General features: G+C 43.1%; 4 protein-coding genes across 16 annotated transcripts; 2 read left to right on the top strand and 2 right to left on the bottom strand.

The window, feature by feature from the left end:
• The first annotated feature begins 19,130 nt into the window (after positions 1–19,130).
• Positions 19,131–66,442, top strand: LOC122395973 (synapsin). 5 transcript variants are annotated; one of them, XM_043393998.1, is made up of 10 exons: positions 19,131–19,167; positions 22,209–22,594; positions 23,865–24,189; positions 25,113–25,366; positions 25,448–25,583; positions 25,700–25,804; positions 57,743–57,948; positions 58,300–58,564; positions 58,701–58,950; positions 59,039–66,442. In XM_043393998.1, the coding sequence occupies exons 3-10, from the start codon at positions 23,932–23,934 to the stop codon at positions 59,212–59,214; spliced, it is 1,650 nt and encodes a 549-aa protein (XP_043249933.1). In that variant the 5' UTR covers positions 19,131–19,167; positions 22,209–22,594; positions 23,865–23,931; the 3' UTR covers positions 59,215–66,442. The 5 variants fall into 5 exon arrangements, with proteins under 5 accessions (XP_043249933.1, XP_043249935.1, XP_043249934.1 ...); XM_043394000.1 differs by lacking the exon at positions 19,131–19,167 and adding an exon at positions 19,861–19,932; XM_043393999.1 differs by lacking the exon at positions 19,131–19,167 and having other exon boundaries at positions 22,061–22,594.
• LOC122395975 (metalloproteinase inhibitor 3) lies at positions 25,830–54,066 on the bottom strand. 3 transcript variants are annotated; one of them, XM_043394004.1, is made up of 5 exons: positions 53,702–54,066; positions 28,770–28,896; positions 28,557–28,639; positions 28,218–28,454; positions 25,830–27,479 (listed from the first exon to the last, which is right to left on the bottom strand). In XM_043394004.1, exons 2-5 carry the CDS (start codon positions 28,894–28,896, stop codon positions 27,258–27,260), a joined length of 669 nt encoding a protein of 222 aa, XP_043249939.1. In that variant the 5' UTR covers positions 53,702–54,066; the 3' UTR covers positions 25,830–27,257. The 3 variants fall into 3 exon arrangements, with proteins under 3 accessions (XP_043249939.1, XP_043249937.1, XP_043249940.1); XM_043394002.1 differs by lacking the exon at positions 53,702–54,066 and adding an exon at positions 37,414–37,721; XM_043394005.1 differs by lacking the exon at positions 53,702–54,066 and adding an exon at positions 37,414–37,721 and having other exon boundaries at positions 28,218–28,451.
• An 878-nt stretch (positions 66,443–67,320) lies between the features above and the next one.
• Positions 67,321–68,656, bottom strand: LOC122395800 (leucine-rich repeat-containing protein 15-like). Its single transcript, XM_043393666.1, has one exon. The coding sequence runs from the start codon at positions 68,639–68,641 to the stop codon at positions 67,586–67,588; it is 1,056 nt and encodes a 351-aa protein (XP_043249601.1). The 5' UTR covers positions 68,642–68,656; the 3' UTR covers positions 67,321–67,585.
• A 2,488-nt stretch (positions 68,657–71,144) lies between these two features.
• LOC122395537 lies at positions 71,145–102,011 on the top strand. 7 transcript variants are annotated; one of them, XM_043393182.1, is made up of 13 exons: positions 71,145–71,221; positions 72,362–72,954; positions 73,275–73,470; positions 74,963–75,127; positions 88,177–88,304; positions 88,361–88,486; positions 89,301–89,655; positions 90,812–90,983; positions 91,055–91,154; positions 91,252–91,426; positions 91,506–91,661; positions 91,907–92,143; positions 93,048–102,011. In XM_043393182.1, the coding sequence occupies exons 2-13, from the start codon at positions 72,571–72,573 to the stop codon at positions 97,457–97,459; spliced, it is 6,606 nt and encodes a 2,201-aa protein (XP_043249117.1). In that variant the 5' UTR covers positions 71,145–71,221; positions 72,362–72,570; the 3' UTR covers positions 97,460–102,011. The 7 variants fall into 7 exon arrangements, with proteins under 7 accessions (XP_043249117.1, XP_043249118.1, XP_043249119.1 ...); XM_043393183.1 differs by lacking the exon at positions 71,145–71,221 and having other exon boundaries at positions 71,260–72,954; positions 91,518–91,661; XM_043393184.1 differs by lacking the exon at positions 71,145–71,221 and having other exon boundaries at positions 71,260–72,954; positions 91,970–92,143.
• The last annotated feature ends 30,441 nt before the right edge of the window (positions 102,012–132,452 follow it).

Here is a 132,452-nt window from a genome sequence, read left to right as displayed (position 1 = left end):
GATCTACAACTCGTTTAGAACTCTCATTTCTTGTTTCCCGTGCAAGTAATCGTTTACTATCCTCGATAGAAGGATGACCCACTCCGTCGAAATATCGTTCAAGAACTGTATTCAGAAAATTTGAACCATGGGGCCTCAGAATCGAGGTCATTGTATCGAAAGACAGAAGAATCCAGCCGAACGAGCAGCTCGAGGGCGCGATTTACATTCGCCGGTCCGTAGAAACGCTAAAAACGATAACACAACCGCGGAAGCTCGTGAATCCCGTCGTGGACCTGGCGCGCGCAGGGATCGTCTCGAGGTCCGAAAAACTTGTCACGTGTGGAGCAAGAAAATTGCATCTGCCGGGTCGGATAATTTGGCGATTGAAACGGTGGCCCGCGCCCAGGTCCCGGCCCTTAGAAAATTATTTTTCTTTGAAAATTACCGACCCCTTCGACTCGTCGACCGTAGAGGGAAAGAGGGAGGGAGGGAGGAGGGCACCGACTCCGTAAACTCATTAAGCGTTCCTTGTTCTCGCGATCGTTAATCGAGTCTCTCTCGCTACGGGATAAAAACCCGACACCGAGGTGGAACCGTACGAACGGGCGAAATTATCATTCGAATCTTCCTTGTTAACGCTCGCCGTGTCGTCCCCGTTCCTTCGCCGGCGGTTCTTTTACTTTTTTCGCTGCCGCGTGATCCGCCGGGGCACGAATGTAACGAGAACGAACGGAACGTTGCGCAACCATCGTCGAACGACTAGCGCCCCGCGTCCACGAGTCGCCATTTTCGTTCGCGAATGGTGTTTGCGTGTCACCCGGACGAAAGGAGAGTCCTTCGCTCGCCATCGCGGAGCCAGAGATCGGCGTATAGCTCGACAAGTTTGGTAGAGGCCGATATTCCAGGCAGAAGGAAAGAAATTCCGCGGAGGAGTACCTGCTAGGTAGATATTGACCCCTCCTACCTCAGTCGTCTCAAGAATTTCTCTCGATCAGTGCTGCAATAGTTAAAACAGGCGATCGGAATATCGCCATAAATTTGAATTTCGTTCCTATTGGCTAAAATATATTTTCGAGGAGTGTATTATTTAACCCCAATGCACACCAGTCTCAGACATCTTTCGTTACCACCCCATGCATTGACCGTGAGTTTCTATTTTACGGATTGTTTCTTCAAGGATTGGGTACGCTACTTGTAATCAGATCCAGTACGATTTTCCACTAGAATGATTCTCCATTTCTTTTTAGATTCGCGATAAAATAGACTGACGTGCATCGGGGGGATTATAGTCGAGGGGGTTGTGGAGCTATACCGTGTCTCGATCGACGACCGACGTTCCGTCGATTTCTCGGTCGTCGATCGCGAAAGCCCGTGGAATCTCTCATGCCAGTGTCGCGAGTGGACGTCGAGCGTTTCAGTTCGAAGACCGCTATTTTTCCCCATCGTGAAACGAAGGGGTTGCAACGGGGGGAAACTGTCGAGCGACGAGAACGCGGGCACCGGGTGTCCCGACCACGTGCCCGGCAAGGATGAAGCGTGTAACATACTTTTTCTAAGTGGCAGGGTTTCGACATGCGCAATAAACATTTACGTAAATGTATAATCGTGAACACGTTACGATGTATGTACTATGGGCCGGAGCCCGACGTCGTTTCCGGTGACGGGCCTCTCGCGTACCACGCTCACAGGTTGTACAGACGTTTTTCCTTTACGTTTCCCATCGACGAGGCTCGACTGGCAAACGACTATCGCGAGGGGAACGGGAAACGACGCGGGTTCGGGCACGCTCGAAGCTCAATGCGAAACTAAAGACACATGTTTTGGGTGTAAATCACGCGGAGGCGGCTCTGGTGGCTCGCTACGCGGCGGGCGGTTCTCTTGTCGATTCGCTCGCTCCGTCCTCGGTACCGTTTACGCTTACAACGTTGGACGATTGTTAAAATTGTTGTCGACGGTGTTAACCAGGTTGCTTCGCCAATTGATTTCTGATCGCGTGCCATAGTCAGCGGTGGGGGATTTACGCGATTGCACAATGTGCTCGAGAATCTAACGAAAGTGCATACTAGGATAACAAAACGGTTTTGCAGAAAATGAATCTTCGTCGACTGGTATCGATAGTGTCGATTCGGAATTAGTCAAAAAAAATATCAGATACTAAGCGACAATGCAATAAAGCAGAATGCTGTTAAATTGGTCTCTCTTCGCACAAAGAACCGGGATAGCTTTGCAGAAGCGTGCAATTATCGTACTTTCACGAGAACGATGGCAAAATACCATAGATCGCCATGCATGAAATTATGTATTGTTGTGGGCATCGACCTAAAAACCGGGAGCTATGTGAAATTCATTGTGCAACAATTTATACGACTGGTTGTTGCGGGGCTCTGGCATTAAAACGAGGATGAACAAGACAAAGATTGCTTTACAATATTCTGCGCGTAATAATTCATTTAAAATCGATAGAAATTTACGTGTTACGAATTTAAATAGAGTTTGTTGTAATTCGTTGAATACGTGGCGACACACCTTCACCCACTTTCACAAGTTTTTTTTTAAATATTTGAAATAATAATTTATTTTATATCTAAGTTCGCGTCAATGTGTCTGCTAAGACCTCAATAACAACCAGTCGTAGATTGAAAAATCACCATCAGAGAAAACATCGATTACAATTCTGAGGGATGCAATATTTTCCTGAGACACCCTAACCATTAAGGTTGAAAGGATTAGAGAATGGGTGAACGATCGACAAGATCGTCGGTACCATAAAGCGAACGAACGACCGCCTCCGCGCCGTGCAACTGATCGTTACTCGTTTACCCGTCTCGTTCATTAGCTGAACTTTTGTCTCTCAGACCGCCACCGCGCGCTTACGAGGATCCCCAGGCGAGAATGAGAGAGCAATCCGGCGATTTCGATGCCGAGAGTGGCGCGAAGCCGATCCCCGTTGCGTCCATTGCGAGAGGACGCGCGGTGCTCGACGCCATAGATCGAAAAGGGGTGCAGAGACCCGCCATCCCCCGTTCGATCTACCGCGTCGTTCCATCGACTTGGCGAGGACAGCCATTTTTTTTTTTCTTTCGATCATGGCGCGTGTCCGCGTGAGAGCAGACAGAAAATCGCGAACAGAGAGAGCAACCGATCGGACGAGGAGAGTCGCGCTGATGGATCGTGTAATTTAATCTTGTACATAGGGTACATTTTGTATATTGTTAAAAGTTTGTGTGATATAAATGGTTATGTATTTACTATTAAAAAAAACGGCGGATGGGGGAGTTCGCGCGTCCCATGGGCGAATCGCGCGCGCGCGATGGTTCCGCGAACCGGAACCACTGGATGCAAGGGACCGGATCCCGCCACGGATTTAGGATTTATTATATTTTTTATCGATCGTTAAGCTTCGCTGGTGCTCGATGAGATAGGAGCGAAAATGGTCCTCGAGGGTCGGGATCGATCGAGGTTATTAAATTTTTGCAACTTCGTTCACTCCGCTTCTCGCGTTTAACGCGTCGGCTGCCGAGTTTCCCGAGTCTAGAAATGTCTTATGTTTGTTCGAATTATAGTTTGAAGAATAGGAATACGCAATAGTTAAACGGTGTACTTGTTATTTTATGGCATTCCTGACGACAGCGGTGTTATTTAATGTTTGTTTATTATGAACGTTTTTAAACGATGGACACCAACGATCGTGGCAGTCGACGCGTTGAGCTACTCTTTGATCGACGAATTTTGTTTTCGGTTCTCGAGATGTACGATATTTTAATTTTTTGATACTTTTTCCCCCTTTTCCTTTCGCGAAGCCCTCGCAGATACGTGAACTTGCATCCAGCGGCGTCGGTGCGTGGATCGAAACGTCCTCAGTTGAGCGAACACGCGGTTGGATCGTCACGATCCCTCTGCGTTTAGTTAATTTTGTTATTTGATTTAATCTCGACTTCTTAACCGGGACCCGACATCTGTGAATGGTTTCGCGGCCTCTTGTAAAATACAAAATACACGGACACACATACAAAACACGTTTATTAATTAATAAAATCACAAGTTTTTAGAAAATCACACTGATTGTCGTTCGTTTAGTACGTTTTGGCGAACCTTGGCCGATCTCGACGAAAATTTCTTCCGAAACTTTTCTCATACGATCGCCTCCCCTTCCCCACACCCTCCAATCCATTCCACTTGGCGAGAAAATTATTTCTAAAGTTAGATTTTTATATCAAGGCTTTAAAGAAATATCTTCCAAGGACGAAAATGGAGTTATTTTTACTACAAAAAGAGACATTTTAAAATTACATTTAACCTGATTATAAAGAGCTTGAATTAGTAATTTCTTAATGTCAATTAGAGATTGGCTGGTGTCGAGTAAATCTTTTTCCAGGATTTAAAAAAAAATCTCAACCACGCAAGACGCATAATCGCAGCGACATTTTGGATCGACATCGAGGTAAGCGTTGCCGGCCAATTTAAGAAATTGAATTTCGCGATTGCAGTCCCCGCGGCGAGATTAATGAGCCGGGTTTCTAAACTTTTCAGGCTTCTGGCTAAATTTATCGGTCGCGTTTTCAGAGATAGGGGAAAAGTTTTCCAACGGGGAGCTGTTTTTGGCGCGGAGACGACGCAGTGGCAATTTCTTGCCTTTGACTGGAAGGGACAACCACTATCCAAGGTCATTATTTTACTTTTTAAACAAAATTTAACGTTTGCAATCCTTTCGCTGCTAAATCCACTCTATTAAAATTAATTCCATTTCAAGAGAAAATATTTTCTGCATTGAAAAGGTTAACTAAAGGGTCCATAGTCTTCCAAGTCTCAAATTAAAATTTCAAGCTTGGCTATTCACTCCGGAAGAACTCTCTATATCTGTTTACCTGTTTCCATACGGATAACGAGTCCTGTAATTAATATATTCGCATCCAAAACGTTGATGGATCGAGTATTACGAGTTTTGGGCCACGTTTCGTAGAATCGATCCCCCAGTGCAATTAGCATCGTAGCCGCGTTTTGGCGGGATTAGTCGAAACTTCTTGACCGCGCGCGTTCATCCCCGTCGACCATAATCGCGAATCAACGGGTCGGATTTCGTTTTCCAGACACGGAGGAACTCATCTCGCGCGCGTTATTTCCCCGCGACGTCCGAACAAAGTAAACGATCGCTTGCTGGGCGCGAGAGAGCAATGCCTCGGCTACCGGACGACTGAAAGGCGGCTATCGAATATCGAATTTCACGGCCGTGATTCCGTGCGGTTGGTCGCGGGACTTTTTAATAATAAAAAAAAAAAAGAAATAACCGTTTAAAAGAGCCGTCCCGACGGTGTCTTTGTCCACGCGCGGGGGCGTGAAGCCGCGGATCCAGCGGCGGTATCGTACTCCCGGACGATCCAGTTATTGCTAGCTGTCAGCGGGAGTAACTGATCCCCGCGCGATGCCAGCGCGTTAATGAGAAACGCGCTGTAAAACGGTATAAGAACGCGTACTTTCGCGGAACTGCGGACTGGCGAACGTTCCTCGAACGACGTTTCGATTTACGGGACAATGCTGAGCACTCTGTTTCTTCGCGAAATGACAATTCCTGCTTTCAGGCTTTGGGTGGTGGGTAGACACCGATATATACCGATCCCTCTGTTCACCATCTATCGTTGGAAGTCGCGTTTACGCTCGCTACGATGTCTCGTAATACCGGGCGACATCACTTCGAGATGGCGACGATGACACGCCCGTCACGCGTGTACACTCCGCGACAAAATGACACGGGACAATGTTATTTGCATTTCGTTTAAATTACCCTGTTCCTGGTCGGTTTCACGGACCGTCCATCGCGAGCAATCGTCGGTAGTTTGCTGTTTACAGCCTCAGTTACAGTAATCGTCACATATAGTTCGCGTGTCAAATATGCATTGTAATTATTTTATTTGATATCTGAATTTATTTCACGATTTATAATTATAATACTTTTAGTCGAGTATAGTCTTTGCACACCAATGTTTAATTAATTAAATATTTGGAAAAAGTGTTCTGCTTGAAACGCCATTGAATTTTTCTGGCATTTTTGTTTTTTGTTATTTTGTACCTAGAACTTGTCTACTGTTATTAAAATTAATTTCTCTGGTGTTTGTACCACCTTTTCTGAATAACGAAACGTTGGATCAACCCTTTCAAGGGTAGTCTTACACGAGAATCGTATTCAGAGCTTTCCAACTCACTGTAGAAGATTGTAAATTTTTCGTATTGCAATGTTTTCGCGGCAAAGTGTAGGTTACGTTAAAATATCCAATATTCGAAGGACGAACGCATGAAAGAAGAATATGGAAGTGAAGGTTATTGGGAAAATACAATTTCCCCTCCTGTTATGCATTATCGACTGAATAGTTTCTGTTCTTTCCCGACACGTCCGTTTGAACGATGCTATACCATGATACAATTATGATTTGGGAAATGGAAAAGACTGTAATGCACGCTATTTTATACGCTCGACATCGTTCCTCGTAATTTACGCTACGAACAAGTAAAGTTTATGAAAAACTATCGCGTATTTCCCATCCCCTTAAAGATGAAACTAACGCTTTACCATTCTATAGACGCTTGTTGCAAATTCTCACAGAAAATATGACGCAGAATTTTTGAATTCGAACAATTCGCGTAGACAGTAATCTTCTAACGCAATCGCGATTCTGTTTAAATGCTTTTAATAACAGTGGAATTGAATATAATAGCGATTACGTATATCGCGCGTATCACTTTGTGCCCGTACATACGATCAACGGAAACTGTCGCGCGGCAACGGTATAACTTAAATACACATGGCGCATAAGCACGGTACACTTATACGTTCAAATTGTCGCACACGCAGCGCGCAGTAATTGGCAGGCAGTGATGCTTGCAAATTGAGTTTCGCCCCTGTAAAATAGATTCTGAAAGAACAAAGTAATTTCGCCGCGTGCAACAAACAATTAACCGACTAATCGCGCGTAACGAAGTCACTAAAACGCACTCCGGCGAATAAAATAAACGAAGAACGAACTGCAGCAAAAAATACACCACCGCCCGAAGTACTCTCGCGCATTAAAATTAAAATGGAAACTTGCATTTTACAATACAGAAACTCGAATATCATTGGTAAGGTGTAATTTTTTAAACACGTTTCTAACAAAATTATTCATGAGTTCATGATCTTATTTTATTTTTGAAAGTTATATAATCGTTAGGAGTAAAAATGATTTTCTTTTGCTGGTAACACGATTGAACTTTGCATTTTCCAACTTCCCAATGTTTATCACTTGAGCTTCGAAGCTTTCAAGACGTTCGAAATATTCTAGTGCCTCCACTCTCTGAATTTGATAGATCTAAATCGTTCGATCGGCCAGCGGTGGTGACGTGCCCCGAAAAATCGCGAACGGCGCCAGCACGCGAAGGAATCCTAGGGCGCCTGGGTTCGATCCGCGAACGGTCGAAATAAAAGTTTAATAACAGCGTAAAAAGCACGGTTTAATGGGCGAGCAGACGGCCGGTGATACATTATTTTCGAGCCGACACTCTTCTTGCGACGGAATCCCTTTGAGGACGCACAACTGCTGCAGCCATCCGCGCGCTTTGTTCGAAGGAGCACAAAAAGAGCAAGGGGTTGGCGATGTGGCTTAGACGAGAGGGGGGAAGTTGAGGCGGCGGTGGAGGAAAAGGGGGGGCGGCGGGGGTGGTGGTGCCGGTGGCGGTAGGGCAGAGAAGAAACGAAAACAATCGATACTGTCGGAACAGGAAAGCAAGGCCAATCGGCCCGTGCTCTATTCGCGGAGTGGCCAATCAAAATGCCTACTACGTCGCCGGCAGGCCCGCTAATTAGACGCCACGTAAATCAGTCCTGAAACTCAACGTTAATTAACACGGGTTTCTGTTGGAGTTGCTTACCCGCCTATTTATCGAACGACACAAATGCAATATGGTCGAACACGTGCGCGTCCGTTAAATGTCTGGCCTCCGCGGAACGGAGAACGCCAGATACGAGTTACCCGCGTATTATATCCATAAGTTTACGCCACTTTAAATAAAAGTTTATAAATAGACGGCGCGCGCGGTACGCGATGGCGGCCGGTGTTTCGCCCACTCGCGAAAAAGCGATACCGTTCTGCTCGTTAGAACGAACCTCTGGAACCCCACCGCCACCCCCCCGACCGCCCACCCATCCGGGTGAACATGTTACCCCTAACGATCGTGGATCCCTAATAATAGCGGACCGGAGTTTTTCCTAATTGACTGTCGCTAACTCGTTACCGAACTGCCTTAAGGGGGCATATACAGCGACGAGCAGAACACATCCCACGGAACGGGGGTTAGTATACGTATTCCAATTTCAATAAACTTGGATCGAGACTCTCGATGATTGACAATTTCACGAGGACTGTCCACGCAATAAAAAAATCCCATTTTCTTCCCTGAGAGCCTTTCTAAAAGAATTTGGTGCACACGGAAGGATCGACGTCCGAAGGTAGGTGTAAATTATTTTAAAATATTGGGAGAAATCGCGTAAAAATCTGTTTTGGGAAAGCGAGGTCCGACGATGGATGAGGCTCCCGAGTCTCCCAAAATTGATAAGTCCGGCGTTTCAATTATTTTCGTCTTAATTGCAGCAGAGCCGAGGAGGGCTTTGATTTTTCGCGCGGCAAAAGCGACGTTCGAGCTTATCGTTCCGGGCATAATTATCGTTGTTTCGCCCGGCTGACCCGTTGCGCGGGCGACAGAGTCTTTCGAGACACGGCAATTCGATGGGGCAACGTTTCTGAAACTTTGGCGGTAATTAACAATCGGTCCGGACATAACAAACTGAATTTAATTAATTGCATAACTGCACGGAGGTCCGTGCTTCGAATCGAACCGGGTACATATTGTTGCAGCCACCCTTCTGCCCCTCATCGGCCACCGGCAATTAATTATAGCATTCCGGGTTAGCCGGGGAATTAATTACGTCCAGAAGTTGGACGTTGCCGGGGGATCGTTAGAAATCGTCCTTCGTTAGAGTTAAGCGAGCACCGGCCCCGCTAGTTATTGATGGCTTCTGGTTCCTCATCGTCCTGATACTGACAGGCCCGAGTGCTCGTCCGGCAATTCCGCGTCCGCCAATCGGACGCACTTTGCATTTTAATAAGGCCGAGCGTTATGAGATTCACCGATCGAGCATCTTTATTTCGCCACGATCTTTCTCCTCCACTCGTCTTAAACACATTCTATCCACTCCCGGGCGACCAAACTGTCTACAGTGCTTTTTAACTATTTTCACTGCTCGTCTGCTGATCTCTCGATATTTCTGACGACTCGATGAACCAATTAACAAAATTATACAGAATTTCACTGCTTCCCTTCAACGACAGCCACACCGGTCTTTTAAGATACACGTGGATCAACGAAAGAAGCTCAAATACAATCCTGCAGACTGTTTCAATCATTCGATAACGAGTGTTATTTTTTATCTCTGTTTCGTAACTGCGGCCAAGAAACGCACCATCTTTCGTTCCGTTCTTCGAGTAGACAAGGTTACTTACCCCGGCGCGTTAATTAACGATCCATTAAAAGACGAAGGAACAACAAACACGGTCTCGCCAGATTACGGGGCTCCTCCGTTGTCCGATCGTGCGGAGCCATCTTCGACGTCCTCCCGCCGCCGCCGTTTTCTATCCGTCCTTTAACGTTGGCCGTTCGTTGCGTGCAATCCCGTGAAATGAGAGAGGAGGGCGAAAATAAAAGGAATATATTAAGAGTGTCTCCGCGGCGTTCCCTATCCCGTCCGGGGTCCGTTCGGTCTAATTTCTAATTATTCCGCCGGAGTGGCTCTAATTAGCGTAGGTAGCTACGTAGCCTACAACTGTTTCCCTCCTGTCAGGGGGTGTGGAGCCGCGGAGCCTAGGTAAATAAGCTCTGCGGCTGTGTTCGTGCACGTGTGGCGTCCGCCATTTACGAAGGATTTTATCGTTCGCGTTCCACACGTTCCCTGCCTTTGGCACAATAATTATTCCGCCTTCGAAGCGATACCAGCAACCCGATCGAACGCTACCCGCTTCACGCGCGACTCTTTCGCCCTTCGTTTCTCGCACTTTGAATGAAATGATCCCACAAACTCCATCAGGCGTCGCGTACCCCAACTTTTCTTTGTTACAAGCAAATTTCGATTGAACGTAAACATTCCCGCTAAGGAAATTCGTGAAAATGTGGCGGTGCAACCCCTTAATATACGACTTTGAATTAACCCCTTCCCATACAATAACGTGTCTGACTCGTCATGGGTTCTTGATGTCATGTTTCACTCACTCGTCATCGAGTCAAATAGACAGGTTGAGAACCGCCGGGGAAGGGGGTTGACCGAAGGGTTAAGCGTCGCGAAAATAGTAAGCGAAACGTAACTTGGCAACGAGTTTCCTTTATCGCGTGGAGGACGGAATAGAAGAATAGACAGATTGGTACGGGAGACGTGACGGAACGCGAGACGAAGAGGGTGGGCGTAAGGGGCGGCGAGGGTTGACACCGAGGAGGCAATTATTATTTTGAGTGGTTGGCGACGGGACGCCGGTGATATTTTATTTAAGATACAATCGCGTAATAGCTCGCTTCAAAGTGGATAGATAACTTAGCGCGGGGGACGAGGGGGGTTGGACGGAGAAAGAAGAATCGCACGGGCGCCGGGGCGAGAGAGACCGGTGCACGCGGGAGAAATAAGGACGGGTCGAGATAAAAGGTGAAGTTCGAGGGGAAGAACGGCACGAGGACGGGCGATTCTACATTAGTAAATTACCTGCGCGGTGTCTTGGAGGCTCTGCAGGGAACGATAGCTGTTTCTTCAAATCCGTAATTGGCCATGAATAATTGGAACGCCACGGCACTCTTGTTGCCTTCCTTTGACACCCGCAGCACGGGTTTTTTGCGATATTAAAAAGAAAAGCACCGGAAGGCTGTGGGGAAGTTGGCGGGTCGAAAATAAAGTATTCAACGGTTTCTGCACGGTATTACTCGAGGGATGCAAGCGCCGGTTGCCTGAGGTTTTAGGCAATTCGCGATTTATAAACCTGGGCCACGGTAATGTCTCGATCGAGAATCGTACCCACCATTGATCATGTTCCTTTCTCGTAAAGAAATAAAACGACAAATTCATCCCTGTGTCAGCTTCCCTAGCTTTCAAACGTAAGAAACTGCGGTAAAACTTCTCGCGCTCACCAACGGAGGGAGACACTTAACTTTGACCTCTCTCGCAAGTACTCGACCGACAGTCTGACCATTCTCTTTACGAGTCCGCTAATTAAGACTGTACCGGTTTCTTTCATGACATCGAGCTATCCACGGATCGTCGATCGGTGGAGTTTCTCCGGAGAAAACAAACAATGTCCCGGAAAGGGAGGTTACCCAGGGCTATCGTGGTCGTTTCGCGACTGATTGAAAATTGAAAAATACAATCGCGTTCTTTGATAGGCGTGCGCTGCCGCGCGGGAAGAGGAGGATATCGTATTTTTTCATTCGCGGCGCGCGCCAGGAAACTCTGTCGAACGGCTAACGAGTTCTCGCGCGTCGGTGTATCGGTGACGATGGAAACGTGCGCGCCACGATTGCGGGGCCGAAAGAAACAACGACGGGGGAGGCAAGAACGCCGCCACCGCCGCCGCCGCGGCTGGCAAAGAGGGAAAACGCGGGGGCGGCGGCGGCGTGTGTATGTGTGTTCGATTTTCCATGGAACAGCGGCGGTGGCCGCTGGCGAACCGGGCAAATCGATGGGAAAAGTTAGGACACGCGTGCGAACACGTCGATATGACGTTATCCAATTAAAAAGCTGCCTTTGTGTAACCCGATCTGTCGCAGCCAGTACAGCAGCCTCCGCCGTTACTCTTCCAATCTAAACCAACCCCCTTGCTCCTACCAGCCCGGGCTGAAAGGCTGCATCCAATTAGTACATACCTTCCGCTCTATTGTAACCTCGCGCACGGGAATGGCTGCGACAACTTGAGGACGGTATCTTTACGCGAGCTTGCACGGGACTTTCGTTTCGCTGGTAAAAAGAAAGAGGAGAGAAAAAAAATGAACGAACGAAGCCTTAATGAATGGTACTCGTTAAAACGGCCAGATCGATAATGCAAGGACATCGACTTACCTGCGTCTGGCGGGGAAAATAGCGAACGAGCTGATTCCACTTACTCGCGTTCCAATTCGTTAAGACGATGAGACGCGCATTGTTTCATTGCGCTATTGTCGAACGAGTCTCCCGAGCAAAGATCGCTGGCTGACTTTGGTCGTAACGTCTTGGCGCAAAGATTCTAAGGTCCGTAATATTTCGAAACAGGCGAAATTAAAATTTACAAGTTTCGGTGTAGGAATTTGTTTCGTTGGCGACACGGCGCGGCCATTGTTAAAGTTTGATCACATTCTGAAAGAATTTGTTCTGTAGGTCCAGTGCCTGCTGTACGGATACGAGTTTATGAATCATTTTGTGTAACGTTGGTCGCGGCAACTGGGCGGGGATGGGTCAGTTACCTGAAACCGGGCCTCGCCGCGACCTTTGGCAGGAAATTGAGATGTTAATTATGATACGCTCGTGCTAGAAATTACGTATCACGCAAGCGGAACCTTCTCGATGAAAGAAACTTAATTTCTGATACCGATGTATTGCATCAGTGGAAAAGCAATGTATGTTTATAGACTTTGAAAAATATTTGAAACCTTCCATTGGAATATTTGGTAATAAATATCTTCGTATTTGCCGCTCATAAGCTACCATCTATCGCAGAGAGTCGTAAGTTTCGAACGAGGACGCTCTGAAATAACCTGCGCGCTCAAGATATGTCTACAGATGGTTAAAAAATAGATATAAGGCACTGAATATTAGGTAGATTAATTAAATACTTTGGAATCTATAAAAATCAGACCTTACTTTAGAGTTATTCTATTATATTCTACTCCATGATCGCCACTGACTCTATAAAAGGTAAATGACCGATCGTGTAGCTGGCTCGAACGATCAGTTACCATCCCATGGTGAGTTGACTATGGAAACCATTGAAACACAGACGAGGTATACGAGTCAGAGGTGCCAGAAAAACACCTCGTGGAGTTACGGAAAGTCGACAAAGGCAAACTGACGCATGCCCCCTTTCTCGATTCTCCGAAGCTGCCCGAAGTAATTTCGGACCGCCTCGTTATTCCTATGTATGAGCGTACATATGTATATCATTTCAGATATCACTTCTGCTACATCTGGCAACGTATAACCATTACTGCTGGCTACTGCCAGCCTCTCGAAGCCTCTGCTGGCTTCTGCTGGCCTCTGCTAACCTCTACCAGCATGTGCGGGCTTCTGCGTGTCTGTGCTGGCCCCAGCTGACCACTGCTGACCACACTTGATACTTCCAACAACGTATAACGATTACTACTGGTTACTGTCAGCCTCTCCCAGCCTCTGCTGGCCTCTGCTGGCCTCTGTTGGCACCTGCCGACCACTGCTGACCACTGCTGACCACTGCTGACCACTGCTGATCACTGCTGATCACTGCTGACCTTAGATATCAACTTCTGACATGATGTATAAGCATTCAAGCCTTGTATAATGTAAATCTATGGCAATAAATGATATAATTTAACAGAATTCTATGTGTTCTCATCATTTTTACCTTTCTTTTCCTCTCCAAATCATTCCCTTAGTTTTAAGAGACCGTTCTTCCGGTTAAAATTGGATTCCCAAAGTGTCCAGCTCTCGTACTTGCTGCCAAAATCAAAAATTAAAAGTCCTGAAACAATTGGAAAGTCCTGAAACAATTGGAAAGTCCTGGAACAGCCGGAAAGTCCTGAAACAACTGGAAAGCCCTGAAACTGGTTGGAATTTTGAAAATCCCGAACCAGTTGGAAAGTCCTGAAACAGCTGGAAAGTCCCGAAACAACTGGAAAGCCCTGAAACAGCTGGAAAGTCCTGAAACGCCTTGGAATTTTGGAAATCCCGGGCCAGCTGGAAAGCCCTGAAACAGCTGGAAAGTCCTGAAACAACTGGAAAGCCCTGAAACAGCTGAAAAGGCCTGAAACAGCTGGAAAGGCCTGAAACAGCTGGAAAGGCCTGAAACGACTGGGAAGTCCTGGAATTTCTTGGAAACGTCGAAAATTCTTGGAAACCCAGAATTTTTAGCAAAGTTCTGAGTATCAGGACTTCCGAGGTGTTTAAGGACTTCCTAGTTGGTTCAGGGAAAGCAAGGAGTTTCAGGGAGTCTTATAACTAAGGTAATGATTTGGAGAGGAAAAGAAAGGTAAAAAATGATGAGAACACATAGAATTCTTTGTAATTATATCATTTATTGTCATAGATTTACATTATACAATGTTTTAATACATATATATCATGGGAGAAGTTGTTAACAAGGGTCAGCAGTGGTCAGCAGGGGTCAGCAGGGGTCAGTAGGGGTCAGCAGGGGACAGCAGAGGCTTGGAGAGGCTGGCAGTAGCCAGCAGTAATGGTTATACATTGCCAGATGTAGCAGAAGTGATATCTGAGATGATATACATATGTACGCTCATATATAGGAATAATAAAAATGTATTTATTTTTGTTCAATAATTGAAATATGATCAGGGGGTCTTAAAACGTGTATTTGTGTATTTGACTTTTTACCCAATGTATTTTTTCGCCCCATTTTTCTGAGGCTCTAGAGCCCCATTACCATTTTCGTGTCACTCGCAATATTACCAACAGATTTATAAATGAATTTACACTGTTTGTCTATCAATCCTAATTCAGTGAATAGTTTCTCAACTGACCGCCATCCATGTGATGAGGTCGGAAAAGTCACCTCCGAATTTTCAGGTCGGTATAGCAGTCAGATTGGTCCATTCGTAACCTCTGGTTGGTAAGGTGAAAGGCGCTGTTACCACAAGAGATCGATGCTTAAGGCGGTATCTCACGACGAAGAAACCGTACTATTTAGCGACAAACTTGGGCGTTCTGCCCTAGATAGCGCCGAAAACAATTAAAAAACCGCGAATTTTGTTTAAGTTAAAAATAAACTTTAGATCAAGTTCATTAATTGAACGTATATGATTCTATTGGACACAGTTTTAATGTACGAGGATATAAACAATAATATATAAGATGCTCCTTGCAGTCAAAAGAGTTAAAAGAGAGTCTACTATGTACTGATAACTATTATGTATAATGTAACTATGTACTAAGAACTGTCTCGGAAATAGCGTCTTGGAAGGTGACAAACATGAAAGCATGAGCGAATGAGTTGTCAGCAACTGTCGAAGACCAGACGCGGTAAAGCGTGTCAGATTTGCAGAACAATTGGAATCAGATTCCTGCATCCTGAAAGACAAGGAAGCGAAACTAGATCGTTCTTATCTCGTATGGTTGTTAGAGTACATCTGAAACGGTTAGAGTTCGAGTGGCGAAACTCTCATGCAACTTGACAGGCTTCGTTGCATTACTCAGAACTCTGCCAACGTCGCCAGTTTTTCGTGCGGATACATGCCTCTCCAAAAAAAAAAACACGAGAGTCTGCATGTGACCCTTCTGGAAAATGTGCTATGGACCCCTGCACTGTGATAAGGTTTTCCTCGTTCGAAGAAATTTTTGGCAATATTCATTGACGTTGAAACGAACGTATACTGAGTTTAAAGTTTGTTTAAAAGATATAAGGCGTGATAGAATTTATCAGTTTGAATCGACCACTTCTCTGAGATGGAGAAGTTTTCTTGTTCAAGGGAGGGTTTGATAACCACTGCTTGAGACAGTCGAATGTAGATATCTACGAGGAAGATGGTTCATCCGCTTTAAAGCTTAAATTCTTGGCACTCCGATACTCGCGAGGAAGCATGCAATATATGTATGCTAGAGTTCTGAAATACTATCGAACTTGGTGATAACGAAATTACAGCTACAATGACCGAAAAGTTTTATTATCTGTTAGAAATATTTAATTACGAGTGTTTTAAAATTGTTGGAAATTTCGATATGAATTTTTGTCTCTATGAATACGTCAGAGTAAAAGTACAGCGTACGGTTAGGGGATGGAAAGCAAAGGAAAAAGTATAAATGTAAAGACAAACTACGGAAGACGGCTGCTGAAAAATTCTAAAGAAGTTTGCAGCCACCGACAACACTTGGAATGTTTCAGCGGACAAACGATTGAGCAGATATTGATTGAACGAAGATTGCGGAATTACGCGACTGTCGATAGTCGCGATGCTTGCGAGGGTATTGTTGCGGTCCCTCTTAAGTTGTCACAATGCGGACAAAGGCGAATATCGAAGACAATGGAAAGCTTATAGGATCAATCGTGTATGACGCGAAAACCATTCATGATTCTGACGCAACGATATCTTTACACGGGAATAATTTAGACGACAGTGATTGGATTCGTACGATCTACGCGTCACAAATATAAAAATCTAAACAACTTCGTACGTGCAGACTTTCGATAAAATACGTCTAAAAATTTTTCGAGGGAGCCAAAATTAATTTATTATTTTTATCTGTCCATGTGCTTCAATATTTGTACGATATTACATTATTTCATATTTGCGTTCGCTGTAAATTATCTTTGTTCGTGTCGATTTTATGAATTTATATCTATCAACAAATTTCGATATTTTATTTGTATCGTTGACATCAGTACAGTATTTAGTTTTATACTTCATGTTTTACATCGCTAATAAACCTTTATTTACACCGGGAACAATTAAAAACAGTCGAACGCGTCCGGCAATAAATCGCGCGAACAGATTAAATTTTTAAAAACTTTTTTATTCGTCGCAAGGAATTAAATACAGTTGATTAATATTTTCGCGAGCAATTAGTAATCGGATCGGATCGATCGTCGGCCACCGTCGAGCAAATTTAATTACATTTATCACGTCCGAATGGCTCGACTCTCGCGCGATTTAAAAGTTCACTCGAACGATTTTTCTCGTTAGCGAGATTTCACCTGTTCAAGCAGCGGAGTCAATTAATAGGCCTCGGGGGAATACAGACGGGCCCGCGGGAAGGGGAGGGGGGAAATAAAAAAGTTACTCCGAAAGAAGAAGAGTCACTCGTGACTCACATTTCCTTACGTAACGAGGCGGGACGGGCGGCGCGAGACTCGAGAAACGCAGTCCTAATGAAAATCCAGCCTTTCGTATTTCTCTCGAGCGTTTTTTATTTCACGAAAAAGTTCGCGACCCACTTCCCTTCTCGCGAAGAAAGAGAATACACCGTGATATTTTATGTTCCCGGTAAAAAAAGAAGAATCGTCTTCCTGTTGAATATTACATCGCCCACTTAAAATAACGCGTACGAGTAGAAATCGTTACGAATATCGAATCCACCGCCGCGGGGAGGGTCGCGAAACGAGGTTTAGGACGTCGCCGGTTGCGAACTAGACGTACTAACTTTATTCCAGACGGGGGTGGTCGAAATACGTTTCGAAAACCATTCCACTTCGTCGTCGAACACGGAATACACAGGTAATTTGTATATATTCGTGTATCAAATGGAGTGTGCATTTCTACGACTTTTATTAATGTTTGCAAGAAGAAGAATTCTTAATATATACTAATTCGATTTACAGAAAATTATAAAATTTGTTTTAAAATATTGTTGAATGAATAAAATCACAAATAATTGTCTTTACTTGCGTATGAATGTTACCTTTGCGTCGAAAATAATCTTTTTCGATCTCTTCTTGGACCAGACATACAACATTAAATTGCGTGCGACTTTCCAGTGACTAGTGAACGTAAAAAAAAGACTGGAGACCCGCTTTATGACGATTTTCGCTTCACGCCAGAGGTCCATAATCTAACTCAGAGTGTGGGGAACCTTTCAGCAACCACTACTAGGATTCCCTAAGGCTTCCCAAGGATGCCATAAACCCTACACACTTCATACACAGTAAATTCTGCCAAAGTTATAGCGGAATACTCGAACATAGTAACGCTTAAATATAAATTAATGTTCTTGTGGAAACTCATGGAACATCATTACTCTGGGTCTATCTAAACTACTAATCTGTGGCCTCCTGCACTGGCCAGCAGAGGGCTACGCTCTCTTGCAAGCGCTCGATCGACCATCTAATGTGTTGGCTATTTTTTAAAAGTCAGAAACAAAGATATCTGATGATAAATATTAGCATAAATTTTACTTGGAAAACTGCAAGAGTAATGACGACCTTTAACACCGCTGGCTCTCTTACATCGTCAGATCAAATCATAAGAAGCTTATGCCCAACACCCCCTCACACACAGTATGAAAAATAGCTTTCCTTTGGAAGTTAACGATGTTCCTCGAAGAACCAAAAGAGGAACCTTCTGACCTGCTCGGAGGAATATTCTACTCGAAGGAGAAGACAATTTCCAATTACTGAAATAGGAACCGATTCGATAAAAAATTGTTTGCAAGAATGGAACGTTTCTGCTCCGACTGATGCAAGAATCGTTGGAATATTTTCTCTGCGAGGGTTCGCGTCTATCTCAAAGAGGAGAAATCGCTCTGATTGGGGAACGCGGCTCGTTTCGCGAGACCCGTCGTCGCCAGGGGGTGGACAATGGGAACTCTGTCTCCCAAAAGATTTCCAAGCGCGATTTCCACGGTGCACAAAAGCGCACACCGGGTAAGTGCGAGCTCCGCGCGAATATCTGGGTCGCTGCATTAATTCTTTCATGCGCCTCGCCGGCACACGGGGGACGGTCGAGTGGCCTCGGGACCGCGAAATCAACACCCGTCGGTCTATAATTAATGCGTTATCGGGAAAAAGGAAGCAGCTGAAATTACAGGAATAGTATATCCCGCGTTACGAGCGAAGCGTAGGCGTTCCGTGCGAACCACGACGAGACTTCCGATCTCCGATCGTACCCGGGGCGAGGTTTAGCTGATTCGCGAACGCAACCGTGCGTTCCATAGACCGGTAGCCTGACGTTTCATCTTCAGTCGGCCAGCAGGTGGAGCGTGTTTGACGCTCATCGAGCGACGTCACCCTGTACAAACAGAGGCCGGGGAACCAGGGATATCGGGGGAACGCAGGGGCTCGTCCCTTTTTTTTTCTCCCCGCGTCGTTAGCTAGGCGAAAAGCTCCGGAGGGGATGATAAGGAGGACGCAAGCGCGGACCTATCGATCGTCGAGCCCTCCGGGTAACACCCTCGCGATCCTCGTCCGAGGCTCACTGCTTCACCGGCAAACTAGTGGGTAGTACACGCACGCGACACAGGTGAGTGCCAGTTTCTAAAATCTTGCGATCTAAGTGTATTTTAAATAGAAAATTAAGGCCGAACGGGAAGTTCACGGTCGGGGGAACCGAGGTTCCGGCCGTGGTTCTCGCGTTCGAGGTCCGCGGAGCTTCGAGATCGTCCCCGGTGGCCGGCGTAGTTTCCCGGTAGCGGCGTACTTCTCTTGGTACCCCTTAGTGCTTCGACTTCTGGTCCGGAGATCAAGCGTCGCCTCGGGTAACCCTTCCGGGAACGGTCACCGGGGCATCCCCCGGTCCTCCGGAGAGCTCGTTTCGCGATTTGTGCGCGTCGATCGTACGTTATCAATCGGAAAGCCTTCGTGATGTTCGACTTTCCGGCATAGATTTAGTTTTCTGACGAGAAATCGCGATACCCCCCATTGTTCGTGCTCGATTTAAATTTACGCGGGAGCACGCAATCTCGACGATACCGTGTTGATCGATGGCGACGAGTAGTTCGGGCCGTGCACGAGCCGACGCGAGCGTTCACGCGGGTTCGTACATTTTCCACAAGTTGCAGTCCTCGATCGTTGGGAAAGCACCTGTACGTTTTCGCTTCGGAGCCATTGACTTCGATAAATTATACCGTCGATGCTCGTCGTAACAATGACGGTTGCCTTTCTTCGAGGAGGACGGTTTATCGCGTAGATAAGTTACGCACGAAGTGTCTTACGCGTTGGAAATATATACGCGCGAGTAGGTTAAGGTGGAACGTTCACCTTGTACACAACGAAACAATTATTCACGGTAAGTATCGTTTACTCGTGTGCGATTTTACCGTTATGAACGGAACGTATCCGTACGCGCAGCTTTGGGCGGTCAATGCGCCTGCCCTTTCCTAACACCTAGGGATTCTTCCGTCATCGATTATTACTAGAGTCTAAGTTGAACTCTCTACAGATAACGCGAATCGCGAAGAACCCCCTTAAACCAAACCTTATACGTGCAAACAGCCTTCGAATCGATCTATAAAATTGATGGATGAAAAAATTCGCGAGAAAAGGAAACTCAGGTGTAAACGAAACTGAAACGGGAGGGTGTGTCGCGAAATCTATCGATTCCGAGCGTTTCCCTCAACTTCCTGTAACGCAGTCAATGGTTTCCAACTTCGTCGTTTGGATAAAATTAGAACTATCGAGATCCGTCGATCGACCGGTCAGAAAGTTCCGCGTGTCAAGTTCACCGGCGAGCCATGGGAATCTTGTATCGGGATGTCGTTGGGAAACTCTGAATCCGAAGAAATTCTAACGGAGGCTGAAATCCGTCGAAACTCATTTGAAATTCAATCGCGTCCGGGGGGAGGGGGAGGGAGGGGGAGGGCGGGGGAGGGAGGGGGGCTCTGAAATTAATCGAATGCAGACAGTTTGCCAAGGTGTCGCATGCAGCGTGTAGCACCGCGTTAATTTAAAGTTCGCCGTACTTCTGATTGGATAATGCCTTCGTAGAAGAAGCCGGGGATTAATGGCCTAACTTCGCGGAAATCCTGAGCTTTACTCGGCGCTGGCTCGCGAACTTCCGGGCAAGTTTCTCCGGCTTCGAGCGGCGACCCAACTTTTTCCTAAGCGGTATCGTTTTACGATCACGATGCACTCGCGTATCGCGTTTCGACCAACCTTGAAGGTCGGTTTTCACCGAAGTGGACGCGTCAAAGTAGCGACGACTACTCTTCGACTCTACTTTGATGTTACGAGTAGTATAACCGACGAAGGATTGCACTGAGGCTGATTTACACAATGAACGAAAGACTACTTGACTCGAGGTTGATATTAGGAAAATTGATACTGTCGATGAAAAGCATTAAAATTGATTCTTGCTTCGAATACAACACGTGTGAAGTACGAGTAGCGGAAAATATAATTTGCGGCGTTCGCAAAGGAATATTTGCAAGCATGGTACCCGATGTTATCCATTGTGGGAATCGGCCTTAATGCGAGCCTCCCTCGGGCGTACTATTTCTCCTTTCCTCCATTCGCAGAAACAATTAGTCCCTCGCCGGGTGTTGGCGGAAGCCAATAACTCGTTATCGTTGTTCTTTATCGCGATTCGATACCAGAGGCGGTCCGAAATCGCTGCTTGAACGCAGGGAAGCTAAACACGGGTCGTGTAAAAATCCCTCAACGTGTAAAGTCACGCTGCGCGGTATCGATCAGCGGGATATCAAGCTCCACTTTTGCTGTGCTAAATTTCTGCGAGAGGTCTTCATCTCCGCGCGCATAAAGGTTCTCTGTGGACATTTTTACCACGAACCGTGGGTGTACAAAGCGTTTTCTACCGCAATTCGAGCGGAAACTGTACCCTCACATTGTTTTAAAAATATTTTCGTACGTTGCAAAAATATATCTATCGAATTTTAAAATTCAATTTTTGGAGTACGGTATGAAAGATAAACTGTATTATATATGAATCAAATTTGCAAGAATATTTTTAAAAATCGAGGAGAATTTTATAAAGTGTATTCAATCGTATTACGATTCAGAGTGTTTCCAGCCGATAAATATAAAAGACAGCAGTACCAATATGGCGGGCAATACATTCCTAAACGCTGCTGAAAGTCACGTTCGTACCGTAAAGCCAGTATTTTACTCGCACACGACTGTTTCTAGCTCCATCTATCCACTTGTTTCGAGGCGAACGACCCGGGGAAAGAAAACACTCGAGAATTCCTAAAAGTAGAGCTCCCTTGATAGGTGGACAGATACGGTTCCGAGAGGCAGTCAATTAACGCGACACCACTTTAAAAACCCACACATTGTCTACCAGCAGATAATGAAAGAAAAATATAGACATCCATCTACATACGAAATCCTACTTTCTCAGAGAGACAATTTTTACATAATCTATGTAAAATATCGTTCTATAGGGACGAGATTTGGCCACCGCTGGTATGGAAATTCGCTCGTAGTCCCCCACAGTTATTCAAACTCGGTGTGCCACCCAAAGTCATATCGCGGTAGGATTAGGCTTAGGAATCAGTGCCTCGACATTTGGCGCGTATTAACAGCGTTCGATGGTTCCCCTTGCAGATTTCAACTTGGATTGTTTAGTTTCTCCTTCCTCACCTCTCTTAGTTCATCCTTTCCTTTCGGATTACCTTACGTTGAAGTTTATCCCGCAACTCGAACAAGAGACAAGAAGAACATCGAATCGTCGTGAGAGCAAAGGCTCAACCACCTTGACGACCGACTCGACAGATCCGGAAACACGAAGACCGTCGTGTTTACGAGCATCGCGAGGCTGAGAAGAGAAATTCAGCGGTATTCGTCAGAGGAACGAAGTCGGTGTTAACCAGCAAGATTACCGGCCGCGGCGGTTGCGCCAAATACTGTGGTACAGCTCCATCACCCGGCAACATTTCATTCTCCAGCTTTCGGCAGTCTTTCACCTCTAATGTTAACTACCTGAAACGGAGGTGAGCCAGAGCCTGAAACACCTCGTTAACCGTTCACCAGAGTCGGGTGCAAATTTTATTCGCGAACGACCAACAGAAGTCGTAGATCCATTCGATTTTTATTTCACCCCTCGGGATTCGCGACTAAAATTTCACCCGCTCTGCTTTCTGCATGCGCAAGATCACGTTGTTCGACGGAATTCCTGGAACTTCCCTCTAGTAAGTCTGAGGAATACACGGAATTCGGAAGTGACGTTTAATCATTGTGTCCTTTAGGTATTTCATGAATTTCTGTACAGTCGGTAGGTTTCAGGATATTCCTGCGACAAGAATTTATTCTATTTCTCTGTCTTCTTCCAGTATGAATTATTCTCGAGAGAGGAAAGTTATTGAAAGGAATACATTGTTATTATCCCCTATCTCGTAAAATCTGCAAATACAGTATAATGAATCAGGACGCTAAGTTAATTTAATGTCCATATTGTGATAAAATATAATACACTGATCGATAAATTGGACGTTCAATTAACTGAGTGCTGGCTGTCCAATTCGTCCGGTTAAACTATAATTAATCTATATAATTCGAGTCTCACGAGCGGGGAATAACAGGGTGATGATTTTAATTGCCGGCCCATGGCTTGTTACGTGTAATTAAAATATCGTTGCTCGATCGATCGCGGGAAGGGAATAAAGTGTCCATGCGAGCCTGGCACGTTTTCATAAATCAAAGGTGTATGCATGTAATCGTTTAGGATACCGCTTTCTGTATCGATGTTAGCTGCGAAGCTCGATATTCTCGATAATAGCGTGATCCGTGGGGAGGGGAACACGGGTAAAAAAGACACGAACGGAATCTGATTAATCGCAGTCTGGTCAGTTTACACCGTCCAGTCCATTATCTGATCGCAGTCGCGAGCTTACCGAACGCGTACCAATTTCGTCGTCGCGTGTCACCTAATTACCGCTCCGCTAAACGTCGCCTAATTATCTCGCGAGGGACAATCGTCGTTTCTGGCTTGCAAAGCACGAGAGCATTTCGCACGCGGCATCGCCAAGCGTCATCGAAGCGAGCTCAGCGCATCAGAATGTAACGCGTCACCCGTCACGCATGCAAACCAGCAATCAGCAATCATCCATCATCGCGGACGTCATCCACGCCATCCATCCCGAGCACTGGCTGTTCGATGTGCATTAAGAAGCACGAGACAAAAGCAGAACGTTTAAACGTGAGACCAAGGGCCTGTCCGACCGATTACCACTGTCACGACCGCCACCATAGCTTGTCTTCCAGGTTCTCGTCAGGGGATTTGAGCTCGGAGCTCGACGATGAACCAAGCACAGACTCCGGGCTGGCCTCCATGGCCAGGGATTCGTCCCAATCGTATCAAGCGACGCCCGAGCGTCCGTTGCAGTCTCAACCGACGCCGGCCCCACCGGTCAGTCAGCCCCCAGTGCCCGGAGCACCGCCACCGGGCCCTCCACAGCCCGTCGGCGGCAATCTCAGCCTCAACCTGAGGCCCGGATCCAGGACTACCAGTGCCCCCTCATCGCCAGCCAAGACCCGGGAGAGTTTGCTTCAGAGGGTCCAGAGTTTGACCGGGGCTGCCCGCGACCAGGTACGTTACAAACCATCGTTCAATAGGCCGTTTCTCTGGCCAGTGGACTCGAATGTAGTGGCCGTTTCCACAATGGAAACAGTAAGACTTCGAGGCTTTTGAACCCACCGACGAGAGAATCGCCCTGTAATTGGTCGACGCATTTAATCCCAATGGAACGGATTGTACAGAGAAAGACGTTGGCCGACGAGTCTGACCACGTATGGTATAATCTCCTTATACAGACCGAGTTTCTTGATCCATAGGAAGAAGATTATACCTTATGCGATCAGACCCGGTAAATTCTTATTTCTACGAGATTTTCCACCTTCGAACTGTGGATTCTAATAATTACAATTTCCCAAATTTTCAATATTTGAATTTCGAATTGGAATATATGCCTCGTCGATATTGAATACTCAGAGTCGTCGCGGAGAAAGTGGGACGGAATAATTGTATCGAGTGCTCGTACGAACGGTGATCTTTATTAGGTAACTATTTCACGACAGCGATAGGGACACGCGAGTAGGATCGCGTGTATGCGAGATTGTTAACGCGGGAATACGTTTGTATACCAATAATTGAAACGTCGGGTAAAACTTCTGCCCGACTTGCGACTAACGCTTGTCCTCGTTCGCGTTATTGGCAATTGTTCCAGTAATTACTACCGTAGTAAGTAATTACTACTATTCTGAAACAGGGTGCAATTTAACATTCTTCCTACCTACTCTGAACGAAACCATGTCTTTGTTATAATTTTTAATTATTTCGAATGTCTTTCTAAAGGGAACTGTTAATAGTAGAAAAGTAAAATTGTTATTAAATTACCGTTCAAATTATGGACACAAAATTGAAAATTTTCAATTCTCAAGTTCTTTTCTTCCCTGGAACACAATTGTTAGACAAATGTCTGTACTTACACAAAGTTTAATTGTGACAATTAGGGTGCATCAATTTTGGGAGCGGCAGTGTCCGGTGCGACGAGAGGCCCATCTTACAACAAAGATCGTTGCTTCACTCTTCTGGTGATCGACGATCAGAACACCGACTGGAGCAAGTACTTCCGGGGTCGCAGGCTCCACGGCGATTACGAAATCCGAGTAGAGCAAGCGGAATTTCGGGAATTGTCGTTGACGGCGAGCGAGGCTGGTACCGTCGTGTCCATGGCAGTTTATCGTAACGGGACCAAAGTCATCCGGTAAGATGGCGTTCCCAGTTCCACGATCCCTCAGATCTTACCATTCAACGCATACTCGATCGTGCAAAATTCCGTTGACAGATCCTTCAAACCTGATTTCGTCCTGATACGACAAAACTTAAAGGACGCGGGGGAGGACAACAAGAACCTTCTTCTCGGTTTGATGTACGGAGGGGTCCCGAGTATTAACAATCTCACCGCAATATACAACTTCCAGGTGAATATTAGTCCGAGTATCGGTTAAAAAAGATATTTCAACGCGCTGGAAGAAAAAGAGAAATGTGTATAAATGTTTGTAATTTAATGAGACACAGAATCCATCGGTTCTTCTAGGATAAACCATGGGTGTTCGCTCATCTGTTGGGGCTTCAGCGTCGTTTGGGGAAGGATAACTTCCCTCTGATCGAGCAAACTTACTATCCTAATCATCGCGAAATGGTGAGTAAAAAAAGAAAAAAGAAAGCACTTTACATTTCTCGTTTAAGCATAATACTTACAAAAGTTAACAAATGGAAGAACTAAATTAAAATACATCGTTTCGGGTTAACGTTCTCGTGCTAGGAAATGCCAACTGACTCCCGTCGCATTGCGCGTTTAATGGTTTGTACTAAATTTCTACCCTCATCTAAGGGGTTCTGTTCCTCGTCACCGTCGACGAGAAACAACGATCACGCTCGATTACGGATAGAGAACTTAATCGATTACGTTATATTATAATACGACACTCAGCATCCGCATACATTCTCTGAACAATGAGACAACGCAATCTTTAAGCGAACTTTACATCGTCGCCTTAACCCTATCGAATAGTTTTTTTTTTTCTTTTGGAAAATGTATTGTTTCAATATTCAGAGATTTATATAAAACTTCGCTAAAAATTAAATACACTTCGTTAGCTTTTTACGCAGATAAGACAAAGCTACGTACAATAGAGATAATAGTGAGAATAATTTAAGAATGCATAATATACATTAGTAGCCTATATGTACAACTAAAGGGATGGCCAATCGATGTTGAAAATGCTCGTTGCTCTTACTATTTCAGATTCTCTACAGCTCGTTCCATTTACATTACCATCGAACTGATCGAATTATTTAATTAAACAGAACGAGGTTAGTAGCGTTGACTTGGATGGAAGATCAAAAGCATCGCTGAATATATATTCAGAGATGAGACTCTTCCATGAATAATTCTCAACGTAAATGAATTATATATCGAGTAAATCTATACCGTGCATTTGCTTATTCAGATATTAAAAGCAGGCTGGTTCTATCGAAGGAATAAGTCGTGACGATGTCTAATTAAGCGAGAAAAATTCAATAACACAATAACTACGGATCTCGGTTACGCGAAGGAAACAATTCATTGTGGAAATGCAAGCAGTTTTAAGGGGTCAGCAAATTGTATCAAACGAAAAATAGCAGCTTAACGACTAGCCGTGCACGATTCTAACCATTTCATTCCCCGTATTTATTCACGAATTACTTTTGTACTTGCTGACACAACCGTCGAATTAATACTTTTGGTAGAACGCGCGACAATAAATAGAACGCGGCACGATGCAGGGATGAAGACGTTATTTTGTCAATAAATTAATGCCATTCTCTCGAATAAATAAACGTACATCGAATTCACGTACAACGTACAACGAATAACGTAGAAGTAAATATAATCTGAATATTGACGTGTTTGATCTCATTTCCGTCCATTCATAGTACTCTCATAACGATGTAAGAAGAGATACAAATAATTTTATCGAATAGGAATTAATAAACTATCTTTTTGAATACATTTTACCCATCCCTGCTGGGCACAAGCAACGGCGATTTTCCCGTGAATGTAATCGATTCTTCCAACTGTAGGGACAACAAGTACGTAAAAGAAAAGACTTTTAGGGCTCTCGCAACCTTTGATATTCACGCCTTCGTTGGTATTCCTTGATGCAGTTCTTGTAAGGTACAGATGGAGTCCAAGAGCATCCACCTGGCCCAGCCAAGCACACGCCATATTTTTCTTGGCACTCTTCAGGACCTGGCTCGCTCTCCCATAAACATCGTTTCCTTCCTGAATTCTCCAGAACGGCACCCTTGTGCCACCAAAATATATAATCGATCTGAAGCAAAACAAAAGAGCATGATGTAGATTCGCTGGAATTTTCCTCGTTGGAACAACTCTACCTTACAACAATTTATTTTCGTATGTGAATTTTCCATACGAAGTTTGTTCTCCCCTGAAGTCTGATTAAAAAAGTCTGCTTCCCGTTAAATTTTAATATTAGACGTTCTATTCGATTGGTATAAAATTTAGCTGCATCTTTAATGCGTTATTGAACTATGCAAGAAACGTAAAAATCCTGTATTTCCGACAGATCGAATTTATGATTAATTGACATACTTCTAAATTGGTATTGCCGCGTACTGGTTTTGTAACGAGTTAATCTGGAATTAATATGTCACGTAACCAGTTACGTAATGTCTGCACAGGGTGTGCCAGAGGCAATCGCTAAAAATTTATGAAGAATTTGGGACAAGTACAGAATATGTATACAACAAATTAAAGAAGTAGTTGAATATTGAATATTCACACGTATCATGATTGTTGAAATAGTTGGTTCATCTTATGCAATATTAAAAAATGTCGTGAGTTATTAGTGTCGATCGTTAGCGACCACCATGGCAACCGACGTGTTAATCAAAATCCTCGATCTAGAGCGCAGAAAGTTATCGATCTGACGCGTAATGGCCCAGAAACGAATAGGTCGTGTTTCCCAGGAAAAAGGAAGAACCGAGGGTGTGTATATAAAAAGATTCCCAGGGAAGGGAAACGTTGAAAAGAAATATTTTACACTTACATAGCACGCACATCCACGGTGATAGAGACCCCTGAATCCTTTTCGCTGTCTGCTGGTCACCTCGCGCCACCTCCTCGGTATATTGCAAATCGATAGATTCATTTTTCCGTCGATTATTTTCGCACTCACTAAGTAAGTGTCGCCAACGTTCAAGGTTATGCCACACATGCTGTCCATCGACGCGGTCCATAAAATCTCTTGCTTGGAGAACTCGGCCGGATTGAACTTGTTCCGCTCCTAATGAAAACGTTCTCGCATTAAGATACCCACGGTGCCATAAAGTGACCGTAAAATGACACACAGGTCGCTGAAACAAGGTATTTCCATACGCGTACGAACCTTGAAGACTTTATTGACTTTCACGTTGTAGGCGGTTTCGAACTGGGACACGTATTTCACCCTCCTCACTCTCACCACGGCGACTGTAAAAATGGAAAAAACAACTCGTGTCACGATACGGAGAAACTTCGATAAGAAGAAACGCCGGAGCGAAATTCGCCCGCCGTGTTCTCGGAATATATAATTAAGATAATATTTCGATATCACGCTTACCGTAATCTGAATTGCAGAATAGCTCCTGGGGATGGGTTCTCGCGCAAGAGCATCCAACGACCCTTTGCACTGGCGCTAGCGATAACGCTATCAGTAGAAAATACGTCCAAAATGTTAACGGCCACATCTGAAAACAAAAGGGGGCGAATTAACTTCCATTCAAACTCCATTTATCTTCGAAATCCGATTACGCGCGCCCGCGTAACTCAAGGTGGCTGTCACCTGTCGGATACTACGAAATGTATAACTTTATTCGACGAACGCGAAACAAGCTCGTTAAGCAGAGAACACGTGTTTCTTTTCAATTCTTTTTTTTTATTAAAAGAAGCCAAAAGCAGCCATGAATCAAACTGTCCCTAAACAGCTAATTTCAATTTGTCATTGAGCCATCTAAATCTGGTATCTTCGCCGCCCACTCACGAGCCTCGTTAATGCAAATTTATTCGATCCTTCGACGCGAAGATCGGCAGCGCATTCGAATTTAGGTGTGAATTCCGTGGAAACGATTGTTAACGAGGTGAATAAAGTTGCACGGGCTCGGACGCCGAAATTGGATCGGCGATCGAACGGTTATCGACGAATTAATTTCGAATTACGGGCGCCAATTATCTCGGGTCCTTCGAATCAAAATTTCCGCCTCGGGCGTTCGATGGGTCAAGCAATTCTTGACCTGATCGCATCTCCTCGCGCCAATTCGATTCTATCGCAGGTAATGGAACTGCTGTACTTTGTGTAATTTTAAATGGAAATTAGACTTTGGGACGAATCGTTTAGCGCTGCGAGTTGTCGATCGCGCTACTTGTTGCCGCGTATCGAGAAATAATGGCGTGGAATTCCGTTTGGGACTGCAATAAGCATTACGGAAGCGCTCTAATTCGACCCAGTTTATCGACGAGAGTTAGACCAGATCTAAATATAGATATTAAACGGTAACCAACGTCGAACACGGTCCAGAAACGTCGCGTGCCACCCAAAAGATCGTAGCATCGATGATGCGTTTCCTCGGACTGCGAGAATAGACCGGTGGACAACTAGAATCTAGGCAATCCTAACGGAACCTATGCCTGTCGCGGAATGCTCACCGATAGCCAGACCTCGGATTACGTGATTCGAGGAATTCTTAATGAAAGTTATCATTTCTACGCCGTACGGTCTCTCTATTAATCTAATCAGATATGTAGGCTATTGAAATATGAACAAGTCAATACAGTCAACGAGAAATAGAAAAGTTCGAGACATCTATTTTATATTTCTACAGTTACAGAAGAAGCACCTCTGATGATCTTGACCTTGACATCTCAAAAGATTTCATTAATATATTTCAGTTTCTTATAGATTTAAATATTGATTTCGAGTTCTATTAAAGATTGGTTCTGGCGTAGTATCGCGAACGAATCGTCGCGTTTGCATCGATAACAATACATCACGCATGAAAACGTTGGTTACGAAGCGTAACGCGGTGTCGCGGACAGATGCAAGTGCACTTACGCGATGCAAGTGTTTGTGCACGACGGGCGAGCACGTAGGTGCATCCGGTAATCATCGTTTAATTCCAGTTTGTATCGAATTGATTGGTCCTCGTTGAACCCTTTGCACGACCGACAATAAACTTTCGTCGAGCGATCGTTTCGTCAAATTTATACGACAGCCCGCGCTGGACAATGACAGTAGCACCGAGCGAAAAGAGGTGTTATAATAAAGCCAATCCGACTGAATTGCTCGCCTCTACGATCGGAATGCTCATAGAGCCACGCGATGAAATTCTATTTTATTACGATGCCCAACTATAGCTGACTTATGCTCGACGTCGTTTCGAAGTAGGTGTTGCAGTGCTGACGATGACCAGCATTCCGTTCGATGGTCGCGAACCACGCAGTTTGGCTGTACGAAATTATAGCAATAAACTTGTACAACCTATAAATAGGGATGGATTATTTTACGAGAACCGTTTCCGAAAGTTTCCTTTGGCAAATTAATTCGCGCGTGAAACACCCCCGACACGACGTCGCTTCTTCCGAGCTCTAGCCAGTAAGATTCGTGGCTATAATTCGAAAATAATTCGTCCGTAATTTGTCGAATGCGAAGCGTGTCGAAAAACCAGGCGCGTAATTGCTCGGGGGGAATTTCTGCTGGCCAAGTTTGTGGCGCCCACACCCAGATGATACCAGCGATATTCTCACATGGCATTCATCCGATGCACTTCATGCATCATCATGCAAAACGGATTGATTGGCCGGCTGATGTCATAGGCGACCACGGAGTTGCATTATTTTTATTTCCGTTCGCGATAATAAACACACCGACGATGGGTACGTGAACGTCGGTTCACGCCTCGTGACGCATCGCGGTGACGATCTCACGCGGTTCCACACGTGATTCGTCATACGCATCACGATTTATTTCGCTACAAATTGAGTTACGCCGCAACGATCCTTTGCATAATTATTCACCCCCTCCCCACCCCTCCCAAATGCACTCGTCGACGTGTTTAATGCAGATCACGACCCACGAGTAAATGAATATTGCTCGACACGGAAAACAAATTCAGCTTCTAATGGATATTAAAATTGTAGAATTATTTATTCGCTGATTTTCCGCTGAAATGCACGCGTTTGCAACTTCTTTTTCTCAAGAGTTTTTACATAATCGAATGAAAAAAGATTTTTTCTCGATTAAAATAGTATCATTAAAGTCTACAAGACTCCGTCTCGGTACCAAAGTGTTAAGATCTCCGTAAGTGGGCTTCGGTTTCGCGAGTAATCAAGGTAAAAGCCCCCTGGTAGTCGACACCTTTAATTATCGAGTCGATACCGGTTACGCAACCTTGTTTCCGAGGCAAAAGAAGCCTCACGAGTTTCCAGCACGGAAAATTAAGAGATTTGGACAGTGTTTCTTTAGGCTGTTGCTCGTCCCTCTCGACGATGCTCGCGCAAGAATGCGTTTCGTTTTACCGCTGTCGAATAAGGGCTCCATAATCGTTTCGTGTTTGCGAAACGAGCAACCGTAAGTACACACTGGCCTCGCGTACAGTGTACTAAGTAATTTACGATCGATAACTCCTGTCCGAAACGGAGATTTGTGATTGCGCGGATATAAATAAGTGCACAAGGCTGCGCCAATTAACCTTAAACTCCGAATAAGATCGTACACGATGGAGGGCTGTTAAACGTAAATGAGTGCCGGGTTATGCACTCGCGTTTCGAGCTCGTACTTATGGTAATCCAACACGAGTGCACACGTAAGTGCAATATTATAACTCTCCCGTAGTTTTTTCGCGCCTAGTGCAAGCACGAAATAAGCCTAGCGATAATTCATCCCTAGCGTTCCTAAGAAACGTCGATTTATTACGGTCCAGCGATAATACCCGCGGAATTTGCTCGATACAAATAACGATCGACCAACGTTTTCAGATCATTAGTGCGCGCAAATGACTTCCCGAGCAGCGCTTTGAAATTATTTTACGCGTTTGCTTTTTGCACGATAACATTGAAACGAAAAGCTTCGACGCTGGAGCGGCATTAAATAACGTTGCATAATAGTCCTATCGGAGTCGACAACTATTGATCCGGCGATCCCTTATCGACAGCATTAAAATCACACTCGTTCCGTCAGCACGTGACTTTACGTAACGCCGTTGATACGAGCACGATTTTATTGTACGTATCGGGCGAAAGGGGTATTTCATGTCCTGTCGTTACGGGGTTATGGCTTTCGTGCGTCTTCATTAATACACGGGAATCGGAATGATATTACGCGCGATAAGGTCTGCCGGTAATAAAACGCGAGATACGCGAATATCGACGACGTTCGCGTCGCGCGGTGTCTTTCGAGAGAGTTTTTTAGTCAAAGAACGGGCCTCGACAGTGTTCAGAGAATGTCATAGTTCCGAGTTGTCAAAGTGAGACATAATACACGCCGACGGAGTGCACTTCCCGTGATTGTAATGCGCTAATGCGTCTACCAGACCTTTTTCTACCTACGTGTCTACTTTCTCCAGCCTCACGCTTTCGTTCGCGGGTTCCATTACACGTTACGGGCACGCCGTTACAACTATATTATGACAGATCGTTATATTCTCATTGCAGTCTAATACACTGTCTTTGCATCAGTTTCTCGGAACGCGAATTGCTAGAATAATTTTCGATCGGTACTTAAAATGACAGTGTAAATGTTGTGTAAAGCTATGAAAAGAGCAACAAATATTCTGCGATCTCTTTAGGCCCAATCGCCAAAATCAACATCGAATCCCAGACACATGATCGTGCAATCTTCTTTCATAATCGCGATGAGTGGAATAAGCAGCCAAAGATTGGCCACTTATCCCCGAGATACCCAATCATTTTACGAAAGCATCAACACGACGAACGTATCAACTTGTTTGAAAACAATAGAGACAATTGGCGCTGCCATTAAGCGCCGACATACGTAAATATTCTTACGATTGTTTGCAGTTTACAGTAGGCGGATTAACGCGTCCATTAGTACGCTTTCACAGCGAATTCTTCAAGAACCGAACATTACGCCTAATATCAGCAGCGCCGTATCAAATATTACGAACGTGTTTCGACTCAGCAGTTTCGAGCGTGGAAATCTCTACGGGGCGACTCGAAAAGTTCCCGTTGGAAATACAGAATTTATCGTTGGGTTGCAATGTCATCCGGCCCGACGTTTTTAAGGGAGAGGCCGAACTTGTCCGCCTCTAAGCTAATTTATTTTTGCAGGATGATAGATCATGTGTCTCGATTGCTATATGCAAAATATTAGGCGACAGGACTCGATAATTTCAGAGATATGACTAATTAAATTTACACATGTACTATCTATTGCAAACATCAATCTTTGTCAACTTCTTTCATCGAAGTGGTCATGGCGTAGGTGACATAAACGAGAGATCATGCTAGGGCAAACACTCGACTCCTTCATTTCTATTTGTTGTGAAATATTTAATTGCACTTGTTTTATAATCTTGCAATTCTAATCTGTAGATAAGGCCGTAATTATTACATTTCGAGCGATTGAATTGTTTAGATTCGATGCTTAACAGTAATTCTGAAAAGATAAGAGACGTCGATCGAAAGTAGAAGCTGTCGCAACATTACGTAGAGAGAATACGCCGTTAAGAAATATTGCAAATAAACTAAAATTAACGTACGCCACTGTGCAATCGAAAGTCATGCAACGGAAAACGTCAGGATCTAACAAGTCGCTCAAACGTCTACGAAGGCTAAAAGTGATAGTTTAAAACACTCGCGAGCAGTTGAAAAAACGTGGAGCTCATTTTCGATGATACGCAGAGGAAGAACGAATTATGTATTAAGTGATTATTGACTACAGCAATTAATCATTCCTCGACAGATATAAATCGACCGTACACAGATCGGACGATTTCAAGCTAAATTCAACGGACTCCTTCCTCAAGGCAGTGTATATATCGAAGCGAAAACAAATGTACGTTTCTGTTATCGTGACTGGTGTTCGTTCCAAGGAATTAATTTTTTCTTTGGAATTCTTCTCGACAGTATAAATCAGTAGCGATTTATTTAGTTTCGATGGAAAAATAAATAATCCTTTTTGAAGGAAATAGAGCAGCTGCCTTCCTGGTTCTTGAAATTTTGTATTCGGTTAAAGAGGCGAATACGAAAACCAAGAATAGAATGGACCTTTCTCTTTTTAAATTTCGTGAAATTCGTTTGATCTACCGCCCTGAATCGTTTCCAGATTGTATTATCATGTTAATGACTAACGTGACCGAACACGGAATCTTTGTCGCGTGAAAAAGAGACGAGCTATGCATAGAGGACCCGTCGAAAAGTAAATTTCATCGTGGCAATTTTCGGGATACGAAATTGCATCGAAGGAATGCATAACTAATCGAATATCATTAAACGTAATAACAACCTTTTAGTGACAAGGCGATTAGGCTTCTATAGGAAGTGAATGGACCCACGGGAGAATTTATTGGGAATTTCTGATACCTATTTTTCAGCAGTATTGTAATGGCGATCACGAGAACGCAGAGTATTTTATTGGTATGCCATTTTCGTCGGCGTTCGTTTACATATTCATTAGCCCTGCAGTGCCCGATCTACATTAATTCGGGACGGGCTATCCGACCTGATCAAATTTTTGTTAATGAATTGACGCCTCCTCGTCTGAGATAGGGCACGCCGATTAACGCTTTCGTCGATGCCAACGCCATGTTAACTATTCAACTTTCGCTACTCGAGGAAAAGTTTAAAAATTAAATTTTATCCAATAATTCGATTTGAAATATTTATCTCGAATTATATTGGTTCGATGAAATAAGCTTGGTTTATTTTTCGGAACATTCACCTTGCTCCAATCCTTTTAATTTACTGTCATCAAACAGTCATCTAGTTGAAATATGAAAGTGGTATTTAAAGTCTTCGTGTTTTTTTTTACGCTTCCTGATTTTAATGTAGATTTCTCGCGCGTGAAATTGCTCTGCATACACATACGAGCGGCAAATCGGAGCGCTTAACGGGAGTGTGAACGATGCGTCGTTTATGCGCCCAGCAATTAGCATCTCTCATAATCAGTCATGCTAAATGCTGCACAGAGATCTTCAAACACGCTCTTATAATTAGGTATGCTGTAAAATATTCAGGAGGAAAGATGACCGGTTGCGAATTCTTATTTTTCAAGACACGATTCCTCTTCCATTGCACGTATATAAACATTCAGCGCGATTATTATGAAATTCCGAGCATGACATCAATCGATAAGACGCGCGAGTCTGGGAAACCGTTACGTAAACAAAATACATATGCGTACATATCAAGTACTGTAGACAGCCATACTTTAGGTATCGCCACCAAGGTTTCGCATGACAATTCTACGATTGACACTTTCGCACCTTCACTTTTTTTTTCAATATTAAATTTTTTTTTTCTATATAATAATTATTATTCTTAACGAGTCATTTGTAAATTAATGCGTTCATAACCATATTTGAATAACAAATATGACCATTTAAAATTGGTTCGTTGCTAAATCAGCCACGTATCGCCGTATCATAGATCCTCTGTCTTATCGGAATCAACTATGCATCGAGTGACAAGATGAATCGAGATTTTTCCCAGAAACAGTCGAATCATTATGCGTTTTGAATTCGCAACGAGAATGCAACTGCGTACGCGAATGCAGATGTCCGGACAAGTATTAATGATACGATCGATCAATCACCGGCTAATGAATGGTCGAATAGCAACGCGGTGGCACGAACCACGCGTGATTTCGAATCGCACTCGTCGAAGATGAATCGATGACGTGACGCGCGCAGAAATGATATACATTTTCCGGGCCATTTGAGGCAAACAGAGCTCGATTAAACGTGTTAATAAACGGCTATTCAATTTTGAAAGACGCGATATGTAAACGTGCTACGGCACGCCAAGTGTTGGGAATTAATAATCCCATTGAACGAAGAAGCCTTCGTTGCTGGATCTTTCAAATCTTATATGGCTGAGTTGGTAGTTATTCGAATCAATTCTTATCGCGATAAAAACTTATCACATAATTAGTTTTCATTTTTCATAAAAGACAATCGGTTACCCTTTGAACAAAAATAAAAATTCAATTATAGAACAGAACACTGGTCTTCTATTATTGCATGAAAGCATTGTGTCACGCGAGTAATCAATACGTAAGTACCGCTGACATTTTTGCGACACGCTTATCGCGATTATCAGACATCTACGTAAAGAGAAATTGCTCTTTTTTTAATTTATCGAGCGTAGTTCACGGAAATTTCTAAGCTGCAGAATTAAAGTGTGCGTTAGAATACGGAAAGCACCGATTCCGAGAAAGTGTGTTACTGATTCTTTTTCGCTCATCGTATCTTGGATGGCGTTCGTTCGAAGTAAATATTATTATCTGATACGCTACTTTATAATATACAGGGTGTGTCAAGGGTAACGTAACGCGCTGCTGGATTGTGTTTAACGGGTCAAAATAGAACGGAAGAATCGTATAAACGTGGGCCTGGAAATGCTCCATTACTTCATTAGAGATCAGAGATGTGCTGAATTTTAGTCGAAAAAAATTCCGATGAGAGATACATTTGTACATTCGTATATACCTAATTCAAAAATATTCGAAATTTGTAAAGAGGCGTCGAAAATTAATATTTGATCATTATTTGGCGGTTAGTGGGTTAAGAGGAGTTTAATTACACTGGAGAATATCGAAGCACATTTCGACCACTTCGTCCTGAAATCATCGAGGCACCCGGTCGAGTGGTTAACGGAATATTATGTTAAATAATTCCCCGTCGAGAGTGAGTTTTGTTTGCGCTGAAAATTCTGACCATTTTTACAACGCGTCCTCGTGTCCACTTTTACACGAGAATTTCATTTCGTCCCGACCCACAGAAACGCGTCCTTGCAACATGACAAATTCCAGCGTGAACACCTTGTACATACTCGCGCACGGCATTCTCGAGTAGTCATTTGAAAGACAAACAAAAAGAAGCATCGATGCTCGCGAACGAGGAAAGTGACTTTCGACGTGACTGCGCATAAGTCTCGATGGTCATCGGTTGCAGATGCTTGTTGCATTCCATCGAGTCAACCTTACCGAGTATACACGCGGCCGTCTATTAAATTGATGTGGATGAACTCACTCTAGTTTCCCGGAGAATGCACGCAAGCAAGTATCCTCTTATATCTTGGCACGCGAACCACGCACGGAAACCACGAATCCCCCGCGTCGTAGTTCACTCGATCACTGAAATGTCACTGGTACCGAACCCTGGGGTCCGACGAAAAAATAAACAAGAGTCCTTTGGCGAACGGTATCGCGGTCGCGGCTCGCGAGACGTCGACGCTCGGACGATCACGGAGAAACTACGGTCACGCGAACCTCGAAAGCTCCCATTCGCGTTCCCGTCGCGTACGCGAAAAACGTTGAATCGCGACAGGCGAGCGAATCACGGACGATGATCGGGCCGCCGAAAATAAAAATTCGCGCGCCGGTAGCGGGAGCGTAGCAGGTGGAGGCTTCTAAGACGCGCGTCAAAGCAGGACTGCCCCAGTTCCATCGTATTACCCGCTATTATATTCCAAGCGCGGCGGCAATCCGTACGTGCGTGTACGCATGAGCCTCTGAGCTCATACGCCGCGCGAATGCACACACTCGCGGCACGCGAAACGCTTTCGGCCGTCTGCCGACGTGCTCGCCGAAAAAGGAACAGGAACACGACCGGGGGGGCCCACAGTGGGGCCAAACACGAGATGGCCAACCATTTCTGTTTTTAATTAACTTGGATCGTGACGGAAATAAATCCGATAAAACTCGATCCAACCTGCCACTATACTTTCAACGATCAAATCAATCGCGTACCTTTGAAAATTCCGAAGAAGTATGATTTTTTATATCATAGGCTCTAAACAAATTTTTATTTTTTAACGGGAGATTCTAGAGGCCAAAATAACACGAAAATCAAGGGTACTAATTTGTTAATTGAGGCTTCGTTAAAAAGTTATAGAAACATTTCTGGCCAGATATTATATTTTCGGTAAGGAATTTTTTTCTCGAAAATGCGTAGGAATTCGGTGGTATGTTTAATAACAAAAAATGATTGTAATTGACCCGTGCAATCAAAGATAATTTTTTTAAAACGATTTAAAATTTTTTAATTTTTTCCAAAAATTTCACACCTTCTCGAATTTATTTCTCAAAAGTGGGTAGGATTTCGGGGGTATGTCTATTCACCAAAAATGATTGTAATTGACCCCCGTAATAGAAAATAATTTTTCCGTAAATGATTTGATTCCCAGGAAGGTTGTTTTGTTCGACCGTGGACCACGCGATCGCGGCACGCGTTTTCGGCGGACTCTCGACGTTCGCCGTAAAAGGAACAGGAAGGCGAGCGGCGGCCGTATAGGAACCGCGATTAATCATAAATTTGGACGTTGCGTCATGTTGCGCCGGCGATGTGCTCGGAAGTGCAGCCGACAAGCGGACGATTACGTCGATTGCTCGGGGTAAAGACGATGGATCGTTGCCCCTCTCGATGAATGAATTTTAATTGACCCCTGTTATATTTCCGGGACAAACGGTCGATTCGTCGGACCACGTACTGCAAACTAATGCTGGAATTATTCGAGCAATTTTACTTTATAAATAAAACAACTTGGAACAGTGCCACACCCGGAAGAGCAAGAGGGTGGGCACTTAAAAATTAACCGAGACAAATACGTCACGATAGTTTCACCAAACGAGACTAGAGAAGATAAAGAAAAAGTTTATTTTATATTCCTATAGATAATGTAGTATTTTCAATGAGTCAGACATTGGGGGCTTATTCTACTGATTCTGAAGATGTAGAAAGTCCGTGTAATTGTACAGTCTGGAAATGCTTCCTTTCCAGAATGTAAATTGACTTTGTTTGATGAGTCTTTTCCAAGAATACTCACACGGTAAGAGATACAAGAATTGTTATCTTTTTACACCTCGAAGAGGCAATGCCTAGGACATACAACTCAAATGGCGTAGAATTGGCCGATAATTGTGATTAAAACCGTTCAACGAATGATTCGATCTGCAAAACGAAGAAACTTATGTTGTACCTTCTCGAGTCGGTTAATGTCCGTGACACGATGCGACGATCAGACAAGCGCGAGAACTAATGAGTTGTATACGGTTTTTTATAGCAAGTGGATTATTGATATCATGACAGTTGCGGGTTATAAATCCAAGGAATCTATGCACTGCGTTTGTAATATTAATGACGTGCTTGAATTGAGACAAGCAATCATCGTATCTCCATCATTTTATTTTTCTGTCTTCCCTTCCCTTCCTCACATGTAATAATGAATATATATTATATTGGTAAATATCAAACGTGGATATATTGTTTGTCCATCGTACGAAGTGCATTCTGTTTCCAATCTTCCGTTCGATTCCCCGCGCAAGACAGCTAATATTTCTGACAGTGGAAATCGAGACAGCAACAAGTCCTTTAATTACTTAACGGACGAATGTCCGTGCAACTGTCCTGCCTGATTACTCGATTAATCATGAATTTGGACGTCGAGCTGTGTAGCTCATTACCATGCACGAAAGTGCACCGGTCGTATCTCGCCGAGTGAGTATTTTGAAACGGTACGAACGATATCCGGAGAGAGCAGAATAAAAATGATCGAGGGAACCTGGCGCGGTCTTAAACTGGACGGCAATGAATCTTTAATAATTCTGTTTGCATAACGTTTGCCTTACGCGAACTTGCCACAATAATTTCTTTCGAAGCGTCGGGGTAGCTCGAGATTCGAACTGTGACGCAACGAAAGGGAGGTACGAGACATTTGATTTTGTCAATAAATATTCGTAATTAAATTCTACGACACGACTCGATAGTCAATCGTATCGCGATTTTTGGGTCAGCTGGTGCTGGTATATTAAACTTTGCATAAAGATAATATTGTGACGCCTCGAAGGATAAAAATCGCGATACTCTGAATGAAATTACTGTATTATTAATTGCTCGCATAACATTACGATTCCGACGGGATGTCCCTGCGAGGCAACTTTTGCTCGGCCACTTAACCGCCCGTGAATCAGATCGCACCAGAGCCAGACCGCGGCACGGACTGTTCTACTTGAAAGTAATTAAGCAGATTTCCTTGATTTATGCAACGCGCTGACTTGCCGCTTGAACGGTGCATCCCAGTTATCGTTCTAACTTGTTGCATCTACTTCTATTAATACTTCTCGACCCAAAAACCAGTCAGACATTGACCATTTAAGGGATTATATCGAATTTTTGGTAATTTTTCTAGTTTTAGTTTTACTGGACAGTGAATCTCTTTATTATTCTACTGCAAGCCAATGTATCGTGCCAAGGAATATCACTGTTTTCTTCTGCAAGATTTTTATAACATTCAACGTTTCTAACGACCCCATAAAAATGCACCGTACGAACGGTAGGTAAAAGTGTTTACACGACTGGGCAATGCAGCAATGTTGCAAAACAAGTTTCAATCTGCTACGCGAAGATTAAGAGAATGATGTGACTAATGGTTACTCGTGTCTTGTCGCGCCTCGTTGAGTGATTATATATTTTAATCGAAGAATCACCAACGGAAACGTCCACCGTACGGCGTTTATTTCTTATCGCGACATTCAGGCATGTTGTTACACGCGATTTGCAAATTTTCCAACACGAAACGCCGAAGGAAAACTAGACCCGAGTTTACACATCCGTTAGAGGCACCGTGCGTGCCGTGTCGTGGGTTTATGGTATCAATGCGTCAATCGCTATCGAGAATATAGATACGGGACGCTATAAGTGCACGTTATCCGCAGAAATATGAAAGTCTTCGACTGTAAATCACAATTTAACTGCCTCGACGACTCGTTTCGCCGGGAGTTCGTGTCGACAAATTCCGTGAACTTTCCTGCCGAATGTTTCTCGAAAATTGCAGCGTTGTAGATACTTTGACAACAGAGTTGAGCAAGACGTAAATTGAAGATTGCTGTTAAAGCAAAACCATCCTTATTAATCACGATTACTGACTATAGATTGCAAAAGTTCTGCTAGATTGCTACTATTTTCAGTAATCATCAAATTGTAGTTGATTATTGCCCAACTCGGTTCGACAGCCACGATTGTAATCTCTCGAACTCGCGGTACGGTGTATTTCATTATGATAATTACGGGAATTAGGGTAATCCGTCTGCTCGACGGGGGAAAGTGGCTCCGATAAAAAGATTCAGCGCGTTAGCATACGCCTAGCGAGAATGCGTATCTATATTTACGGTGTGACTCACCGTAAACAACGAAGGAGCTAATGCGATACTGGTGGTCGACAAGTTGCAGCTCATCAAATTACTTGTTAATGTGCTCCGTGTCGGGCGATAACAATCCGCCAATCTTCATTTACCGGTCGGAATAAAGAAACGCAATCGTTTCTATTAAACGTCGGCCGTAATGCTCGCGTTGCATTAATTCAAAGGATTTGCATGCGTGTTAGCGAGAATGCGATCCTCGGTCGTTCAGCCTGCTGTAATGACGCGTGATTCATCCTCGATTGAGACGGATCGCATCGAAATGCAGTCCCGTGGACAGGATTTGAATAGATTCCGAAAATAGCTGATAAAAAACTAAGTCGAGGCTTCCTTTTGGTGAAAATCAACCTTGAAAATTGATTGGGTACGCGTTAAATAGAGCACAACTTGGAAAAAGTAAGTAATGGACAGACGCGTCCATAAATATTCAAATTCAATTAAATTTTATTGTATATTTTTGTCTTGCTCTCTTAAGTGGACAATTTCTCCCGGTCGAGTCACGGTTACTGAAGCATCCTGTATCGAGCATAAAACGTTATATGAAAATAAGGGCGTCTAGACTGTAATATTGTTAGCAGAACGAAAAGTCACTGGTAACGAGAGCTTCGTAATAAATTTCGTGGAATCGACGTTATCTTCGTGGTAATTTGAGTTTACAATTGCAAAATTTACGATTTCCTTCCTCGTTAGCGCGTCTAGCCGCGTTTCGAGCCGATAGCATCCGTTGGATTGAAACGAGGAACGAAGTAGATAGAGGTCGATCCTAGCCAGACGCATCGATGTGATCCGAAAACGCATCCTTATTCGACGTAAACGGAATTTATGGCTTCCGTAACGCGCGTGTTTGTACAGTAAAGAAGAGACTTATCCCTGGACGTTCTCACATTCGCGAAAATAATCGTTCGCGTTGGAAAAGACTCGGAGGACGCCTTCCTGGAAGAAAATCGTTGCAAAATTGCCCCGACCGTCTAGCGAAATTGATAATTGCCTCGCCGGAGAAATCTGACGTACGCCGATGCGGAATTATGTGCAGCCATAAAATCTGTCACGGGGATTAATAACAATAACTGTACTCTTTCTTTTATGGAAACTGCGGTCGACGAACAATGAAGAATGATTTTGCGGTCGAACCGCGTCGATGGAATTCTACACTATGAAATTTAATTCTTGAACTATAGAAGCACCGTATGGAATTAGGTAGAGGGTATATTATTTGTTGAAAAAAATTTTTCTTTCGAACGCATTGTTCGATGAGAAGGGTTTGTTGTTAAAAATCTTCGAAAAAACGGTAAAGTGAGTTATTGGCGTGTACAGTTACACGCAGCTCGATGCGTGATATATTTACCAGGATGTTTGGATTTAGTAAAATACTGGGCCAAAAATATAGGGCAGTTAAACCGGTACGGGAATAAATGGTCGGCTATTTCCACGCGCGTTGAAAGAAATATAAAAGTGTTTCAAAACAGCTCGTGGGTCACAAACCGCTGACACGGATTGTCTGTGCCTATTTATATTCATACAAGGAAAAAATAGAGCCGCTGACTGACGAATAGTTCTATCTTTGGTACGAATCTACCGCGAGCAATTGCAACGATGCACTTACGCGTGCACCCGAGAAGAACGCACGAACAAGATCTTTTTTCATCGCTCGGATGCCTGGCGTGCCTGTTCTAAACTCGCTTTCGTTTTCAATTCAGAAGCCTTCGTTTACTTTCTTGACTCCACACCTCAACCGTAGACTTATAAATCAGGGTTTAAATAAAAATAGAAGACGCTATAAAAATAGTATTCTGTTCTCGACGACGGTTGTTTTCGATTATAGATCAACCGTTGTTATCCTAAAGATGATCCTAAGCGAGAGATCGAGACGGTAATAAATAGACTTTTGTTTTAAAAGTGATCACTGGCGTTCGTTTCGTGTCACATAATTTTCAATGCATCTCAATTAATCGGAGTTGCATTGTGCGATTCTAGGAACAACGTTTTCCAACGAAACCACGCCGATACTTTGAAACCAAATATCTGAGCAATCGATATCCCATTCTAAACATTCGCACTGTCCACCTACCACTGACGGAGCATAGTGAAAATAACAGATGAAATCACTCGGTGTTATCGAGACGTGCAATTCGAATTGCGGCCGTTTCGTCGTAACGTGGGCGAACAGACGCGAGAAAAACTCGGCGTTCCTTTGACGTTCGTTCACTATTTGTGCGTATGATTTCATGGAACGTCTGTCAAAACCGCATGGCGAATCGCATCGTCCTTCGTCCCTTGAAAGCAATCGCCTTCGTAAGATGTATTTTTGGTTAACTGACCGCAATCAGCCGTGACCGTACTAACGGTTTCGTTTTTAAACCGAATGGTTCCAGAGCCTTTTAAACTTTAAAATCACCTATCTGCTTCGCATGCCAATATTTCACTCATCGGGTTCTCTCTAAATCTTTCAAAAGATTTTCATCTCTCACCCCACTATCAAATTTCAAGCTTCCTTTTCCTATTTGTCTATCTACTATTTTAACTCTCATTCAAAGTCTATGTGTTTCTGAAATTTTGTACAGTTGCTCCATATGTTCAGACGGAAAATGTAGCCTACTTTGTGTTTAGAAATATTAGCTGTACATCAGGCTACGAAGCTTTGAGGTCGTCTTGAAGACCCTCTAATGAAAAGTCTCTTTCAGCTACGACAGAGTAAATTTATTTAACTTGTTTAAGAAAATGCCGTTGAGTTTGACGGAAGAACATAAAATAGGGACGGTAAATCTCTTCGTGGCGTTGAAGCTGTTGCAAGAAAACCGGGTAAGAGAGATAGAAAAGTACACGTCGCGTCCAACGAATGGCTTTAATTGCTAAAACGCTTTCCCATCCTAGGAAATGTGTCGTTCCCCGAAGAGCGGTTGCAAGACCGTTTTATTCGCGGTTATCGCGATTCTCGTTCGCCGATGAATGAGATTGTCGGCTGGTGAGTCAGCCCCGTAGTAAAGTTACGACGTTTGTTAGCCCGGGAAAGAACGCGGCAGACGTCACTCCCAAGAAACAGTCGCTGTGTATCATTCCGTACGCAGCTGAAATTTTTAAACACGCCGGGGGACCGTGCGAATCGCGAAGGTCTTCTGCGTATTCGAGGTTTGCCGAATGCTAATTTACGGATACGAAGCTATCGGTGCCAAGGCTGACTCATGGTAGCAATTCGCCCGTGCTTCGAACCACCCGCTAAAAATTCATTTATTACGTGTCTTATCGCGTTTCCTCTTTTTTTAATTTGTATTCTTCAATTTTGTCCCCCCTTAAATTCCTTGGAGTTACATTATACTTCTCATAAAGGGCTCGAACGTCAGTCGATAAGAATAAGAAAAACAAAAGCGTTTGAAGAGGAATTATTCCGTGACTGTAATTCTTCGTCACAGGATTTGTGCACCCGTCTCACGTCTGACACTACGTTCTACAGACCTCTGTTTTTCTTCGTGACACAATTCTTAATCACCCAGTACCATCGAACACTCCGTTAATTTATGTACAACTAATTTATAGAATTACCAGCAAGGCATTAACGAGCCTTTAATTAGAGAACGACGGTGCTACTTCTCAATAGACAAACGCAGCATACTGTAAATACTAAAGATTCAAACCGATTAGAAATTTAAGAAACCCTCTGAAAAGGTACATACAATATCATTCGAACAAAGTGCAACCTAAGCAGGCTGACTAGATCCCTAAAATGGAGAAGCGTGCTCGGGCGGTCGTTCGTTAATGCAACTTAATGCATCGGTCGCGCGCAATGTAATCAATTCCCCGCAGAACAGCGTGCCAACGAATAATCGTAAATGTTAATTAAGACCCGTGGTCGATTATGTACGCCACGTAATCCTGCGGTGCGCGATGAATCCACCCGCGAGCGCGTGGTAGGGCAAGAAAAGGAATAAAAAAGAAAAGGCAAAATAGGAATGCCAACCACCCAGAAAGTGCATGACTAGACTGGCCATATATTCGTGATGATGTAACGGGAGAAACCGCAGAGACCACACCCCGACGATACCACAGCCACGTGCTGTTTCGTAAGCTGCCGACTTTTAGGCAAGGCCACCTCGATGTGGGATGCTGCTCGCTCTCCACAAGGTGTATTCGGCAACGTACCGACGGGCATTAATCGTTCGTGCCCTTTAAATCCTGAGAAATCACGCTCCGAGTATGCCTCCGGATGCTGCACATGACTTACGCGGCACAGTCGTATCCAGAGATTTTTGCACCCTGAACAACTATGGAACACGACGTCCTCAACTCATAATCGTAATAACTCAGAAATGAAAACATAGAAAATCATAGAACTTGAAACTGAAGTTCTGAGTTGTAATAATACAAGAGATTTGGAGTTAGATGGATGGATCAATTATTTCGAAAAAGTCTCATCGTGTTCGTCAATAATCACCAATAACAGACTCATTGTTAAGAGTCCGTTCGTTGAGCAAGAACTCGTCTGTTGAAGGTTCTTGAACCGCGAGTAATTATTGCGTGAGAAATGTAGCACCGTGCAGTGTTTCCGGGTAGAAAGAAGTCCAAGTTTGCGGTTTCCAGCATTTCAAGAGTCCGCCAGACGTTGTTTCTCATTAGTCCAACGTCGACCTCTTGCGACTCGTTTCATAAGGTACAATTGAAACGCCAAGGAAACGTCAATATTGACCCTTTCCGCTGGAGACGTCGGTTGCCTCGGTAAAACAAACAACTATGCGATATAAAATGCAATATCTAATGATCGAGTTGCTGGTAGAAAAATGTTGAAACAATTGTCGAGTGCAAAGGGTTAATCCCTGCAGTCGAAGAACGTAATTAATCGCGTCTCGTCTTTCTTAATTGATAGGGTGGTTTCGTAAATTCTGTGAAAGCTACCAATTACTTCAAGACTTGTCATAGTTTTCTCATCGGACCAGATCTTTTGCATCTCGTTTCACAGGGCTAATCCCTGCAGTCAACAAGAGAGTCCCATTTTAATTCGTTCAATATTCTCGACAATTCGATCGAAAGGCACTCATTACAGGTCGGTTTCGTGAATTTTGTCGAAACTATCAATTATTTATCATTAGTCCAGCAGCGACCTCTTCCAGTTCGTTTCACGAGGTACAATTAAGAGTAATCTTGACTGCAAAATGTCAATGTTAACACGTCGCCAATGGGCGAGTTTGAAACAATAATTCTGCCTGCGGCGAGTAATTTTGGAGCCGTAATTCTAGTTATTGCGAGTACATGTACCTTCGTCGATGCACACGAGGTGAGTCACCAAACATGCTCACCTTCCATAGCTTGTAAATTATGCGTTGTACGAAGAATTGTTACGTACGAAAGTTACGTTCCATCGAAACTTTAATCTTCCTATTGTTATTTATAATGTTCAGAGTTGTAATTTTAGAATCCTCGAAATTTCAAGCTACAGCGATATATAGAAATTATGTAAGCAGATAAAGAGAGAATAACATACTGGGCACATTTGTAAGCGTTTATCGCGACCAGAATCTAGTCTAAAATGTTTGCGTATCGGTACATTTCCCGCCAATTACGCACGGCTGGCAAATAACATGCTAGTATGTCTCCCGTTGGCGGGGTATTAATTCCTGTTTTCAAAGGGGATACAAAACGTAAACAGACACGTAACATTTATCTCAAGTGATATAATACTTTTGACAATTCAATCGAAAGAGCAATCGCGGGAGAGTGGATTCCGCGGAAACTATCAATTTACGACTGGCGCCAACGGCGGGCATTGGACAATGGCCAAACTTTGGAGAAACTCCATTAATCACGAACCGCGGCATGTGCATTCACGTTGTCGAAAATGCACCGGTCTCGGATAGAATGGGGTCATGAAATAACACCGAACTGAAAATAACAAACGAGCGCAACCGACTGCTTGCTAATTTCCGCGATGCAACTACGTAAGAGCCTAAGAAAGTTTCGAGATTCAGCGGCAAATTATAAAAGTGAACAAAGCTCGGGACCAAGTATTGTTTCTCCATAGAGTTGAAGCATGATGGGAGACGGTACACTGTAAAAACACTCAAAGTTGGTGGCTCCTACGATAGTATTTTCTTTGCGCGCGAATGAAATGTACAGGTGGGTTTAAAATTATTAGACGGATATATTATGTGTTCTCAGCGAACCACACCTTGGTTTTCTTCGAGGTATGACAAGGCGCATTGTCTTGTTGAAAAATATAGCCCTCGCGCGTCGGTAGCAACGAGTTACGCACTGATGGTTCCAGAACTTCTTAAATTTTCCTTAAGAAGACACGAGTGGTTAATCGGAGAAGAAGGAGCGTGTATCGAAAAGCCTGGAGCACGTATTGAGAAAATGTAAATAAACGAAGGGGAGATTCAAGAGTTTTTTTCAAGACTCCGTGTATAAAGTATAAATATTACCGAACCGGGGCCTTAATGACGCGCGATAAAGAACGCCCGGTCCGTACACTGTAATCACGATACGAGACAGGCGCAAAGCGACGCCACGGGCATAAATAACGAGGAAATTGCCAATAACTCCAACGCACGTCCGTGAAACGTTTGATCCCGGAATAGTTGAGGATTTATCGCCGCGATTCCCAGATTACGCTGTCGTTGCCGTAAAGAAGAATGAATCGAGGACTCCCGCGGCGTTATCGGAACGCGACGGCCGTGCCCTGTCCCTTTTCCCAGCCGTGTACGCGCTCTCGATGGCGCGTGTGCGATCGCGAAAACGGACGCGGCTATAAATATTCGATTCGCCCGGCTAATCTGCTGGTAGACGAGGTCTACCGGCTCGAGCGTATTCCTCGAATGGAAATAAAACGTGTGCCAAAGGTACGTGAACGCGAAACCGCCCCGAGGAGGTACCTGCGTACAGTGGCTGCCATACACTTGCATTTTAATAATCGATCTTTGCATTTAATAAGATTCCAGCTTCTGAGACGGACATACAGACTTTTATAATAAAAATAGGAATTTAAGAAACTAAAGTTTGACTATTTTCTCTAGTCTTGACAGAGTCGAAACATAAATTATAGATATTGTTTGCAAAATTAATTTTGAAGGGTGTACAAGTATTCTAAAAACTAATACTCGGTTCTTGCTTGGGCTTTTTTATTTTTCGATTGGAATTAGTAGATTGATGAGAATGCTAGGCATCTCTGGGCGTAAGAATATGGCAGCCACTGTACCTAGTTACACGTAGGTACGCGGAGGCCGGCTGGTTGGCGCCACTCGGTCCACAGCGTATCGGTGTAACGCGTAATAAACGTAATATCGTACACGCCGATATGGCTCATGCATTACGTTCCGTACGAGTCGAACCCGAGGGATTATATCTTCCTCGGTTGGTTAATCGGCATATCACAATGCGATGCCTCGACGTGGGGAGGTCTTGGAAGGATTTATAACACGTTTCAGGCTACTCGTTCCTGTTTGTGCTTCAGGGAAATCAGTTGCCTCTAATGAACGTCGTCGATGGCGGTTCGCGGACGTCACGTGAAACCGTAACGGTTGCCGTTCCTCTGAGAACTTGACGTTTGAGAGGTTTCTGCTGGGAAACTGAAATGTTTGCGACCGGAACAAGGAGTTTGTCGTTGATTATATAGCAGAGCTTCTTAACTTTTTCCAGTCGCGCCCACTGTTCCCAGGACTGGGACTATTTCCTGCGTTCGAATACTCCGAATATAAACCGTCGACTTGACTATTTAAATGATATTTAAAAATTGCCTTGGAAATGTTTAACGAGGAATAGACCGATGAACAAACGTGAGTTTCGACTTGCTCTGACCGTATCCCAACTGCTTTTGCTAGTTCACGCTTGCTTCCCCAATCTAAACACACCTCGAGCTGGTCTTTCTAGGGGAGATAAGAGCGATTAAACTTCATTTACCTGCCCTTCAAGCTGAGACAGCCCTATCCCGAGTCTTAAGCCGAAAAAATATTACCGCGCACCGTAGGTCTAAGTTCAAGGTTCACTTCGGTCGCATCGAGAGGAATTAATAGTTTCCTATACGAGAAGTTGTTAGGTAATTAAGATGTTAGGTCGTAATTACGTAGCTAGCCAACTGGTTCCAGTTACGTGCCTTACCTTATATCGAGTCGATTATAAATCGCAATTAACTTATATCGCGCTGACAAGTTAATTTTAGTGGTTAATCCGTCTCGAGTGAAACTATCGGTGAACTTTTTATTTCGAAGGGGCGCCTATCGACTAGCAAAGTAGATACAATTTGGCAAGGAGCCAACACAAAGGAATCGATCGTTATTCGAACTGTTCGGAATGGATACTTGCATTTTGCATTTCTTTTTTTTTATTCGTATTCGGTATGTACGTTTTGCGTTCTTCGATACTGGTTCTGGTCTCGCGTTCTCGTATTTTCTGTCCTGCCGTTCATCGAAATCGATTCCGCGGAAGCGTACCGAATTCGATTACACGGGCATCAGTTTCGTGAAACGAACGTCGGATTTCACTTTGTGTACGCGGTCTTGCTTTAATTTTATTATTGTGGACTGAGAGAAGCGGTCGACGACGAAACTTCGTAACTCGTTCGCCGCTTAATAAAGCCATTTCGCGTTTATTGCATTGCAATTGCAATATTTATTGCCAGCCAACAATCCCGGAAACCGCGTATCTTTATTACCGCTGTCGTGTAAATGCAATAAAAATAGTAATTCGACGAAAGCTACAAAGTTCAAGTTTCTAAAATTATTTTTAATCGTCATCTGCTGAAATATTACCGAAGCTTTTAAATGAAATGGCAGAATTATGTAAACCCGTCGTTAAAAAGTTTATTTAGTAGGGAAGTGATATTATACACTGCCCTAATAAATAACACCGTGCATGAAAATTAAATCCACCGTGGGTATTATATCCAGAATGACAAATTACCAATTTTATCGACTACCAGGCATGACTTTTCATCGTTAGCGTAAATTCGTAGTGTCTAATAACGCGTGTGTATTTCATTTGCCGGAGATGGCAATTAAGGCGACCTAGCAAACGCGTGGACTTTCGCCGTTCTTGATCGCGGGAAGAAAAAAAAAACATGAGGCCACGTTTATGAGAAAATCTGTTCGCACGGAACGCGTACCGGTGGCCTGTCCATGAATATGGAATTTCGTTCGATGTCGTGTACGTTACGTCTGGGATAATAAAATATAATGGATTGAAATTTATGCATAGTATCGGAGACACCGGTATCGTTTTTCTAAATCGATTCTGCCACCTTGTTGACAGCAATTGGTAATGGCACCCTGACATTATTAGCATTCCATTAGCATACTTTGAGAGATTTCTTCTCGGATCGTTATCCGTCGCGTTTTATGTTCAAACTACGCGAGCATAAATCGTCGGATTTTCGTGACCCCGTGAAACGTAGGACAGTTTTTAAACATCGCGATCTTCAATTTCCTCGTGTTTCGCGAAGAGAAATGGCAAATATATGGAATTTTTTGTTAGAAGTGGTACTGGGACACAACGAAACACCCTTAAGCTAATTTATTCTAGCTCGATTGGCAAACCACGATTTCCATTTCCTTTATCATAGGCCAGGCTCGTTATCGCGATCGGCGAAGTCGCGGCAAAGGGAAACGATGATCGGCAGTGTCGGGCACGATTGATCGAACCCCGGCTAATTAGAACCATGAATAATTCATGCAACGAGTTGTCAGTTACAAAACATAACGATAATGAAATATAACGAGGTGAGAATTTTGTTTCGCCGGAATGGAACAGAAACCCCCAAATCCAGCCCAAAATGTAATTTTATTATACACCGCATTTGCAGTAGTAATAAAACTCTTTTTAATTCCGATCAGCTTTCAGAACCTGTCCCACAGAGCGAGCGTTTGTATTTATATTTCGGGGTTTTATAGACTCCAAAGTTGAACGACCAAGTGGACACAATAGTTGGTTCATGAAATTAACATAATGATCGTAAATGTCTTCGCCTATGTTACTTTTCTTATCCGAAGTAGCCGCGCCTCCGCGCAGTTTTCGCGTTTCCAACGAACCCGTCTCGCAGCTGTAAATGCCGACCATGTGTTTTTATCCGACAACGTCTGCAGTCGAACATAAATGATTCCGTGTCGCCTTAACTGTTGCCGAGCTCGTTTAGATTTATCACCTTATTTACCACGCGTGGCACAAGACCGCCAGTGCTATTTACCAACAATATCGAGGAACGGCGCCATTCGAACCCGCCATTTCCAAGCTTTGGCGTCGATGCACGGTGGTCAAAAAAATTGCAAAATCTGACCGAACGTGTTTCTCTCAACGTCAAAATCCGATTTATTTATTGTTTCGCTAAGCTAATATCAAACAAAACGATCGAAAGTCTCTTGCGCGAGCAAATTGAGACCACAAAGTCACCGGTTACTTCGACCGTGTTTTGTCTCCATCGCAGAGAATTTTGAAGTTGAGTCATTTGAGGAAAATCGAAAGTTATATTTTATTATTCTACGCGTGTGAAATTGTAGAACGAGAATAGCATCGCGAACGTTTGCATTCCTTGGTTCGTAAGATTTCCGACCACTGTGCAACGTAGCCAAAGTACTGCCAACAAGTTCTGAAACATAAACTCCATATCGAAGTTGTCGATGAAGTCAATACAGAAGTTCCTAGAAATTCTATTCTGCGTCTCCTCGGTGCACGAACAGGAAAGTTTGTTTTGGCCTGCTGCCAAGTGTGATGTCATCGTCTTGATTGCTAGTTCAATAAAGCTTCGAATCTAATCTCAAGCTTAATGGCTCGAAACTAAGTCCAGTGGGTTTGCAGAAGTGTTCTATTTTTGCTCCTTATTCGCGAATGCTAACAAGTAGTTAATGCCACTTTAACCGTGTACAAAAATAAGTACATTGACTTCCATATTTTTCCATGGAAAATATTGCAAAGATAAGAAATTTCTTTAGTTTGGATATTTGCAACAAAACTAAGGAAAATCGAGTATTGGTCAAGACGATTTCGAAATCGAAGTGGAACATAAACCTCGCCCTGCGATATCGAGTCACACTCGTGGTCCTTATCACGATCCAAACACAACAAAGACGAATTGTACTCGTAACGAAGCTAATTGCATACGATAGTTAGCGCTCAATATTTTTAAGACAATGTTTGAAACTTTTTAGTTACGGTTCTCTGGGCTTCTAATTGATCGGTAAGGAGAGATTGGGGGTTCGTTTCGTCGTGTGAGAAATTAAGTGTCCGTTCGAGGCCCACTTAATCAGAAATTAAATCGTAAGATAAGAAGTTAATATTATGCGGAGAAGAGGAATGCGTCACTACCTTAATTGGGGGGAAAACAGAGAGAATATTTACGCTATCGATGGTGGGGTTTAAATTACGAAGGATACTAAGTTTCCTATCATTAGTCTTAAACAAAACATGGTGTTTACGTTAGACGTAGGTGTCGAATATAAGTACTTGGCTATGACGATTACTAGTATAGCTGAACAAGTTAGACAAGATCCCTGAACTGATATCGACAGTCCTTTTCTTCCATAGTATTGGTCGTTTTACCCAGTGTCAGATGGCACCTATTAGCTAGGCTATAGACCTCGACGATTGCCTAATCGCCTGGACTCGATCCTCTTAATTACTCGAACCACTATATCAAGGGTCTTATTAATCTTGTTCTGTTAGTGTCAGATACAGGGACATCGCTATTTTTCCACGTCGATCTTTATCTTATGATTGATCCTAGTAGAAGTTAAACCTAGTGGAAATTTATTAAACGACGTGTCAACTCGAGAACATAAGACCTACGACGTAATCCTAGATCACGGTTGATATATAAAATTCAAAACATTGGGTCATCCCACTATTTTCCATAAAAATTTTGTTTGACTCTCAAATCTCCAGTTATGAAGTCTAGGAAAGGTTTGATTTCATTATAATGAAAATTTCGCAAGTCAGTGTGGTCCCATACTTCGAACTTTGACCCCCCAATTGAATTTGAAGTATTCATTATTTATTTTGAAACGGGTAATGTAAAATTTTGTTCGACCAAATCTCGATCGCAGGAGGTCGAGAGCGTCGCGCGGAGGATCGCGGGCAAACAGAAACGCGGAAATGCCCGCGAAGCAGAATGATAGTACAATGTGAAAATCGCGCACACGCCGCGCGCCAGATACCTTTCTCCGTGACCCCGCGCAGATCCTTCCGCTTCGGCTTTCCTCGCACAGTTCAACTTGCACTCCCGCCTTTCTCTCCGTTATTCTCCTTGACCTCAAAGACGCTCGAGCATGCTTCGATAACCGGCAAACCGCGCGATTCGAATCGCGGAAACGGTCGAACGCTCCGTTTATCGGACCACGGAACGAACCAGCGAGAAGTTACCGTCGCCGTGAGCTTTCGCGCGAGTATGTCCAACGATCGCGAGAAGCCTCGAAGTGTCGTCGAGGATCGATACACGACCGCGAAAGGGTACCGGATCCGGGATTTATTCACGTGCGTTTCTCGATCGGCGCACACGCACGCACGTTCTCGAACTGTTCGCGCGCGAGCTTCGAAAAGCAATGCAAGCGCGCACGACACCGGGAGCCTCTCGTTCCTTCCTACGTTCTTACGTCGATCTCGCCGCTGGATCCCGTCTCTCTTCCGCCCGTTCCTCCTCGCTCGCTCGCCCTTTTTCCCTCCCCCTCTCTGTCTTCCTCCCGCTCGTTCAATCATACCTGTTCTCCGTCTCTGTCCCCATTTCTGACTTTTACCTTTCTCCCTTCCGCCTCGGGACCAACCTCACCCTCTTCCTCCCTCTTTCGTGCACGATATTTTTTCATACCTATTCCTCCTTCCTATTTCTTTCGATACGATTCCTCTCGTTCCTTCGTCCGCTTTCCACGCGTCCTTGCCTCGCTTCGTTTACCTTTCTCTATCTATCGTTCTACGGGGTCCATCCGTCTCCGTCGCGCGTTATCATTAACCGTTTGGTCCGTCCTTCTCCGTCCCTCTGCTTCCCCTCTACTCGCGTGTGTTCCCCCACCGTTTCTGTCGCCTCGCTCCGTTGGTATACCTTGCTCACTTTCCGTCTCCCGCCCGGCCACCCACAGTCCTCCTGCTCTCTCGCGTTCAGACCACTAACTTAAGTTTCGTCGTTCCTCGTCGTCTTCCTCTCTCATTTCGAACTGCGTCGATCTATTATGCTTTTGCAACTTTTTCTCTTCCTCTTTTTGGATACTTCTCATCCCCTCTTTCGGCGATGGAGTCGGCTCGAGGCTGCCTCCCCTCGTTCGCCCGAATACGTGCTCGCGGGGGTTCCACTCATCATCGTTTGATCCACGATTACTATCATTTAATGTGTCCGCGGCCTTTTTTATCCTCTCGTTCGCGAAACACGAACGGGAGGGCGAACCTCGTATTTTGTCTCTGGCCCGTCGACGTTGAATGCCCCCGACGCGAGTTAACGTTTATCCTGTCGTGACCATACCCAGGGCCGAGGGAAAACGTAGGAAGGGAAAGTAAACCTCCAACATCCCTCTTTCGATGCGTTATAATTAACTCAGTCGATGACAAGCGATAAGATAGTTGTATGTTTCAAAACAATTAACACAAAATTAAGAACACGTGTATCTTGACACGCGGTTCGATAACTGCGAACGACTTGCTTCCGAACTCTTTGGCATATTTTTAATGAGACCGTTGATCGTGTTTTCGTCTATTTTTAACCACGCTTGCAATAATCTTTCTTCGGCGCGTTAAGCGCCATGTCGGTCACGGATGATCGACTGTAAAGTTTCCGTGTAGGCCGCCTCGGTTATGGGTGACCGACAATGTAAAATGTAAGAAGCAATACCTTGATATCGGCGTATTGATTCAAGGTCTTTGTTAAAACGTTTGGTTACTGGATGTTGCTTAAAACGACCCAAAATATAAAACATCCCTACAAATATGTTTGGAGTCAAGATGGTGTCATTTGAGCACCTTTCCTCGATAATATAGAGATCTAGCAATTACAACCCCTTGATTTTGAAACAGTCGAGAGGTAGATAACATATTCGATCAAATGGTTACATGCATAATAAGTTTAAATGCCCCAGCAACTATTCGATATTTATTATGGAAAGCTCACTTTTTCCAACGGAGACTTACGTGGGATTATAGCGACTCGCCTACTGTAAATGTTAGATTCCGTTGGCGTGAAATGCGCATTATTTTTAGTGCGTCGAAATACGAGCAACAAAATCGATGGCGACACCCCTGTCTGCCCTCGGAGTCTTGGAGAGTCCCCTTGAGCCACGATAAATGATTTATCTCCGTGTCCCTCGCCGTTGATCTCCGTCGTTGGTGTCCGGTACCAGGAGGGGAAGGGACACGCGTCCAGCGGTGCTCACGAGGGCACCTTCGTGACACCCACGTGACGGTTTGAACACGTGCGTTGCGCACAGTTTGAGCACTGTTCTATCGGCCTATCAGCGCTGCTGGTCTCTCGCGCCTGGGCACGAACCCGTGGGGGCAATTCGTTAAACAGTCACTTCCTTTTTCGATGTCAGCACGCTTTATAGATAATCGACGATCGAGCCCCGGAACATTGCAAAAGCTGACTCCGCTCGATCGCCATCGATCGTCAAACGCGAGCAAACATTTATCTGGACAAAAACTTCCAATAAGGAATAAAGTGATATTTGAAATGAATTTTGAAAATTCTGTATTTATAAAACGTTAAAGCAATTGGTCTATAATAAAATGATCAAAACTATTTGAGATAAATATATATTCGTAAAGTTTTATAGCATATTTTCCGACATGTCAAACTGCTCGAGCGCACCGTCCGTCCGGCAGGTTTCTCTGGGCCGACGACATGATATCTCGGAAATTACTGAACCGATCGACTTGAAATTACGCGCGCATATAAAGTAGGTATCTGTTTATAGCCCCTGCCCAGACTTAAGTGGATATCTTTAAATACTCTACTTATTTACCAGCTTCGAAGTTCAAGAAAATTGGAGTAACGTCGGAATTCTTTATTAACTCTTTCGAACCTGGAATTTAGAAGCAATTTTTTTTAGCAAAAATCGAACAGTAGATTTGGAAGTGTCTGTCCTAAGTGCGTTCGTGTATTTCTAAAACTTTTTGTTGAAAAAACAATTTCAATAATTGCTTGAATAATCGCTCTACTAATGGGAACCCCCTCTTCAGGCTCACTCTAACCAGGGTTAGCCACTTAAGCTTTCCCAAAACCGATTTCTGCCTATCGCCAGGGAATTCCGTGGTTATCTATGCTAACGGGACACGCGGGAAAGCATTCACATTTTACGCGCTGTCTTTACCCTCTTTTCCCGGCTCGATTGCCAGGGAATCAAGCGAGATTCATGGTAGACGAAGATTACACTCAACGAGTGATTACTCTCAGTGAGTGATTACTGATTATAGAGAACGAAACCGGTAGGATGGGATACAACAACGCTTCTTAAGCTTTTTTCTACAAATTCAACCATCCTATACAGTTCAACGACTACATCAGAAATAAAGTCTACAAATCTGATCTATTCTATAGGGTAAAGGACCTGTTTCGAGTGAAAAAAATTGGGGCTCGACCAAGAAATACCGCTTTTTAAGCTACCGTGCGTCGTTGCATTTGAATGGAATTGCTAGGATAGAAGTATTTTTCTTTGGACGCAGAAAATAGACCCGAAGGATACGTTTCAGGGACGCGGTTCGCTAGAGACGCGCGCCTCGCCTAGCGGATGCAAAGACACACCGCTTTATCGGCGTATAATAATCATCGCCGACCCACGCGAATATTGTAGACTGCTTAATCAACCGCCCGCGTATCGGTAGACTTTGATCTTCGTCCACAGATGTCGGTTAATGCATTCGATTATCGAAGACAGGCCCGCGATCGCTGTAGGCGTCCCATGGAGACTGGTTTCCGTCGACTCTAGAACGGAATGCAGAATACGCGACACATTGTCAATCGATTCGTAGTCGATCGTTGCAGAAACGCGCTAAATAAATTCTCGATCGCCAACCACTACGCGATTCTTACGGACAAGAAATAATATCTCCGATTTTTATGAAGTTCCTGGTGTTCATGTTCAACGGGTGAAAACTACCCCCTAAGTCGTGGATACAATATCGAATTGAATATTTGGAAAATTATACTTTACTATGCACACCGTGTATTCTATAATTTCTTACGTTTCCTCGTGTAAGAAAAATGAGTTAATTTTTTTCAGGTGAGCGCATCTCGTTATCCGGTTGTGGTGAAACTCGGACACGCCCACGGCGGAGTAGGGAAAGCTCGTGCAGAGACGAATCAAGAGTTTCTAGATCTCGCCTCGTTGGCAGCCCTGGCGAACACCTACTCCACCTCGGAACCGTACGTCGACACTAAGTACGACGTGCACGTGCAGAAAATAGGCAATAACTACAAGGCGTTCATGTAAGTGTCGCCAAACGTACCCGACGACCGATCGTTCGCCCCAATTTGTAAATGTCAAATATTTGTTGCATGATCGTTAGGGTGAGAATATTTCAGAAAAGTCCAATCAAAATATTTACAGCCCTCAAAATACAAGAAATTTCTCATAGTTTCTCGCGCGACTGTAAAACGTCTAATCGACGTAATCAATCGGAACCAATCAAACAGGACGCGTTAAGAGAATGAAATGTGGCTTTGACCCCAACACTGTGGATAGTTAATTGGACGAGCAACCGCGATGAATACAGCAAACCATTGCACCGTGAAATTGTTGGCACGGATGGTAATTGCGGTTGTCTATACTGCTCTCAGGCGGAAGAGCATAAGCGGAAACTGGAAGTCCAACACCGGTTCGGCGATGTTGGAGCAATTAGCCGTGAGCGAAAGACATCGTACATGGGTCGATTACGTGGCCCAGCTGTTTGGTGGATTGGATATCTGTGCGATCGAGCTGCTTGTCGGGAAGGATGGTAAAGAGTACATAATCGAGGTGAACGACAGCGCTTTGTCGTTAATGGGGGACACGCAGGAAGAGGATCGTCGTCACATCGCAGACCTCGTCACCGCGAAGATGCAGGTAGGAAGAGACTCGCCATTTTTCAATCATCTCCGTTTCATCTCGTTAACTCAAGCTATTCAGCTATAATTTTTTTTAGCAATAGTTTACGTATCATTACGTACAAGACGTGTTTGTATTTTGTTATTATCATTAGGCATGCTGCCGAATTCCGAGCGTGTTGACGAAGACTACGTCCAGAGGTTCAATGTCTGGCTCTAGTCAAGCAACGAGTCCCGTAGAAGATCGAACAACAGCTCCACCACCCGCACCGTTGGGATCCCACGGAAGTATGGGGTCTATGGCTAGTATAGGAAGCATAGGGTCCGTAGGGTCCACGACTGCGTTGGCGGGCGATGTCACTACCTCCGACAGCCATCATCAACTGCAACGACGCGATTCTCAAGGTACGTCGAACCTACATTCATCGACAACTCCAATAATTACTTGACCTATTCGGTTGCAATTAATTTTTTACTAATTTTCTGCTCGTAGCATCGCAATCGAGCACAGTGAGCAGCGCTCCTTCGGTTAGCCGGCGCCAAGAAGAGCCTCCACCAACGTCCAGAATGCCTTTCCACAGACAAGGCAGTCAGTCCCAGGGCGAAGACACGGAAGATACCATGAAGAATCTTCGAAAGACATTCGCTGGGATCTTCGGAGAAATGTAAATTCATCGAACAAAAGTACTGGAACAAAGAAGGTTGCCTCGAACGTGACACGATTTAAGTTAAACGAAAAGAGATCTTTTTTTTTTTAAATTATTCCTAAAAAATTGTCGCGTATCTTCTATATTGTTCCATTATCGTTAGAAGATTCCATCGGAAACATTAGGATTTACAACCTGATTTGAATGAAACGGTATGATGATCGTATTCCGATTGGTTGCAAAGTAGGCAGAACATAAAAATATTTGCAGATCACCGAACACGACTAAACGACACTCGTGTCTCGCACGAAACACGCTATAACGATGTAAATTTTGCTAACGGTCCACGGCGATGTGTATAAACATGAACATAACTCGTTAACCCTACGTTTCTAATTAACGATTAGAGCCTTACATTAATCTACCTTTGTATTTTGGCGAAATTAAACGAAAATCGTTCGAAGATTGATTCTTATTCATTCTTAGTCTAACGACTATATATTTCTCTATAATAAATTATCAATTCTCACTGCACGTTTCACGCACCTGAGTTGCAACTAAATTAGCTACGTGTTTCGATAAGGGGATGGGTGATAAAAATTTAAGGGGATTAAATATGTCGTGGTCGTTTATGTATATTAAAAAGAGAAATGAAAAGTAATGTAGGTTCTATGTATTCGATGTATTCAGCATTTAAATAGTGGCTAGGAAAATTCTCAGGTTAAAACGATAATTAATACTTTCCGAACGTCCGGTTATGTTTCGTTACCATCGACGTATCCGTTCTGCACAACTCTCGTCTCGTTTACGGGAACGGTTACTTGGTTTTCGATTCAAACAGGAAACAGTACCATATAGGCCCCTGTCATCTCCTCATCCGACTTTACTTCAGGCAATCCACCATTTTTAGGCTTAACTTTCGATTATAGAGCATTCTCTAAAAGAAAAGCAAAAAAAAAGACGAAGGAAACAGAGAGAAGAAAATTTATGGGATTATAAATTAAACGGGAGAAGGAAGTCTTGCAGGTGAAATATTTGTAAAATTGTTAAAATATTTGTAAGCCGACGTCATTCAAAATGATTGAGGAAAACAAAAAAAGAGGAGATTCGGGCATTATACAGAACATTTGGCTAGAGAAAAAGACTTCGGATCGGTCGTCGGGCGTCGCCTGTCGTCGCGACGACGCGACGCCCGACTGGTACAGCGAGATCGTCGGAGTCTGCATCTTAAGCGCACAAATAGTCATTAAGCTTTTCGAGAGCGGACAGTACTTTGACATCGTGCATGCGAACAACGCAAAACGGTTGGTTGGAAAACGTTACTCGAACGTGAGAGAAACAAAATTATTCCGTGGCTCGCCGGTGCGTTCTCGCAACGATACATTGTTTCGGATCACAAAAATTCTTCGACCGGCGGGCAGATCTATTTGGACGTCTTTCGAAATTCATTGCTTCGAATAGTGTGAGCATCTCGATGTCGAAAACTGTCCTGAATTCCAATAACGAACCGTTTCTTTTTCCTAAATTTTCGCGCATCGTCAGTCGTCGGGGGCGGAGGAGAGTTGCGCGTGGGCGGCGACTTTCCAGCCGGTGAAAATTCACGAAATAAGAAAAACGTTCGTTTCTCCGTAGAATTAAGATGATTACCGCGAAATCAAAATGTAATAAACGGGTTCGTGAGCTAGACACGGGAAGCGAAAAGGAAAAAAGCGGGTTAAGGCGTCGCGAGAACGAAGAAACATGGGCATTCTACTATTTGCGTAACGTCCGTCCGATGATCTGCAAATATAAACGTGTCTGTCGTAAACATTATATCGCGTAGACCTCTTTGAGCCAGTACTCGAAATCACGGATCGACGGAACATCGTCGACGAAGAAGAAGAAAAGGAAAGAACGAAGAAGTCTTCATCCAAATGATCTCAATTTACATTAGCGTAAGGGCTGATTAACGTATTGTGACGAAGACAGACCTCGTGGTGTCAGCTTTGAAGGAACAAAACTAATTTCTTTCGATTCTGTTTCACTCTTCGATCTAACTTCGGTCAATTAGAAATTATTAAAAATAATTTCACAGAGCTTTCGTTAGTTGCAGAAGCGCAGTAGGACACGCGTAGAGTTGTAAAAAGGGAAGCGTTGTTTTTGTTTCTCGCGCCAAATTCTGTGGTGTCAAATAAATTGCTTCGCGACGATTGGGATTAGAAGAGTATAAAATAGACGACGTAAACTTAATCCATCCTGTATTGCACAATTGATTGTTGAATGTTCTGCAGTCTTTAGGATTTAATTAGTCGGTTAGTTGTGGCTTTTAAAAAGGCTCCCACGTTTACGAATTAATTTTAAGTAATAGACGTTCGACGATTTGGTTTTTTGATGTGCCTTGATACTTAAGTGTCCTTGTCACCTTTCTCACCCGCTCGAAATACGCGATTTCGACGTACACTCTTACTGTGCACTTAACCATGAAATCTATTGTTTATACTTTTTATACGAGACGCGCACTGCATTCGCACGATCATTGCAACGAGATATTTGTTACTCACCCCCCCTTCGATATCGTGGATAAGTGCATGTACACCGTCCAAAGTGTCAAAGATCAGCAGCGAACGAAGGCATTAGGTTCATTTGAAAATGTCAATTTCTCGATATCGGTCGTTATGGATTAATCTTCCTTAAGTTTGCTTTGCGATTTCGTAGTTTTAGATTTACTATTCGGACTCGATTAACGACACTTTTACAAGTACGATTTCTTTCTACAAGCAGTGATCCGCGGAGAGTAGAGAGTACCAGTTTAGAGTCGCGAGAATAGAGACGGGCAACGTTTTATTCGAATATAAGCAACACTCTACGATCGAAATTCGTATCTGGATAGGAGTTATGCCCGTCTTTGTTGCAGAGTTAGTCCACGAAGGTGTATAATTTTAAAAACTTTCGCGTTCGTCCAACGATGAAATCCGAGTAACGACGTACGAACGAATATCAAACGAGATATCAAAAACGAAAACCGATATTGATAACAAATACCTACTTTAAGGGACAAACGGAGTGAGAACAGCGCGAGTTCGTGACGCGCCCGGGCAACCTTTACAGCCGGGAGTCGCGTTAGCTCGACGAAGTACAAATGTCCTCGAGAACGAAAGTTGAAACTCGCTTTCGGAGCTGACGCCACGACACGGAACGAGAACAAAATCACGATGGGCCCCCCGTCTACGGCGTAGACGAGGCTCGAATCGTTCGAGACGGAACGCGGGAGTCGAGATTCGATTATGCTCGCGACGTGTCCCATCAGCGATCGAGAAGCACGACGATCTCACGATCGAACGCCGGCTCCCTCGTGTTCCGAGCGCCTCTGTAAACGCGCGGCGCGTCAGAGGCAGCCGTAAACGTGCCCTGATAAGACTTGCAAAACAGGACGTGTTCGATCTGTACTGATACGTAGATGCGGTTAAAGATTACCGAATATCTCAGGGGTGCAACTTTATGCACTAGGTAGGATAGAAACTAGAAAAGGCTGGGTTCAAGCTCGCAGCCTAGACGAATCATTGGCATTGACTCTTGTAACATTAGCACTTAGCAGCTTGCTTCACCGGAGGAATCGTAGCGATTATCCATTTAAAGGCAAACACGATATCGAAACGAGAAACGTCGCGCGATCATCTCAGAAGACGATCGATTTTTTTCGTTTAAATATTCTGTTAAATATTCGAGCATTAATGTCAAGAAATTTTTTAAGGAATATGACGCTTCCAACGTTCAGTGATCGGTCTAAAATTGTATTAGTTGACTTTATAAATTTGACTTCATGCCGATTTCTCGCTAGGATCGCATAGATGACCGCGCTCAGCCATCGATCAAACACAAAACACATCGACAGGCATGTTCTGTCTGTCGATCGCGAACGACCCTAGAACAACGACCTTGTTAATTTATTCTAGTGCCCGTGTGGTGTAGTGAGCAGCCGTTAATACCTCTTCATCACCTTTTAATCGTATTTACGTGTACAAGGTAACGTTTGATTTCGTCGTAACAATGTACCAGCAATACCAGTAGGCTAGCAGTTCCCTCGTTCCACAAAAATGTAACTGTTTCGCTTAGGTTACTTTCCTAGTTTTTCACGGCGTTTTCTTAGCCGATCCTTCATCGCCCAGTTCTATTCTCTCTTCTTGCCGGATGTAATCTTAAGATCAAGCTAATCTATGTAGAATTCCTTGTGTGGTGTAATCCCGTTGTTAGCTAAGATTTGCCGTACATAGATGATACTTTAATGCCGTGAAACTAATTAGAAATTCTTGGATAACGACACGCGTGCAGGTAAGCTAACGAAATGGAGACGACAAGCTGAGCTAAACGCGTTCGCCGCGCCGCGACGCCGCGACGTCGCGCGACCGCCATCTTTCCGTAATTCCTTTCCGCGGCGGTCGAGCGGGCCCGTCGAAAAATCACGCAAAAGGGCCGCGATACGCGTAAAATCGAACGACCCTGCGCGCTTAGGGCACGTGGAGAGTATCGCGTCGCGACGACGATTTTTGTTCGCGGCGCTCGTCGCCAATTTAGTGACTCGTTGAGCCCTCGAAGATGCTACCCGATCCGTCGATCATCGCGACGCTTATTCCCGTCTCGAATTTCGAAACACCAATTTACGAGACAGCTACAACGAATGACGGAGAGGGTAGATTCGAGTAACCGACACGCGCTAAAGCTTGGCGTGGGACATCGTGCCGGTCCCTTAATTATAATTAATCAGTGTCTCTGTGTAAACGAACGTTAAGGTAACGAGAATAATTAGCGGTTAAGGTGAGTTTATCGTCATAGGTTAGCGTGTACGTTTAGGCTCTATGTAACCGTACGTTACCTCCTTGATTTCAATGAGTGCTAGTCACATGTACTATAATCACTTGACACTCGTATTCACAACACACAAAAATATACATATATACATATTATATATATACATACATAAATATAGTGCGCGGCAGTTATAACTTATCGGCCCAGACGAGCAACAGATAAACAGCGTATCGTTCTATACACGTAATGGTATTGTAAGGTGTAAGGGGAGTTTCAGGTCTAATTAATTGTAAATTGGTCGGAATGCTATTTAATAGGATGTTAAGAGCGATAATACAGTGGCGAATATGGAACGTTCACGCGCGAGAGGCGCCACGTTTTCCTCCGAACGTGGCCCCGGTGTCTCTTTATCGTCGATCGCCTCTCTTCGATCCCCGAGAGGAGACACCGTTCACGCGGGACGAGCCTCTGTTATACGGATAATACGATATCAATTGTACGACAATATAAGGTATTATTACGAGAAGGGTGACGCGTCGCGGAATCGCTTGGAACGATCCAAGGGCGCAATAGCGCGCGGACGAGCCCTCGAAATCGTTCGCGCCCTTCTGGGAAACGTATTACCGGAAAGGGCGCTTGCATCCTCCAGCAATCGAGATCGATCGCTCGGCCGCGCGCAGCCCGATCGCGCGCTGCGTCGTCGATCGCGTGGCTATTTAATCCCCAATCTTCACCGATCCCGTAGACAAGATTTACCCCGAAGCCGACACGAACGTTCGAGAATCTTGCGTACGGGCGTCGAACGAACAACGAATGCTCGCGATCGCGACGTCGCCGTGTCGTTTCCATCGAGCGCGATTCTTTACCGATCCTCCGACTTTGCGACCATTCGCAAACGTTTATCTAACCGCCATGTAAAACGAAGATGAAACGGAAGGGATGTTAAGTAATGGGTAAAAAATGCGAGTTCTATCTGTCATCGTTAGATATTAAGGATCATCATTTGATTATTGGGGGTAGGTAAGTGCAGCACATTGAGAATTCGAGAAAAGATATACAAGTAGTACGATGTATAAGGTTCTTGTATAGCCGGAAGGCAGAGAGACGTCGGACCGGAAGCGCGTCGGGTGCTCGTTACCGATCGCTCTAAAAAGTTCTTCGATATATCGTGAAGACGTTTCCCGATCATTCTACCATCGACTGTCAGTTTGTATCCCCTTCTGCAGCATCGTCGGAAGAATGTCCGGTGCGCGCGATCGAGACCCGCGCGACGATCGAGGGATCGATAACGAGCACAGCGTTTCACGGAGCATCGAAGGAATTCGTGCTCGCACGCGACGTCGAAGGAGTCAACGACACTTAAATGCCCGATGATTATTTCGTGCTGTTGATTAAATTTTCATCAGGGATCGAGTCGACATCTCGTCATCCCGTCGTGCCTGGAGCGACGGAACGACCATTGGCTCCGACGACGATTCGAAGGGCTCGCGTTAAGCAAACGGAGTACGTAGGTGCTGACAAATCCAACGCTGCTTCGTCGTAGTTATCGTACTTCGTCCGTTTTCGTGGGAATTACGATCGACGAGGATTACTTCCAGCGTACGGCGTAAAGACCCCTGGCCATAGCGTCGGTTTATTGGAATCGATCGCGTCGATTGGCCCGAGGGGCAGCTTTCGCGTCGATTCTGGGTACCTCAGGTTTGTTCGGTTTTCCACACGACGTCATTAAAGACATTTTGATACGTGACGTGATGTGGAAAAAATTCCTGGACGAACGGTTATGGTGGACGGGTGGACGGGAACTCGGTCGAGGGGTGAACTGGTCTGGAGAATTAGATCGCGTGCGAACTATCGTTGCAGATCTGTCGAGCACCGACGCGGATCGAAGGAAGGACGCGTGTATAGATAGTCGCGTGAATTCGAATGTATGGTGCTCCTCGATTTAAGGTTACGAGTCCCACCCGTACGATATGGATCTTCCCGACGGTATCTCCGTGAGATTATTGACGCGGTCCGTTAGTAGATACCATGAACGAACGTTGTAGAATTCCTTCGTTTGAATGGTGTTATCACCCATTGCATACCAACAGAATATTGCCACGCCTGACAATGAAGCGTCGTCGAACGTTTCGCAGCTCGTTATGGTTGTTAAGACATTGAAATATTACGAACTCATTGACGAATTGAGCTGTCTCATTGTGTTATGTACACACATTTATATAAATATATAAATATATGTTGAAGTTACCATTGCGATTATGATGGACATACTAAGCAGCGTAATCGAAGAATGGCATGCACTCAAATTATAAAATGTTATAACAATCCTCGAATCGAGTAAGGCGAAGTTCTTTCAGACCCTGACGAAGAACCTGTAACGAAGGTAATGGTTAGTAACCGTAAACAGTAATCCCAGTAATCGTAACGAGCAGAGTTACACTTTTAATCCGCGCTAGAATCGGGACGCCGCGTAATCCTGGGTGGCCAGCGTAGGGTCCGTTGAAGTACGATTACTGCGATACATAAGCTAAACTGTAATAATAAAAACAAAATATATATATAAACATAACATATTATACTTCGGTCTCTTCTTAATATCGCCACCTCGCCTTTCATCGGTCACATTTTCTTATTTGCTTTATTATTAGGTTCGTGCAATTTTCTTTTTACAAGTTTCGAATTACGATTTCAGTCCTGATATTTTCGACGAGTTTTCACATTTAAAAAATTTATTTGAAGATTTTATCCAGTACACTGCCGCATGCACAGTTGTTCCATATAAAAAATTTTCTTTTGATATATCAAGAATGAATTTGTTTCGCGGGAGGAAGCAGTTGACTTTAGATGGACGTCGGTCGCAAGTAATGGATAAGATACTTAAACTTTGCTTTTGTCAAGATCCGTGTTCAAGGAGCGATTTCGATACATTCCGCCGAGCGATTGATGCTCGCTGAAAGAAGTGCTTCGTGGATAATATCTCGTCGGTACGGTGTGAATTGTTGGTGCATACCATCCGTAATCCATCGACGTGCTCCTGTAACAAGGATGCGGATGGGGACTGTCGTCCTGGCGGTATCCCATGAAGACCCCTGCAAAAACAACTTCTATCGGATAAAATATCCTTCGTCTCTCTACGGTTTCTGTCAGTTTCGACGAATAATATATTCTCCGGAAACTCGGGATTCTACATAAGTCGTCAATATTAATTTATTATGTAAAAATACAATTACAAAAGTAATGTTATCGGTTAAACACTTCCTGTCAAAAAACATTGTATGCAATCGTAGCAAGTCTTTACATAATATTTCCGTAGTAATATTGGAATATAAAAATCGGTGTTTCTTTCATGCTTCACTCGATACAATTGCAAATTAGCAAAGATTGATGTAACGATAGGAACGATTTTTGTAAACTTTAATACACTTGCGATAGATGTGTATACATATTGGTGCAATCATATCTTGTTCGTTACTAAAAACATTTTTAACTTTGCCCGACAAACGATTTACGAACTACATGATTATCAAAAGCACTCGTATCTTGAATCACGTCGCGAATTTCCATGGACTCTTCCGTGGCCGATTGCGTAACAAAATAAGAAAACCGATTTACTTGATTTCCGTGCATTCGTAAGGCAATTCGAACGCGACTTCGTTGCACCGAAATCGTCCGTGCACTTTGAAAGCTTTATCGAACGTCGATCCCCGTATCACGAAGCCCGGCTCGACCGTGACGTTCTTCATCCTGGCGAAAGCCGACATGTCCACGAAACTCAGCTCGTTGTTGTTCAGAAACAGTAGCAACAGATTGTCCAAACCGTCGAAGACGTCCGCCGTGAGCGTAGAAATTTGATTCCCGTTCAGCCACAGGGAATTCAGGTTCTTCAAATATCGAAACATCCCGGCGTAAATGGTTTTCAATCGATTTCTACCGAGATCAAGCTCGTTGATCGCGCCGAGGCCGCGGAAACACTCCGGTTGAAGATTGGAAATTTTGTTTCTGGACAAATAGAGAAGATCGATGTGAGGAAGACCGTTGAACGCACCGATCGGCACCTCCGAGATTTCGTTCGAGTCCAACGCCAGCGTTTCCAGGTGTCTGAGACCTCTGAACATGTTTCTGTTGAGCACTATGTTGTTGTTGGTGGCGTATAGTTCGTGAAGATCGGCAAGACCCTTCCAAACTCCTGGTCGAAACGTGGAGATGTTGTTGCAATCCAACAGCAACGTCTCCAAACTCTGCAGTCTGATGAACGCGCCATCCTCGATGTCCCTGATGGTGTTGTTCTTGAGATCCAAGTATGTCAATTGATCCAGCGCGGAGAAATAGTGTTTCGATATCGTGGACATTTGGTTGTCGCGAATATAGAGCGCCGAGGAATTGGCGACCTCGAGGAACGCGTCTTTGGCTATGTCGGTGATCCCGAGGCTTTCCATGTGTAATTCTATGTCGTCGATGGTCTGCACCGCGTTGACATCCTCGAACGCGACGCTCTGCAGCACGCCGTTGGCCAGGCAAACGTAAAGATGGTTGTAAACTTGGCAGTCCACTTCCTCCGCGCTAACGTCTTGAGCGTCGACCGATAAGAGGAGATAAACGAGCAAGAGGAAGCACATGGTACGCTCAGATGCTGGATGTGCACTGAACGCGTGAGAGAGCAGCATTTCGACGTCCAGTCGAGGGAATAAACGGACAGTTACCGTTCAAGAGATACCATTCGATGCACACGGATATATCAGCTATACCGTGTACGCTATAACTCGACTCGTTTCGTGGAAATTAGATGTTTTATTCATTTTAAAACGCGCCCCGTCGGTCGTCCGCTTTATTAAAACGTCCGTATCTCGTTCTCGATGGGCTCGCGTAGCGATAGTTCGTCTTGAAATTCAATTTCAATGAAATCGGCTTTCGCACGCTCTTCGGAGCAACGTTTTTCATACCTTTATTCAAATTCCCAATTTTCCATACGACATTTTTTTCCTGAATTTTCATCGGCCACGCTCCATATATTTTCGCCGGACTTCTGGGTCGTTCTTTATTATTCTTTGGAAGTCCGTGTCGCTGATATTCAAAGCGAAACTTTCGACCGTTTATTTTTCCGCCGGAACGTTTTTTCCATCGTATCGAAACATTGATGAGATCGCAAGATGGAATTTGAAGCGTTATTTTTGCAGCGTCGCGACGATGGTTTAAAAAATTAACGTTCGATTTTTATATATTCGTGACGACGCGATGATTTTTAAATATAACTTTTTGAATAATACAATTACGGGGCGTGAAAAACTATCGCGGATGAATTTTTAACGCGTACTAACGATTTTCTGATTATCGGCGAATTATATATATATTTTTATTAAGACGACAGACGCATAGAAATATTATATTTTCCTTCTTTGAAACGTACGTGAGACTCGTTTCCCAAATTTAGTATGGAAAGTAACGAGTTTCGCTGGCTGAAATAATTTCTGAAAGAGGGGAATTGTGTACACGCATAACAATGCCTATCTTGTGAAGGGTTACTGTGACATACGCAAAAATGTCTGCATTACCGATAAGCTTCGACGAGTATACCGATCGCCAGCGCCGTTTATTAATAGCAGACTGTTATCGTTATAGCACGAAGAAGCTTCTTGGCGCGGAGACTACCGCGAAATGTGTTACTCCCGCGACAAGGAAAATCAATTCCCAAGAGAATTCAACGAACTGGATACAACTACGGTCACCCAACAGTATGAATCGAAGCATTGTAAATAAATTTGTCTAATTAATTTATTTTATCAGCAACGGAGCAACGTCTGGACAGAATGGATAATTATTGGAACTCACGTGGATACATGAATCGAGTTGGGAGGTTACAGGTTCGATAAACGCCATCGGTACGTGAACCGAATGAAACTTCTTTTCCCTCATCTTGTGTCTTCGTTTCCGCGCACACACACCGAGTTTCGATCATTTTCGGATTACGAACCGATCAATCGAGTACCGAACGTATCGTAATGCCCGAACCGTAAAGCATAATCTTCGCCGAACACACGCGGAATCACGCTGCAATTTCTGCCTCGATATCGACCATAAATGTTTGGTTCCTATAGCGACAATATCTTGTATGCGAGGAACAAATCGATCAAACAAGGTACGCCTTACTGTTCGATAGATTTTTCAGTAAAATTGAGAAACCCAAGGTTCGAGCATTTATGTTCGAAAATAGAACATCGTTTCCTTGTGCAATATTTTCTACAAGATATTGCAATTTATTAGCTTTCGTTGAGTAATTAAATTTTTTAATTACGTTTCCTTGTTCTTAGAAACTTTGAAATACCTTCTAAATTTAAATTTTGATTATTATAAAACAGTAAAATTGTATGATAATAACTGTAAGAAATTCGAGGAATAAATTCAAGTCCGAAGGCGGTTCGACGATTTTTCTTAATTATTATCGTATACCGTGGCGTTTGTTGCTTATTTAGTACGGATTGCTTCGCGCAAATTGGAGAAATAATTGGATTCGCGAACAAAAGGATAGGGGCAGCGTCTCCTCCGAGCAGTTTTTCGCGAGAAAAAGGGTTATTGAACCAACCCAGGTGAACGACTACCGCACACCCACCGAGCATTTAAAATTCTAGCTGAGTTTGCACTACATTACATCGGTTGCACTATCAGCGTAGCTGATAACAGTAGCGGTTTCGTTGACCGGCTTAAAATCCCGCTTCCTGCCAGGAAATCGTACGAAAAGTTTAGGAATGCAACGTGACCGGTAAGTCGCATTGTTTCTTGAAAATAGTCGTCCGTTCGTGACCCAATAAAATTAAAACGAAAATGAAACGAATTTCCGCACCAATCTTTTTCTTTAAAATAACTGACGTTTAAAGCAACGAAGGCACCTTGCATTAATCTTCAATTTCTTTTCCATTGCCATAATTTTATCATTGCAGCCTTCTCCAGCCTCCCTTTTAATCTATGCCTGGTTAGAATACCTTTGTTACTAAACGACAGCTAATATTTTCTCGAATTCTTAGTCGCGCGAGAAATTCATCGCATTTTCGCTGGACACGTGATGGTTATAATACATAACAGCTGTTTCATTTGCTGTGCACTACCTCTGCCAACATACTCGACGACAACGTGAACGTAGGTATGGACTTAATGAAACGATTATCATCGCCGGCACTTCCAGTTGCGGTCTGGCCACCACAAGTGTATTACAGGTCGCCTGATAAGGGTAACGTCGCGTGTAGAATACAACGGTAAAAGGAAAAATATTTTTAACATAGGAAACTACGACTATTCAAACCATCAAAGTATGAAAAATGTTACAAATCGGAAATTAAATCTCGACGAACAGTACAATAAAATTCCGACCGTTTAAAACAGTGAACTGCAAGTGAACATATTTAATCTTGTGGCTAGTGACGTGTAGAATTTAATATTTTTTAAAAATAACACGTGAAATTTAAAAATCATTTAATAAGTGATATCTAATCGTACAATAAATTCATTACTATTTGTATTCTGTATTTAAAACGTATCGGAGAGAAAATATCGGTCTTTATTTCTGTTTCTCGTTCGCAATTGCTATAATTACATTAGTATCGTATTACGCATAAACATTGTCTGGTAATTTACAACGCTCGCACCGTCTGCTTCAATAACCGTCTCATTTTTCAACACCGCCGAAGACGTATAGCCACGTCGGAATTTAACTCGACGCCTAACATTAAAACAATGAGAAAAAGTTATAATAAACAGTGAATAATCAAACTTTACAGTAATTCGTAGAGAAGCAATCGACCGTTAGCATTATTTATGTATAATTAGGGAACGAGAAATTTTATTACGAACGAATAAAGTTGCTAGGAACGAGAACGCGGCCGTGCGTTTCGTCGATACTTCCTGAACCTTGATTTTCATAACAGTGGTAGTAGGAATTTATCAAAAATGATAAATGTTAGATAATTGCAATTGCGAAGAAGGTCGTTCTTTATCTCTGTCCCGTGTACAAGTGTCAGAGGAGTATTGTCCGGTAATTTATCTGTCAGCCCGGCGACGGGAAATGTGGTGAAAAAAATTGCTTAATTATGTTAATTTCCATTGCACTTTTTTTATCTGTCCGCGCGGACTTCTGAATTTACGGAAACACGAGGACTCGCGATTCGTCGGAAACGTTTCCTACGGTTACAGAGGCATTTATATTCGGTCGAATTTATACCCACGCCCGGCGCTAACAAATTTGCATTCGAAGTTGCTTCGCATTGTAGCCTGCTAATGAGTTTCCGCGTTGAAGTTGCTCGATGACGCGAATCTTCGCGACTCGAAACGAGAGGAACAACCAACAGCGCCGGTAACTAACGTCCTGTCGCGTTGACGCGTCAATTTAACGTGAAAAGTGTTACTCCCGAGATAGGTGTGGGTCGAGTTTAAATACAGATAGCACAATCGTAAGTGGAAAATGTGAAGACATTTTTTGGAATCGCGAAACCTTTTGGCGGCGAGGAGCCAGGCGATCGCTCCTCTGTTTCGTTCTGTGAAAAGATTGGAAAAAACCTGCGCGACCGTTCGTCGAATCGAGGATCCCTGTTAAAGACGCCGATGGAAAATGAGTTGCAACGTGATGCCGTTGAAAAAGTACGCGGAAATCAGTTACCGCGTGAAATGCGTGGCCGTGGAGAACGAGCGTGTGTTCGGTGACGTTTATGTTACTCAGCAAACAAGGAATCTCCTTTATTGTGCCGATGGATATCAGTTTCCCTCCTTGTACAGAAAACGAAACTGCAATCTGATACACAGGGCCTGGGAGGGTCCCGATTTCATGGAAATGAACAAGAAGAAACCGATCAGAAGGGCTAGTTTCGTGTCGGTGAAACCAACGAAGAAATCCATAAAGAGATCGAAATCGTTCGGAGACGCGAGACACGAGATCGAATATGATCGTAACAGCACCAAGAGCACGAAGAACGAAACTGAAGTTAGATGTCCGAAGGTAAAATTTTTCTTCCAGATCCGATCACATAACTTTTGGAATTTCTAACGTTAGTTAACCTTAAAGTATACTCTGATATTGCGTAACAAATTTTGAGAAGTCTGACTAATTTAGAACTGATACTGCTGTAGACTAGTCTATCCCTTTAAGGCACAATCGATTATCCGCGAGAACGAAATACTCTTGATTACAAAAACAAGGTAATTAACATCCCTGTTGCTTTTGGATAGATGTAAGAAGTTCGAAACTCGTGGAACATAATTTTCTCCGGATATTCCATTTTCATTGTAACATACGACTGATAAGAATTTTATTTTCAGAGCTATCCGCAGCCTCTACCCATTCCGCTAGAGAGAAAAGAAGGAACAGTTTCTTCGTTGGTGGATCAGCTGCTGCAGGATATCTACGGTTTGCCAGACGGTGACAGGGGACGATCGGAAAGCGACTCGACAGCTTCATCCCTGAAGACGCGTCCGCAACATCAGCATCTGCAAAAGGCACGTCTGTTATGGAAAAGTAAGTGTAATTCAATAAGAGACAGAAACGTCCATAACACGGGAAAGAGGAAGGAACGAACGTGGGCGTCTGATAAATATGTTTAGCTCGAGGACGTTTATTGTGGAAGCACAGACGGCGCTCGTTTAACAGTTGGAATTTCAAAATGAGGAGAAAGTGCACGTTTATTCTCTCACAATTATTCAATTTCAACAGAGAACCTGCCGTGGATGATAATACATTAATACGTATTTATTGCGTTCCGCTTGTACTCAAAAACGAGATACTCTATTTTAAAATAAATCTATTTTTTAATACTCGAGACTCTACACGACTATTTAAAATGTTTCGAGGCTGAAGATAGCAATTCACCGAGTAAATTTCTACGCCGATCTATTCCAGATAACGTGTTTATTCGTGGTATCAGATTTATGCGCGCATAGTTCGAAATCTGGCCGAATTAGGCGAAGACACTTCGGCAGAAGCTGACGAGACAAGAGGTCGCAGTGCCGAGACAGACAAGCGACCTCGTTGACTTCGAGGCAAGAAGGTTCTTTGACTTGGAGTGCTACTTTTTCTTCTTTTTTTCAAGGGGGAACCACTTCTTTTATCTCTATACACGATGCTACTTCGTTTCGCCTCGTTGAGCATGCATAGGGAAAAACAGGGGTGAGATTGCGCGGACTTCAGTAAACCCATGAGGAAACGTCGTTTTATTTCGCATAAATCGACGCCCGCATTACATTCCCGGTACGTCGAGAAACAAAGTCAAAAGTTAGGTCGATCTCTGATGATTCCGCGATCAGGACCAAGACGTGATCAAAGTATAAATACCGGTAACGCGATCCGGAGCCCCGGATAGACTTCTTCGACGACATTTTGCATCGAAGATGGCCGAAGCGTTTCAAGAACTTGCGCAATTTAAATTTTAACGCGAAAGTTAACGCGGTTAACTCGGTTAAGGAGAGCTCACGCGGGCTTCCGCGACCCGCGATTAAGAACATCTGAGCTCGTGATCAGAATGATCAAAGAAAATAGCTCTGGTCTCGGCGGTTTCCGTTCCAGCGGTATCGAGGAACGCAGGGGGCATAAGTAACCGCGAAAAGAGTTGGAAAACTGCAATCTTCGACGAGTGTGTACACAGGGAGAGCCCTTTCGGGCCGTTATCAAGATTGCGGCTCCAATTCAAAGGCCCCTCGACGGTGTCTCGCCTTGTCTCGCCCTAACCCAGACTGAAATAAACGCGCCCTCCTCAATTTCAAAATACCTCCTGCAATCTCGACCATCGTGCGTGCTCGTTACATTTTAGATTTCGCACGCTGCGTTTCGTCGACGTCGCGCTTTCCATCGAGCGCAGACATCCTCCAAGCTTTCGACATTCTCGAGAATTCCAAGCAGAGACCACACGAACAGTTCACTCGTTAGACAAAAATGTTTGGCTCGAAGGGGGAAATACCGCTAGAAACTTTCTTTTGAAGATGAATTAATTTGTGAAACGTTTTCAATATTCCAGGCACGACCGAACTCGCAGTTTTAGTGAAGAACTTGAACGACCATATTAATCATATCGGTGGTATACTCATCAGACAACTGCGCCGAAAGGATTATCTCAGCATCAAACGTGAAAAACAATACGACATTATTACGGCTCACCTGCAAGCTCACAGCCCGAAACGAAGTGAGTATAATTTAAGAATTACTTGTATCCTACGGATACGATTTATCTACTGAAACGAAAGGGAGCAAATATATTTTCTTTCCTAGAAAATCCCGCAAGAAAGACAGGAGACTATGTAAAATTTTCCTTTATAATTTTTTTTCGATCTTCCCTCGGAACAAAGTTATAGCATGACCCAGTTAGTAGAATTACCTTGTATATACAATGCAATTATAACTTTCTCCACTCAAGGTATTAGCTTTAAAGGATTATCCAGGACTTTACAAACCAGGAAGTACATTGGAAGTTTGATTTGCAGCTTAAACAACCGTCGCAGAGTGACTGCATTCTTTCAGAATTCGGTTGAATCTAAAAAAAAAAAGAAAACGCGAGAGAAATTTAAACGTATCAGAAGTGTCCTATAATATCCATAAAAATTGTCAATTTATTCGCAATTGATCTAGAAACCCGGAAATGCACAGACAAAAGAAGAACATAGGTCGTTCGAAAGCAATTAATTCTCGTGCAAGACGTGCTATTTTAAGAGAAGCCTTCAATTCATATTCGTCAGGAAGGTAAATAGCACAAGCAGCTGGCGTAAATACGAACGTTCGCAACGTGCAACGAGTTACTCTACAATGTTCACATTTAAATTGTAAAAAATTAAAGAGGATGCTGCCATTAACCACTAAGCACATAGAAGCTCCTTTATGGTTTTCACAAGGACACATTCATTAGAAGAAAAAGTGGCGAAATGAAATTTTTATCACTTTAATTTAATCTGTACGGGGTAGATGGGTTTGCGTATTATTTTCGTGATTTATTCTACTTTAAGATTAAACGAATACTTTTTACAATAATTCCGACGATTACGAAACAATTAAGAGCACTGCAAATATTAAATTGGCTGTGTCCCCGAAATAATTTTCACGTCGATTACATTTGCATCATCGTCACGCGACTTTAGGGCATACTATAGTATCAGAGTGGCTCGTTACTTTCGTTTAAGTAGAAGCTATTAAGTCGTGTCATTAAGCGATTTGCTCTTGACATTTCCACGAGTAGTTAAGATTAGCAGTGCTGGAAAAAAGCGGTTAACAAACAGTAGCGTTCTAGCCGCTACAATGGCGTCGCTGAATAAACAATAAGCCTTAGTATAATACGAAAACAGAACCGTTCGCGTGGACTTGCTCGTTGAAGCTTCGCGTTTCGTTTCGGACAATAAAACCGTCGTTACACAAAAGTCTATCTTCATCCTGTCTGACATTAAAAACAACGACGCGATTTATGCCACTCCTCCGTTACGGCTGGTAACTTATTATTTATCTTATCACTGTTTTGCATTTATAAATATGGAACAGTTGAAACAGTAGTTTGCCTCACCATAAATACCGAAACGAACCTGTGCCACGCAATAGGACAATTGCAAAAATTTAAGCCAACATTTAAACTATAATTCTCGTATAGATTAATCATTTCTCGGTGCAAACGCATTGATACAATATTTTGTACATTTACTTCAGAATCATGTTATAAAATTCCAAATGAGCTCTTGATTTTCCATGTTCAGGCTGGAGTATCTCTCGATAATCGGATTAAGGGGAACACCACTACGAAGCGTCTAAAAATAGATAAAGGCTGTACATTTTTTTCATAGGTAATCGCTAAATAAAATGTTTAGATTTTTCCAGAGGATACGAACGGAAGTTTCAACTTTATTCACCAAGTTTTAGAAAGTAAAATTCTTTTGAAACAGCAGAGTTATTCGCGTTTCTGTAAACCCCTTTTGCTAAAATATTTTGATAATCCTTTGCTTTAGAAATCGCTTGAAATCAACACCAGCAAATGGGAATGCTTAAAAAGGCGAGACTCCGTCTCGTCAATGTGCGAAATGGAACGGTGCACTGCACGCGAGATGTTTCTTTCGCGAAGCTTAACCTTTTGCGGTCTTATGTCTATACTGTCTAGACATATTTCGTTTCACTTGGTCCGATGTCGGGACAGTTTGGGCAAAGAAATTCATGGCAACGTGTAAGGGTTACATTTCTCCTAATATTTGGAATCCATATTCGCCATGAAAAATAAGTTTACCCTGCTCGATAAAATAATCGTTTTTCCTGCTATACTTCCTATCGTATCGTTCTCATCATAGAAAAATTCCCCTTAATTAAACATAGACCTGCTGGAACGAGATATAGAAACTGACGTAGACGCTTAGAGTTAAGAAGTAGAATGGCCCGGTGTGCGTCAGACCGTCTCGTTCGTAATGGTTAAAAATGCCTGAGGCTTATCCACCCCTTCGGTTTTAAGATTTAAAGATTACGTGGGCGAAATTTCACGCTGGTGCGCGATCTGTCGGGAATATTTAAGCCAATGGGGTAAGAGCATCGGATTGCTGGCGGCACTTGAAAATGGCCACTTCGGGAAACGCGTTATCGATACTTTTAGCACGGTATCGGCATAACAAACACACGGAACGTGTGTGTCGTCATCGACACTTCCGGAAAACAAAAAGAAGGCCCCCCTTTTCACGTGCCGGAACGCGCTGATCAATAATTAGACTTTGCCGCGCGCGTACCGAGCGGAACACGCATGCGTTGCGATACGCGCGTCCAGGACCGCCTAGACATGCCGTCATTGATAAAGTTTTAATGACGTCGCGCCTGCGAAACGGAAATGCGGAACTTTCCTCGGTCTTCGTCAACTTCAGGACGAACGGGGGGTCTGCTGCACTTAGCGCGATGAACTCGACGCATCGCGTGCAACGAGAGAATGACGTGTACCAACGGCGCGCAATACTTCCAAGTTTGTTACTTTACGTCTTCGAAAATTACTCTACTATTTGCCAGTTGCCTTGTATCACGTTACATTGTTCGTTATAAATCGTGAATACTTCTTGAAAAATGAAATGAGTATTTCAAAATTTATTTATTCTAGGCTAACTTTGTTCACTCGTTTAAAACAAAAGACAGAACCCCCAAAATAATGTGCATTTCAAAATTTTAATTTACTAAATAACTACAACGAAACGTAGTCTCAAGCATGACGAGCTACGATTTTCTCTTTTTACGATTGCATTCCTCTGCAAGACCAGGCCTCTTTGGATGCAAGAAGCTACTCGCATTCGCGTTTGATACAGTCATCGCTGATGAATCATCTCCGGCTCAAAATAGGTGATAATCCGATAGATCAAAGACTCTAAAAGACTAACTTCGATTCGAAACGAACAATGCAAGTGCAAAGAAATGCATAGCATATTTTTTTAATTAGCGCAAAAAGAGTTTTCCAACAACGAATTAATATGCCTTGTATCGATAAGCGGTTTAAAAATAACCAACAAGCAAAGTATTTGAAATGCGCAGTTATTTCTGCGTCACCTTCATAATAAAACCATTAACCAATCTAAAAGTGTAATATAACCTCCCTTCGTTATTTTAATTGGCGTTACAATCTATGTTTAAATCCAAACGCGACAATTTTAAGTGACTTATTAAAAGCAAAACGAAACAGCGATTGCCAATAGATAGGAATGGAGGACGTCACTGTTTCTTATTGTTCGGCGACTGAATTTGTGGCGTATTTCGAACCAAGTTAAAAAGGTTAAAATGTCTATAAATCGTTCGTCGGTCGATGGATTTTTTCCCCCCCCTCGTGCGTTTCATTTTCTTTACGCTGGTCTTTTCGAGACGTTCGTTCGCTCGAAGCGAAAGGGATATTTTCCGGGTAATTTTTCATCTTTAACACCAGAAACTTATCGACCCCGCGCAATTTTTCAAACGTTTCTAAACTCAGCTCCCCGGCGTAGTGCTTCAATAGTTCGCTGGAGCGTTCAAAATATTAAGTAACTGTTTCCGGGCCATTACTCCGATGTGCTTACAAGGGCGACAAAAACACGGTCTCGCGAAATGAGCGTATCTGCTGAATACATCTGAGCGGATTATGCGTTGATGATTACATCGATTATCGTCGAGTCCCCTGGTTTGCGTAACATCGGTTACTTAATATTTCAGTACGTGCCAGATATGAATAGAATACTCGTACACAACGTTCGCACTCGCATACTTATTTATTTATGATCTACATTTAGAATGGATACGTGGCTGCGTAAGTGTGCACTTTGTCCGTCACTTTCAAAACGAATATTCTAACGAGTACAGTTTGTTTGTTAGACATTTTCTCGAATGACTCTTTGACCAACGAATGAATCTAAAATCTGTATTTTTTATTCAGGAATAAAACATAAACTGTCGTGATTACGTAAAATGTCAGTAGTTTTAAAATGTAATAAAGAATATATAAATTTATTGAGAAGGTGTCGTCTGACTTTTATAAACTTACACGTTTCTGCTTCTAGCTTACAGACGAGAGAAACAAGAATAGAGTAGAAGCATGAATGAAAGCTGCGAGTATAAATAAATTTATAAAAAGAGAAAAGTAGCTATATACTTCGCACGTTACTGTTCGTCGCCTGTCTCTAGCTCGTGGGCGTCAAAATATCTCGTAGCTCGTCAATGCGGTATATTTATAGATATCGCCGTGGTCGCAAAATCTTGATTTATACTATTATAAAATTTTATAGGGACGCAAACGATGAATGAAGACGTCCCTTGCTTTCTTCTCAAAGGAAAAACTAGTATATTATTTGTTATTGTTACGAGCTAACCGACAGGATTTATAATCGGACTCTTTTGGGACTGTAAGATCTAAAATTGACAGCCGTAGATAATTTAATTACAATTGCAAACATTTTTATCTGAACGACAATATCGAATAATAAATAAAAATTAAGGAAACACTATAAGGAAACAAAATGTTCTCGAATGTTCTCTTCCAATAAAGTTGCCTCTATTTTCTTTAATGACCAAATACCTGCTCCAACAAGAAACAAATGAACATGAATGGCCCATCGAATGGACGTGACAGACTGAAAATTACGAGAAAACGTTAGAAAAACTCGCTGATAAACAAGTCTAGCAGAGATAGGATAATGCAAATAAATCTAAGAGAAAATCAAGACAAGTGAGACTTATATTCCGATAAAGGAATATATGAGTTCGGCGCTACAAGCATATGACGTGCGCGAAAATAGAATATTGGAGGATAAGAGTTTCGAACTGGAGGTAGTCTGTATTCACGGTGTCATTCTCATAGGAAATAGTCGTGCTGATCATTGTCCATTGAAATGCGAACACCCTGGCCGTCAGCTGCGCTCGGAATCTGAAAATAAGCGATCACACGAATTTCCTCCTAGATTAAATTGAAACGAATTGGATCGGATTCGCGCGCATCCTGGCAAAGAGGGTCGCGTTTCTCTGCTCTATCGCAGATATGCAATTTGACTCTGTTGACAGCGAAAAAGGTAATTCTATCCACAAACGAATAGCCCATCCTCGTCGTTAATCAATATTCAACTGGATTTCCATTCTTTGAGATCGAATCCTGCAAGATGGAAAAACGTCGACAACGCGGGATTTTTATTCTCGTCGTTCCTCTAATCGCCATCATCGATAACAGCGAAACGTATCGTCGATCTCTTATCAGAATTCTTAATTATTTCCGCCACCACGCGAACGATAACGTCCCAGTGACGTTTATCGTTGGTTCTAATCGGAAGAAAATTAAACCATATCGTCCTTCTCGCGTTCGCTTGTATTTATTTTCAGAAAATAGTTACGTATTCATCATTCCTTTCGTTCTATTGTCTTCAACCATTTTACCCTCGAACGACTTTTGATGTATTGACGAATAATTTCTGGGGACGCCCACGAAATGTAAAACGAAAGATTAATTTTCCAGCCTCTATTATAATAGAATTCGATTGCTTACAGAAACAGAATTCTACTGATAGTTACGAACAAGCATCTGATAAGTTATTTCTGCTCTCGTCGAATCCTATCTGTAGATACCATTTATCGAATACTCGTGAGCGTTTAAAAATCAAGACTAACTATGTGTAACTTTCTACTATCTCAATAACTGATCGAAACACGCTTGAATCAGAGCACAAATGGATAACTATCGTTTTTCGAGCTCTCGAGAATTCTACAGAAATTACAGACTTATACCAACGTAACAATAACTAGACACTGCAAGCGTACGAACATGCAAAGCATGGAAACAGCTGTAGCAAGGTAGAAATAGCCATGTATAGTTAATAGAACCGAACGTTTGAATACAGAGAACAGCTGAAAGCTCCAATTCCATTCTACCACGGATTGGCAGTATCACTGAGCAATTGTATTTGTTAGAAGCTTTAATGCCAAAGAAGATAAAATGTCTCGAACTTCCAACAAACGCGCGAAACTTCAGGCGTCTGAGATATACGAAAAATATCCAATGTGAGAATTTGCATAGTTAGGGTCACGATCTTGACCGAAGTGAACATTCTTTTCAGGGTTGACTATTTACGTATCGTGCGACCTTCGTATACTCGTGGCATAATAATTTCCTAGCTAGTAAGATGATTAATGCTCACTGAACGTAGATCATGTCACAAGTTATCTAGAGTCGAGAGCCCATAAGTCTTTCCACGGTTAAATAATTCGTTGCTCGAACGAATAATGCAAAGAGCCCAGAAACGGGTAAAATTCTTGTCCGGATAACGAATAAAAAATGAACAGACACCGATACGTTATTATTTCTTGGGCGATTCGAATTGTTTGGGGTTCGCGTTCGATGGGAAGGGTGCGCGGATACACGCTATATCCGCGAATGTATCTGATGGCCTTAGTCTCTGCCGTGTTGCTACTGACTCTGACGACATTTCCGACTGACCCATAAAGGGACCGAGTCGATAAGTTCATCGATCCATAGTACGCGGCTTTGTTGTGAACGCGGATTAAAATCGACTGCTGCACCGCGATGACGGCACGATAAAATCTCTTGCGTACGTGGTACGAACGTATCTATGCCCCCTACAAAAGTAAAAGCTACCGTTAAAAAAAAAACTAGCGAAAATAAATTGTAATTTAAATAAATGAGATTACATTCATGACTCCGTACATATATAATAATATTTCCATTGATTTAAACTTTCCTATTCAAAACTTCGAAACACTTAAAAGTAAGAGTGGTTCTACAGTAACGCTCCACGTTTTATTAAACAAATTAAGACCCCCATTCGAATAGATCTCGTTTCCCAGAAATGTGAGATCGAAACGTAGAAGATGCAGAATTCAATAACAAGGAAAGATTTTGAAAACAGTCCAGCAGCCGAAAGTTCGTTCACCTTGAGAGGGCGTAAAAGCCAAGGGGTGGAAAGCACCGGTTTCGCCCAGACACCCGTTGACAAAAAAGCGTCCCCCCTCGATGTCTGCGGTACAATGCAAATTGCACCAGGAAGGAACGAGAGCCGCGGTCGCGTGTAAAAAAGGTAACAACTGGATCTGAGCCACCCCTGCGGAGCAGCCGCGGTGTTCCTGTCGGACACCGCGAAGACGGCGCACACGATCACCCCACGGATACAAATTCCTCTCAGTGGGGTGGTGCGCGGCGTGGGCGTTCGCGCAGGCGCCATGCCGTGAACGTACGGATCGCTAAGGTCGCCGAAGGCGACGGTTCGTGGAACGGCTTCAGTGCCTATTGCAGGGTTCCCCGAGACAACTACCCCTCCCATACGCGCCACTGTCCGACGTTATTGTCACGGTGGACGCACGCGCGCACCACGTCTCTACGTCCGTCGGTGTACAGTGGTCGTTCAGCTGACTCGACGTGCCTCCTCTCGAGGAAGGGTCGTCTTGCATCGCGACCCTCCGACAGCTGGCGAGATACGCGAAAAAGAGCGCTCGAGGGTCAGTCTTTTTCTCGGTGGTTCGATCGACTCGCGTCCACGTCTCTGTGTACGTGTGCATGGAGACGAACGTGTGAACCGTGTACGCGTCGCCGTCGCAGGGACTGCACCCCGGGGATGTGCTTCTGGCGTGTCTTCGAGAACCGTGTGCAAGCCGAGATGACGGCAGATGCGTAGTCCAAAGTGCGGGTTTCCTCTGGACACGGCGTCCGCTACGGTTTCACGACATTGAAAATGGTAAGACGTCGTCCGTAGGGGATGTGTTTTGATAGCCTCCTCGGCCCCGATTCAGGGAACATCGACGTTTCGTCGAATGAATTTCCCGTTCTAGCGCGAGGGATGTAAACTCTGTGCAAAGCTTCGATAAAAAGCTCGACGAGACTCGGGCCTTAGTCCTCTTTCCGCTCGGGACGTTCTATTTTGCAGCGGAGTACTCTGCACCGAGATATACCTAGGCCAGGACTTGAGAAATCAATGCTCCCCGCGAATAGGATTAGATAAATCAAAACGTTCGGTGCTGACTCAGCTGGCATTAATGGTTTCTTTCGAGTTAACGATGCGATACGAGTTTGAGAGTGTGTGCGTTAACCGTGTTGTGTATCCGTGCTCGCCACTGTGGAGAGGCTAGCAACCATATGCAAGCATTTCGACTATATATTTCTTAATCACGATCTGCGCTTTTAGTATCCTCGTTAACCGACGTTCTATCACCCATCGCATCCCCCTTTCAACAAAACATTTTTTAACTTTTAATCACGGCTGTACAGCAACAGACAAAATTAACAGTTTCGTTCCGTGCATCGGTTTGTGGAATAGTACGAAATAATTTTGAACGAACGTCGAGGTGTTCTATTTTCAAATCTTTGCGACTGTAGCTAAGGGTTGACTTTGCGAACGATTTCTGAAAAAATTTAAATTCGTTTTTCAGCCGATCGATTTCAAATTTAATGCAAATGTGTGTTTAGTTTGAATAAATTTGTTTGCAAATTTTCTGCTCGGCGGTCGAGAGTTTTGCTATGTATGCGTTACGCTTCGTGCGTCACACGTTTTCAATTGAGCCGCCGATAACCGATCGATTAATTTCGCTGTCGCGAGCGCGGATTTCTTAACGAAATCGACCGCGTACGCTGCACCACCTCCACATTACGTGCCTCGTAACAGGTGGTACGTCTGCACAGACACGGTTAAGAAAAAGTGCAGCACGGATAGTATCGTTTGTTGCTAAAAGCCTGGAACGAGCTCTTTAATATCGTAAGTGCGCGCCTCGTGCTTGAGAAATTAATACTTCAAAAGGAGCCGGTCCATTGCGCCGTGAACAATTTAATACCATCATTGTCGCCTCCGAGACGGAGCATCTGTTACAAATTACTCGGCATCGCAACAATGCGATCGTTGGTGCTAGAGGCGTGCACGACTGGAGCGAAGATAGAGTTAACGAATCATTTTCGAACTATTTCTCGAGCCAGATATCATCCGTCTTGCAAGATGGAAATACTTGGGGATGCAAACATTTAAATTTGGAACAGTTTCTGTGCAACCCTCTAAACATTCAAACAGACTGCACAGTATTTGTAACGTATTGGTAATATAGTAATTAAAATTAATCACTATATTTAAATTTTAATTAATTTAAATTTAATGTTACGGTTCTGGTTATGAGTACTCTTCAAAATATTCCGCGTTTTACCCTTAATTGCTAGGAACAATGCATTTTATACATCACCGTAAAATTTTATTCTGACATTTGAAAGGGAACTTCATTATGTCCGAGTAAATTACTTTTATATTCAACAAAGAACCAGTTTTTAATAATTATACGTTTTATCGGTGTATGGTCGAGCAATTTTGTACCTCACGTGTATGCAAATATTTTTAACACACTTCAGAAGAATTTATCTATCAAACGGGCTAGTGTATAACACTGGATTTTTTCTTTTGTAATATTGTGTTCAGACCACTTATGAGAAACAATTTTTTGGTATTAATTGTAACGTTTCCTCTTTGGTGCTGTTAATAAGCTTCTCTACGAAACTTTGATGAATTTTCTTCCGACATAATTAAACGTTCTCCACTCTTTGAAAAAGTTGTCTGAGATCCGAACTAATGGCCTCATTGAATTAAGTTCAAATGGAAAACTAAATGGACTTATATTCTGAACTTTCCTTAAAAAGAAAGTTATAATCCCTATGTCAGAATAAACAATGCTATTGAAAATGAATGAATGAAGGTATAAAGAAGCCTTGATGAGAAGTTCAATCATCAAAATTTAATGTAATGAAAGTTTACTTCCGATCATTGCCTTTGGGAACGATGTGGTCAACGGGACAGGGACGTTTTTCGTGTTGCCAGAACGTGCGTCCACGTAACGTTCTCATTTTTTAGGCGAACATTCGCGATTTACGTTCCGTCGATCAACGCAGCGATCGGGATTTCAGACACGCGATAAAAATGCGCCTCGCACGAAAGAAGCTTCGCAACGCGCCACGGTCGAGCACGATTTCGAGAAAATGAACGCAACGGCGACGGATGATGAATCACGAAAACGGTTGAAAGACGGCTGCACGCAGTACAACAAGAGGCAGGAGAGGTGAAAGTGACGATGAAGAAGAAAGAGTGGCGTTCCTAATTGGAGAATGAGCGGATTTTTCAACTCCCTCAAAAACTTCGCGTCAGGAGCCGCGTACGCTGCCAGCTCTGCCTCCAAGTACGAAGAACTGGAAGGTGAACATTTCTTTTACACCCGCATTGCACGTGGAACGTAGCCTGCATGCGGTACGGAACGTCCTTCAATTTTCTTTCGATTTGCACGATATCATCTATCTGTGAACATTGTTTTTCACTTTACGAATAAAAACAGTTTTGTGTTTTCTTCGAGCTGAATATCTTAGATATCGGCGATCATTAAATTTTTATGTACGTTTCGATGTGATGTTTGTTCATCTCCATGGAGCAACGAAGTTATTAATTTTTTCCCCCCTCATGCATGATTCGTGTCGATTGCACGAAATAATTGATCGTCGAGATTGTTTATTATTTTAATAAAAGATAAAGTTTGTGTGTTTTATTCTGTCAGATGCGTTTTCTGCAGTGGAAAAACAGTCGTAGCCTGAATAATCAAAAAGTCGAAGTGTATTGTCTTCGCGAGCGGTTCTACTTCAATCGAGTAAGAAAGTATTACAAGGAAGTTTGCTATAGAAGTTTGTATCTCACGACCTTATTCGTATCCATAAATAAATAACGAACAATAACAGTGGTCTATACCGAGACCTGTACAATCGAAACTTAATGAAGGGGATGTGTGCCGGAAAAATCTATAAAATCGATCTCTCAGAAAATGAATTTTATTCCAAGTTTGCGACTTATTTTTGGTCGAAGTCTTGTTTGCGTTCATAAATTACTGGAGGCCTTGAGTTAAGAGTAGATTCATTCAGAAGCCCTTAACGCTGATGACTCTTAACGATAAGAAAGATGCAAGTACACTGCCATTTGTAGTTGAGGGCACTAATTTAAAAATGTAAGCTGTTGGTCAACAGAAACTCTGAATTATTATTTCATAATGGAGACCAAAGTAACTTATACTATTTTTTATTTTTTTTAAACGAGTTTGTTCATGGCTTAAGGCACACATATGGTATGTCTACTTTTAGTTACATTTACGTTTTTATGTGTAAATATGTTATAATGAATATATTTGTTTGCTGTATGTCTCTAATTCACTATTCTGTCTGCACAAACATTGTATGCCCATGTCAAAAGACATAAAAGAGGCTTTATAATCTACATGAATGTCGTGTGTTGTTCAACGTGTGGATACTTCTTTTAACGCTTCTTTTAATGAACATTATTATACACGAACCCATATATTTTCAAACTTGAATTTCTGGAACTGTAATAATTTTGAATCGAGATTTAAAACAAAAAGAATTTACATGCATTCGTCAGTGCATCGATACTTTCTTTCGAATCGAATAAAGCTCCATTAAACGGAGCTCTTTCGAACGGAATCGCGATACTAGAAAGAAGATTAAGTTGCCAGTGCTGGTAACCGAAGATAGGGAATTCGCGAAGCGCATCCTCCGACAACAAAAGGATAATGGATACCAATTTACGTTGTATTTATAATGCACTTCGATAGAAGGGGGTTGTGAGTTTACGTTATTCCGGTAGAGTTGTAAAATTTATGACGGGACAAGGGTGCGCTTCAGCTCGCTAATGCGAAATAGTACCGTGGATAATGAACTCGCAGTATACGGCCAAATTACAGCTGAATGCCGACCGTTTGAAAAGAAATTGCATGATAATTGTGCACCGGTCTAACTGCAACTGGCTGTGCTCTGCCGAGAAACGGGCATTACCATTTTAATCAGTTAATATTTTCTTCTTTTCAAATTAGTAATCACCCAGATCTCGAGACAAAAGTAGAACGAGGAAATTTAAAATATAATTTGGGACCCGTTCATTTGTTATACGCTTCGTCGTTGTATATTCTTGGTGTTTGATGAATTACTCAGAAACTGGCACGAAAAAAAGTCTGATTACATTTTTAAAATAAAACTAACTAATAGCGTATGCCTGGCCAAACAATATATCCCAGAACCATTTGTTAAACAGCTCATCCGATGACTCACGATGCATACTAATGTTTTTGTACCGAGAGCGACAAACCTGTATCGAAGATAAACGTATTAACAAGCTTTATGTTCGGTGAACATTGTGGCATTTGGTTTCGTTTAAACTCGTGCACCTTTGTCACGCGCCCCGGTGCGTCATTAAGTAAAACAGTTGACTTTAAAACTTCGACGTTTCGATCGAATTTATACGCAGTAACGTTCCTAACGTTTCCGTTTGTTTAACGCAACCTGAAACGACTGCAGGCGTTTAACGAGTGTCGCTTCTGCTATTTACGATCTCTTCTCAGTTTTACTCTCTGACATTTCGTGAAATGAAGTTTTCAGCAAACACAATTAAATACCCCTGTTGCGTTCACTGTCCACGAACAATTTTCTTCCTGGCTCTTAACAGTTTTCAACCTGCATGTTGTCCGTCATGTTTCGTTTGCAGTCACGAGACAGACGTGCCTCCTCGAAGCTTTGAGAGCTTTGAATAAACTAGTTCGCTAAGGAGAAGAGCTCGTGTAACTTGCCTCGAATATTTACTAGTCGATTGAAACTTGCGTTCGGATAAGAATTTTGCCCGTAGCTGATCTTGTCGAATAATTTAATTATATTTTGTACGTTGGGACATTAACTTGAGACGGCTTTTGAATTTGTGAAATTTCCAGCCGAGGACACGAAAATGAGATTTAGCCTGACGCCGCAGCCAGGAGAAAGCGGTTTCGTACAATGGCTGGACGCGATGAAAATGGTTGCCAGGTTGCAGGGAGGGATACCGCCGAAATTTCGAAAAGAGGTGGGTTGCCCGTTTTAAATGTTAAGCGACCATCCTCATTTGGAAATATTTCGCAGTTATGGCTGACGCTGGCAGAACGTCATCTGGAGCAGCGCGGCGTGGATTGGAAGCAGGCTGAAAAGGTCTGCTTTAACGAGTGGAGCAATCCTGACGATGAAGAGCTCGGTATACAAATCGTTAAAGTAAGACTGTAAAACGTAAATCCCTTTCACAATAGTTTTTCGCGAGCATCAGGGACCTCACAAATTTTGCATACGTTCCACTCCAATTTTTACTTCGCCCCTATGACCGAATTAAATACTTGCAAAACTTTAAAAGATCGTCAAAATTCAAATAACATATTTCAGAAATTTAATAAAAAGGAATATTTAAAATGGTACCAAGGATAATACATCAAAAATTTTCTCTCTCGCTTCCCTCGGACTGTAAAGCCAACCCTGCCACCCAAGAGTCGCGCCCCTAATTTATTTACACCTGTACAATGAGACCGTGTCCGTACGATCCGGACAAATTTTAATTCCAAATTATTCGAATGATTCCCTAGTCTCGAAAGACTCGTTACGAATGTTCCGTGCAATTAGAGAGAAAAAAAGTCTCCGACGTGCTTTTGTGTGCCTAATGAACTCGATTAAAAGTTAATACCTCGTCTTGTGTAATAACTCGGGTGCAAAAATGATCCAGGTGACGCAATTGTGTCCCACGATCCGCGGCGATATCGCTAGTTGAACGGTCTTCGTTCGGTGTATAATTACGGGCAATTAAATTTGGATCATTAATCACTTCGACGCCAGGCAATTAAGTGTCGCCGATGAGCCTTCCAATTAGATCGAGCCTCGGCTCGCGCGCGCGCGCGTACACTCGACGAAGAAGTGACCTTTAACGAACGCGTGGAGTCGGTTGAACCCGTCGTCGTGCCTAACCGTTTACCACGTTCGTAGATCGTAATTCAAGCGAGCTAACCGAGGCAAAATCCGATATCGTTGCTGGCCCTTTCAGGATTTACACAGGACAGGCTGCAGTCTATTTTGCGGCGCAGCTGGCAGAGACAATCAGGCGGTGCTTCGTCGGGTTCTGCTTGGCTTCGCCCGATGGAACAAGTCCGTCGGCTATTGCCAAGGCCTGAACGTGCTGGCCGCTCTCGTTCTGCAAGTTATGGATCGCGCGGAGGCCGCCGCGGTGAAGGTGATGATCTACTTGATAGAAGGTGTCCTGCCCGAGGGATATTTCGCGGACAATCTGCGCGGCCTCTCCGTAGACATGGCGGTGTTTCGCGATCTTCTACGCGCCAGACTACCCAAGCTCTCGAAACATCTCAAAGTGCTACAGAACGACGCGAAGGACAAGGCCACAGGTCACTATTTCACGATCCCTACCAAATTATGCTACTTTGTCCACTCGAGAACGGTTGCATTAGAATTTTTCTGCCACGATAAAATGAGCGTGCATGTGTCTATATGGAGACACGAAGATTGATCGTTTTCACAGAGACGTCCAATTGATTGCCCTGATTCCGTCCTTCGTAGGTATCCGAAGCAAATTATTAAGCACACAATTTGTTCGATAACTGATAAATCCTCCTTTCTCCCTTTAATTCTGATATTAATTTGCTACTTAAATACAGAATTTTAGAAGGGTATAGTTCCCTTGCGCCGTGAGTAAAATTCTCAAGTGGACAAATAACTCCTACGCTAAGCTCGGTAACGTTATAGATTTTTCGGACGAACGCATACATCACGTCGTTGCGTATTTAAGACCTAGTTAGGTATAGAGGAGTTAACGAAAAAATTGACTTGGGAGAGTTCCAGCCAGTTGGCCTCTGGAGAGAAATACTGCCTCTCTGACTACCTTGGCTGATAGCTTGGAATCTTGGACAGCGGTTATGAAAATACCGACAGAATAAAATATGTACGTTGTGTGTATCTCTATTTTCGTGGACTCCATTTTCACGAAACAAATTCAACAATCAAACAATAAGGAAAATAAAATCAATGTTAACGATATTTGACAACCATGAAATTATAAATACTTTGAATACCCAACTGTAAGACCCTGGACCTCTAAAAGTAAAGTACCATCTCCAGCCAAGTCGATTCTTCCGTTCACACCGCCATAGCTAGTTACGCGTGGCGCCAAATTTAAACGAGCCATTGTGTTCTCCGCGCTTGTTATACTCCACTATTTAAAAAGGAAGAAAAGACGTAGATTCTGTTAACAATAATATAACAAAAGACTGTTAAACCGCGGTACTATACTCCAAAGTCTTTAGCGTCATAGCAACAATGACACACAAGAAACAACGACGTGCATAGTTTCCGACATCATTCAGCCCGGGAGAATAGCTTTGAGCGACCAGTTAATTTGGCGCCGTGAATAGTAACACTGCAGTATGCCTTCCATACATTCTAGAACAATACTGCCGAGTATAAGCGTCGAAGCTACCGAATCCCATGACTCGACCTAATAATTTTCAGTTCCAACGAATTGAATCAACTTTTGACCCTGTTTAGGCAGCAGTTACGAGCCACCTTTGACGAATGTGTTCACGATGCAATGGTTCCTTACTCTCTTCTGTCACTGTTTACCCCAAGAGGCGGTCCTCCGTGTCTGGGACCTGATATTTCTCGAGGGAGACGAGATCCTCCTGAGAACCGCTTTGACCATTTGGGACGGACTTTCGGAGTAAGTGGACGAGCTTAGAAACTCGTAGGTTGCTTCGATTTGTTTTGCAGTAACGTCGTATCTTGCTTCAGCCGTATCATGACCGTGACATCAGCCGACGAGTTTTATAGCATAATGGGAGTCCTGACGAGAGAGATGGTGGAATTTACGGACACGAACAATCTCATACAGGTTTGTCGGAGTCTGACATAAAGATAAATACCAGTTGATGCGCTTAGCGAATTTGTGCTAAAAAAAAAAAACATTTATGTACGCGTTATTGCTATAGAATATAGTCAGTATGGAACCTTTGCATGGCGTGAAGAATTTGAGAGAAAAGCACAGATACAATATCACACCGTGGGCAAGGAAACTCAGCGACGACGACGATAGCGACACGGAGGAACAGGAAAGGCTGGCCGTGGCTGCCGCGATGATCAACATGGCGCAACGGCTAAAGAAAGGTAGATATCCGAAAATTTATTATCGATGTATCATTGACGTTGTTCGCGATATTACATGTATTCATTCGCGTCACAAAAGACATGCTTGTAGATCGTATACCGCAAACGATTGGCGTGCTACAAGCCATGGCGCCCAGCAGCGATCGAGAACGTCTCGCTTTGGACATTAGTATATTGAAACAACAGTACGCCAAACTACGAGAACGTCAACACCAGACGCACATTATACTTTCCGGTAAATGCTGATTGTAATAATACGGTAGAACGTACTCGCTAAGCTTGAAAGTACAGCGTATCGTGTTTCTCGAATGGCTTAAAAGCATTTACTCCAGGAGTAATGGCAACGACGCTAAAGCTTCGCCAAATAGTAAATCTTTGTATTCCTTAGGAGTCGAGGGGTTAGAATAAGAATTGTGAAAATATATTTGCTTGCTTGGAATAGAATGAGTGCAAAAATGCATAAATTCTTTCTTGACGCAGCCGCATGTGCAAGGCAGACCATGGTACCACCTCCTACTTCTCAGGCCATGAATCATCTTTTAGTGGGCAAAAATGCACTCGTGAGCGGGAAGAATCGATCCCTGAGTCTACCTCCTGGAACTGCATTGGCCAAGACACGACCTACACCTCTAAGCCAGAGTCGAAAGGACAGACAAGGCGTCACGCTCCATTGGAAGGACACGAAGAAATCGAAGCAAAAATCTGCAATTTCACCAGGTATACTACGATTTCCAATCAGCCTATTACAGATTTCAAATTTATATTTATTTCAAATTTACTCGAAGAGCATATTCAAATTTTTGCATTATAGATTTATATGTTGAAACACAAATGTAGTTTAACATAAGGAAGTATTCATTTATTACCTGGATTAAACCTCATCACTTCTACAATCACTTAAAGATATATTCTGCAAAATGCATCATAAATATTGCCTTGTTTAGGTTAATAAAATATGCACTGACAGTTGGTAAAGAAGATCTATCGATCGATGATGAAAATTATTCAATTTTATCTACTGTTGGCACACATCATTATCATCTGCTAGTATGACAGACACTGCAACTGTTTTACCATGGGAGCAGAACTCCAGAACATGGTTCTCAACTTGATCCTAAATATGTATTACCACAGCCGGGGTACAAGATAGATCTTGTGGAAGTTGGTGTACCACGAACAGAAATACCGACCTGGTAAAAAACCAGTGAAGAACGGAGATCTTGGGAGCAATAACCACAACATTTATTTATGAACTAGAGCTCATGAATACTTAAGAAAAAGTACTAAACAATATTTCCGTACAGCATCAAAGAAATTTATTAAAAATCAAAACCAATTTTTAAAAAAAATCGACTGGGGGTGCAGAAATTTTTCAGCGAATAAAAAAATTTCAAATCGTTCTAAAAAAATTATTTTTAGCTAGAGGGGTTAATTACAATCATTTTTTGTCAATACATATACTCCCAAAATCTTACGTACTTTCGAGAAAAAAATTCCTTACCGAAAATATAATTTCTGACCAGAAATGTTAGTCCAAAATTTTATGCGAATCTTTAAAACGTCATAACTCCTGAACGGACTGGAATATGTTTTCATTGATTAGCTCTCCAATTTGTTGTAGATGTACCGGAAACCACCGTAGTACCGTTACAACCCACGGAAGCTGACCTCGCGTCACCAAAGCGCAGCAATGGCGATAGCGACAGCGACAGCACGTCGACGGAATTGTGCGACGAACCCGATCGTCTCAGTGACGTTGACAGCGAAGACCTAACGTCAGCGTCCGAGTCCTACGCCATGGCTACGGACGAGGAGAAGAATTCTCGAGTCGGAAGTTCTCCGTTACCAGAGACCACGCTCGATCGCGTGTTGCCCGATGACAAAAGCGAGCCGATCAATATCGAAATTTCGCAGGACTTGAAGCCACCGGAGGAAAACTTGAGCGACATATCGATCGCCAAAATCACCGATCAGATACGACGGCTATCGGCAGAGGATGACAATAATTCGATGGTTCCTCAAACATTCAGTACACTGAGCAAAGAGAACGACTCGTTGGCAATAACGTCTCCGTTGGAAAAAGATAAATCTGTACCAGATTTGACCGTAGATTACGCGTCGACCGTGGATAGTGTAAAGAAGTCTTTGGTTTTAGACGAGTTCGATTACCTGAATTTTAGTAGCAACAAGATTACCGTGAAGGAAGAGGAAGTGTTGGTGCACGAAACACACAAACCAAAAACTACTATCAAAGAAATCGAGGGTACGTCCCTCGAGGATGTAGCGACGAATCTGAAAGACAAAGTCGAGGATACAAGTTCCGCGATTGTTCGATTGGAGAGCTCGCCCGTATTTCCAGATTACTCGAGAATATTGGACACGAAATTCGATAAAATCGCAGATAGGGCTACCTACGATTTGGGAACGGAGAACGAGGACCGTTACAAGACGTCTTATGATTTTTCTAGCAGAAGTTCCTTGGACACGAAGACATACGACAGTTCGAAAATAGATAGCCTGCTTAGCGATGTTTCGCCTACGACGAACACCGACCTAAAATCTTACTGCAAAACGTACGTCGGTCATCTTCCAATTTCGCCAATAACGGTTGATCAGAAGTTGAGTCAAGTGACACCGACTATACACAGAACTAAGAGTATCGTGGGATTGAGCGACGCTGGTAAGAATACCGAAATATCGTTGGAGAAAACGTATTTCAGCGACAGAGAGCAAACGAAGATATATTCAGATTTGAAGAAGAGTCCGAAGACACCTGATAGTAATAAATCTGGCAGCTCCGGCGAGACTATGGGGCCTGATTCTAAGCCTTCCAGTTTAACAGTGAGTCCAAGATCCCCGGTCAGATCCGACTCGCGAGACATCTTGATGGACAAATCGGTGTGTTCGTCGGTCAGTTCCGACTCGAAGACTCTGGTCTTCTGTTCCATAGACTCTGACATTACAAAAGACAGCCTCAAGACGGACACGAAGAAGACGTACGAGAAGTCTGGTTCGTCGACTCCTATTAGCACGGATTCGCTGAGGATCAAATCGGAGACGAGCCCGAAATTGGTGGTCAGTAGCTCCAGCGACTCGTGCAGCCCGAGTAAACTAAAGTCTTCCGAGAGGTCGTTCAGTTCGGACCTTCAATCGCCAATAAGTGCCAACTCCATAAAATATACCTCGAATTACAATAGACGGGGCCAGGACGACGTGTCTGGCTCGTCGATCGACATGAGCACCGCTACGTCGCCATTTTACCCGATCTCGAATCCCAATCAAAAGACTCCGTCTCCGTACAGCGTGTCCCGTCAAAGGTCCAGCTTGGACAGCACGGAGACGTCGCCGGAACAAAAGTCGTCCAGCTCGAAGGAGTCGAACAAGTATTTGGGCTACCAGTCGAAGTACGAATCCTCGTTGAAGTCGTCCGACGCCAAAGACGCGAGTAGCGTCACTCTGAAGAGCGACAGCTACGTTAATCGAGATTTTAACGCGAAGAAAGAAGACTCGAGCTCGATCCTGACTGAAAGGAAAAATGGTGACGACTTCTACCAGTCGGCTGGCAACGATTATTATCGCAAGGACAAAGATATTCTCGATGACGGCGCGGACGATCCTCTGTCGGAGAAGGACGTGGTACCCTCGTTGCCACAGGAAAAATTGGACAAGCATTACTTGACTTACAATTACCGGCACAGAGACCGATCGAAAGTGTTGGAGAGAAGCTCCAGCAGCTTGGAGAGTAGAAGATTCGACCTAAAATCGTCTGTATCTACGGACGAGTTCGGCACTTCCGTCGCTAAGAAAAGATCCAGCGACATTCTGGAGGATATAAAGCACTTGGAGGCCAAGGCGAACGATGGATCCTCGGATTCCGGGATGCTGACGAAGAAGAGCAGCTACATCTGGGAGGATCTGAAGAACCTGGAGGCCAGGAGGCAGGACACTTTTAGCAATTCCGCGAGCAACTTTTCCAAGAGCCGTCTGGAGGTACCAGACATAAGCGTGACCGGAGAGGGCAGAAAGTCTTACGGTATTCATCCGAAAATTCATATCGACGAGAACAGCGACAGTATATTAAAAACCGTGGCTCGTAGCCAAAACAACAGCGACTCCGACGACGGTAGAGAATCGAAGTTGGGCGTGTGGACGAAGGTGAAGCCTCGAAAGAAGAGCCACAACGGTCGCAGAAATAGCGACAGAGCTTTGAAGATCATTCAGGAGAATTCCGCTATACTTCAGAAAATTCTCGCGTGTCAGGCGAAGAAACGTTTGCCGGATCTTGAGGAGATATCGAAAGAGATCACTATAAGTCCCATAAATGAGGAGATTTCGAAAATCTTTAGCCCGATATTGGAGAAGATGGGACTGAACGAGCACGAGATCAACGAGGAGCTGGCTAGGATCAATTTTAAAGACTTCGACAACATGACCGCCACCAGCGTGTCCGAGTTCGACGCGAAAATCAACGAGGAACTGTCAAAGCTCTCGCTGATCGACGAGACGGAACAAATAGACCACTTTGCCGTGGATGAAATCATATCGCACGAGTACTTGGACACCAGAGAGGCTCTGATAGATCGCAAGATAAACGAAGAGCTGTCGAAACTGTTATCAAATTACGAGGAACGTTCTCCAGTGAGTATCGCGACTCTGGACAAAGGATACAGTCAGAACGTCAGCGAAATCGATGGACTCGAGTTGTCCAGCATCTCTACGAACGTGTTCTCGTACCAGTCGTCGAACGATTCCATCGAGACTAGAAGCGACCTAGGCTCCACGCAGGAACCAACGATTCCAGTCGACAAGTTCTCCCAGTACACTGACAAAATGTTACCTTACACAGTGTCTAAATACAGAGAGGACGACTCGTCGCCCAAGAGCGACATCGACATCCACAGGGAACTGGAGAAACTGGATAAGATCTCTTCAGCGCAAGTGCTGCCAGACTCGGCCCTCGATCTTCCTCAAAAAGACCTGACCTCGATCCCTTACATCACTAACGCGTCACCGTTCAAGGACATATCACCGTTAAGATATTCTTCTAAACCAGTCCAGTACGACTCCTCGCCCATGAAAAGCTCCTACGATCCCTACAAATCCTTCGACTTCAAATCGAAACTGTCGCCAAAACACGCGTCGACCAACCCCTTCGTGGCAGCCTCCTACGACAAACCCATCATAGAGCCCGGTTTCGAGTACATCAACCATAAAACCGAGATCTCGATCAACGCTTACGATTTGCACTTGAAGAGCCCGATGATGACGAAAGAGTCGCTGGAGTTCCGCGTGAGATACGACGACGATCCTGCCAGAGAAGTCAGCACCGACTACATGTCTCTTCCGCCGGATAACAGACAGATAACGAGTTCGAAATCTCCTTATTACAGCAACGGTAACAGCGAGCCATTGACGCCCACCAAGTACATACCCAAGGAGAAGAGATATTTAGACACCACTGGGTCCGCTTTCTTGGAGTATTCCACCGAATCTTCAGACATTCTTCGTCGCAAATACAATCCACTGTCACCCGAAGAGTATTCCCATGGGACAGGCATAGATTACGATAGGCACTTGAGCGCGTTACCTTCGATAGATCCAGGCTCTGACATAGGATCGTATTTGCCGACGAAGCGTCTGGACTACCATCCTTTGTCGCCTAATCGTCAGTTCACCGATCAACATTTTCCATCTGCCGCGAACCACTACGCCTTGAAGCTGTCCCCGGGTCTGATCGACGAGACCAAACGACCAGTCTCGCATCCGGAGTTTCCTGGTAAGATAGCTGTCGGTAGCTACGCGGAACTACCCGACAGAGGAGGATCCAGTTATCAGACGTCCTCTCTGAGTCTGGGTAACATCGGACACTCGAGCAAAGGTATCGAGAATAACTACAACACGCTGATCAGCCCGAAATCGCAGTTCACTCCGTTTCCGATCAGAAACGCTCCTAGGAAGCCCAAAGAGCTCACGCTCAAGCTGGGTCTCTACTCGCCGAAAGATCCTGACGCGGGTCAATTGAAAAGGTCATAGTCTAAGACTGCGAGAATGTTCTGCTTCAGGTTCACCCTCTTTGTCCCATTCGAAGGGGCTCTATTAAATAAGCGGCTCATCGAGATGCAGGGAGTCGCTAGCAGCGATTCCGATATTAACGAAGCGGGCCTAAATCATCGTTTCCGATTAGGGTCGTGAGAGGTACGATGTTAGGAAAAGACGTCGAGTTGTTAACAAAATTTTGTTACCGAGCGTAAGCAAAACGTAAGGGAGATACGTTCGAAGGTAGAAACTGTGTGTTTGGCAGCATGTAACGAGACTTTGAAACGTCACGGCGCAAACATCGCTCAACAGGATTAACGTTGAACACGATTATCACGTACTGTATCGCATACTTCCCTCCCCCGCCCATTAGCTTTAATCATTAACTCCGTTTTTCCGAATGTTTATAGTCTATGAACGTTGACTAATTACGAACGTTTTTTACGAGCTCTGCTTGAAACGGCTTCGAAAACCTCCCTCGAGAGAGGAAGAGAGAAACTGCTTGCGGAAATAATAGCATTTAAAGATCCAGCGCGGAACGTACACGCATACATGCAATTTCTAATGCGATGCCTTCAATCTCCCTCCAATCTCGCGAGGAAAATCTCGTTATCACGTCTCGATTGTTCAGTAAATTGCGATAAGTAGCCTCGATGCGCGCACGAAGCCTAGAGAAAAAGAAAAACGAAGAAAAAAAAAAAAATAAAGCAAGTCGTTGCAAAATGCCTTCCATTCCGCGGTTCGCTTTACTACAGTGATCTCGCATGCGATCGTAAATCACGACACTTGATCGCGAGACCGCGGCAAACGTGAAATTTCCACCGAGGAGATACACCGTTCTATCGCGAGAGATTGTATGAAATTATCGAAGTTGTTACGTAAAGGATTCGCGATAGAGCTTAATTTGTCCGTACGTTTTGCGTGGAGCCTAGTCGCGCAGGTCTGTAACGTTCGAAGGGGGAAAATGTGCACCATTACGAGTCACGGACACGAAAGGGGAGTGACAGACAAACAAATTGTAAATAACTATAGACGTTAATTGTACATTAACAAACTAAAAAAAACTTCAGAGTCGCTCGAGATCTTTTTATATAAAATAAAAGTAGTATTTTTAGATGTTTCTAATAAGATGATAATCCTCGTGTTATCGCCGTCATTACACGTATATGAGCTTAGCCGAGCTATGCTTATCCGTAAGAACGTCGTTCTTCTCGCAGATCTCTCTTCATTCCTGTTCGGAGACGATCGAACGAGTCACACGATCGTGAAAACAAACTTGCAGCAATTACGATTAACTACGAATACTTGTACGTTTGAGTGCGCTAAAGACACGTGAACTTTAAGGAAACTGTATCGTATTGTTTACCGCGTTTTAGCATCACGTTTACGTAGAGATGGATTGTTTCAACGCACTGGAAATTTATTGATAATCTGCATCCTGAGTACACCGAATATTAAAACAACTTGGAACATTTCTTTGCCATTTGTCGACCAGACGGTACTAGACGAAGAGCTGGCTGTGCAATATTTAACATTTTATCGACAAAATTTAGTAATATTCAACTACTGGCAGACAAGGCTAAAGGTGCATACGACTCGTTAACATTAACGTAATTTTGACAAAGATAAAATTTTGTTTGCTATACGTATGCATTACTTGGTGGTTTATATATAAAATACCAGAGTAAAATTCCGTTGCTAAAGCTATGCCAGAAGTAGTTGGAATGTGTAATATGCTTAATATGAACCAAAGCGGCTGGCGGCGCTTAATTTTACCGTGAAAATTATTCGATGTACGCCATTTTAAGAAGGCTATATATTTTTTAGCCAACTTTAACTAGTGATCTACAAATAAAATAAGAGAACAAAACTATACAAGATTCACAATTATTCTTGCTCGAGGTAACAAATTCCCCCAATAAAATGACGTTAAAATTTACGTAGCCAGCTCTTAGTTTATATCACAAATTACGTCGCCTCTCTAAATATTGTGAAACTTATTTTCATTGGCTTGCATAGCAGAACAGGCGTTCGTAAACCATTACGTCCATTTTACCTAGCGGCAAGTAGAGTCGTCAATTCGTCGCTCGATGCATGCAGATTTTTATACGCCCCATTTAGGCTCGAGACAGTCCATTTGTTCTGTAGAGAAATACAAGAAAACTACGACAAAATTTCTGGAATAGCTGCGTTAATGTGCCTCTGATATCACACTCTGACAAGTTTCGATGAAATTACAACGACGTTTCAAGATTCTCTGAAACAAATGGCCGTTCGTGGCCGCTTCAACCACCGTGAGTTATGTAAAGAACAACTGTTACTTTTACTCCGTGTTAACGTGGCTCTGTTCTCAATGCCAAAATTTGGAATGATTTGTGGTACAGTGGTCGTGAACAGTTGTTGCTCGCTTGTCTCGACGTGGACGAGTACATTCGCAACCATACTTCTAGGAGAGATTTTTTGCGTATCTACACTGGCTTCTGTGCAACTTATCAATTCACCGCGAAGAAATATTGAAAAATGCAGTTTCCGCGAACATCGGACACCGTAGATCCCTGCACGCGAAGCTTTTGCAGCAACTTTGCATTCGTCTGAATGATGTACACTTCTCTCCCGCGTAAGAAATCGTCGTATAGTACATGAACGGGGCACAGTGATCAACGAAAATGTTCGTACAGTGCGTATGTTCCGATTTCTCGTTTCGAAACGTTGTTATTTAATGCGTTAAGCGGAATCGATATTGTGGCTTGTGTCAAAATTGATATAAAACTCTTGATAAGCATGACTCAAATGAAATGACACACGATTTACACATTTCAGAAATATTTGACAATCCATAATCCATAATCCATACTATCAAATTTAAAAAATAAAACGATGACATAAAATTTAATACTCTCGTAAAAATAAAGGTTTAAAATACTTTTGTAATCGGGTGTCGTTTCTAAATAAATTCTATATTTTCGTTCAAGGGACGTCACAAAATTTTATTCTACATTTGGAATCTCAGAAAGGAATTCTGACCCTCGATGCGCTTAAGCTACTTGTTCCGGAGATACTTCAAATGAAATAATAAATTATACACGAGGCAGCTTCTATACTGGCTAAGAACTGAGTTGAATGTAAGGAAACTTTACCAACAACTTTATCTGACCCTCTTTTCCATAACGCGAACAGATATATGTGCTCTCAATATCAGTTTATCGAACCTTTATATAAGAGAAATGCTGTTTCCGTATTCTAGTTCGATTTATATCTCTGAAGCTATAATTCGACTAGAACTAAGTATCTTAAGAATGCATAGCTTATGCTGTCTCAAACGAGCATCTTTATTTTACAGGTATATAATTTTTTTTGGTCTGTTTACGTAGAATATCTCCGTAAATTTTGTGGCGCTCCTTTAAAACCACTCTCTGCAATAAATGACTCGTTAGAAGAAACAATGGTCAGCCTGATTCACTCGCGAGCAATTAAATCGTAAAACGACTAGTTCGAACATACTTCACCGGGCGAATATTTCCATTGTTCGCATTGTCTGCGACTTCGAGCGAGATATTTTCGTGGAAACGGGACAAAAAGGCGAGGAATCGCCGTGGATTCGCCGTCACGTTCATCCGCTGACGCGCGGCCAAATTCAGTGAACCGGATCGTAGGTTCGGAAAGCCTGTGAGGAATAGAAAGTATTCGTAAAGGTGCTTTAACGAGGCATTGGCGCGTTCCACCGAACAAAGGTGAAACTATCTAGATGTAGGGTAGCTGATAAGGAATCGATGATAGCGTTGTTCGTTGTGTCTTGTAAAATGATCGTTTTCGAAAACCAACATGAACGAATCGTCGATCAAGTTCTCCGATTTCGGTTCACGGAACGTTCGTATATTCGGTTCGTTTCGGTTCCAGGAAGGGCTGGGGAAATTTTATTCGCGAATAACGAATGCACGGACCAACTTCCATTTACCTTTCATTCGTAAATTAAAGTCCTTTCATGGATTTTTTTAAATCCACATTCAGACGAGTCGAAGCTATGGCCGAAAGCTCAAGAAGCTTCTATTTGTTACTCGCGAATGAAATTTGCCCGACTTTGAGTTCCAGGCAACTTCCCGGATGCATCATTCTCGGACAATACACATATTCTCTGTTCGTTTCATTTCCTCTTTTTTTGTAAGATTGCTTCTGTAACGCGGAAGTATTTTTCGAACCGTACACTTAACGCGAAATCACGCGTAGAGGCAGAGTTTTTTCTACAGGGATAGTCGATGACGAGGCGTGTCGTAATAATTTAAGGAGAAACGAGAGTGGTCGAGTGCGCGTCGTCCTCGAGAATGGCGAACGTTTTGAACGTCGACGCGACAAGGGCACGCGAATCCTATAAAAGAAGTCATTTATAAAGAAACGTTATATTTACAAAAAGGGTATGTATGAAGTTGTTACGTGACGTTTTGTGAGAATTGTTGTAAATACCTGTCGGTACGAGTCATGCCAGATATAAGACTGTATATTTGAGGAGCATAGAAGTATAAGTCGTTACTAATAAATAAACTGAATAAATATATTGGGAGAGAAAGAGTTGGCTCGGTTACTTCCTCGATCCTGGACAATTCCTAATATTCTTTGAAAATTAAAATTGATTTTGACCATCGTTAATTTTGAACATTTAAAGTTACCAAGACTGATAAAATATTTTTGAATAACACATTGAACTCGATAGATGAAACGAATAAAATTATATCGAGACGGTAAATTCATTAAAAATTGATATTCGTGTGCGCCATATTTAAAAAATTATTTTGTTGTTGTGAGAGTGAATTTATCATTCGAGAAGAAGAAGTAAATTTCAAACCCAGATTCTAATTAGAGCTTTAAACTTTCCCTGGTCGTAAACAAGGGAACGAAAAGCGTCAAAGAAATATGCGTGGAAATTCTTAGTCCAAGAAGCAGGGAAGAAGTGACCCGTCCGCGTAATAAATCCGATCCCTGGTTATTATTCCTACCGCCCGCATACATTTAAATTTCACGGCGTCCGGGACGGTTCACGCGCAAAGAAACGTCGATATCGGTTCGTGGAAAAATCCATCGATCGCCGTCGCGAAAATCTCGCGTCTCTTTCCCGCGATAGCTTCGATATCTTGTGCTCGAGTGGACATTTCATTTCGTTAACACGATTACGCGTATTCGCGCGCTATGGATTGCGAACTCATTTTAATTGGGATTACGTTTCAATTAAAACTTCGTTCCCATTAAGCGGAAGCGTTGAGTTTTGGAGAATAATTGATAGGAACAACACGTTATCCGATTGCGAGGCTGGATAAAATATGCATATTTGCCAATCAAGAGGTGTCCAGGTTACACACCTGCTCTGTCTCCCCTCTCTGGGTAAATATAGGATTACCGGGCTCCTGCAGGATTACGTGTGTACACGTCTGGCACGCGAGACGTAACGGGCAAACACCGATACCTTTGAGTCGTTACCGATGAAATTTTAATGACGCACAAAATCGGAAACGCTATCGTAGCTAGCTGTCTCTCGGTTCCCTTCATTATTGCGGCTACCGGTGCCGTTTCCGTTTATAAATCGAAATCCATTCATAGCAGTTGCACTTTGTTTGCTCCTACAAGGATCGGCTACCTCGAGCTTTACGTAACGTTCCAACATTTATCGAGAATTTCTTTGATATCGAAACTAACTAACTCAAGCCCTATTTGACAATTTACTAAAGGCTTCAATCATGGTGAAATTGATATCTCTACATTCATGGAATCTATTCAGGGACAGTGGCACGTACGCGAGCGTTTAGCTTTGAAGTCATTATAGGATAGTTCTATCACGGAAATGACCACTGAAATTGTAACTAAATGTTCGAAATTACATTTGTCGATTATATAACGTGGCAAGATCGTTGGAAACGTAATAAATACAATTTAACAGTATAGCAAACGGGGGTGGAGAGGGAGTTACACGACATCGAAATACTTCTATTAGAATTTTCAGCAACAGGTAAATCGAAAAAAAATCACCGTGCGAGAAACGAAAGGAATTTTTATCGCATCGAATTAAATTTATATTTTATTATGTATACCGAATTAAAATATGCGTTAATAATTCGAAAACTATTGATTTAGAGTGCCACTATGAAGTACTGCTTTGAAAGCGTCAAACATGGGTGGCGTATAATCCCAGAAAAATGAATAAAAGCGTCGTAAGCGACTCGTTGTCGGGTAGTTTTTTTTTTATGATCGTACATTTGCATGGCAGAGTGTCGAACGCGTCCAAATCCGTTTCATTGAATTTTTTTTAACCGAATTCATGATCGCCGCGCTCGCTTTGAGAACGTCGCGCGACGAATTTCGGGCTCGCGCTGACGCGGCCCCAGCAAAGGACACAGAAGTTTAATAAATCCATTCAGCGCGTTTAATACGGGCACCATATGCACCCGTCGCTTATTGCCGACGCAACATATTCAGCAATTTGTCCGTTCGATGAGATATCCGGCTGGCAATTTATCCGTTTGGCAAAATGACAATTCGACAGTTTGTCCCGGCCCTCGATTGGACACCGTCCCATCGGAGTTTCCACTCTTTCATTCAATATTTTTTTTCACACCGTAATAATTTCATTTATCTTCCATTTTTTTTACCGTCCCGGTTCGCCAACTTACCACAAACCGCGCGCATTAATCTCTTGGGGACATTTCGGACGAGATTAACTGGACCGCGAATTCTCCGAAGCAGTGTTTAGAAAAATTCTCGAGAATCGATGCAATAAAGGAACATTTTTTAACAATTACCGCGAAATAAAGTAGAATTTTTGTGCTTCAATTTAATTGAAAACTCTGTTTTAAAAATGTTTTTATTCTAAATTGGCGTTCTCACTGAACAAAAGAGTTATGTTATATCTATAAACTGTTGATGAAATCATAAAAACAATTGTAAAAGCGTAAACGCGATGAATGATACTACTTCTCGGAAATTAAACGGGGTTAGTACTCGCACTAAACGCGAAAGTAGGTCAGTTTATTCTTTCGCTTCCACAGAACTTGAAAAATCAAGGATGCTAGAAGCGCGTGTTTTTGTTTCGCCGAAAACCACGTTCGTTTCTTTCCTTCGGTGAAAACCACATTGATGTAGAAGTACGTGGTATTATTTCGTCCTTTATAATATTGAGTTTAACCCCCGACGAAGGGAAGAAGATAGAGAAAATATTTATTTAAGGGTTGTAAAACCTGTTTTCCCTTGTTCGTAGACCAAAAAGTGATCGAGGAATTGAGGAAGCTATACACAGAATATCGAAATGTGCGTCGACGAACGTTAAATGTGCGATTCCAAGGCACGCTTCGCGAGTTCGACTTCATTAACTTCGTACAAGGGACGTAATTTTACCGGCGAAGTTCGGCAAGGATCAACTCGCTCGCGGAAAATTCAAAACGACCTCAACTTCGTCCGCGTTGCAAGTCAAGCTCCAACTTCGACTTCTATCTGGTTAAGCAGATAAAAGGGGAACGTACGAGACGGAAGGGAGGCAACGAGAAATCCAAGGGTCGGGACGTAATGGTAAATGGCGGCGGGAAGAAAAATAATAGCGAGTGACATGAAACGCCCGCGAAGAATGAAGAAGATATGAAAGAAAAGGGGGCCAAGACGAGAAGCAGAAAGCAGAGTCCAAGAGAAGACGGTCACAGAAGACTGTGCACGGAAATGAAGGTACGTAGGGTAATATGTACCTATCCCGTTATGGAAATGAGCGCGACCCAAGGCGTGCGTGTTTGTGGACGCTTGCACGCGCGCGCGCGCGAGAGCTAGAGACATCCATTGCATCTGTAATGCCGCTGCCATGCTCCCAACTCTTGCTTCTTGTCCTCATATTGCTTCCACCGACAATGCGTCTTCCGAATTCCGCGTTACACCTAAGAATCTTATCACGAAATCGGAATAATCGAACGAGACGTGCTGTTTCTTGCCGCGGGAATCCGTGATCCGAGATTCAGACGACGCGTCGCGACGCCTAGATTAGGAGAGAACCTAATGGCGTCTCTCTGTCGCGTGTAATTTATCGAGACTAAAATTTTGAATTCGTATTCTGGTGATTTACGCGGCTCGAGCTTGCACGAATCGATATTTTGAAGAACAATACACGTAGCCAAGATCAATTGTCTTTCCTTTACTGGAGGTCCGATAAAAAACCAATAACTGTCGGTTTCTATAAATCTACACACTCGGTAAATATTAGATAACATACGAGGTGTGATGATAAAGCTTCGAGAACGCATTACAAAATTTTTATTTTGAATATTTAACAGTTGCGACTGTACACACGCGTTTCAACATGGAATCTATTGATTGTAATATTTTTGGTGTATGGTTTAATATTTGTGTTATATTGCCTTGAATTTGAGAAACTGAAAATTCGGACCATATCTAAATTTACATTGTATATGCTTCTGTATAAATATTATTCTATTATCGTTTATCATGAACTGGGAATCGCGAACCTTCCTTTGCAATAAAATGTTCATTAAATGAAACATACATATTAATTCATGTACATATTTTACCGTTTGTCAATGTCCTATTTAATTTATTTCCAGATAGAATATAAAATGTAAGTGATTCGGATCTAATAAACCATAGAGCGAAATTGCAGAGGTAGCGAAGAAGAGATGTTTTATAAAACTGTTTCGAAATCAATCAACCATCGAGAATCTTGTCCGACATGGTCGTGTTTGTAAAGTATCAGTCAGAGAACAGAAAGAAGTAATAAATATGGCGAAGAAATGCTCAAAGTTAAATTCATCGGAAATTGCAGTTACGATAAAAACTGAATGTGACAAAGAAATCAGTTGGAGAACTGTGCCAAGAATATCGAGAGATGCTGGATACTCTGCTTGGCACGAAAGTAAGCCATACACAAATAAAACAAATATGATAAATCTTTTTCTGAAAGAAGAGGAAAGAATTCTAGAAAGAATTTCCAACGGGGGATTTCGAATTTGGGAAAAAGGTATTGTGCTTCGATGAAAAGAAATTTAATCAAATTTTTCAATTTTTATCCTCGTTATAATAATAGAATGGATTCGCGTTTCAGTTATTGAGCTGACAATTTTAACGAAGCAGTTAATTGGCTAACAGTGAGAGTAATATGGCGGTTAAATTGAAAAGAATCGATCGATGCATCAGTGTCGCGTTAAATTTACGACAAAGAAATACCGAGGGCAGAGATTTCGAAACTGATGAATAACTGAATAACAGATTTTTCGAGAATTTTTCGTCGAAATTATATGGATACAAAAGGACGCGATTTCCTCGTCACGAGAACTTGAATGGTTTGGGAGATTGACTGTTTGTAACAATGGTGCCGATTTTTCTGGTGACAAATCGAAGAAAATTACCGGGCCGGTACAGGATGCGCGTGTAGGTACGCATTGAAATTCCAGCAATCCTGTAAAAATTGGTTTTGGAGAGACGACCAGACCCTGGAACCCAGAACGCGATTGATCTGCATTGTAATGGGAAAATTTGAAAGTGCCGCGTACTTTGGTCTTCGTTCGAATTACCAAACCATTTTCGAGGAAATTTCGAACAGAAAAATGTGGTTGTTCGAATGAAGGGAACGCGGCGATCTGCATTTTAATACGAAAATACACAGGGGAGACGACGTTGTAACGAAAAGGATAAAATGGTTTCACTTGCACGGGACGGTTGGGCAAAGTTGAACATAGTTTTAGAGAAACTTGTCCATCGAAAATTCATACCGCGCTGCCTCATACTCCACGAAAATTTTCGATTCTGTAATTAAGCATTTTCCTGCTTTATCCACTCGCACGGGAACTAATTACTAATGTCGAATTAAATGAAATTTCACTTCGAACGGTAAATCAAATTTATAGAATAACCGTTACGTTATTATAAAAAGGAATGTTTATACGAGAAACAGCATCCCTGGCACTCCGACCAAAAAGCCCGGGCGTTTATTCAGAATATTTTCTGGCAGCGTGCGGAATAATGCGCTCCGGATGATTTTGTATTATCCATGGAAACAGGAACATCGAACGTTACAATGCAGCCATGAAAGTTACAGGAGTATCGATCAAAATCAGGAACATCGCGTTCCATCCAGGCAATATCTAGTCGTAATGAATTGATGCTGAATTTATGGCAGCGAAGTATACACGACTGCGTTCGCGCGTTACACAGGTCGGCCCGTCGTCTAACTGGAATTATGCAATCAAATGACACAATGGTTCAACTATTATGTATCAGGTGAGCGACCAACTTCCCCGCAATGAATGCAACGGTGACAATACCAGACCTCGTCTCTTCTCCTGTCTGGCGCAGCAACGGCACGCTCGCGATCGTTAGTATCACCCAATTCTCGCGGATAATAATTGTCACCCCAAAGGCAGGTTCTGTAATACCGGCTATTAAAAATCAGCTTGACAATGAAACGTGTCCGACACACGCACGACGATTCCAGAACGCAACTAGACCCGAATAGCGAAGGTACCCACCGCGTTAGAATATGCAGGAATCGACCATTTGGAATATTTCGGGATTCGAACGCGAATATATCGTATTCCGTCCTAACTAAGCGCCCCATCTAAGCCACGGATGAATTCTATTTCCCTAATCCCGAGGATCTGTTTCCACTGTCGCGACAATCAGGTAGGCGTTGAGCGCGTCCCGAAAGTTTTGGTATTCCCGACGCGACGCGGAAGACGCTCCTGATGAAAAAGAATCGCCGGATCTACGGTAAATTGTAGTATAGAAACTCGTGAATCCTTGCAAGGTCCTCTCTTTTTCATCGTGTCAGTTAATCCCAGTCTGTAAGTAGATTTTTTGTCTGTTTTATTTAAAGTCCGAGATTGAATGTCACTATTAACTTTTAAGTCATTTCACGCCGAATGGATCACTTTTTGTTCACGTAAAAGCGAACAGCATTGATTCACCGGAAATTGAGTGACGATACCGCCTGATTAAACATCAGCTCGAACAGGACGAGGGGCTGATTTTTTATACGGTGCACGATATCAGACACGTTATAAAAACTTTATTCCTTTGTACATAAAATATCAAATATAAAAATTATATTGCTTCTTATACTGCGTTTTTTAGATTTATATTAACTACGGTCTGAGTTAGTGTAGTGTATCCGTCGTCATTCTAAGTTCAGTTTGTATAACGTTGTGCTAAAGTCCATTAATCGCTACCCCTTGGAACTCGATCTTAAGCGAAGAAATTAACACGAAGGGCTATTCCCAGTCGTAGTATTATGTGATATTGTAACGAGTCCGTTAAAATAACGAGATATTATTTTTTACTTCGTTATCGATTAAATTAACGAGAAAGGCTTCGCTCTGTCCTTTTGTTCTCTGAATGAGAAGGGAGGTAAAAGGATGGGAAGAATAGAAAGCGAGGCATGGAAGAAGCATTAGCTCGCGTCCGTGATTAAAATCGTGGCTGCAATTATGCGCCTTCTGCTTCGTAGTTACGTTTCATTAAAGAATCGCGGGGAATTTTTATGAATGTTCCGAACGAAATCCTCCGGTCCGGCGGAGGGTAAGTGTAATGGGATGTTTAAATTTGCAAAGGTAATAATCGCTGAAGGCTTCAATTGAGATAAGAGCGAGCAAGGGAGAGTGAGAAAGAGAGACAGAGAAAGAGAGAAACGGGGCGCACGCGCGCGTACGCCTTTTGGCAAGAAGCATTAGCATTGAAACATCGGCGCGGAGGCTTCGCTGATGCGGAAATGAACTTTCACCGGGGCGGATAAAAAGTTGCGGACGATACGCGCCGTCTGCGCCGCTTTTTTTCATCCAACAGAGTGGAATCGCCAACGCATCGCCATTATTGAAAGATGTAGGCTCGCGGAACACAAGGAAGAGATGCCGGACCCGCCGCTTGAAAACTTTTCATTCGTTTGAATTACCAGCTCGATGAATACATAAAAAAAGAGGGCAGCGAAAGGAGGAGAGACAGGACGAGAGGGAGAGAGAGGGCACGAAACGTACGTTGCTCCGCGAATTGCGTGATCTCGGAAATGGCAAATGAGAACTGGGAAAGAGATTAACATCGCGAAACGCTATCGCGTGCAAAAACCGGACCTTTGAATCTGTGTTTGATTAGCGAGAAAACTTACCAGTTTGCACGGCGATCCCTCGTTAATGTTCGCTGGCTCGGGTCCGCGACGCGAACGTTAGCGAGGGAGCTGTACTATTCTGGGAATTGCTAACTGTTACACTTGATCGCATTGCAAGAAAAAAATTCTAAGACTTTTAGATCGAAATAGAAAAATTGCAAAATATATACTGGACTAAAATTAATCATTCGATTTTATGTCTTGTACAGTGAAATTACTCTCTCGATAAATTTCTGAGAGACCCTCTACGTGTACGAAGAAGAAAACACGGTGAAAACATGGCGGCAACAAATGACATATCGTACGGTTCGATAGAGGGTGGGATACGTTTCTGGAGTTGTGATTCTTCAAGTGACGTGAGGTAAACTGAATGTTTGCTCGTTGAAACTGAAGGGCGTTCCCTCATGTCTCGTGCGAACACATCGATTTTTCCCACGTTTTCTTAAACTATAGGGTTTCGAAAGTACACCTTTCAAGTAGTAAGTCAGAATTGAAAGAATTCGCGAAGATGCGGGCCTTCGAGTGGAACGTTGAAAAGACATAAAATTGCACACTCTCGCTTTAATCCCTCAATAAATCCTCGTCTCGAAACTGAGACAGCTTTGTTCTCGTTAAAATATTAAAGCGTTTAATAGAACTACTTGAATACAAAAAGCTTTCGTATAAAACGGAATCAAGCATATTGAATAGTTTCCCCGAGAACTTTTTACTATTCTCGCGAGCTAAATTCACCCCAAAAAGTGACGTCTACATTTTTCCCTGGTCCCAGCCCGCGTGATATAACTGCACCGAGCTGAAATAAGTACGCGGTCGGGTACAACACGTTTCGCGACACGGTGAACCGTGTGCCCTATTTGTAGCCATTAACCGTGAACGCGAAAAACGCCGTTGTTTTTGATCGTGTTGGCACGTTTTCGCGCCAAAGTTTTAACTAGACGCCGTGAGTTTCTTGCTGGATCAGCTACGGCTAGGGATGGGGTTCCCTGTCACCGTAATTATGGAAACACCGAGCTGGACAAGTGCCGCGTCATCGGGATAACCGTGTTATTACCCTTAATCGATTTCCTATTCGTCGAATCGTAAGAATGATAACACGTCCAGGACGGTGGGCATCGAAACGTCCCCCGGGGGCGGACGTAAAGTCTTAATGCCCGTTTTTACAGGTCGATCGAGGGACGTCTAATGGCGGTGCTCGACGTTCTGTCTCCAAAACTCTTCCCGCGTGCACCTGCTAACGGTGATTATGCATCGCCGGCTGCGTCCATCAAGATTGTCCGATCCCTGCGTACGTGTCTCGATAATAATGCAAATTCTTGCGAGTCTCGTCGCGCGTTCGCAAGGCCCGAGACATTATCCGAGGTAACTGGACCTCACAGGATGATTATCGCGCGTTTAATGTATATCGCGATCATTCTCGAATTTTAATCGAATACTCGTCGCGCTTCCCGAATGACGAACGAGGACAGAAAGGCTAATGGAGAGATACATAAGTGCGTTGTAAGATTCAATCGTCGACGCGTGGAATTCATCGACGTCGTAAAGTATCTCGCGCTGCTGTCGACGCGAAGCATTAATTTCGAGACGCTTTAGGGGGTGATGCAACCCCCTGGAAAGAAGATCTTGGAGGAATCGATAAGACTGCAGCGTAAGTTATTTATGTGCTCGTGTTATTTATATCTTAAAATATAATAACTACTTTGGCGGTTAATCGAATTGTGACCCCGGCGCGGAAGTGTGCAACGAAGTAATTTTAGCTTCCATTCAATTCGTTCATTAATAAGGAGGAACGAATAAGTGGCCGGAATATATTTGAACTCTTCGCGACAGAAGGATTCCGGAATATTAAACGAATAGTTCGGTCGTCACCGACGCGTCCATCGCGTTTCGCGGATTTTCGCGTGGATTTAATATTCCGGGGGTGGTGGCACGCTTTCCCCGCGAACTTCTTTAAGAATCCCTGGCCCGTTTCACCAATGAACTCCGTTCCAAAGTTTCCAACGCGAAATTGGCTTCGCTGACAAGTGCTCGGAACTGAAAGAGCCTCGGAAGTATCCGAAAATTATACCTTAACCGGTCAAAGCGAAGTTCCACGACGATTCTTTCCACGGAGTGGGCCGCAAAACCACTCAAACCTGAAAGGTACGGCTACGACCGGGACAAAAGGACCTGTACGAAACAGTTTCCGTCTCGCGTGGCCATCTATCGAAGAAATGGACTTGCTCTAGGTAGGAGGGGACGAGGAAAAGTACAAGAAGTCACGCGTGCATCACGCGTCCGTCCTTTCGCCGTGATTGCGAAGTTTCTCGCGAGAAACTTGTCCCCTCCCGACTATTTGCTTGGAACATTTCTGGAAAGCATACCGGAGAAATCCTTTTATACCCTTGCGAGTCCGACTCGGGATTATCTTTCTTTTGTCCCGCGTTTTCGACAGCCACCGGATCCTGGTAATGTAATATCCGTTTCCGGAATCACGAGAATTATCTGTGACGAGAAACACGGAACGAGTTTCGTTATCAGACTCGCGCTTCTCGTTGCAAAATTCATCGCCAACCGACGCACTAGTTTTCATTCCAGTTGTCAAAATCATCTTTGACTTTGCCTCTTGAAATATTCATCTTACACGTTTCTTCTTCATCCTTATCTGGAAAGTCTGTAATATCCTTTCAAATTTCCTGCGTTTTCCTTTTGGTGGACCTTTTATATCTACTCTGATTTCTCTCTTTATTATTTCGTCGGCGCGATTTTTATACGGAATTTAATATTTCTGTCACATTGGTAGATCTGCATTTTCATTAGAAGATACAGAAAAATCAATAAAGAACATGCGATGATTATCATTATCTGTGCAGTTCGCCTTTACATTGTTTCACAGCACATTGATTAGCGCATGTTATCATATTTGCCTCGCTACAATATGATTTGATGCCGCGATGATTAATCAATGTTGTTATGTATTTATTTTAGTAGCAACTGTGGCCTGCGCTGGTTTTAATTATCATTAAAACAGCAATTATAAACATTCAGAGTTTCTGTTAATTCAATAATTCCTAAACATTAAACATTTGATATTAATTAATAAACATGCATTAATAAAATTATTCGTAGCCAACGGTATAATTTAAATGCATTATGCACCGACGGATTTTACTCCAAATCTAATCAGTCGAGATGAAAATATATTACGTAAATGTAAAAAATGCCTGTAAAATCAACCCTTGAACACGAAGTGACGTAAACCACCCTCTACGCGATATACTATTTCGACAGTAGATTATATGAATTTCACAGCACTAAATCTTACGCGGGGACGTTACTTTCGCGTTCGCCTCCGTAAAGTACTTCCCAGTTTCATTTGAACAGAACGACGATACTTTTATGGACGAGAGATACGAGACGCGCGGGCAACACAATTTACAAGTACAATAGCGAGCTGCAAACTGTCTTACTATTTCCGTAAGAAAGAAACCACCGACGGGGCGCGGATAGCGTTTCAATACACTCGAACCGCTCGACAGACTGAAATTCCATATCGAACTAACAAAAGAACGTCAACTCGCCGCGAGATTCGCATTCACAGGCGTGTAAAGGGCGTCGGAACAGAAAGAAAACCGCACGTGTTTCCACAGGAAAGCAACCTGCAGATATATATTCTCACGGGGAGCGCGGAGCCAGGGCTTCGACGAATAAATTGCGTGCCGTTTTATTTACGTCTTCACGCAAGCTGGATACAAAGGCGGAACAGACGAAGCCGGCGTTGCTTCGAACGGCACCGAGCATGGCGGATGCTCGCCGAAAGAAACCGTCTCCAGGCTCTTCCACCGGGACACGCATGGACACTTTTACTTATTTTTCTCCGTCCTCGCGGCCCCGCATTCATCTTCCGCGCTCATTCAAACGGCGCTTCGCGGCGAAAGTTCCGGGGCAATATAAAGGGGTATTTAGATATCCTCGTGGCTGCTCAAGGCTCTCCTTCCGACCTGTATCGACGTTTTTACCTTGCTCCGCAAATACCCATTCAACGGTTCCGCATATCCTTTTGGCCGCGACAACCGCCACTTTAGTCTAATAAATATACGCCGTCAATTGCTATGCGCTAACCCAAGCGTTTTCTATATTCCGTTCCAGCGGGGTCGGTGCACAGCTTTACGCGTACCTCCTGATTGGAAAATGGTAGAAACGTGGCGGGGACTTTCTTTCCGAGATAATTGAATTTGAAAATTAATTGCGCGTAACTACGATCGAAACAAAATCGATTGTCTGTCCAAAGCCACTCGATCTACACTGTTTGGCTATCTAGCCACTCTGTCACTCGATTTCTACCTCATCAAAGATAAATTAACAGACACGTGTGATGTTTTAATGATAGGTCGAAAAAGAGATGGTGCAGGAAGCGATTCTCCTGTGATTGACGTGACAGCATTGTAGAGGTTTTTAATTTGTACGCAGTCTCCCTACACACTTCATTGACATTATGCGTCACGCGCCCCGGCATTGTTGGACTAATAAGTTTCCCCGGCAATGCAGAAAACGCGACGATAAATCGGACACTAACGACTTATCTGGCCGTGTCGTGCATAGTCAGTCGGTGACGGCCGAACGAGGTCAGGAATTGCGTACCATCAATCTCTAAATGCGAAATTTATCGATGTTTCCTATCTGACTTTTAGAAAATACTAACTTGGTTTAGCGAACACGATTGACTCGGTACAAATTGGACACACGTTTCTTTTTCTATTACGCGTACGACCATCAGCATTCATCACTTTGAAATATTTTGGATTGAAAATTTTTTGTACCACTGTTCGAGATATATGGGAGACACATCCATTTTAATCATTGGGTGTAGTAATTTTTTCAGATAGAATCGCGGCCGCGTTAAATCTTTTTTAAAATATGGATCAAAACTGGGTTGTGATAGAAGCTTATTGTGCAAAAACTAGAATAAGTTTGTTAACGCCATCTGCGTTTCTTCTATTAGGATGTAATAGCGTGCAGAATCGTGGCAAATTACTTTAACACTCCTCTGTTCGAGGTATTCTTTTCTCTTCGTGGAAAGCGATGACACGTCGAAGAATGTGACACGCGAACTGGAAGAAAAGATTGTAACCGCATAACTTCGCGAAGAACGACGGAGTCCTTAGAAAGTCTAACATCTGGCCAGAGCCATCACGAGCACGGAACGTTTCTCACTCAACACCCGAAATGATTCCACTTTTGAGGGAACAGATTGCCGCCTGAAAACACAAAGGCGTACATAAATTTGGAGGATCTGAAAATCCTATAACGACAACGATTATTCCAACCCGCAGAATACTTTGAATTCAATTTCAGTTTGCTATTAAATCTCTTCCAAAGAACCAAATTAGTTTCCTAAATAAGGAACCAAGCTGAACTCTCGACTAACACTTTCAATGATCCGAAGATCGTAGAACACTCGGAACCACAATTACAGTTTCCTCATCAATACAAATCACGCAGCACCGGATGCGACGTAATAGTTCCAAATTTCTGAAGAAGCATTCATCGACCTCCAACTACACGATTGATCGAAGACCCGGCGTCCTCCAATCGAACAATTAATATCCGCAAGCCAAGATAGTTTGAACCGTCCTCGGAAACAGAACAGATTCTACTGTTCTCCTCATTAATCAAAATTGTACGTCCTCGAATTCGCTGCACCAGTTCTGAATTTCCCAGAGAAACATTCATTCGGTCTAATTGCGCAACAGACAAAAAGATCCTGAAATACTCAATCCTTTAAGCTAGACGCCCGTGCAATGTACGGACCCACGAATCTTTTTTAGCAGTCGACTAAATTTTCCCGGACACAGAATCGTCCGGGAAGCTCTAATTGTTAATTAGAAGTTTCTTCTTTTTATTTATTATTATAATTAAATTGAACGAATATCCTTTTAAATACATGAATGCATCCAAAAGAACACACAAGGATACCTCACTCTAGATTCGTACGAGTCTATTCTAGTTGTAAATAATATAATTAAAAGATTGTGTGCGTCTAACTTTTCGTTAGTAATTCTTTTCAAGATAACGTGCCCTATTATCAGCAAAAATATAGGTATAGGACTCCTTGAAACGTTCATCGATCTTCCGAGTGCTCGAGACGAGGAGCGAATTACATTGTCACCCTTTTCCCCATTCACGTCGCCTTTCCTTGCCGCGAGGGTGACACGCGGACCGAAGACGTCGACCACGCGAGTCGAACATCCCCCGGTGTGCTATATATTTAGACGGCTCTTTTTACGCGTCAGCGAAGTTGACGTACCCTTTGGGCCGACCGAGCGAAGACACTAATTTAGAGGCGTGTCGGCATTTAGAATGCATCGGGTCGGGCGACGTCATCATTAGAGAAGGTGGATTCGTTCGCTGAGGATTGGAACCGAAGGGGGCCCGCGGATGCCGGGCCCCGGTGTCTCGCGTCTCCAACTGACACCCTGCGAGATACGGCGCTTATGTTAATGCGAAGGGAACCGTGTACCGCGTGGAACGAGCACGGACTGACACACAATGCCGCTCGCGCGGCGATACCCGTGCAGCCGGGGACCATTAATAACGAACGAGACGAACTCAATGAATCACGGCCTCGGTGTCCCATTATAATGCAAATATTCGACGCTGTTTAATGACGGTGTAACGCTATCTTAGGAGCACGTCCCTGGAATGTTAAGTGTACACGCCCCGTTCCTCGATCTCCCTTTGTCGCTACCGAAATGGACCGGGTTCAGGCGGGCGGTTTCCGAAACTGACGCTTATCGGCGAACAGAGGACTCGAGACTAGTGATCGTTTAGTTTGTTTTCGGAGAAACACAAAGCCAGAATTGCAGCTGATGCAGCTAATGCAGCTGCATCGTGATCTCTGGATACTACCCTGCAAAGCAAACGCGAGAAAATAATCGCAACACTAAAAACAATCGCGATCAAATTCATGTTATTTGCAATTTGCAACGCGATTAGTATTTGATTTCGCAACGCTACTGCAAACCGATAATAATGTTTACACGCAACGCTACCCTGGAAAGCAAACGCGAAAAATCGTACGCAACTCTAAATGGAACTAGACAATAAATGCAAATTATTTGCAACTATATTAGAGAAAGAAACGCGCATATAGTGCGCCACGCAACGCTAATAACAAACCGCTACCAGTTTTTATTCGCGACACTACTCTGAAAGAAAACGCGAAAAATATTCATGGATCGCAACTCTAACAGTTATCATGATATATTGATATTGTCGCAACGCTATCCTAGAAGCAAACGCGATAAATATTCATATTCCGCGACACTAATAAAATCGCGTATTAAATAATGCGCAACGCTAATTGCTGCTAATGCTTCGTGATGCTGGAGAAGGTACCATCTGAAAAGCTACAAGTACTACAGCTACAGGCGAATATAATGACACAATAGTAACAAGCAATGACTATCCATCCTCATCCGAAGATGAAGATGCAAAGCCATTTGTTGCGGCCCTGACTACAAAATAAAATAATATTTCTACTCACGGGTATAAAAAATACCCGCGGTCATTACATTCGCCAAACATACCACGTATACAACCGGTCACCCGTGTTGATTCGGACCTTTCGTCCTACAACATGATTGGGGACCAGAGGAACAAAAACACATGCGACTCACCAACCGTTGACTACGATGAACCTCTAGGTAGACCTCTGCGATGCTGCTTCCCAGTATAATCATCAACGAAATCGTCTGCATGGTCCTGCTGGTCACCAGGATGTAGGGACGAACTCTAGAAACTGTAAAGAATAAGGAAACAATTACAATCTACCGTAGAAATTAAAAATAAATCGTAATTTAATATAAAAGTATCTACATGTTCAAAACTGAGCAATACTTACATTTTTTACTCGTGGAGCATCGCTCAAAACTCCTCTTCAGTGATGCACTGATTCTAATACCGGTAACGAGCAATTCTACTTTTCAAAGGAATAATGGAAAGAGATATTAAAGAAAATGGTAAACTAACGTGACCGAAAATCAAAGCCGGCGAACAAGAGGCTCTACTGTCGCGATATCGAAAGCAAAGAGCCACGATGCTCTGGAAGAAACATACAAATACGCAATATACACTGAGTCGACCTTCGCGTTTGCCTAAGGATCGAACGAAACTCTACTCGAAGCAACTGTGCTTCGAAAAACAGTCAACTAATCTACGCAACAAACACTGAGTCTACCGACCGCATTGCGCGCGGTCATCAAAATTTCTGTAAAGAAGCCTGAAATTAGAAATAAGAAATAATTAAGTAATCACACAGACCTGTATATTTATAGGTTTAGTATTAAATTTAACCGATAAAATGACAAAAATACGTAAACATATATAGGTACATACTCATTTGTTACAATGAAGTTGATTTTCGCATGTATTCCATTTTCAATCCCTTCCATTTGCCATTTCCAAACATGGCGTCGATTGCGTGCCGGTAGCGTCCCCTCCAGTTGACTTCGAACAATCGGAATCTGTAACAGCTATGAAACACATATTACGATCCAACGCGTTAAAATAAATGTACCTATAACTTAATTAAACATTAACTGAACCCGAAATATGGTCCATGAATCGTTAATTACGTTTACAGACGCCATAATTGACGACGATTATTTATGGGAAGAGCACGTACGAAACAGATCAAACATTTTTCGCGATTCCCATTGACTTGAACGTCAGAAACGTATTAATATTGAATGAAAACACTAATAGAGAGTAAAGGAAAGTTCTACGAGCGATTTGGAACATTAAGATGACAATAATTAAAAATTACGTATCTCATTAGACGCGAAGCCTGTCACAGCACCTCATCAGACAAGTTTCCAGTGGACGAATGGCGAACAGGAACGAACGCGTCTATCGCGGGGGGTAAGGGTGGGGAGTATAGCGAGATGGTCACGTAGTCCGTCTCGACTCTCGAATCTGTATTTCGGAAGATAAGGTTAGTTCTTATATCTCGAATAACCGAAAATAAATAAAGTAAATACACAAAATAAATACAAAAATATATCAGACTAACAATTAATTAATGATTTATTGTCTTTATATCCTTGTGACGTCACAATGAGCAATAGCCAATCACAGGCGCTGCTTGAACATCGAATATCGATCTGGAATTCGATACATACGTAAGTAGATCGAGTGAAATATATTAATTATAATCATAGAAACATATGATATGAAAATATTAACTTTAATCTAAATTGCAATCAGTTTCTCTTGTGTATACTATATTTTCGAAAATTATATACAGAATTACTTAATGATTTATTATCTTTATACTCTTGTGTGGTCGCAATACGAAATATCCAATCATTGGTGCTGGTTAAACGTCGAATATCTATCTAGTGTGCAACGCATAAATAACTAGATCGATCAAAATATATTAATTGTAAATATAAAAACACATAATGTGTAAATATTAACTTCAAATCTAAATTGCAATTAGTTTCTCAGAGAAATGTTCCTTTTCTGTGTTGTGTACCTTTTAAAATTATTTATTTTATTTCTCACTAGATTTCTATAATAATCTACCTAGATTCGGTGTCGATATTATTGAGCTTGAGTTGGTAAGAAATCCAAGCATATACGAAGTATGGAAGAGATGTCACTTAAAACTCAATAGTATTTTTTCGTAACACTCGGATTTGATTCCCAGAGAATGCATACTCGAGCCGTATAAAACACAGTCTTTCGTGTCACACGGACAAGGAATTCGTAAGCCCAGCTCCAAGGTGAAGTCGAGAGTCGGGCGGCCGAGAATATAAACAGAACCTAACCAAGCGTTGAAAAAACAACAAGCTTATCAGATGACTGACCGTGTCCTACGAATGCGAGCAATGGTAAGGATAAAATTACTTTTAAGAAATACTGTAGAAAATACAAGAAATAGGTACAGACGTGTAATAGATGAACAGCACTAATAACATTTTTATTTATGTACATTAATGTTATCATGTATTCTATACATATTTTTTGCTTGTTGTTTTATATTTATATCAAAAGCATTGATTAAAGTTTCGATTAAAAATTAATATATTTAAATATTATTAAATACCTATTACGATCGATCTAGTTACGTATGTATCGAATTCCAGATCGATATTCGATGTTCAAGCAGCGCCTGTGATTGGCTGTTGCTCATTGTGACGTCACAAGGATATAAAGACAATAAATCATTAATTAATTGTTAGTCTGATATCTTTTTGCATTTATTTTGTGTATTTACTTTATTTATTTTCAGTTATTCGAGATATAAGATCTAACCTTATCTTCCGAAATACAGATTCGAGAGTCGACACGGACTACGTGACCATCTCGCTCTACTCCCCCACCCTTCCCCCCGCGATAGACGCGTTCGTTCCTGTTCGCCATTCGTCCACTGGATTCTTGTCTGATGAGGTGCTGTGACAGGCTTCGCGTCTAATGAGATACGTAATTTTTAATTATTGTCATCTTAATGTTCCAAATCGCTCGTAGAACTTTCCTTTACTCTCTATTAGTGTTTTCATTCAATATTAATACGTTTCTGACGTTCAAGTCAATGGGAATCGCGAAAAATGTTTGATCTGTTTCGTACGTGCTCTTCCCATAAATAATCGTCGTCAATTATGACGTCTGTAAACATAATAAACGATTCATGGACCATATTTCGGGTTCAGTCAATGTTTAATTAAGTTATAGGTACATTTATTTTAACGCGTTGGATCGTAATATGTGTTTCATAGCTGTTACAGATTCCGATTGTTCGAAGTCAACTGAAGGGGACGCTACCGGCACGCAATCGACGCCATGTTTGGAAATGGCAAATGGAAGGGATTGAAAATGGAATATTGCGAAAATCAACTTCATTGTAACAAATGAGTATGTACCTATATATGTTTACGTATTTTTGTCATTTTATCGGTTAAATTTAATACTAAACCTATAAATATACAGGTCTGTGTGATTACTTAATTATTTCTTATTTCTAATTTCAGGCTTCTTTTCAGAAATTTTGATGTCCGCGCGCAATGCGGTCGGTAGACTCAGTGTTTGTTGCGTAGATTAGTTGACTGTTTTTCGAAGCACAGTTGCTTCGAGTAGAGTTTCGTTCGATCCTTAGGCAAACGCGAAGGTCGACTCAGTGTATATTGCGTATTTGTATGTTTCTTCCAGAGCATCGTGGCTCTTTGCTTTCGATATCGCGACAGTAGAGCCTCTTGTTCACCGGCTTTGATTTTCGGTCGCGTTAGTTTACCATTTTCTTTAATATCTCTTTCCATTATTCCTTTGAAAAGTAGAATTGCTCGTTACCGGTATTAGAATCAGTGCATCACTGAAGAGGAGTTTTGAGCGATGCTCCACGAGTAAAAAATGTAAGTATTGCTCAGTTTTAAGCATGTAGATACTTTTATATTAAATTACGAATTATTTTTAATTTCTACGGTAGATTGTAATTGTTTCCTTATTCTTTACAGTTTCTAGATTTCGTCCCTACATCCTGGTGACCAGCAGGACCATGCAGACGATTTCGTTGATGATTATACTGGGAAGCAGCATCGCAGAGGTCTACCTAGAGGTTCATCGTAGTCAACGGTTGGTGAGTCGCATGTGTTTTTGTTCCTCTGGTCCCCAATCATGTTGTAGGACGAAAGGTCCGAATCAACACGGGTGACCGGTTGTATACGTGGTATGTTTGGCGAATGTAATGACCGCGGGTATTTTTTATACCCGTGAGTAGAAATATTATTTTATTTTCTAGTCAGGGCCGCAACAAATGGCTTTGCATCTTCATCTTCGGATGAGGATGGATAGTCATTGCTTGTTACTATTGTGTCATTATATTCGCCTGTAGCTGTAGTACTTGTAGCTTTTCAGATGGTACCTTCTCCAGCATCACGAAGCATTAGCAGCAATTAGCGTTGCGCATTATTTAATACGCGATTTTATTAGTGTCGCGGAATATGAATATTTATCGCGTTTGCTTCTAGGATAGCGTTGCGACAATATCAATATATCATGATAACTGTTAGAGTTGCGATCCATGAATATTTTTCGCGTTTTCTTTCAGAGTAGTGTCGCGATTAAAAACTGGTAGCGGTTTGTTATTAGCGTTGTGTTGCGCACTATATGCGCGTTTCGTTCTCTAATATAGTTGCAAATAATTTGCATTTATTGTCTAGTTCCATTTAGAGTTGCGTACGATTTTTCGCGTTTGCTTTCCCGGGTAGCGTTGCGTGTAAACATTATTATCGGTTTGCAGTAGCGTTTCGAAATCAAATACTAATCGCGTTGCAAATTGCAAATAACATGAATTTGATCGCGATTGTTTTTAGTGTTGCGATTATTTTCTCGCGTTTGCTTTGCAGGGTAGTATCCAGAGATCACGATGCAGCTGCATTAGCCGCATCAGGTATGATTTTGGCTAATAAAACCAATTTGAATTCGAAACTGGATCGTTTGAATCGTCAAAAACCGTAAGAAAATAGCCAGTATAGGTTTGAAAAACACTTTTCAGCTCGTGCGAGCGATGGCCATCAAAGTATTTTCTATTGGGTGAAAAGTGAATTTGCCGTGTTCCAATTTATTTTCGGAAAGCATTCAAATTCCATTTCCAGAATTGGTAAAGATGGCCCCCACTTAACTAAAACAATGTGTACATAAAATTAATGAGGAAGCTAGAATTGTGTACTGAATAATGAACGCCGTCGATTACAAGCGCTTTGGCCTTCGAACGGATCAATTTAAAAAACACGCGAGAACAGCAACGAACACATGAAACTGCAGTTGTACGATCGACCTTTTGACCCGTATTTTCGAATGCGCTGTTAAACACACAAGGGTCCTTTTAACTCCGGTTCCCGTCTCTATTATATTCGACGGTTCGTCATTAAAAAATTGACTAACAATTTAGTTGTTAATAGTCGCGTTTCGAATCGCGATGGCGCGGTGTACTCGAATTAAGAGAGCGTTTGCATTCTTCACCGCGTGCTCTAAATGCAGCCCCTTCAATTTGATAACGTCCAAATTACATCCGAAAGTTGAGCTCTCTCGCGATGCAATTTAATCGACTTCTTCAAAATTCACCAGCACGATGGCCACGTATTCGAACGAAAATCCAGGTTGTAAAAGAAGCTCTTGATAAAACAGAAACGTTATCTGGCGGTGGGTCACCGCTGGTAGACCAAAAATACGCTTCGTCCGTCGGTCTCAATTCACGGTAATCCCGTTTGAGGTATAATAATTTAATCGTTTCCTCTTGCATTCGCGAGCGCGTGAGCCTCGCGGTGACTATGTATTCTGTGTGCTTGCCGATGCTCCTTGTTCAAAAGTTTCCAACCGTGTTTCAAAGGTGGATTAGGATCAGCATAAAATACGACAGAATGTCTCATATCGCGGATATCTCGGAGATCTGCTTCGTCTAGACGTTTACTTTGCACAGGTTACTGCAAGATAAACCGAACTTTCCGCGATGAGATAAGTTGGTGAAGAATTAATACAGACACCCGCGCGCCGCTGCGAGCGGAACTGTGAATATTCCTCCGCGCCGGTAATTATCAAAATTTTGTTCCCTTACACGGAACTGCGCGATTCCTCGTCTCGGTCAGTAGTTTAGGAAGTTAAGTAACGCCGCGTTAACCCCGGGCTCGTCAGAAATATTGCGTGCCACCGTTTCGTTCCAATTCGCCCCGTGAACCAGTTCAGAACGAAACTGAACCGTCGAACTTATTAATTCGCGCGAAACAATTCGACGAACTGAATTTTCTATCGACGCACGAGTACTCGCAACGAGCAAAACCTAATGGACGAAGTTTGGTAATCGACGAAGCGTGCGATCCAAGACAATTCGCCGGGTACTTTTCTGCGCGGATAAATCGATCGTGTGCCCTGGATTTTCGTATATGCGTGAAACTTGGTAGAGCTTTGATTATTATAGGAAATGGGGCCGAAAATTCCTATAACGATCGAGATAATTCAATGAGAAATAGCTTGATACAGCGTACCCTACTTGTTGCTTAGCAAAGATATTCAGTTGTCGACGCTATATAAGGGACGAGACTCTCGTGCAATAAAGAAAAGTTTTAAATTATTCTTCGAAAGTATAAAATAACAGTAGACAGATGGCAATAAAGATGTTTGGTTAGCTAATCTTTGTTAGCTTGCCCGCAATTCGACTAGTTTGCTTACGACGGGTAATTGAAGATCCGTAGAAGAGCTACCCGCGGTAATAAACCGAAATTGGTAGTAAAATCGAATTCCTCGCTTCCAATAACATTTCAAACGTCACATTAGACACGCGTTACGAATAATTACCGTTTCATGGGAACTTTGGATTAACAGGCGGCCCGCGTATTAATATTCATTTAACCGGCAGCTTCTGTCTACGATAATAGGATTCAAGACGTCGAGGATCTGACCTACATATATGTTCAGACACGCGTTAACGCGTTAATTAACTGACGGGACGTCGATCGTTGCATTTATTCCCGAATCTTTGTCCGACTTCTAAGCAAAGAGCATCGATAATTTACGCGACAAACCCGGATGCCATTGAAGTTGTTAGCTACAATAGCTTCGCGTCTATCTGGCTGAAACTAGCCGAATGTCAGAACGTCGAGGAACTCATGAATTTGCATGGACCAAGCCAAATATAATCTTAGTGCACACAGACGGTTCTCTCCCGGGCTATAGGTGCTCTCTGCCCGAGGACCTGGCTCATTCTCGCCGTTCATGCGACGTCCTGGATAGGAAGTGCAGATTGCCCTGTTTAATTACTGGTGAGGGATGGACGAAGGACTCCGAGGGCAATCAGCTTATTTGTATTTGCTTGCAGATTTACGTCGGTTCGGTCGACCGGTGACTTCCAAATTTCACGGAATCTCCTTCGACGTTCGACGGATCTGCTTCGATTCGTATTGATTCGAGTCCTCGTTTCCGGTTTCTTTTTTCGCCATTAGCATTCGTATAGATCGTAAAAATTTACATCGGAGTTTCTCATGAATTGAATAACAGCAGTGTCGTAGGTCAACTATAGAACTGCTAGGTAATATAGGCAAAATTGGTACTCTGAATCTACGAGAATCGAGACTCAGCCACAATGATGTCTGACATGGTATACGTTGATTGCATTCAGACTTATGTTACAAGACCAAGTCGGCATGATATGGCTATTATCGTAGAGGATGGGATCACCGAACTACTTGGTTTAAAAGCCAGTTATACGACAATGGCTATTATTACATTTGGCTCACTAAATCCTAGAACTTGAATCCAGTAGATAATTTCAAATTTTCCTATTCTACGATCCAACAGCGTTCATAGTATCGTGAATCCTGAAATCTCATTGTGAATTGAATCCGGATAAATAATTAAAACGTAAATTGTAGAATGGAGTCGGATCGCATCGTTATCGTAAGCTGTACTTGCAAATGTGGCTGTTTAATTAATTGTAGCTAATGATATTATTCTTCGTGGCTCCACGAAATTTCAAAGTTTTAACGCTTCAAACGAACTAATCTCTCTGAAAATTAAGGATAATATTTCATACGTAGCTAAGCACGTTGTTGGATAGATCATGTAAAATTTAATAGAGCTTTGCAATGGCTGTGCTCCCTCGTTGGAAAATTATGTACGATTATCTTGGCTGTATGTACGTACATGTTTGGCAAAGTGTACGCGAACTAGTTCCTCTAGTTCGACATACTATACTGCTCCCGTTACACTCGAGCGAAGTTAATGGTGCTCGTAGATGCAAGTTACTCGACAGATTATTCCTATTCTCAAACAATGCCGTACATCTGACGATTTTCTAAGAATTTTCATCCTACTATATTTTACTTTGCTAAGAAGTACCTAAACCCACTTAGTTTATCTTGACTACTTTGCAAAAGAAATTAAAATTGTTTGGCAAATAGTTCGCAAAAATATCAGGGAGTGTAAATTCAGGCGAACCTTGTTTCTTCGTTATTAAATTTTTACGCTGCACTCTGGATTAGGTCTGGGTTATTTCTTCAAAAATAAAATTCCAGTTAGCTTACAAAATTTTTAAAGAATTTAGTAGATAAACAACGACCTCCGCGGTGTTAATGAATAGCAAGCAACTCGAGGCCGCGTTTGCTGGAAACGGAACAGCTGCGTTTCGCGGGTTACGCGACAAATTCCGCATATTTATTCGCACGTGGCTGAAACAAGAGAGGATCTATTTATTTGTTGGTTTAAGACACGCTCGAATCGATTTGCGTTTAATGTTTCGCTATGCCGCTCACGAAAGCCGCGCGAGGCGTTCCGAAGACATCCTGTTTACCCGCGAGAAGCGATTTCCATGGAAACACCTGCGTATCTGTAAAGCAAACAGCCGATAACGCGTAACGCAAATCAGTTTCCCAACGACGGGGAGGTCCCGTGAAAGAATCGCGGTGAATTAATCGCGTTTTCGTCTTCCCGCGCGTAGACAGAAATTGAAAAGCAGCTCCTCCAGGCTGTTAGGCACTCGGCGGAATCGACGATTCCGATCTTTCATTCTGCACGCAACGTACGTGACCGGTGTACGTAAATACAAATCAGAGACGGTCCAGAAACGAGGCAGGAATCTCCCCATAGTGGCTCTTCTTTTACGTTCCAAGCACGCGACGGCCTTCGTCTTCATTAGCGCACTCCATTATGTGAACATACCTTTTAATAAACCCGTGATACGGGCAACGTGTTTCAATTCTCCCATTGAGAGGACATTTATTCGACGACATTCCCGTTTGTTCTCGTTTGCGTGAAAAGTTTCAAATTACCCCGCGTGACTGCAACTCTAGTAACCATAAAAGATTTTAATTACTCGATCCCGAGCGGAACGGAATCGTGACTTTACCGCTGAAGGGACAGAAACCACGCTCGAATGGTATTTTATGTTAAAGGACAGTCGACGTTCCGATGTTTACTTCGACGGGTAAAAAGGGTGAAATCGTTTTTAATTTTTCTATTACCAAATTGGATCACATATGGTCGTTAATCATTTTTGAATTCAAGCAAAATATTAAAGAACGACGAGGTACGCGAGCAATATGAATCGGTCCTTCGAAGCAGAAGAATATCCACGGTGTCTTTTTGCGTTTCGGGGTAGCCTTCGTTTTAATTGGTGCGTTTCGCCATATCCGGCGTCGGTTCGCGAATATCTCCGCGGACGAGCGTATTCGGTCCACGTCGTATCCCCGATACCCTAATGAAGCAAATTTGCATCCATACGCGACGCGAGTGAGCAAGTACAGAGATACAATAAAACTGATTTCGCGTCTCCCGCCGAGGACCTGGTAAGATGGATGCGTCTGCACGGCAGGTCGCTGTTACGGGTGCACGGAGTTGCATGATAATGATTCGAGCTCAGACTACCTCTGCTAGGGACAACGCATCGGTTCCCGGTTCGATCCGTTGAATTCCTGGAGGATGGAACTCGCGGTCTGGAATCTGGGAATCGTCGAATCGATCGGAACGCGCACGATTTTTGGCTATTCGTTCCCGGCGGATGTCTGACGTTGCACGCGTGCTTCCGGTAGAACGACCGAAGACGTTCTTAGATTAATATCGAAGTTATGGTAGAAATGAGAATCGCTCCACCGAACGTTCGAGCTTTCCGAATATCGAAAAATTGAAATTTCTTAGCGCCAAATGGTAATTGTTTCGAACAATATATTCAATTCGACTGGATAGAAGTTTCTCGGCTGCTTCAAAGACCCTATTATTTTCGTTAAATAGGTATCCCGTTTCTCTTAGTTCGCGTGGTAATTCCAAACTTTTGGTCGGTATTGTAGTTGCTAATATACTGTTATATAGGGTTGAAGCGGTGTTAGAGATTTTGTTAAATGAGGCTTAAATTTGTGAGCTTCCTGGAGGGAACGTTTCCGCGCTTTACGTGTCCAAACCTCGACGCCATGTTAGAGTTAACTCTGTTATCCATACACTTGCGTCAGGAATCAGGAAAACTTTCCGATGTGCAAAGCCTAGGTCCGCTGGCACAAAGGTACATGGGAATAGTAGTTGTTGAAAACAGGAGATTCACGGTCAGAGTGAGCGGGAGAATAGAACGTCAATACAGACGCTCGTTACACCCTGATATGCCAGTGCCAACAAAGCAGTTCTAGTCGCTGCTTGAATGCACCGGCATAACTAACATAAGCACAGACTCTAACAGTCCAATCAGAACGGCCCAACAAAGATATTGCCCTGTCTATTGTGTAAACCATACCGTGCACGATACAGTACCGGTCTTTTCGTCATCTGTAATCGAAACGTAATTTCAACTACTTTGCCTGGAAATGCATAATTAGTATCTGCATACAAATTAGTCCACCGTTACACAGAATTTTACATGCATTCAAATCACTATTTTCTAGAAGAGTATTTGATCACTTAATCAGTTCCTTAATTTTTTATTTGTCAAAGAGTAATATTTTGTATATTGTTTCGGCTGTAGATACAGGTTAGGTATGCGTAAAACTTCGCACAGGAAAAAACATAGAAAAAGATAAACGTTAAAATGGAAAAACGTTTGTTGGACTTTTCAGAGGTTTTTGTGCTCTCACAAACAATTTTTATAAATTTCAACATTCCCCGACCGATTGTTTTCGAGTCCTCCTCGGGATTATTTCGATCAATACGTGCTCACCACACATTTGTATTTATACAAAAGAATATACAGTCCCTGGGATTTTTTATCACTAGTTTGGAATTTGTGAATCAATTCGGCTGGAATTTTGTGTGCTTTTGGTGGATTTTAAAATGTTACTCGTAGAAATACTTATTTTAGTAATACAGCACATCAAGATTAATATTTAATAGATTTAGATAAAAGAGGGATTTTCTCTCCATCAGCTATCTCACTGTTACACCATTGCAAGCCTCACAAATCGCAGGTTTAAGCTGTTCGACATTGTCAAATTGGGCGGCAATCATGACAAACGCCACGAACAAGTTGCCCCACAAATTTTCTATAGGATTAACGGGTGATCTCATTGGCTAAACCACGGTATTAATTTTATTTGCGATTCAAAATAATTAAAAGGTACACGTATGTAATTTCGAAGAAAGTCCAACAAATAAATTTTTCATTTCGACATGAATTAAGGAGACTTTTCGTACTATTCTTCGAAAGCAACGAAAAATGTTTCGAATCTCCCGGTTGCTCAGCTCGTTGGTCTCGTCCCATACAAAGCACAAAGGAGTTTAATCGAAGAAGCTAGAAAAAGAGCTCCACGGGAGAATTAAAAGACATTCATATTTTAAAAGCCGGTACACGCGGCTTTCAGTCAAACGGCGAAATAACCGTCTCGGACAATCTCGATCATCCGCCGGCAAAGGTAACCAAATTCCAGCGTTGAAATTTCCCTTTTCGGGCCTCCTTTGCTCCGTTCATTTCCTCGAGATTCACCGAGCCGAACATCCTGAACGAATTGCGGGCAAGAGCCCAGCGGTAGTCATCTCGATCCCCGAAGTAAGGGAACGAACGTTATTCGACGCAGTTTAGCTTTCGGATAGAACGAGCCCCGTCGAAGGGTAGAATGGAGGAATCGCCGATGAGAAAGAACGCTCTGAGAGGTGTAATTACAGGGCTGCTCGCGTACGTCGGTCAGTTTCCCCGTTCGCGCGCGACCGAGCCAGAATTTACCAAGCAAATCATAGCGAGACGAGCAGGAAAACAATTAATCGTGTATGCAAACGCTCTTTTTATTCCGGCCGCGCTGTCTCGATTCGCTCGTCGATCTACGGGCGTCGAACGTTTCACGGAAGGATGGGACACACGGGATTGCACGTAAGCCATTTTCACCGGCATCAAATATTGAGCAGCTTTTAGTGGCACGGCTACATGCGTGTCACGCGTCCCCGAAAATATACGCGGAGGAAAAAAGGCCGATCCTTTCGCGGTGCAGAAAAATTTATGCGTCGCTACGGAATGCATAAACGATGAACCCGCCGCGTTGTATCGTATATTTTCCTATCAATGTCCGTCCCGGCGATCTAGCTCGTTTCGCTAGAATTATCAACGTTCTTTCACTTTCCGTTTTAAAATATTACCGCTGAAATTCCATGGACATTGTTGCAAACGCTTATACACGCTTCGAAAATAGCTCAATAACTCTCTGTACGAGTTTGATAATCTTAGAATTTTTGCAAATTTTAATATTTGTTCTTGGCTTGACCACGCCCAATACTTTGCTAGATATTAGAACTCGATTAGTAAATTTTGCAATCAAATATACGCAGGTCATTATTAACCGATCACTCACGTGAAAAAAAGCTACGTTATCGAGTTCCTGGGCATCGATTGCTCGGGAAATACCGGGGAATAATAATCGTTCTTTAAAGAGATTTTCATCGTCGCGAGTCCCATTCATCGCGGCTCGTTTCGCATTCATTGTCTCGATCGCGTAATAGACGCGCAAAGGGACATTAACGCTGGCCAAGTCGTTAGAGGTGTTAAAGGAAACCTGTGCATAAAGCACGTCGAGGGATGTTGCGACAGAAAGACGGCGTCAATAAATCTCCCAGTGATTATCGATTCATTGGTAACAGGGGACATTTTAGACCAACCTGCTATCCGATAAATTAATCTTACATGAAGTTCCGGTGACCAAGCTTAATAGATTGCCTCTCGTGGCGCTCGTGGGTCGAAACAAACAATTCTCAAGCATAGAGAGAAATTATTCATATCTCCAAATTATCGAATTATACGGTAAATATAAGAATAGAAATTAGAGATTCCTTATTTGTTGTTTTCACGTCTTTGCTTCGTACCATTTTAATGGTACGGGGAACGCGGAAATATGATAGAATTTATAATTATTCGTAGTATTTCAATTTCTGAGGAACGAATCGTCGAAGCAAAGGGACGGAGGGATCTCGCTACCGTTTCGTATCAACAGGAACGATTCACGAGCGTTCATCGTCGTATTCGTAAAGTCTCGAACACCGAGGCGGACGAACGTGCTTCGATCCGAATAAGAATCACGTCCTCCCGGAGAAATCTTGATAACAAGAATTGTCTTCACGGTGGCAACTTTGATTTCCTGTAACAAGGAAAACGGTGTTGCGACGAGAAGGAATGGAGGGGTAACTGCATTAATCCGCGAAGGAAACATATTACGGGCGACGTTCTCTCTCTCTCTCTCTCGCTCTTTCACTCTCGCGGCTCCTGTTTTCCTCGGTGACGTGGCCGGGTCTAACACAGAAGGACGGGGTAATTAAAATAAGAGCTCCCGAGTTTGCGTTGAATGCTATCTTAGCGTCGCGGTTAACCTCTCGGGATCCAAAGGTATTTTGACTCACCTACACCCTCACAATTGACAGGTATACCGGGTGCCTTGGATACGTACTTACCGGGGAATTCCTTCTGTGCTCGGCTGACACCACATCGGGCCAACTTGCGGCAGACTTTAGAGTTTAGTTAGCGGCGGACTCCGCATCTCATGTTAGTGTGATTACTCGGGGGCTGAAATGTGTGGCTTGTTGCTTGTATCCAGATAACAACCGGCATGCAGAAGCGTCGCCAGGTACCGGTGACGATAATAACGCATTTCTCCGCCGTAAACTCCGTTCCAATTAAGGATCCATGATTACCGGTGTTACACGGTAACGATGATGAGGTGCAACTTCCGACTCGCGAGGAGGGTTTCGACCGCGGTCAATCAGCGGGCCTCGGGGATCGATCGATTTCGATAATCATTCGGTCAAATTGCCTAACTCAATGCCAATTATTGGCACGAGGAGTGGCACGGCGTAATCCATAAGCGAGAGCTTTCGCCAAACTGTCAACGATACGCCCACAATTTTTTTTTAATACATATTTTGAAAGTTTAAGGGCTTCGGAGTGTCCCAAGTGAAATTAAAATTAATCGATCGAGACTAAGTTTAATTCGGAATCGGAAACAGGGTGAAAATACATTTTCACCGTTGCGTAATAGGATTTTTTAATGCACCGAAATGTAAAATCAACTGCAGACGTTGCGTCTCCGCGAGGGAACGATTTATATCTGGATTTCTATTTAAGCCAGTCCGTAGCGTACCTCAGTTTTTAACTTATCAACCGAAGTAAACGTCTGAAAGCCTTTTCTTTGAAACATTCTTTCTCATTTCCTGCGTATTTGCGTTAAAAGCTTTTCTCAATTTTCGCAAAAGTTTCTGCGCTTTTCGAAGTCCGACTCCCGGCTCGCTTCGACGGGGCGCAAACAATCGATTCGCGTACAATTAATACCATATTATCTTTCCGCGTTTCGATCGAACGAATTACATTAATGAAACTTATTAGCGTCGAATTGTCACCTACAGTTATTACCATCGTACTAACGTGAAATTCTACTCTGCGTTTAATCGCGATTTATAATTAATTCGGTCGAATTGGCATATCCATTTGCGTTTTATGAACCGTCTTAGCGGCCTTCCGTCGTTTTCCGCTCGATCGTTTGATATTCATCGCGCAACTTTCCTCGAGACTAACTTCGAAAAATCTTAATTCATTCTAAGCCATCGAAAATGGAAGCTGTTCCATCGCGGCTGGGAGTCTGTCTGGAATTTCGAATAGCATTGCAGCAGAGAGATTCCGAGTTCAGAAAGTTTCCCTGTACAGTTACCACTGCCATCTGCACTAATCGTGAATCTGAACATTGCTGTCTAATTCAATGTAACAAAGTTCTGCGCTGGACTCTGGTAAGCCCCTGCCCTCCAACTGAAATAATCATTACGTAAACAACGCTTGGGATTGGATTCCACGTGGTAGAGACTTCGAACGAAGTAATACCGAAGGATTACGATAATTAGGTCCGTTCGAAAGAATGGAACCGACCGAATTAAAGTCGATCGAAGACGTGGATATTT

Source organism: Colletes gigas, unplaced genomic scaffold (genome assembly GCF_013123115.1).
Source record: "Colletes gigas isolate AHSC1104 unplaced genomic scaffold, ASM1312311v1 Colletes_gigas_Sc00006, whole genome shotgun sequence".
Lineage (NCBI taxonomy): Eukaryota > Metazoa > Arthropoda > Insecta > Hymenoptera > Colletidae > Colletes > Colletes gigas.
This window is presented reverse-complemented; position numbering and strand designations above follow the sequence as displayed.

Bases quoted from the DNA above. Each gene is read 5' to 3' on its own strand.
- LOC122395973 (XM_043393997.1), top strand. From the start codon at position 23,758: ATGTGCATTAAGAAGCACGAGACAAAAGCAGAACGTTTAAACGTGAGA. The intron at 24,190-25,112 runs GTACGTTACAAA...TGTGACAATTAG, and splicing joins CCGGGGCTGCCCGCGACCAG to GGTGCATCAATTTTGGGAGC. The intron at 25,584-25,699 runs GTGAATATTAGT...CGGTTCTTCTAG, and splicing joins CCGCAATATACAACTTCCAG to GATAAACCATGGGTGTTCGC.
- LOC122395975 (XM_043394004.1), bottom strand. From the start codon at position 28,896: ATGTGGCCGTTAACATTTTGGACGTATTTTCTACTGATAGCGTTATCG. The intron at 28,640-28,769 runs GTAAGCGTGATA...CCATTTTTACAG, and splicing joins ATTCTGCAATTCAGATTACG to TCGCCGTGGTGAGAGTGAGG. The intron at 28,455-28,556 runs GTTCGTACGCGT...CGTTTTCATTAG, and splicing joins AAGTCAATAAAGTCTTCAAG to GAGCGGAACAAGTTCAATCC.
- LOC122395800 (XM_043393666.1), bottom strand. From the start codon at position 68,641: ATGCTGCTCTCTCACGCGTTCAGTGCACATCCAGCATCTGAGCGTACC.
- LOC122395537 (XM_043393182.1), top strand. From the start codon at position 72,571: ATGAGTTGCAACGTGATGCCGTTGAAAAAGTACGCGGAAATCAGTTAC. The intron at 75,128-88,176 runs GTGAGTATAATT...TGAAATTTCCAG, and splicing joins AGCTCACAGCCCGAAACGAA to CCGAGGACACGAAAATGAGA. The intron at 91,155-91,251 runs GTTTGTCGGAGT...TTATTGCTATAG, and splicing joins ACACGAACAATCTCATACAG to AATATAGTCAGTATGGAACC.